Source organism: Meles meles, chromosome 19 (assembly GCF_922984935.1).
Source record: "Meles meles chromosome 19, mMelMel3.1 paternal haplotype, whole genome shotgun sequence".
Lineage (NCBI taxonomy): Eukaryota > Metazoa > Chordata > Mammalia > Carnivora > Mustelidae > Meles > Meles meles.
The window spans coordinates 59,429,510-59,561,390 of NC_060084.1; the positions used below are offsets into that span (position 1 = coordinate 59,429,510).

A 131,881-nucleotide genomic window follows, 5' to 3' on the forward strand; every position below is an offset into this window, starting at 1 on the left:
GGACCATTTCTCCTTAAGATGAGTTTGAATCCATCTTGATTTTTCTTTTTTTTTTTTTCTTCAAGATTTTTTGAGAAAAAAAGTGGGTGGGGAGGGAAAGGGAGAATTAAGCAGACTCCACTCTGAGCATGGAGCCCAATTCAGGGCTCGATGCAGGGATCCATGACCCTGAGATCATGACCTGACCAGAAACCATGAGTTGGATGCTTAACTGACTGCACTACCCAACCACACCAACCTTGATTGTTCTTGTGAAGAACTAGTCACTTCCTTCCCTCACACTTTGAGGAAGAAAGAAATACAAAGTAAAGTCCAAGGTCCAGGATCCTAACAGGCCCTGCTATAATCCTGTTTCCTCTTGAATTGAACCTAGTGATCATTTGGGATTTATAATTGGACTTCCCATCCTGGAATATGATAAGCATTTTTTAAAATGTAAGTTTACTTGTAACTCTTCCCAGAAACTTATCTTCATGTAGGTCCCCTGCATTTCCCAACAAATTAATCCCAGATATTTTATGTACATTTGTTTATACAGTATTACTATTTACATAGTAATAATTTATAGGTAAAATGCTGATTTATTCCTGCTTCTCCAACCTTAAGTTTTAAAGGTGTGAGGAATTCTGAGACGTGTCCTAGAGGCCTGTGTTTCTTCTTTTTTTAAGTGACTTTTAAACACGTGTTCCCCTTTGCATGAAACAATCTGAGATGCTCTGTGTGATGAAAGAAGAAAAGAGAATGGTGAGTGGAGATCAAATCGGGTCCATGATTGAGTCTCATGGCAGGTTTAAGAACTCAACTGAATGCCACCACCTGTCATAGAGATTTGGCCAATATACCGTTCTATATCTCTTATTCTTAGTCATATGTTGTTTAAATTAAATCAGTAGAATACCAAGGAAGCATAAGTATATGTGCTGCCGAAGCGAGCACCCAAGGAAGCATAAGGAAGAATACTAATATATTTCAATAATTCTGTACCTCAATAAATATGTCTTTGACTATATGGGGTATATGAAGAGAGGAAAAGTACAAATTAAACTTTGGGATGGCACCCCATGTTAGAGCATTTCTGAACAAATGTTAACTATTATGCATGTAATATATTAAAAATTTATGCATCCTGTTTGCACACAGGGATCGAGCCCGGCATCTGGACGTTGTTAAAGTTCTCCATCAGCTTGTTGGTGAACCACTACAAGCATCCCTAGTCACATCCAAAATAATGCAATAATAACATAATTAATGTGGTTCTGTTGCACTACCTAGGGCTATACAACATCATTTTTGTTAAGTCAAAATATGGAAAGGGAGGGGCGCCTGGGTGGCTCAGTGGATTAAAGCCTCTGCCTTTGGCTCGGGTTATGATCCCAGGGTCCTGGGATGGAGCCCCACATCGGGCTCTCTGCTCAGCAGGGAGCCTGCTCTCCTTCCTCTCTCTCTGACCACCTCTCTGCCTACTTGTGATCTCTCTGTCAAATAAATAAAAATATTAAAAAAATATGGAAAGGGAAGAAGGCAAATTACCTATGGAACGGGAATGGTGTTTTATCTACAGTAGCCACAAAAAATCCAAGGAAATACTGTAAAATGAAAAACGTCTGTATGGTCTCTTAGTAAATACTAATCAAAATCAAGACCGTTTAATTACAACAAATAAGATGAACAATGAGCAGCCTGCAGATGGCTGCTCTCCACAGCGACGGTAAAAATTAACAGCTCCAGGAACAAGTGTGGCAGACAGGGGGCAGAATGACTCGTAGGGATACAAAGGGTTGCTCAAATCTGCTAGGAAACTCCAAGAGGAGAGGACGTCAGGTCCTGGGCCCAAGAATGTTAGGAGAGCCCCAGGAACATCAGAGCCGGGGCGCTGAGGAAGACAAGACCACAGCAGGCCCTGGGACCTAAGGAAGATGCATGAACGCCAGAGAACGCTGAGGAAGATAAGAGACTATCTGGTCCTTGGCTCCCAAGGAAGACGAGAACACACTGGGCCCGTACTGAGCACACATCAGATCCTGCGCAGCGGCAGACCCCTCATTTCCTGACACAGGCGCTCCGCTCACAGAGGAGGAGGCTGTACCGAGGATCGGACCCACCTCACTCCTCCTCCCTGACAAAGATTCTTTGCTTACCCACGCATTACTCAGGCTCCCCTGAACCCGCTCCCTAACAGGCAAGGCCCATCCACGTGCCTCCTCCTAGGACCTAGTTTTAGCAAGAATCCTGCTAAGTCAGTTGAACAAGACTTCTCTACCTTCGAATCCCATCAAACTTCTCATCCCACTGTTGCCCTCAGCTGGCATCTGATCACCCCCAGCTGCCTTCGGCGAGAATCTTGAGTTGCTTCAGCCAGCAGCCCCCAGACTGTCATTTTCCATCACCCAACAACCCCCACCGCCCACCTCACACACTCCAACTGCTTCTTTGCTATTAAGTCCCACTCGATCTAGTCGTATTCGGAACGGAGCCCAGGTCCATACTGCAGTGTCTCCTTCCCTCTGGCATTTTTGTAAATAAAATCTATTTCCACTGTTTTAACGTCTGTCTAGCTCTGGTTTTGACAACCTACCCCCACACCTGTGTGTAGGGCACAATTAACAATTGTTACTGAAGGACTTCTTGCCAATGGGTTCAGTGCCCTCTGAAGCCTTCCTAACACTGCTTATTGCATTCTCAGGTGTTTTCCAGTATGATTGCTATGATGTTGAATAAGAGAGCTGTGCATGAAATCTTACCACAACAGTCCTCCCCACAGTTTGAGCGGACATTTATGCGTGCTTCTCCTCCCCACCCCTCCCCCATCCCATGGAGGGCACAGAACCCCGCCAGGTGCACGTTCTGGGCAGGTGCTAGCCCCCTTTCCTCTCAGAACGTAGTGACCTTAGCGTCAGAGACGCTGCTGAACGGCTGAACGCACTTCTGCCCTCCCCCTCCCGCCCCTTCTTCCTCCCCTAGACCTGGAACCACATTCGGCAACGCCCCCACTCACTTCCGTCTGTAGTCTCACAGCCTCTTCCCCGAACTTGGGTGGACTTTAGCTCCTCCCTCCTACGTCACTCGCCCGCCCCCCCCCGAGCGTGGCTGGAAGCTAGCTCCGCCCCCTACGCGCTTCCCGCCCGCCCTGCTCCCACCCCTCCTTCCTCCACATTGGGTAGGACAAGCAGTTAGCCCCAACCCTCTACGCTTCCGTCCCTGCCCGCTCTTCCTCCTCCGCGCAGGGACGTGGTAATCCGCCAACCACCCCCTCAACCCAACTTTAATCAACTTCCGGCCACACACCTGGGCGCTCCTTCCCCTCTGTCCTGGCCAGCCCTGTTACATGGAAAATTGTTGAGGCCCCGCGGCCTGGCGTACCCAACTCGAGCCATCCCCCAATCCAGCTGGCCCACCGAGGGTCGCCAGCGAGGGCCCTCCACTGGGCGGCCCGGGCTTCGCCTGCCATCCGAGATGGCCGGCCAAGATGGCCGCCACCTGGGCGAGGTCGGGCGGGCACGCCGCAGGGGTGGCTGGGAGTTGTAGTCCAGGCTGACGCGCTGACGCATTTCGCCGCAGGCCGACGGTCGCCATTGTGCGCCGCGCGCTGGGTGAGTGTGGCGCGAAATCTCCCGTCGGGGCTGTGCGCAACGGTTCCAGCCACTCCTCGGGGTGTGCAGCCTCAGTCCATTATCAGCTAAGCTCAGCCGCCGGAGGCCGGCCTTGCCTGCCGTCTTCCCGCCGCGGGGCCGGAAGGGGTGGTATGGCTGGGGACTCGGGGCCCTGAGGAAAGCCAACTCTGCGGACGTGGGGTCAGGGCGGCCCGACCCGCTCCCTGTGGTGTGCGGACTGGGAGAGGGAGTAACTCCCTTTGGGTGGGAAGGTATGAGGAGGGTCTCCTCTTGACTAGGGGAAACGGGCCCTCTAGGTGTCCGGGAGTAGGTGGAGACGACCCTTTCAGGGCGTTTTTCTAGGTTGGTGGTGTCATTTCACGTTGATAGGACTGCTTCTGGCCAAAGGAGGGGCTACCCCTCTGCGTAGCCCTCACACCCTCCTACCTCCCAAATTCGACCTCCTCAGAACTGCCCACTCCCACGAGATACGTCGAGAAGGAAGGTATGGCCTCCGGGCTTCCGACGGCCTGGCTCCGTGTGAGTAGAATTTCTCAGTCTACCCTTGGATCTCTGGGTGTGGGGGCGGCCGGATGGTAGTGGGATGCCACCTTCCCTTGAGGTAACGTCAAGCCCCGAGCAACTTGGGGAGGATTGAGAGACTGGCCGGGAATGAGAAGCTGCTGAACGGATGAACCGAAGTTTGCTTAGCTTTCCCAGAAAATGGTTAGAGTACAGGTTGGGGTCTGGGGGATTCTGATTTATCCTCTCTATTGTGGGTAGGCACGGGTAGGTTTAAACAGGGATTAGATTCACATTTTTGTTTCAGTAGTACTTTGGCATCGAAGCTAGAGGGGATTAAGGGAAAACAGGAGAATGGATCCTTGACCTGTGAAGGAAGTAGAGAAGCAGCACAGGCAGTGGGTGGGGACTGAAGGCTTGGGTGTGATGATTCCGCTCTCAGAATTCCTTGCTAGGGGGTATAGACGCTAATGCCAGTATCGGAATCCCCGAGTTAATGAAAAATGGAGAGGTCCAGAGAAAGAAGAGCCCTCTCTGGACTCTCATGCTGTCCTCTTTGCCGTGACGTGAACTGGGTCAGGCTTGGGTTAGGCTTGGGTTTGCTCAGTTTCAGACAATTGCAGGAACACATGAGCCACCTGGAATGCGTGCAGGTCACCTTGTAGACTGTGCCCTCATGTGCTGGGTCAGCCTTCCCCCTCATGTCAGTGTAGGTGACGACACACCGTGGCTGAACAGAAACCTGTGGGTTTTAGGAACCAGTGGCCTTTGAAGATGTGACCCTCGGTTTTACTTCAGAGGAATGGGGACTGCTGGACCTCGAACAGAAGTCGCTGTACAGGGAGGTGATGCTGGAGAACTACAGGAACCTGGTCTCAGTGGGTAAGGATGGTTGGTCTCCATGTCAATAAAGATAATGCGCTTTGCAGCACGAATGTGGTGCCTCTGAAGTGTGTGTCTGCTTGGACTCAGGTTGCAGGGAGGAGCGTGCAGTTGTCAAGGCCCTAGGGCCTGAGGGAGAAGGCTTTAATTTGTACCTGCAGGGAAAGGGCAACTTCACATATGACTTGTGAAGCCACCTAGTCTGTCCCTCAGAGGCCTTGAATGCTAGGGAGGTAGGTCTGTCAGGGATGTAGCTGACCTTGATGCTCATTTATGTAACAGGAATTCCATAGGATGTGGGGTCAAGTGTTCCAGCAGTTCAGGAGTATCACTGGAGACTGATTCCTTCCATTTCTTTTTTTTTTTTTTTTTTTTTTTAAAGATTTTATTTATTTATTTGACAGAGAGAGATCACAAGTAGGCAGAGAGGCAGGCAGAGAGAGTGAGAGGGAAGCAGGCTCCCTGCCGAGCAGAGAGCCCGATGTGGGACTCGATCCCAGGACCCTGAGATCATGACCTGAGCAGAAGGCAGCGGCTTAAACCACTGAGCCACCCAGGCGCCCCCCTTCCATTTCTTTATGGTGTGAACTTTTCCACTCTTAGGTTAGTGGCTGCATGGCTATGGCACCCAGCATCATGTTCATATTCAGGGCGGAAAGAAGGGGAGGGGGCAGCCTTGACTATTTCTCTTTTCCCACTTCCCATATTTAGCAAGGGAGAAAAAAGCCTTAAGGTCCACAGCTGATATGTTTTTCTTTGTATCTTGCCAGCCAGAACTGGGTCCCATTGCTTCTTTTAGTGGCAAGGGAGTCCAGGAAGGCAAGTAGCTAAAAAAGGGAATGGATTGGGTTATCATCACCGCGGTAGACCAGAAGTCATGCCCTTGGAGGGAAGAATTCAGGGACAGCATGTGCCACAGCAGAAACGCATTTTCTCTTGAACACAGACCCCCAAGCCCTGTCTCTTTTCCCTTGGGCAGAACATCAGCTTTCCAAGCCAGATGTGGTATCTCAGTTAGAGGAGGAGGAAGCGCTCTGGTCGGTGGAGAGAGGAATTCCTCAAGACACCTGTTCAGGTGAGAACCAGGCTCATGGAGTCCTGGTAGGGAATGGGCTGACTGGTTAGTCAGGGACTGGTGTCTGAGAAAAGGAGGACGACAGGGGAAAAACCCCAGATGGGGTGGTATGAGGAGTAGCTGCAGACAAACTGAATCAAACTGCTTTCCTCTGGTCTCAAGAGTCAGGGGTATACCACTTGGTTGAACGTGAATTTGTTGCCAGTGGCAGGTTGGCCCTAGGGGCTCCATCTGTTCTACTGTTCTTTCATGTAATCACCAGTAACTGGTGTGTCTTTCCAGACTTTTTCTTTATAGATCTTTGCAGGTATTTATATGAATGTATATTTATGACTTGGGGGTGTTATACTGGATACAAACAGGCCTGTTCATTTTAACAGATACTGCGTGGTCCACATTTGATTTTTTCCTCTTGATAATCTTTCAAGTTGTTGGCAGAAAACTTCATTGCATACATTTTTTTGCACTTTCAAGTATTTTTGTGTGTGTGGTTTTTTTTTTTGGTAGGTAGGATTTGTGAGATAGAACTTCGGAATCAACCAAGTAGAAGCTAAAAAGCTGGTAGCAACAGATTGCTCTCTCAAATCCTTTAAAACACATGGAGCTCCTCAATTACGTGAGAGCTTTTCCTGTTCATTGCCAGAAATTTAGAATGATCTTAAGGTTGTCAGATCTGATAGTATGTTGAGTTTAGTTCACATTCCCCTCATGAAGTATTTTTTTTTAAAGATTTATTTATTTATTTGGCAAAGATCACAAGCAGGGAGAGAGGCAGGCAGAGAGAGAGGGGGAAGCAGGCTCCCCGCCAAGCAGAGCACCCGATGCGGGGCTTGATCCCAGGACCCCAAGATCATGACCTGACCCGAAGGCAGAGGCTTAACCCACTGAGCCACCCAGGCGCCCCATCTCTCATGAAGTATTTTTATAAGTTTACAGACCATTTATATTTTTTCTTTTGTGAGTTATGTACTTTACTCTCCCTTTTTTGTCTGTTGATTTTTGGGGGGGTGCAGTATTTTGTTGGTAACTCTATTAATTATGGGCATTAGTAATACAAATATCCCAGACAAACATTTATCACTACCTTTAAATTTAAATTTAGTCTCCATAAAGAAGTTTTATGATTCAGGTATTTTTCCTTTCAAATCTGTTTTTATTGCTATTCATAACACAGGAAGATTTTAGAAATACTTTCTTGTGTTTCAGTATTGGTTTTTGTTCAATGGCTGCACTTATATGGAGTTTCTTTATGTATAAGGCATGGAGCATAAGTTCTGTCAGCACATTTTCTGACTAGATTCTTCCACTTTCCAGAAACACCATCTTTATAATAGACGTAACTTCCCACAGTCCTCCTGGGGTGCAGGCCTCTGTCTTGGTCCCTTCTGTGTCCTTCATCTCGGTCTGAGTAAACACTTTTTGGCTGTATGGATGGTAGTTTTATAACAAACTTGGATAAATGGGAGCTCCTCTCATTTTTAAAAAAATTCTTTTTTGTTCTCAACCACATGGTTTACCATATGAACACTTAGCATCAGCTTGTCAGGGATTCATTGAGAAAATCTGGTTAGAATGATTGGATTTAGAATTCCTTGAGGCAGAATTGGTCTGTCTAGTCAAGATTTGACACAAGTAGGGCACCTGGGTGTCTCGGTTAAACGACTGCCTTAGGCTCCAGTCATGATCCCGGAGTCTTGGGATCGTCCCGCATGGGGCTCCCAGCTCCATGGGGAGTCTGCTTCTTCCTCTGACCTTCTCTTCTCTCATGATCTCTCTCTCTCTCAAATAAATAAATAAATAATCTTAAAAAAAAAAAAAGATTTGACACAAGTATACAGAAATCTGCTTTCCTCACTGTGCTTTGTCAGGCCTTCTGAGTACTGTTGGGCTTTCTCTGTGCTTGCTGTCGATCTGCTCATGTTAGTCTTCCTTTGCAATCTCACGTAGTTGATCCAGATGAGCCTGGCATGCTGCTAACTTCTATTACTAGTTGTCTTACTAGTTTCTTACTGATTTTCTCAGTACAGTCATTTTATCAGCAAGTATAAAGGAAGAGGCAATTGTATTAGTGTTTTTTGGTTGTTTTTTTTTTTTACTTCTTTTGCCCAGTTACATAATAAATTCATCACAGCTGGTACTTCTAAAACACTAAAGCTGAGAGGGTGAAGAGTAAATGTCTGACCTAAATAGGACAGTTTCTCAGCTTTGATGAGCATGTGCTGGACTCTGCTCTAATTTAAATCAGTTATATCTGGATAAAGAAATAGTATTTAGTCCTTTCTGATGAATGATAGTAATAGCCCCAGATTTCCCTCATAGCCTTCCAAGGTGATCATAGTGATTTTCTCCTTTGAACAGTAACACAGTGACCTAATAAAAATAGAAGTGCCTTTGTTGTAACATGATGCTGGCATCCACTGATACATCAGTATTCATAAATTAGGTGGGGGAGGTGGGTGGATTTCTTTCTTGTGGTTTTTCTTAGTCAACTTTTATATCAGGGTGTGCTGACTTTGTAAAGAAAACTTGGGATGCTCTCCCTTCCCTTTGTGTGTTCTAATGCAAGTGATATTGGAACTACCTGCTTCTAGCTGTATTCACCTATGAAATCTGCACCTGGTCCCCATCCTTGGTGAAGATTTTCTGTTTGCCAGAACACAGACTGGCATCTCTTGTGACTCTCTGCCCCTCCTTTTCTGGTCTCAGTTTGATGGCTTAGCATTAGTGTTTTTTTTCTTTTCCATAATCAGAGTCATTCCTTTCATTCCCTATGAATTCCAGCCATTAGCACAGGTCACTAGACTATACCTCACTTGGAAGGTCGTCAGCAACACAGGCACTTTGTATCCACCCACTGTGGTGTCTTTCCTAGTTGTTCCCCTTGCTCTGGCCTTCCACAGCCCCTTCCTGAGTGGTGGCTCTGGTTGTGGCAGGTCTGTATCTCATCCTCCCTGGAGCTCAGGTCCTGTGTTGGCAAACCTTCCAGCCTTGCACTTCTGGATGATCTAGTAGTTCCTCTAACCTCGCTACCTGAGGGATTTGGGGAACGTCTTGGGAGAACTGGCTTAACAGGTGACAGGAGATTCTGAGGTGATATCCCAGAGCAAGAGACCATGTGCAGGGAGGCTTACCAGGACACTTCATTACAGATTATGCTTGAGGTTATAGGTGTTTTGTGCTTTGTCACCAAGAGTCCTTTGCTTGTTGTTTTCCCTCCACTGCCTCTCCTGGTTACACCTCACAAATAATTGTGGAAGTCCTCTTGGGTCTCATGTAGTACACTGACCACATTGGTAGGGAACCAGAGATAACATAACCCTTGCCACGCTGGACTTTTGGTGGATTATGGCCTCTACAAACGAGTTCCCTAGACACAGCCCTGAACAGATAAGTAGTGGAAGGACTGAGAAGAAAAAGAATGTGTTGTGGGGGTCATGGGGAATTACTATGCTAGAGGAGGTGGTTGGGGGCACTGCAGGAGTGAAATTCTAAGCCAGTTTCCAAAGAAAAAGAATTCTGCAGACACGTGAGTGGTGTTAAAGAGAGCTTCCAGGTACAGAGACTGTATCTGGGGTGACCGTGAGAATGGCGTAAGCTTGGCACACTCAGGAAACAGCCACTGAGTGGGCTGGGAGGAGGTAGCTGAGGTATACTGACAAGCAAGCTAGGTTTGGCAGTGCACACAGGGCCTTCACTGTGAGTAGAGTTTTGATTGTTATCAGGCAGGTGTGTGATGTGGCTTCTCAAGCACGCTTCAGGTGGTTATGAAGAAGGAACTATAGCAGGGCACAGATGAAAACAGGCCAGGGAGCCATGGTAGGTAGCATCTAGGGAAGAGGTGATGACTCCTGGCCTGAGAATAGCAGAGGGGCTGGGGAGAAGCCTGCATGGCCTTCTCCCAGTTCATAAGTGGATTCACTGGGGCCAGGTGAATAGTGGCCAAAGGAAAGGAAGCTGCCAAGAATCCTTCAGAGGTGAAGACTTCAGGGATTTCCTACGACTATTTGTAATGTATGCGTTTACCATACACTCTTTGTATGTATCACCATCTAACTTAAAAAGGAGAAAAATTATTCTTCCTGAATATTTGGTTTTAGTCAGTGACGTGAGGAAATCTGGTAAAGGCATAAACTTTTGAAGGGTAGAAATAAAGGTTTTGTTTTGTTTTTTCTTTGTTGAAGTAATTTTAAAGAGAGTTACATGAATGGTACCAAGAACTCCCCTACAGCGTTCACCTAGATGCAAGTTTGTGGAACTGTCCTATGTCCTGACTGGTTCTGTTAATGAAGTGTGAATGAGAAGGGGCTTGGAGACCTCCAAGTAGAGGTTTGCGAAACCAGTGGAATGCCCTTCTCTGGACTTCAGAAGGAGTCCTGGTGGGGCATAAAAACTTGGGAATCATAGGTGTTTGGAATGGCATGCTTTCTTTACTGTAAGATGAGACCATCATCTCCACCAGTGGTCTCTGCCATCACTGGTGTAGTGGTACCTCTTCCAATGCAGGGAACGGGGTTTAAGTGGAAAGCTCAGCCTTTCTGAGGCAACTCATTTTGTGTGGCTCTGCAGCTCTCCGTGAGAGCAAAAATGGCAGCACAGACATTGGCTAAAGCAGAAGGGACACTGAGTAATAAGTGCTTAAGACATGGCATTCATCTTTTTTTTTTTTTTTAAGATTTTATTTATTTATTTGATAGAGATCACAAGTAGGCAGAGAGGCAGGCAGAGAGAGGGAGGGGGAAGCAGGCTCCCCGCCAAGCAGAGAGCCCGATGCGAGGCTCGATCCCAGAACCTTGGGATCATGAACTGAGCCGAAGGCAGAGTCTTTAACCCACTGAACCACCCAGGTGCCACTTCATCTTTAAGAAGGCACTGATTGGGGAAGATAGTGTGAATATAACGAATGTGGACCACTATTTGATGGCACTCAGGTCTTTAGCCATCACTCTGTCTTTTCAAGAAAGTATTGGCACATGTGTGTTTTGGGTGGAAAACGATAAAATCTGGATTTAATCTGTAGGAAAGTAGATCTATAGGAAAGCAATGGAGTAAAGACACTATGTTGAAGGTCATGATTACATGACCTTCAGGTTTTACAACCTTCAGATTACAGCCTACAGGACATTTAATTCTTTGGACCTGTCAAGGAATGAAGCAAGAGAGATGAACCCTACAAATATGAATGTATCAACACTCATAATTATTGTGAGCTTTAGCAGAAAAAAAAAATTCTACAAGGAGATTATTTTTGGGGAGGATGAGAAGGAATCCTTTTCTATCTTTTCACCGTTTGTGTAGCCTGAGAGGACTCAGGCTATAAAGCAAATGTGTAGTGGGTGTAGGAAATCAGTTGTTTTATACAAAGGATAATTCATTTAAGAATAAGAGTACATAAATGTGTTTAGTGTGAGAAAGCCTGTTTTCAGCTCAGCCTTTAAGGAAAGGCTCGTATGGGAGACTAATGTGCAAAGACCTTGAATGGAGGAAATTCTTGAGTTTTTTGACATGAGAATTCAAACAGGGAAGAAAGCCCAGGAATATAGCGGGAAAGGCTCCGGCCTAGTTCACTTTGGTCTGACTTGAGAAGCTCACACTGGAAAAAATAAAAACACAAAAAAACCCAGTTGTATCAAATGTGGTAAAGTTCTCATGCCAAATAATTACCTCTGAGAATTCCAAAGCCAAGGGAATGTGACTGTTGTGGTAAGATTTCATGCACAGCTCTCTTATTCAGCATCATAGCAATCATACTGGAAAACACCTGAGAATGCAATAAGCAGTGTTAGGAAGGCTTCAGAGGCACTGAACCCATTGGCAAGAAGTCCTTCAGTAGGAGTCCTCATTGTACTCAGCATCAGAGGACTCATATGAAAGCAGACCCTCAATGTAATCTGTGCAGGCAAATCATAAACCTTAGTTCCCACTGTATTTGACAGAATAGCAACAACAAAACAAAAAACGTACACTGGAGAGAACCACATTAAAGAATAAAAATGAAATATCTCATTCTATTTTTTATCAGATAAGCATACAGAAGGCAAACTCTAAATTAAACTTTGGTCACATAAGTATACAGATACAACAAAACAGATCTTGTCTTTCCCAACTTGTTCTGTTATCTGACTTGAACACCTAGAACAAATACTAAACAACATGGGGGAGTCTTCTTTTAGTTTCCCATATATGTTCCCAGTTGCTAAGACAATGACAGTCTCTAGCTCAGGAAACTGTTGGGAGAAGGAACGGGTGAAGAAACTAAAAAACAAGAGGATGTCTTCAAATTGGAGATTTTGAAGACAATGCCAGACTGTGAGACAGGAGGGGGGGTAATGATACAGGGAAATCTTGAGATCCCTAATACTATTAAGAACTCTGAAAGGCTCACATCCTAGGGAGTGGGCCAAGAGTTTAGAATCTTGAGTGACTGTCAGAACATGTTTGCCAAGAATCCAGCCTGGCAGAGTGTGGGCACATACTGTGCAACCGTTATTCAAGAAAACATTCTCTGTTGCCTTCCATATATTTGCTCTTTTGGACCCATGTAATCCTGATCCTTTTATGTGGAAACTGCTTTGCCTGGAGTCCAGATGAAATCCCTGGGATAATTTCAAGGCCTAAAAATGCTTTTTAATTGATAAGAAGGACAATAAGGGCACCTGGCTGGCTCGGTAGGAGGAACGTGTGACTCAATCTCAGGGGTCTTGAGTTCAAGCTCCACAATGGGTATAGAGATTGTTTTAAAAAAAAAAAAAAAGGACGAAAACAAATGAACTACGAAGCATTTGACTCCAGAAGTCCAAAGGAAGGAGGAAAGATAAATACAGTTCAAATACGTGAATCAGAAATGGAGAAGAAGAAAAGGGAACCCAAGCTAATTTTCTGGGAGGATAAAATGCAAAAACCAACTGATAAAATAGAGGATAAATAAAAGGCAGTTTAAAAACCTGCACAGGGAAACAGCAGTACACACATTCAGCAACATGTGTAGTTTTCAGTATAATACTTTGTACAGCTGTAACAGAGTTAGCCAGGTCTGTGTACTGATGTGAAAGTCCAAGATACATGTGTTTCTTAAATACATATAGTTTAAGATGTATAAAGATACATAGATGCACGTAGTATCAATGTCTTTAAGAAAATTCACAAAAACAATTGTGTCAGTTGGTTATCACTGAATATAGAAGCTGGTAGGCTGTGATGGCTTCCTGAGAAGGAAACTGGGTGGGAGGGTAACTTTGCATTTTAAGAAATGTTGCCCATAACCATGCTGATAAATTGAAAATCGCTGTCTCCTTCCTGCTGTGTTACTAGTTCCTGACACAGTATAAATGCCCAGTAATCGTTGAGTGTAGGAATGAACAAACAGTAAAATGGAAGGATATCTGGAAAAGTGTAAGGTTGTCAAAATTGGTCACAGGAACAGTACCGAAGTTAACTTCATTAGAACAAAGTGGCCAGCTGCCTGTTACTGACCTGGGCAGTGAGTATTTTCCTACCTCTTGTTAAGACAGTTCCCATGAACATGAGCAGTTCGGTGACAGAACAGGTTGGAATGTTGACAGATTCCACAAAGTATACATAGCACCGTTCTCACTAAAGCATAGAATAAGGAAAATATTAAAAAGGAAGTATTTGTAATTCAACAACGACTTTTTTTTTCAACGACTTTAAAAAAGCTAATCCTCTGAAATAGTTTTTAAGAGTTAATCAGTGTGACAAATTATAAAATAATAGAGAGACTAATAGCCTTGATTTATACCAGGAGTAGCCAACTTAAAAGATTTTAATAGGTTTTTGAAATGGGATTTAGGAATAAATTATTTAAGAAGTCATTAGGAACTGATAAGAAATAAAGTATTGAGGAATTTTTATTTGAAAAAATTGTAAGTGGGATATAGAATAAGTAGAAGCAATGACTTTTTTTATTTTTTTTTTTGTTTTTTTTTTTTTTTTTGCAATGACTTTTTTTTAATCACTAGTTTCAGAGGTAGAATGCAGTGACTTCTTTTTGAGGATTTAACAAAGACTAGAAGTGTATAAAGTCCCTTTCTTAAATCCTACCATCATTCCAGCCAGCAGCCTCTAGAGAAGTGTTGATGGAGCCATCCTACCAGTGGAAGCAGAAATGCAAGTCTCTGTCCTGGCTGGTCTGGGAAGAAGCAGGAATGTAAACCAGGTGTCTTCTTACCTGGTGGCCTGCACTCCCATCCTGCTCAGGCTCTCAAGTAGAAGGGAACTTTGTAGCAATAGCAATCATCCCATAATAATTTATAGGTGGCATCCAATTAAAATGCTAGTGAGATTTCCTGTATTTTGACAGAAATACGGGAAAATCCAGACAGCTAAAACACTCAAATCACTCTTTGAGGCTGTGTTGAGTCAATAAATACTGCTTGAGCGCCTGTCACAATGCCTTAGCGTTGCACAGGGTAGTAAGGCCCCGTCTCCTTGGGTCTGCATTCCAGAACAGCGACTAGCATGTGGCTGATTACATGTAAACAGACTACAGTGAACTTAAGCAGTTCAGTTCCTTAGTCACATTGGCCATCTTTGAGATGGTCACTGGTCACCTGCTGCTAAAGACTACTGTGTTGGACAGTGTATCAAGAACAGTTCTTAAAGAGCTGCATTGGGCAGTGCTGTAGAGAAGGTAGAGAGAGAGTGATAATGAAGCAGATACTTAAAACTGGCAGTCAGTGCCCTGAAGAAAAACGAAACAATGGAATATGCTGGAGGGAAGTGGCATGGGTGGGCAGAACTACTTCAGAACTGGTCAGGAAGACAGTTCTGCGGAGGTGATTACTGGAGTTACGAGCTGGAAGGGGTACCAGGTGAAGATGTCAGACTATGAGGCAGGGATGAGGGAAGTACAAATACCTATGGACAAGGCATACTTTGGCACGTTGTGAGAAGCACCCTTTGATGTAAAGGGCATAAAAGAACAGGGTTTGGATCCTAGCTGCTATGTTCCCAGTTGTGGCCGGAGCAGGGCTCCTAGGCTCTCCCAGCATGGATTTCCCCTTGTCTGAAGGATGGATGTTATTGCTTATGGGATTATGGTATGTAAAGCCCGGGTCTTGGGGACCTTCATGTAACAGTAATTACTGTTACTCAAAGACTTGATGTAAAGAAGATCATCAACACCTTTGGCAGGTCCTCTGGACCTGGCTTTAGGGTTTTGAATGCACAAGACCCGGTTGACGTCCTCAGCAGTCCAGTGGGGTAAACAAACTTGGGTGATGGCATGGGGTGCGAGCAGAGCTGAAGAGTGAGTGATGGGGAGGGGAGGAGAAAGGATGACGAGCAGAGGACATTCTGGACATGGAGGAAAGGAACAGGGGAGTGTACAGAGATGAGGGGAGCTGAGATAAGCACTCTGCCTGACCCTGACCCCCAACAAGAGTGAAAAGTCACTATTAGTTACTGTTATATTTGTGGACTGGTAGCCTTAGGATACCAGATTAGTCATGAACTCTTTTTTTTTTTTTTTTTAAGATTTTATTTATTTATTTGACAGACACAGATCACAAGTAGGCAGAGAGGCAGGCAGAGAGAGAGGAATGGAAGCAGGCTCCCTGCTGGGCAGAGAGCCGCATGTGGGGCTCGATCCCAGGACCCTGGGATCATGACCTGAGCTGAAGGCAGAGGCTTTAACCCACTGAGCCACCCAGGCGCCCCTCATGAACTCTTGAGCACTGAGGGAGAGATCGCTTACCCTGGAAGGGAAGCAGCAGAGACAACATGGGAGAAGAAAACTGAGAAAGAAAACAGCAGCTCCCATCAGCTTTTCCTACATACTGTACCTAATCACTTGTGTCTCTAATAAATTAAAAAGGATTAAGCACCTTGCCTAAAGGCTTGGGAATTTGTAAACAACTCACAAAATAGATAGTTGCAAGTGAGGGGACTAAATTACTCAAATCCCCAGCCCAGATCATTCATTCAGCCGGGGGACTGGAACCCAATTCTCAGAGCTGCAGTCGATAGACTGTTTCATGTAGCCCCATGCAGGTCAGGGAGTCCCACTATGCCCCAGTGATTTGAGGATCCAATTCTAGCTTTGCCAGCTGGTAAACTTGAGAGGTTTCACTTTGTGAAGTGGGACGAACACTTCCCGGCACAGACAGTGGTTGAGGGACGGTCTAAAGGATGAGATTCGGAGGACTGCAGTGCCTAGAATGATGCGTACCCACAGCCTTCAGGCTTGAGGCCCATCTCATTTACTGCGTAGCTCTACGATTACCCTGCAGAATGCTGTCCAGCCACGAGGGCCACGCTGCAGATACCCTGAGCTCTCGGCACCACAAGGATCAGCACAGTTCCCAACGTACAAACCTGCAGGCTCTAACACTTAAAACGGCAAGAGTTCAACATTTTTGAGTGAGCATTCAGTTCAAGATGTGGAGAAATTGCCCTGGTGCCCCCAAGGATAAGAGGAGGAACAAAATACATGATCAGGATTAGAAGAAATACGAGGCTTGGAGTGAAATAAAAACCTACAGTTAGTTTTCTTAAGAGACAAAGTTCTAAATAACCCCTGTGATTAACCAAGGATTAATAAACAAGTTTTAGAAGTTAGAAAGCTGGGAAGCATTGTGAAGAATGAAGTTTTGTTTTTGTTAAAGTCTAAGGCACGATTATTGCTCAAAATGGTACCGTGGCTCAGCAAGGAGCCGCTAGGTAGCGCTACCTCCCCTCGCGCCCCAATGTCCCGTATCAGGGGCACTTTTCAGGTCCAGGGCTGCTGGGAATTCGGGAACTTGCTGTCCCTGGCTTCCTGAGTTACTCTGGGGAAATTTCAGGCTCTAAGAGCTCTAACTGAAAGGCAATACGTGAACTCTGCCTTCAAATCGGGAATTGGCGGGGCTGGGGTAGTGAGCCAACAGATGTCCTAAGCACAGGAAGATAATAAAATGCCAGACACAACGCAGGTGTAAACGAGTTGGAAAGGGAAGCCCCCTGATGAAATTAATACGAAAGTTTAGGGGAAGGGGTCGGAAAAGGGATATAAGCCTAGGAAAGGATGTGGCTGTGGCCAACATTAAAAGCGCGGCCCAGGACGGGTTTTGCAACCTCAAGCGCCCACGGCCCGTCCCGGGCGGCGGGCGCGGCCCCACCCTTCGCGAGCGACTCCTGACCCTGCGCTGACTCACTTCTCGGATAGTGCGCCAGCAATCTCCAGCAACAGGTTTGTGAAACCGGTGAACCGAGGAACCCATAGGCGAGCCAAGGCTTGTAATCAGGAATTTGGAGGGGGTTAAGAGGTGGGAAGCCCTACGGGAACGGGAAGGATTTCGAGTCGCGGGCACGAAGATGGACTATGAGTCCGGGTGCGGCGTTGCCTTAAGGGGAAGCAACCGCGCTCTCCCACACTTGCCCGAAGGGGAAAAAAGGTGCAGATCAGCAAGGCGGGTGGAAGTTCCAGCTGCGCCGGAGCCGCCCCAGGCGCGTCCGCCGTTGCGGGGGGTCGTGGGAGGGACCAGAGCGGAAGAGGCCGCAGCCCCAAGGAGTCGCCGCCCGGGTAGGTCCTGGGCCAGGCCCAGAGCCTCAACATGGTGGCACCGGAGGTCTGTGTCGCGGAGGCTCATGGGAGTTGTAGTGCGCCCGTGTCGGGCGAGTGACGCACTTCTGGGCCCGGCCGGAAGTTGCTGTCTTCGGGACCGGGGGATGGGGCGTGGCTGTGGTGACTTACTGTCACCGCGTTTCCCAGGGGGAGGGGGAGGGAGGCTCGCTTCAGTCTCCCGAAAGCGAGCGGAAACGTGTGCTTGTGGCTGCGGCCTCCGCCGGAGCTTCTTCCCCGCCCACGGGGAAGCCCAGCCGCCCGGCGCCGCTTGAAAAGTTGCTCGTTGGCAGATTCGATCTGCAGGTGCTCGCAGGGGGCGGGGAGCTGGCGCCGCCTGGGCAGGCAGCCGCTGTTCGCGTCTTTGACGAGTCGGTCGTTCTTCCTCTTCTTTTTCATAACACAGCTGCAGTGACTCCATACCAGTAACTTCCTGCTCTTTTTTGCTTCCCGTGGCTGCAGCTTTTCTGCGTTGGAAGAGTCACACTAAAATAACGCTTGCACGTGAATCCTCAGTTTTCTTGAGCCCTGTTTTAACCGCCTGTTTTCCAGTTCTGCTCCGTTGTGTGCCCTTGCTCAGCGATGTGTTGTGCAAGAAGGACCCCCCAGGTGAGGGTGGGCAGAGACTGTCTTCTGGGGGCCCGCTTCGAAGGAGGCAGGGACTGGGGAGAGTTCCCCCCGGAGTTTACTGACTTGCATGGGCAGGAGGAGACACTGGCAGTCGTGACACAGGCTCTGGTGGTCTGGGCTTGTTGACACGGGTTCAGCAAGTGTCAGAGTTTTAGGTCTTACGTGGTCTCGCTCTGAGTACTCATTCTCTTCGTGTCTTTTTTTTTTTTAAGATTTTATTTATTTGACAGAGATCACAAGTAGGCGGAGAGGCAGGCGGCGGGGGCAGGAAGCAGGCTCCCCGCTGAGCATCGAGCCCCACGCAGAGGCTTAACCCGCTGAGCCACCCTGGCGCTACTCTTGGTGTATTTACATCTGTGTTCCTCTTCAGAAAGCCCCGGAGCACCAGTAGATTAATAATCTGATGAAAGTCCCCCAGCCTTCCTCTGGGCATTTGTTGCTAAGGCTTTGAGTCCACATTGTTCCAGGCAGAGTTGTGCTAATCATGTATGTTGAAAACAGCAAGGGTGAGAGGGTACATTTTTTTCTTGACATCAGACCTTCCGTTTCTGTGTTTATAGAACCGTATAAATCTAATGAAAGTAAACTATAATCCGTGGTTACATTTTTTCTATTAACTTTTTTTTTTCTTAAAGCTTTTAAGTCCTTTAGTCAATTAGCATTTCTTTCTGGGAGATGTAGAGAGCTTTCTTATTTCCTGTTGGCTCGTGTTTCCTCCTTAGCATTTTAGGGCCATGCTGGAGTTCTGTTCAGTGTTCAACAGATGCTCTTGTGAACTCTGTGCCAAGACACAGAACCCCTGACTTTCCCAGTCATCTTGGCCCCCATGGAGGCAGGATCAGATTCTGTTCTGTGCATGGCTGTAGACCTACACAGCATCACAGGTCTCTTAATCTTTCTTGTCTCTTCCTTTTTTTCTCCACTCTGTATTGAAATATAATTTATATACCATGAAGTTCACCTTTTGAGAGTGTATGTTCAGTGATTTTTGTTATATTCATGGGGTTGTGTAGCCATGACTGCAGCCTAATTTCAAAACATTTTCCTCATCCTCCAAAAAATCATTTTTATTAGCCAACACTCCCCAGCTGCCTCAATTCCCTATTTCCTGGGAACCACTAATCTATTTTGTGTCTGTGTTGGTTTTTTCTGGACATTTCATGTAAATGCAGTCATACCATAGGTAGCCTTTGGTGTTGGACTTCTTGCCCTCAGCATAATGTTGTCAAGTTTCAGCCGTACTGTAGCCTGTGTCAGTACTTTATTTCTTTTTACTGCAAAATAATATTCCATTGTGTGGGTATACCACATTTGTTTTATCCATTCTTCATTTGGTGGACATTTTTAGTTGTTTCTGGTTTTGGCTCTTATGAATAGTGCTGCTGTGAACATTCCTCTACAAGTGTTGGTGTTGACTTCTCTTTTCATTTCTCTGGGAGGTATACCTAGGAGAATTCCTAGGTCATAATGTAAGTCTGTTTAACTTTTTGAGGAGTTGGCAGGCTGTTTTGCAGAATGGTGCAGCATTCTCTGTTCCCACCAACAGCGATTTCTCCACATCGTCACCAACAGTTGTTACCGTCCATCTCTGATAATAGCCTTCCTCGTGAGGGTGAGGTAGTATCTCACAGTGGTTTGGGTTTACATTTCTCTGGTGGCAGACAATGTTGATGTGCTTGTTGGCCATCTGTCTGGCTGTGCTTTTTTGACTCACAGAGTATCCTACAGCTCCACTGGACCCTCAGTTGGATCCTCTTCCTGCTGGGAATCCCCTGATGAAGATCGAAGTCATTGAAGTCCTCACACTGAACCAAGAGGTAGCTCGTCCCCGAAACGCCCAGATCCGGGCCCTCTATGCCGAAGATGAGGGCCTGAGGCCAGATGTGCTCGGGGAGCCCACTCAACAGCTAGGCAAGCAGCCAGCTGACCCTGAGGCCGCGCGGCAGAGGTTCCGGGGCTTTTGCTTTGAGGAGGTGGCGGGGCCCCGAGAGGCCCTGGCCCGGCTGCGTGAGCTGTGCCGCCAGTGGCTGCAGCCTGAGGCGCACTCCAAGGAGCAGATGCTGGAGCTGCTGGTGCTGGAGCAGTTCCTGGGCTCACTGCCCAGGAAGCTCCGGATGTGGGTGGAGTCGCAGCACCCAGAGGACTGCCAGGAGGCAGTGTCCCTGGTGGAGGATGTAACCTGGATGTCTGAGGAGGAAAGTAAGTGCAATGGAGGGGTAGAGAGAGACACTCCTATGGGGGCATCCTGGAGGATGGGGAGAGGAGGAACTCAGGCTTCCTGGGAGAGCTTGGGGAAAGGTCATGCTGTTTCCATTTAGGCCAAGGGCATCTGCCTCCCGAACATGTTTCTGAGTCAGAGTTTTAGATGCTTCCTTGCTGAAGTACCTACCGTAGTCTCTAGGTTAGGGAATCTGAGAATGGCCTTATCCCTGGACCTCTCTGTGGAAATGGAGAGTCTCGGGCTGCACCTCACAGCTACCGAAACCTTTGGGTAGGCTCTGGGACTACACTCTTTAACCAGCCCTCTCGAGGCTTCTGAGAGAAGCTTACAGTTAAAGCCTTCATTTTCGTCCTTTTGGGATCCTTCTGTACTACAAGCTAATAGAAAACGTGATTTTAATCACTTAGGCATACTCCCAGAATGCACTTTTTTTTTTAAGATTTTATTTTTTTAGGTAATTTCTGCACCCCACGTGAGGTTTGAACTTACAGCTCCCACATCAAGAGTGACATGCTCTACCCACTGAGCCAGCTAGACACCCTCCCAGAGTGCCTTCTGATGTCATGCGCTCCGTGGGGGCTCTGGATAAAGTGGTGACCAAGACAGATAGGACTCAGACTCGTGAGCTCAGTAAGCCTTAGGTCCAGCAGGCTGATGGGAATTTGACAAATATACATATGACAAATACGGGGTTGAGAAGAACTCAAGGGTGCCGGCGGGGTTCCAGGAGGCAAACTGCTGTAGCCAACACCTGGTGTGGAGTGGAGCTCAGAAGTGGGCAGGAAGGGGCACCTGGCTGGCTCAGTTGGTTAAGTGGCTGACTGTTGATTTCAGCTCAGGTCGTGAGATTGAGCCCCAAGGCAGGCTCCATGCTCAGCAGGAAGTCTGCTTCTCTCCCTCTTGAGCTCCCCTCTACCCCTCCCCCAATTATCTCTCTCTCCCAAATAAATAAATATATATTTTTTAAATATTTTATTTATTTATTTGACAGAGAGAGAGATGTCACAAGTAGGCAGAGAGGCAGGCAGAGAGAGAGGGAGAAACAGGCTCCCCACTGAGCAGAGAGCCCTATGCGGGGCTCGATCCCAGGACCCTGAGACCACGACCCGAGCCGAAGGCAGAGGCTTAAACCACTGAGCCACCCAGGCGCCCCAATAAATATTTTTTAAAGATTTATTTATTTATTTGACAGAGATCACAAGTAGGCAGAGAGGCAGGCAGAGAGAGAGGGGGAAACAGGCTCCCTGCTGAGCAGAGAGCCTGATGCGGGGCTCGATCCCAGGACCCTGGGATCATGACCTGAGCCGAAGGCAGAGGCTTTAACCCACTGAGCCACCCAGGCGCCCCCAAAATAAATAAATCTTTAAGAAAAAAAAAAAGAAGTGGGCAGGATGTGCCAAGCATCACCTGTGAAGGGCCAAACTGGGAGCAGTAGCAGTATAGTCCAGAATTTGAGAGAAACTGCGTTAGGTCTGTAGTAGAAGGGAGCAGGGGCAGGGCTGGCAGGCCCCTTGAAGAGATTTTTATGTTGTCCTAAAGCAATGAGAAGTGTCACTCTAAAGCAGTAGGAACCAATCCGTGAACTCTCCCTAAAGACATGTGGCATGGTCTGACTGCGTTTTAAAGACCTACCAGGTGGCTGCTTGCTCTGGATGGTGGACGGAGAAGAAGGTCAAAATGAGAAGCAGATTGGCCACCCAGAGCTATCACTGTGCCCTCCAGGCGGTGTGGTGGCTAGGGCAGGAGTGACAGTGGTGGGGAGCGGAGATGGGAGTACCTGTGCAGGGTGCATTTGGGGGTGAGATGGCATGAAACTTGACTTCTGTCCGGCTGAGTTCCATGGAACACGGACACTGAATATATAACCTCACACACTGAGAGTGATTTTTCAGATGCCATTGATTAAACCGAGGGTCTTGAGATGGGAAGATTATCCCGGATTACTTAGGTGGACCCAAATGCAATCACAAGGGTACCTACAGAGAGACAGTCGTGAACATTAAGGGTGGAGAAGATGTAAGACCCCCAAAGTGGGGTGACACGAGAAAGGGCCAGAAGCCAAATATTTTAGGTGGCCTCCAGAAACTGGAAAGGTGAGGAATATATTTAACCCCAGAGCTTCCAAAAGGAAGGTAGCCCTGCCAACACCTTGATTTTAGGCCAGTGAAGCTGGTGTCAGACTTCTGATCTCTGTAATCCCAAGAAAGCAAATTCATGCTATTTTTAGCCACTCTTGTGGCCATTTGATACAGCAGCAACAGGAAACTGATAGAGATGCCGAGGAGTTAGTTGTAGAGCTCACGAGATGAAAGCGAGTCTGTCATACGTGTCACACCTTGGGATGAAGTCAATTTATATCATAGAGGACGGTGCAGAGAGGGCTTACAGATAATTCTAAAAATCCTACATTTGTGATCAGCAAGTTAGTTGGGACTCTCAATTGTGATTGCCAAGGGAGAAAAATTTACTGAAAAAGTCCCAGGGTGATCTACTAGCTTCAGACATGGCTGGACCCAGGGCATCCTGTAGTGTCCTCAGGACTTATCTCTCCTCTGTCATACTTCTCCTGGCCTCTGTCAGTTTCACTCACAGGCAAACTATCTCCATGTGGGACCTCCCCACACAGAATTTCTCTTTCCTAAGTGTTATCAAAAGCCTCTTTGGCTCTGATTATCTAGCTGTGGGCCCTGTATTCATCCACAATCCAATCACTGTGGCCAGAAGGAAGCAGCAGCCTGGTGTGCCAGCTTGGGTCACTTAAGTGTTCCCCTTGATGGGGGGATGAAGTCATGATAGAAGCCTGTGGGCCAGCTGGGGACAGATGAAGAGTCAGGCATGTAAAAACTGTGGTTGAAAGGGGACCATAAGGCCAGTTAGAGCTGTTTTCTAAGGTGGAGGAAATGTGATAGAATTCTCATCAATTTGGGTATATGTTATGAGAATAAATGCAGTCCTGGGAGTCAGAGGCCAGAAATGGGGTCTTTGCTTCTGAGGACAAGTGTGAGGCCAGCTGCTGAGGCTAATGGAGAGAAGAGGCAACTGCCTTGGAGGAGGGACTGGGTCCAGAACAGTGCCTGGAGAGGGAAGGAGTGAGATCAGGGGTCTCAGCAGTGGGGACACCAATGCCCTATAGTCATATGGGGTGATGCATCCTGAATGATCCAGGTGTGGGGATTTGGGCGCGGGCTGTGAAGAAGAGCCAGCGTGGGGACCTGAGCTGGTGAGGAGAAGGATGGGCACAGATGTCCCTCACAGCAGCAGCAACAAGATACGATGTTTGCTGGCCCCATGGGTTGCAGAAAGAGAAATGGCTGTCATTGCCCTGTCCTGGAGGTAGCACCACACCTGGCTGATCACCTCTGCTGACGTCTCCTCCCAGCATTACCCGCCCAGGACTCCACCTGCTCTCTCCAGACCACAGCTCCTGAGGAAGAGGAGGAGGAGCACGTGACAACGTGGCCAGCGAAGGAACCACCCGAGGTGAGTGGGGAGTGCCACCCCTTCCTTCTCTGGTCAAAGCATCCCCTGTGAGATGACCTGCCCTTCCACCTCTCATCTCCCACCAGCCAGGCCTTTCAGAGTTTCTGATTGTGAAGGGCTGGACTGCCTTGCTGCCACCATGGAGACCAAGAAAGGGCACAGTGACTAGAAGTCAAAAAATTTGGAGGCAAGAGAAAGGGGCTAAGTATTTATAGACATGTAGGAGCCCCAGGCAGGGGCTTGCAGACCACGTCTGGATCTGGGTGAGAACAAGAGAGCTCTTGTCCTTTAGAAATGCATATTTAGGTATTTATGACAGAAAAAAATGTCTGGGATTTGCTTCAAAAATATCCCAGAGCCAGGACATAGGTGAAACAGCACTGTCCGTGTCTTGCTAACTACTGAGGCTCAGAGAGTGGGACTGAATGATGGTGTGTGTGACATTGGTCAGGACTCTTTCTGATGCAGGTGGCTCACAGCTGGCTCAAGCATAAGGTAAACTTATTGGCTCTCACATAATGAGTGGTCTGGCATAGGCTTCAGGCAAAGCTGTATCCAGGGGCTTCCTGGTGTTGAGAGAGGGGTATGTCTGTCTAGTCCTGGTCTATGGTTCTGCTTTCTCCCATTCCTTCTCAAGCAGACTCTGCCCCTCATGGACAAAAGACCTCCCACATATAGGCACAGTGCCATGGGGAGGCCTCTTCCTGCTAGAGGTCTTGCTAGCTCCCCAGAAGGACTGACCTCAGTGTAGCCTCTGGTTACCCCACCCTAAAGCAGCCCCAGTCCTCAAAGGCAGTTCCACCACATGTCGAGGGGGGTGGGGTATGCCTAGTCATGAGGCTTGTCTCAGGGGCAGCCTTCTATAGGGAGTTACAGGGAAAGGCTGAGCTGCACACAGGGGTGGGTAGAGTGGAGGCAGTTTGCTTATAGCACCTGTAGCTCTTAGTGAAGCAAGGATTCTGCCTCCAGCCTGGGCCCCACACTCTGATTTTGTGAGAAGGGACTTAATGGGCCTCTTATGGCCCAAGTCATCATTTTCGTGCAAACAGGGGCGCCCTCCACTCAGCAGACTCTTGGGAGGGCCCAGTCATCCTTCCTTCTGTCCCTGTCAATGACCCTACTGCTGAGCAGACACAGAATGTGGCATTGCAGGAACCAGTGACCTTCCTGGATGTGGCTGTGGACTTCAGCAAGGAAGAGTGGGGGCTGCTGGACCCGACGCAGAGGACTGAGTACCATGACGTGATGTTGGAAACCTTCGGACACCTGGTCTCTTTGGGTAAGTCTCTGCCCGTGCTGGCCACTCCAGCCTTCCAGGACTGGGAGCACCAGAGGCCCTGGGTTGGGGCTCTGGCCTTCTCTGGGCCTAGTGTGTGAACTGGGCATGCCCCGGAGAGTTCCGTGTGCCATCTGTGCCTTCAACTGGCCCTGTGGACCTGGTGGGGTGGGCACTGTGTGGGTAGCAGCAGCCTCAGATCCAGTGACGGACTGACTTGCTGCCTACCTTGAAGGCGTAAGAGGAGTTGGAGAGCCAGGAGGGTGTTCTCAGTTCCAGCCCTGTGCCCAGCCGCCGAGCTCATGGTCCTCTCTTTGCTCCTTCCTGCTCTTCAGAGTCCCCCCAGGCTGTATGACTGTTCTTGGGAGGGGGGATAACAGCTTTTAAATACTTAGCTATGTCATACTCTTAGCCCATTTAGCACTTTCTCTCTACTGTATCCACACCTTTTGGGTTCTTTTAGGGTGGGAGACTACACTGGAAAGCAAAGAGTTAACTCCGAAGTCTGACATTCCTGAGAAAGAACCAGCCCATGACCTGAAACTGGAAGAATTCTCAAGGGATGATACCTGGTCCCCTACATCAAGAGATGTCTCACAGGGTGAGGCCCAGGAAGTCTCAGATGCAGCACTGAAGGGGGTGGAGCTGACTCGGGAAGAAACCCTCCCTCAGAAAAGCCCCTCCTTGCGGGCGAACACTGGCCTTGGCACAAGCCATATTTCACTCCAGAAAACTCTCCCTAAAAAACGCTTGCGTAAACGTGGTTCACGGATTAAGAAGGTGACACGTAGTCCAGGTGTAAAAATTCATCAGAAGGACCACAAAGGGGAAAAAGCCAGAGAAAACAGTGGTTGTGGGAGAGCCTTCAGCCGGAGCGCTCAGCAGATCACATTCACAAGAATCCACAAAGGGAGCCAAGTCTGCCGATGCAGTGAATGTGGCAAAACTTTCCGGAACCCGAGATATTTCTCTGTACATAAAAAAATCCACACAGGAGAGAAGCCGTACGTGTGTGAGGACTGTGGGAAGGCATTTGTTCAGAGCTCCTCCCTCACACAGCATCAGAGAATCCACACTGGAGAGAGGCCATTTGAGTGTCCAGAGTGCGGGCGGACCTTCAATGACCGCTCGGCCATCTCCCAGCACCTGCGGACTCACACCGGAGCCAAGCCCTACCAGTGTCAGGACTGCGGCAAAGCCTTCCGCCAGAGCTCCCATCTCATCAGGCACCAGAGAACGCACACTGGGGAGCGCCCCTACACGTGCAACAAATGCGGGAAGGCCTTCACCCAGAGCTCGCACCTCATTGGGCATCAGAAGACACACAGTAGGGTGAAATGCAAGAAGAAACAGCCTGCCTCACAGCCGTCCAGCTGAGCCGGGTGAAGACATCGCCTCTTCAGCCTGACCCTGCCGTGTAACACAAACGGGCCTGAACCGAACCTGAAAGCAGCACTGAGTGATGATCTCAAAAGCAAAGGCCAACCAGGGAGACCGCCCTGCACAGGAGTAAATAAGAAAACTGGTGGGTGGTTGTTGCTAATAAATATAGGTTGGGAAAACACTCAATTTTTCACTCACTTGATTTGCTGTTACAATATGGTCATTAAAAATGATAACAGTAAAACTCGAAAATGCTTATAATGTAAGTTTAAAAAGCCAGGTACCAAAAAGTCTGTGCACTGATATTATATTTGTGGTAAAGTATTTATCCATATGGACAAGGCCTAAAAGAGAACAAGGATAAATAAACTATATATTTCTGTGATAGAATCTGTGTGTTTTCCTCACCTATTAAATATCTTTTCATTAGTAATTTCATATTTAAGCAGCACGAAAACAAAACATTGTCAGACCAGTTCTAGAAGACTCTGTGCAAGGCTGCAGTGCCTCTGGCCCAAGATTCCAAATGAGGTAAGATGAGTGGGTCATTCTGATCCTTAGAACATCATCAACATGCAGGGAATGTTAGGATCAGGGAATGGGAGCCTTGAACAACCACTGGAGGCCTAGAGGGAAGGAAACCCCAGGCCAGTGTGGGACTCCCCGGGAATGTTCATTCACTTCACACATCCACTTTTCCCAACAGGACTCCTTCAAGGGAAGGAATTACCTTGGCTGGATTCTCATCACCAAGTTAAGGAAACTGGCAGCATTAGGGCATGTGTTTGATGCCCACATTTCACATTTTACCTGAAAGGACAGATTAAGATCCTTTCTCCAGGTCACACAGCCTGTAACCTGCAGCCCATCCCACCCCTTGCTCTACAACTCCACCTCTGCTCTCTTGAGTTGTGCATAATATTTCAATACATGTTTAAAATTCTGGGTCAGATGCTAAACTTGTGCTCACCAGACATTGGCTGAATGCTGCTGGGCACACCTCTGGAGAGCGTGTCAGCCCATGCTGACAAGGATGAGGCACAGTCGTGCCTTCTGGAATGAGAGTACTTCACTCCTTTCTCTACAGGAATGAACAGACCCTGGGGACAGACCAGCAAGAGAACCAGGAGGCCAGGTGCCTGGAGACTGGTGATGGCTCGCCCCTGTCCTATTGCCATTCATGCATCAGGCACTGCGCTCAGGGCTGCTATATCACATTTAAACATATTCACATGTTCACATCTTCAAGAGATGAACTATCTGGGGGCTGGAGAATTTACCAGGGCTTGCTGCCCGCCATCCCCTGGAGACCTTTCCAGGGAGGAGAGAGCAGTTTTTTTTGTTGTTTTTTTTTAAAGATTTTACTTATTTATTTGACAGAGATCACAAGTAGGCAGAGAAGAGAGGAAGAAGCAGGCCCCCCGCTGAGCAGAGAGCCTGATGCGGGGCTCCTTCCCAGAACCCCGGGACCACGATCTGAGCCGAAGGCAGAGGTCTCAACCCACTGAGCCGCCCAGGCGCCCTGAGAGAGCAGTTTTCAATGGAGAACATCAGCAGTTCCTTTTCCAAGTCCTGGTGATGTAGGGATGTCTGTTTACCTTGGGAGTGGCCTCACTGTGATGCCCAGTGTCCACTGGTGAAGGCCATAACAGTATCCTCAAACAAGGTCAGTTCATCCTGAAATGTCATATACTGATTTGTTGCCAGAAGATGGTCTCTGAAGGAGGTGAGCTAACTGCTTTCACTTCTGTGCTGGTTTCAGATATGGCTACAAATGCTTTGCCTTTCCTCCAGTCCTAGAATCTGGTTGGGCTTGTGACTGCTTCCAACCATAGCATCGGTAGAAGTCATGCTGTGTAACCTCCATGAGATGAGGCCATTAAGGATGCTGGGGTTTTCTGTTTCCTCAGGGAAAGGAGAGGCGGTGTGTCTGCTGGAACTGGGACAAGGCTACATGATGTTGGGTGGCAAATGAGAGGAGAAATCATCCCCTCAGGGTGAACAGATTGGGGGGGGGGCTTGCCTAGAAGCTCAGCCAGGGCCCCTGAGGTTTGGGGTCACTTACTGAATGTGACCAAGTTTGAAATCCCGTTGGCTGCTTTAGAAGGCTGGAGAAATTCCTCTCTGAAGTGAATGGAAGAATTCCCACTTTCCTTAAAGTAGGACGAGTTGACGCAGGATTCGAATATACTAAGGTGGTGGTTTCCCATCTCTTCCCACCCACACATAATTCATATCAGCAGCACCCACAGTTACATTCATATGTTTGTCGTCAGGGCTTGGTGTGTCTGAATCTCCTCGGGGGTCACAGGAGGCAGAGTGACAGCCCCACAGATGTCCACTGCTAGTCCCCAGAACCTGTGGAAATGGTACTTCACAAGGCCAGAGGGACTTTGCAGATGTGATCGATTATGTTAGGATTTGGAAACAGGGAGATCATCCTGGATTATCCCCATGGGCCCAGTGCCGTCACAAGGGTCGGTACAAGAGGGAGACAGGAGTGTCCAAGTAAGAGAGGAAGATACGATGACAAAAGCAGGGGTTGGAGTTATGCAGGGCCATAAGCCAAGGAATGTGAGTGGTTTCTAGAGGTCGATAAAGGCAAGGAAATAGACTCATTTCCTCGAGCCTTCAGAATGAACACAGTCTTGGAGATACCTTGATTTCAGGCCAGTGATAGACTTCTGACATCCAGGATGGTAAAATAACAAATCTGTATTGTTCAAACCACTAATTTTGTGGTATTTTGTTTCTGCAATGATAGCAAACTAAAGCACAGGGTATATGTGATTTCCCAGTTTCTACTTATGGGTGCTGATCTGCACCCTAAGGGATGGTATATCTCAGCGGGAAGCACTGGATCTGCGGGAGGGAATGGGGTGGACCCTGTGCCCTGGATTGACAATCTGAAAGGAACTAGTGCTTTGGTTCGAGTGGAATGACTCTTAGTTCTCACAGAAATGGTTAGGGAGGACGTCTAACAGTCGGAGTAAGTGGGATGCTCAGACTTTTTTGGTGAGCTTGGGACAAGGACTGTTGTCTGCTAGAAAAGGGTACAAATGTAACGTCTGGGGGAGAAGCAGCTGCACTTGCAGAAGTGGATGAGGTAGAATTTTGTGTCATTTGAAGGCTGGAGAAAATGGTCCAGTTCACTAGCTGAGGCCTGGATTTCCTCAGAGCCTCGGATCACAACATAGAAGCAACTGTATTACTCTTCAGAGCTGGCATTTAATGACAGCCAACAATCTGGACAACCATCAGAGCCCCTGCTTGGTTTTAGTATCTTCTTTGTGCCCACAATAACCTGGACAGGTCGGCAGTATTCCTCCTGAATTGTGGGTGAACAGAAGGAAACTCAGCAGGTTGTTCAAAGGGACAGAAGTAGAAGTGGCAGACAGGGAGATCTACATGCTTTTGGTCACTTGCTCAACAAGCAGTCCTTAAATGCCCGGAAAAAAAAAAACAATTTAAAGGCCACATGAGAATCATCCATCTGCCTCGAGGGACTTCAGTTATATTCAGAAAAATATGGCCAATGGAAGATCATAAAAGAGGGGCACCTTGAGGGCTCAGTCGGTTAAGTATCTGCCTTCGGCTCAGGTCATGACCACAGGGCCCTGGGATGGAGCCCCGCATGAGCTCGCTGGTCATTGGGGAGCCTGCTTCTCCTTCTGCCCGCCCCCCACTCTCTTAAAAAAGAAAACATGGAGTGCCTGAGCGGCTTAATCAGTTGGGCATCTGACTCTTGATTTTGCCTCAGGTCATGATCTCAGGGTCATGGGATTAAGCCCCAAGTCAGGCTCCATGTTCAGCATGCATCATTCTTGAGATTCTCGCTCTTCCTCTCCCCTTGCCCCTGTCCCTGACACTTGCACATGCATGTGCATACTGTCTCTCTCTCAAATCAATCAATAAATCTTTAAAAAAATAATCAAAATGAGGGGCGCCTGGGTGGCTCAGTGGGTTGAAGCCTCTGCCTTCGGCTCGGGTCATGATCCCAGGGTCCTGGGATCGAGCCCCACATCGGGCTCTCTGCTCCGCGGGGAGCCTGCTTCCTCCTCTCTCTCTGCCTGCCTCTCTACCTAGTTGTAGTTTCTCTCTGTCAAATAAATAAAATATTTAAGAAAAAAATAATCAAAATGAGAACACAACAAAATAAATGGTGCATAGCTAAGGTGTATAATAGGAAAAATTAGGGCCTTGATTGTATTACTAAAGTAGAATTATCAAAAAGAAAGGAAATAATATTTTGCTTTAAGGAATTGAGAAAACAGTATAATAACGTTTTTTAATACAATAAGCCAAATTATTCAAGTTCATTGAGATTAAAGCCAAAGTTAGTGAAAAACAAAGGGAAAGGAAAGGTTAAGATGATAGACAAACCCCTCACAAGCCTGACTGAGAAAACAAAAGTAGTATAAATGAGAAAAAAGGTAACCCAGGTAGAGAAAAGATTAAAGGAATTATAAGACGTTACACAGAACTATATGGATATTTCCCTAATATAAATAACCAAAAGTGACCCAAGAAGCAGAAATAATTGTCATGGAAGTGACATGGACAAAAAGCCCAGGAGACTATACAGCTGACTTTACATCTAACATTAAGGAATAAACTATTCCAAATTGTTAAATAATTCCACATCAAAACAAAATGGACAGCTTCACAAAATATTAAATGAAGATAACATAATATCCATATCTGATAAGGATGGTATAAAAAAGAAATTTATCACCCAGACTCATCTATGAATATAAATGCATTATAAATGCATAATGAATATAAATACATTAGTTGGAAATAAAGTTGGAAATAAATAAATTTTAAAAAGTGAGAAAAGAAGAATTTAATCAAACCCAGCAATGTATCTAAAGAACAGCATTATGACAATTTATTTCAAGAATACAAGAATGCTTCAGTTTCAGAAAATTTATCAATGAAGTTTATTCAACAGTCTAAAGAACTCATCCCCGAGAAAAATTATGAATAATCAACATGGGATGCCTTTCAGCTGACCTTCCCTACCTCTTAGACATTCTATAGTGCATACTGGAGAGGGACCCATGAATGTCATGAATGTGGTAGAGCTTTTGGTAGGACATCTCAACTAATTAGGCATCAGAAAACTCACACTGAAGAGAAATTATTCTGTCGTAATTAGTTTGGGAAATCTTTCAGTCACATCCTTGCTTTTTTTAAAAAAGATTGATTGATTGATTGATTGATTTGATAGACAGAGATCACAAGTAGGCAGAGAGGCAGGCAGAGAGAGAGGAGGAAGCAGGCTCCCCGCTGAGCAGAGATCCCAATGCTGGGCTGGATCCCAGGACCCTGAGATCATGACCTGAGCTGAAGGCAGAGGCTTTAACCCACTGAGACACCCAGGCACCCCCACATCCTTGATTTTAATATTTATCAAAGCATCACAGAGAGAAGCCTTATGAGTGTAGTCAATATAGGAAATCTTTTTCAGAGCTCTGGTTTATTTCACAGCAGAGTACTCACGTTGAAGAGAAGCCTTATGGATGTAATCAGCATGGGAAATACTTCAGTCGGAGTTCTCACTTTGTTAGTCTTCAGAGAATTCATACTGGAGAGGAACAGCATGTGTACCCTCAGTGCAGAAAATCTTTCTGCTGGAGTTCTTTACTTATTAGGCATAGAGAAAACACACTGGAGAGCAATCTCATGAGTGTCACAAATGTGAAAACTCTTTCAACTAGAATTCCCACTTTACTGAACATCAAAGAACTCATATTGTAATCTATGTGCGCCAGTTACAGCTTTACCCCAGGGCCAGGGAGTGGGTGAACAGAATGGGATAAATCTAGTGTTGTAATACTGGATCAAAATTTAAAAGTAGCCATTTGATGTTATACAGGATTTTAAAAAAATATTTTATTTATTTGAGAGAGAAAGAGAGCAAGCAAGAGCATAAGAGCAGGGGGAGGGAGAAGCAGACCCTCTCCTGAGCAGGAAACTCAACGTGGGACTTGATCCCAGGACATTGGGATCATGACCTGAACCAAAGGCAGCTGTTTAACCAACTGAGCCACCCAGGTGCCCCACAGAGTTGTTTTTTTTAAATATGATTTCCATTATCTTTATTACTTTATCTACCTGTGACAGGGCCATGGTATAAGACTAAGGTTCCATTGTCCTTCCATCTCAAGTCTTGCTGAGTAGAAAGATTGGGGAAGTGTGCCCAAGTTAAAAGAATTTGTTCTTGGGGATGAAAGGGTCAGGCCCTAAGATAACACATCCAGCTCTGGAGGGAAAATGGTAAAGTAACCAAGTCCAAGTCAATAAGTAAAGAGGCAAGATGTTAGGAAAGCGACTTTATTCAGGAATCCAGAAGACTGAGAAGATAACAGCTATGTCCTAAAGAACCATCCTAGCATAAAATTTGAGCTGCTTTTGTAGCCCAGGCACCTGGGTGGTCCTAACAGAATAAGTTCAGCCACTCAATGCCAACAAAATCCAAAGGCAGAGAGACAAGTGGTGGTGAAACAGGAAAGAAATTTATTTCAGTGAGGCCAACTCCAGGAGGACAGAGGACTAATGTCTCAAAGACTATTTCCAAAGCGCTGGAAATACTTCCATATTTATAAAAGGAAAATGTGGGGCAAAGGTGGGTGGTTATGTGAAGGTAAACACTGAGTGTGAAATCAATCACTGTCTCAGAGTCAATCACAGGTGGGGTCTTGCTGGCTCAGGGTCAAGAGACAAGCTGTAAAGAACCCAACTAGAAAATCGGAGGTCAAAACAGAGGGACCTGAAGTCCTTTCTTTCTTTCTCTCTCTCTCTTTTTTTTTTTTAATAGATTTTATTTCTTTTTTTTTAATATTTCATTTATTTGTTTTATAGAGAGAAATCACAAATAGGCAGAGAGGCAGGCAGAGAGAGGAGGAAGCAGGCTCCCTGCTGAGCAGAGAACCCAATGCGGGGCTTGATCCCAGGACCCTGAGATCATGACCTGAGCCGAAGGCAGAGGCTTTAACCCACTGAGCCACCCAGGCACCCCAGATTTTATTTCTGTATTAGAGAGATCAATACAGAAATAGTGAGAGAGAGACCACAAGTGGGTAGGAGAGGGAGAAGCAGTTTCCCCGCTGAGCAGGGAGCCTGATGCAGGGCTCGATCCCAGGACCCTGGGATCATGACCTGAGCTGAAAGCAGATGCTTAACCATATGAGCCACCCAGGGGTCCCAGTCCTCTTTCATATTTACGTTAGGAAGAGGGGGAGTTGGGAGGGGTTGGAATCAAGACGTGACTGAGATCTGTGAATATTCAGGTGCTCAAGGGTCCAAGGAAGGTTGTGAAACTGTCACCCGCTAGACCACCCCCGAACCCCAAGATCTGACCTTTACTCCTTACCTGCTTTTACATACCGACCTCTGTCCCACATTTTCCCTTTAGCTCTTCTTTCCAGCTTATCTCTTAACTCAGGCAAAAGACCCAAGGGGCATAGCATCTCTTGGTGGAAACCAAAACCACCCCTCAAGCAATAACAAACTGGTCTAAAAAATACAGTCTCTCGGGGCACCTGGGTGGCTCAGTCATTAAGCGTCTGCCTTTGGCTCAGGACATGATCCCAGAGTCCTGGAATTGAGTCCCCCATGGGGCTCCCTGCTTGGCAGGAAGCCTGTTTCTCCCTCTCCAGCTTCCCCTGCTTATGTTCACTCTCTCCCTGTCTCTCTCTGTCAAATAAATAAAATCTTAAAAAAAAAAAAAGTCTCTCAGGTTGACAGGAGGAGGAGCAGCAGCAGTAGCGGTAGCATCATGATGGAGTTGAGACTCAGTGTGGCAAGGCAAAAAGCCCTGAGTTCAAATCCTGTCAGCAACACTTCCTAATTGGTTGATTTTGAACTTGCTCTCTCTAGATTCAGTCTCTCTGCATTTAGAATGAAGAAAATAAAAGCTACTTCACAAAGTACTGTGGATATCAAACTGTTTAGTGTGTGCATTTAGTATTCAAAAGAATACAGAGCTCTGCCAGCACTAACTTACCAGCTCTCTCAGATTTCTGCAGAGGTGCTTAACCCTGATTGCACACTGGACTCACTTGGAGTGCTTGAAGAATACTCACGCTGGGACCCATGCCCAGAAAGCCCATTTTGTTTACAAATTGTTGGATATTTTTGAAATTATTTGTAAATTATATTTACAAATTTACCACAGACTTTGTGGGTTAAAACAATACAAATTTGTTGGGGTGCCTGGATGGCTCAATCAGTTAAGCAGCTGCCATCGGCTCAGGTCATGATCCTAGGATCCTGGGATTGAGCCCCATATCAGGCTCCTTGCTCAGCGGGGAGCCTCCTCCTCCCGTGCCTGCCATTCCCCCCGCTTGTGCTTGCTCTCTGTCTCACTTGCTCACTCTGTCAAATAAATAAATAAAATCTTTTTAAGAAATACAAATTTGTTGGGGCGCCTGGGTGGCTCAGTGGGTTGAGGCCTCTGCCTTCGGCTCGGGTCATGATCCCAGGGTTCTGGGATCGAGCCCCACGTCGGGCTCTCTGCTCTGTGGACAGCCTGCTTCCTCCTCTCTCTCTCTGCCTGCCTCTCTGCCTACTTGTGATCTTTGCTGTCAAATAAATAAATAAAATCTTTAAAAAAAAAAAAAAAGAAATACAAATTTGTTATCATTCAGTTCTGGAGGTCAAAAGTATAAAATGGGGTTCATTGTGCTAAGAGGAAGCAGTCAGCAGGTTGGCGTTCCTTCTGGAGGCTCTAGGAGAGAAAGGTATTTCGCCTTTCCAGCTTCTAGAGCCTGCCTCCATCCCTTGACTTGTGGCCCCCATCAGTAATTGTTATCAGTCCAGTCTCAGCTTCTGTTGTCACATCTGTTTCTCTCTCATTCTCCTGCCTCTTCCTTTCATTTTTAAGGACTCCGTGATTGCATTGAGCCCACCAGAATAACCCAAGATGATTTCTCCATCTCAAGATACTGAGCTTGATCTTATCTGCCAAGGCCCATTTGCCATCTATATAAGTTAACATATTTACAAATTCCAGGGGTTATGATAATGTATATCTTAGTAGGGAGGGGTGTGGAGGACATCATTCTGCCTACCACAGAAAGTTCCAGAGATACCACATTCCATCTGGAATTACGTCTGGGGCAGCAGGGTCAAGGAAGGCATCCTGGCGAGAAGGTCTCTGCTGCCACTTCCTTAATTCCAGCCCTTTTCCATGCCTACCTCTCCAGCTTTTCCTTGCCTGAAATCTTTCCAACAGGGTCCTTTTCTGCCTCAAATCAGCCACCATCAGTTTATATCGTTTGCTACCAAGGACAACCAAACCGATTGAATTGGAAGATGTGAAGAGGCATTTACTGTCCCATGTGGCATTGATTAGCAGGTCCAGAAAGCACCAGAGGATTTTCCCCAACCTAAGCTAATAGGATCCAGTTACTAGCTAAAATCAAATCCTCATGGGGCGCCTGGGTGGCACAGTGGGTTAAAGCCTCTGCCTTCAGCTCAGGTCATGATCCCAGTGTCCTCGGATTGAGCCCCACATCTCTCCTCTCTCTTTCTGCCTGCCTCTCTGCCTACTTGTGATTTCTATCTGTCAAATAAATGAATAAAATCTTTAAAAAAATAAAATAAAAAAATCCTCAGCAACAAGAAGCCCTCTGCTAGATTCTGCACCTGCACTCTCAGGCACATCTTAGTTATTAACTTCAATGAGACACAGACTCTCAAACTCTGTTTAAATCTAGCAGAAACCTAGAATCCCATCCCAGGCGCAGTGCTGGAGGGGGTTGGGAGAGCTAGGGAAGAAGACATGGCAATAACTGTCTTTTGGGGCATAACAGTGAAAACCCTCCCAAGACTCTGCAGGTGTCAAATGAAAAAAAAAAAAAAAAAAGCCGGACTTAAAAGACTTTATTGGGAAAAAACTACTGTAATATAGAGGAAGCTCTGACCACAAGACCTGCCTCTCAAAGGTCAGGCAGAAAAGGTTTTACTTTTTATAGCGTTATTAGAAAAAGAGAACAAACATTGGACAGTTGATGAAGGAACGTCTTCTCTTCTCCCCCTCCACCTTCTTCTCCTTCTCCACCTCTTTCTCCCTCCTCCTTCTTTCCCCTCTCCTTTTCCTTTTTCGTCAGCGGATTTTCCTGAGGGATGCTGTGGGGCTATTCTGCATTCTGACGCTGGCCCAAGCTGATGGCACCTCAGCGTTTAGGGGCCTGTGGGGAGGAGAGATTAACTAAAGTTTGGTCATAGTTAAGGTCAGAAATACATACTACTTACATTTTTTAAAGATTTTATTTATTTGACAGAGATCACAAGTAGGCAGAGAGGCAGGCAGGGATGGGGGGAAGCAGGCTCCTTGCTGAGCAGAGAGTCCAATGTGGGCCTTGATCCTAGGACCCTGAGATCATGACCTGAGCTGAAAGCAGAGGCTTTAACCCACTGAGCCACCCAGGCGCCCCTACTTCTTGCCTTTTTATTTTTTTTTTAAGATTTTATTTATTTTTTTGACAGACAGAGATCACAAATAGACAGAGAGGCAGGCAGAGAGAGAGAGAGAGAGAGGGAAGCAGGCTCGCTGCTGAGCAGAGGGCCCGATGCGGGACTCGATCCCAGGACCCTGAGATCATGACCCGAGCCGAAGGCAGCAGCGGCTTAACCCACTGAGCCACTCAGGCGCCCCCTTCTTGCCTTTTTTTTTTTTTTTAAGATTCTATTTATTAATTTTGACAGAGAGAGATCACAAGTAGGCAGAGAGGCAGGCAGAGAGAGTGAGAGGGAAGCAGGCTCCCTTCAGTGCAGAGAGCCCGACGTGGGACTCGATCCCAGGACCCTGAGATCACGACCTGAGCCGAAGGCAGCGGCCTAAACCACTGAGCCACCAGGCGCCCCCCTTCTTGCCTTTTTAAAAGTAAACTGTACATCTAGCATGGGGCTTTAACTCACAACCCCAAGCTTGAGTTGCACACTCTACAGACTGATCCAGACAGGCATCCCAAGGTCACAAATAGTTTGTTCCAATTGATCAACAGGGACAAATAATTCAGCTAATCTTGTATGAGACAAAGAATGGGAAAGTGTCTGGCCTTATCCTAGATAAACAATGGTGTTATCTGGGGTCTTAGCTAATTCAAGTGGGGAATGGTGGTTTTTTTGTAGTAAGACGTTTCCAGGAACATAAGGCTGGGGAGACTTCTTCCACTGCTGCTGTTTTCCAGGAATAAAGGCTGGGATAAAGTTAACATTCTCACACGAAACAAGATGTTAACAGAAATGTATCATCAGGGATATAACGGTTATAAAATAATCAGAATTGGGAGACTATACTTAGAGGTTAACATTTTCTCAAAGAGGGCATGATAACATCTAAAGTCCAGCTGGCTGACAGGTCTTCTTACTCTACAAAGTAGCCTTTCTGCAGCTTTAGTGGTAAAGGGGATATCTCTGCTCTCATCTCACTGGAGTTTTTCTACCTGCATTGAGAAGAGCCAATGGTAGGAATTCCATTCACAACATCAAGAGAAAGGAAAGGAGGCTTAAGAAGCTAAAAACTCAGGGCACCTGGATGACTCAGTGGGTTGAGCCTCTGCCTTCAGCTCGGGTCATGGTCTCAGGGTCCTGGGATGGAGCCCTCCATCAGGCTCTCTGCTCAGCGGGGAGCCTTCTTTCCCCCCACCCCGCCCCGCCTACTTGTGATCTGTCAAATAAATGAAAAATCTTTAAAAAGAAAAGTCATCTTTTTCCCCACTGTATCTTTTTTTCCCCAATAGATGCTGGCACCCTTATGTACTGATTTTTTTCAAGATTTTATTTATTCATTTGAGATGAATAATTAATAATTAATAATAAATAATAATAATAAATAATTCATTTGAGCATGAGCAGGTGTTAGAGGGAGAGGCAGACTCCCGCTGAGCAGGGGACCAAACTCAGCAATCTCAACATGGAGCTCCACACGGAACTCAGTCCCAGAGTCCTGAGATCATGACCCGAGCCAAAGGCAGATGCTTTAACCCGCTGAGCCACTGAGATGCCCCTTTATGTACTGATTTTTTTAAATTATTTATTTATTTGACAGAGATCACAAGTAGGCAGACAGACTGGCAGAGAGAGGAAGAAGCAGGCTCCCCACAGAGCAGAGCCCCCGACGCAGAGCTTGATCACAGGACCCTGGGATCATGACCTGAGCCAAAGGCAGAGGCTTTAACCCACTGAGCCACCCAGGCGCCCCATTATGTACTGATTTTTAAGTAGCCTTAGTGGGACATAATTCACACATGCCCACTTAAACTGTACAACTCAATGGTTTTTAATGTTTTACCATCACTACAATCAACTTTGTATAACGTTTTCATCTCCCCCAAAAGAAACTGATATCCATGTAGCAGTCCCTCATGTTTTCACTCAAACTTCCCCAGTGCTAGGCAGCCACTATTTATTTTCTGTATGGATTTTCGTATTCTACCAAAAATCATTCTTGGGCTCCTGGTTGGCTCAGATGGTTAAGCATCTGCCTTAGGCTCGGGTCATCACTTCTAGGTCCTGGGACCGAGCCCCCACATCGGGCTCTCAGCTCAGTTAGGCATCTGCTTATCCTTCTTTCTCTGCCTCTCCTCCTGCTTGTGTTCTCCTTCTCTCTCAAATGAATAAAATTTTTTAAAAAGTTAAAAAGAATCTTAGATATTTATGAGTGAAACAATATGGGGTTTGCTTCAAAATAATGCAGTGGTGGCTGGGATCAAGTGGGGATAAGAGTAAGTTTAAAAAGCTGAATGAGGGGCGCCTGGGTGGCTCAGTGGTTTAAGCAGCAGCCTTCGGCTCAGGTCATGATCTCAGGGTCCTGGGATCGAGTCCCATGTCAGGCTCTCTGCACTGAAGGGAGCCTGCTTCCCTCTCACTCTCTCTGCCTGCCTCTCTGCCTACTTGTGATCTCTCTCTGTCAAAATTAATAAATAAAATCTTTAAAAAAAAAAAAAAAAAAAAAAAGCTGAATGAGGGCAGTAAGTGAAGTTGGATAAATGCATGGAGAGAAGCATGGGTTTTCATCACACTATTTACTTTTTTAAGTTCGAAGTTTTCCATAATAAAAACAAGGTCATTTATGATAGAAGGAAAAGTCCCCAGGGGGACACAGGCAACATTAGTTGATTCGGTGATGCAAGGAGGATGCCATTGCTGACTCCGGGTTTTTCCATCTTTCTGCTCTGCCATTCTCAGCATGTCGACTTTGCCTCCAGAAGGCGCTGGCATGGACCTACTGTTCTACACACTACACACAGACAACACTGTCCGGAGACAATGAAAAGGGACACACTAGTGTCTTATGTCCGTTTTTGAAAGAGGAACTTCCTCAGAAGCCCCCGGCAGCCGTGTCACTTCTCCTTGGCCAGAATGCCCTTGCCTAATTCAGTAAGCGAGAGGCGCGAGCCCACTCCACCAAGAATCTCCCTTTGGAGGCCAGATTCCAGACTTCCTGGAAGAATCTACAAATTGCAGGATCGTGTTAACGAGCATGTAGTCCAGTGAGAAGACGATGGCCACTGGGTCAGCCTCAGGAAGAGTCCAAGCAAGGAAGGCTGGTCACAGGAGCACCCCAGACACGAGGAAGTACCAATGCAGGAGCTGACGAGGTTCGAGCACAGCCAGAGTGGCGGCCGCCTGTCGCCCGGCCAGGGAAGGTGAGTGAGAGCCGTGGCTGGTCAGCCAGGGGCGGGTCTGACTCGACCGCACAACGCGGTGAGACCGTAGACACAGCCACCGACCGACTCGCACCCTCCGCAGCCACAGGGCCCAGTCAGGACTTGCTCAGGAACTGCCAGCTTCCCTACTTTTTGCCCCGTCCCTTTCAGGGGCGACCGCAGAAAGCCAGATATGCTCCCCTAAGCAATCCCAACCCTGTGAGGCCCGCTTAGCGTTAGCCGACCGCCGGCTTCCACACTCGACCAAGACCGTCGAGGCGCAGCGAGGTCGCCCCTCTGCCTGCCTCGGAGCCTCCGCGGACAGCACAGGCCGCGGGCGGACTGCCTCGCTTTAGCCGGTTCCGGGTCGACAGCCGTTCCTTGCCCCCTTCAAGGCTCCTCGTTCACTTCCGCGGCGGGTCGGCCGGAGAGGAAAGGGTGCGGCCGAGCGCAGTTCTGACGCCAGCGCAGGCGTCGTGCCGGTAGCAGACTTCCGCCACTGTGGCGTCGCGGCCTCGGGCGCCCGCCTCAGAGAATGCATCGCGTCCGTGAGCCCGCGCTACGGGCAGAGGCACGGCACGGAACACGCCCAAGGGAAACAAGTGTCGAAACCATAACACGAGCCGCTGTAGAAGGGAAAAGGTAGGTTTCCTGTCTCTCTCAGGCCGCCCCCAGGACCCAGACATGACTCCGCCGCCGCGCTGTCTTCTGGGACTTGCAGTTGGTTGCGCCGAGCGCGCGCACTTCCACCGCCCACCGGAAGCGCCGCCATTGCCCCGCCAACTCAGGGGAGCCTGAAATTCCGGACAGGCGCGGAGGCTGGGCTGTGGGCTGGGCGGGGCGGGATGGAGGGCGGGGCCGGGCCGGGCCGGACCGCCGCGTCTTGGGCGGAGCCGGGGGTGGGGGTGGGGGGAGCGGGAGGGTGGAGGGCCCTTCTGAGGGACTACGCCTGAGTCTGTCCGTTGCGAGCCCCTCCGGCTGCAGAAAACGGGAGGAAGCTGGTCCCGCGAGGGCCCCTCCTGCAGCAGAGCGCGGCTGGGTGTGATCGTATTGGAGGTCTGCTGCTCCCCAGAAGCCCTCCCGCTGCAGAGGATGCCGGCTGTTGCGGGTTTCGGGCCGGCGTGTGGGCATCTGGGGTGTGCCCACCCAGACGCGTCTTTTTCCCTCCCTGGGTTCGTCAACGCCGCCTACCGCGCAGGCGCTCGGTGCCGCAGGTGGTAGCCCAGGGTCTCCCGGGCGAGCGAGGCTTGCTTCCCCGCCCCCCCCCCCCCGGAGGCCGCCCCCGCCTCAGAGCGTGGACACGTTTTCTTCCACGGGTACGTGCTCTTGAACTCGGCTTGAAGACAGAGTGCATGTTTTCCCAGTGAACCAAGAACGAGAGGCAGTCCAGGAAGAGCAGCAGCAGGCTCTGGGTCTGTGGTGTTGGGGCGCCGGCGTTGGTTGTGTCTGTTCACACCCTGTGTTAGGGGCTGCGGGAGACGGGGCCTGTAAAGAGCCGGGACGTGAAACCGCCCTGTGCGTGAGGGCTTCGAACTGGATGTCAGAGAGCCAAAGAGTAGGAGCATCTGGCTGTAGAAATAACTCGGCGCAGGAGAGAATGCGAAGTGGGAATAGCTGAGGAAGCCGCTGAGTTTCCATTTCTAGTGCGGAACCCGGGCGGAGGCCAGGAAGAGAATTCCTGGTCACCCAGAGGTGTCCAGTTGAGGAATGTGTAGAACGTAGGGCTGGAAATAAAGGAGAAAGCTGCCGTGGCAGGAAGGTCTGGGCGGAACACGAAGCGGGGGGCAACACTTGAGACCCCACCCGACAGGGAGGGAAAGAGCAAACTGCCCTAGACCTGCCACCCCAGAAAACCTGCCACACCAGCCCCCTCTCAGGTCCAGCATGAGGAATGGAAAGGGAATTTTCGATGTGACCAGTCTACCGTGTCCTGTGTGTCCGCTTGACATTAAGCTCTATAAATGCAACCCATTAATCTCACAGTAGCATCATGACACCAGGCTTGCTGTTCTCCCACATGTCTACAGAGGAAGAATCTGAGGCCTAGAGAGGGTAAGGGGGTCTGCTTAGAGCTAGGAACTACAGAGGCAAGTGGTGGAGCTGGGACTGGGAAAGCAGCAATCTGATGGCAGAGTGGCATTCCCAGCCCTTGCCCTCAGATGCCTCCAGGCAAGAAAGGAGAGGATGGGAGGGTGGAAGTGGTCCCGGGTAGTAGGAGACTGCCCAGGGGTGGGCAGTGGTACCAGGACAATATAAATGAATGCAGAACCTTGGTCAGCTTTCTTGGGTGTGGGGTCCATTTGTAGTGTGTGTGTTCAGGAGTGAGAGGACAGGGAGGATGGACAGAGTGAAGAGGGGGAGACTGGAGTGCTGGCTACTCTGAGGGTCTACCTGTGAGGAGCATGGAAGTAACTGGAAGGGAGGGCTGGGCACTGCGATGCAGGAGTTTACTTGATCAGAAGGAAAACCTCTCCCTTGAGAAGTTGAAGAGAGCCACTTGGGAGGGTGTGGGCGTAGAGAGGTGTGTGTGCCAGGAAGGTGGTGGAGTCTAGGGTCATTGATTGGAGTGAATTAAGAGGCAGTTTTATCTGCACAGATCAGATAATAGTGAGATGGCAGGAAGGGTAAGTGAGGGAATGGACCAGTAGCTGTGGGGGCAATAGAGATGGTCTCATACCAGCTAGGACTCAAAAACCATCAGGGGCAAACAGGGCGGCCAGTAGTCTGAGGCAGATTGCGCAGAGCTCCTAGGTAAGAGAGGCTGAGACGTGGGTACTTGATGGAGGATGCTAAGAAGGGGGGGGGGGGGAGGGTCCCTGGGTGGCTCAGTTGTTAAGCGTCTTCCTTAGGTTCAGGTCATGATCCCAGGGCCCTGGGATCGAGTCCCACATCAGGCTCCCTGCTCAATGGGAAGCCTTCTTCTCCCTCTCCCACTTCCCCTGCTTGTGTTCCCTCTCTTGCTATCTCTCTCTCTGTTTGTCAAATACATAGATAAAATCTTAAAAAAGAAAAAGATAAAAGGGGGCAGTGGGGTGGGCAGGGCTGTATATACAATTCAGCTTGACATTATATTTTAAATAACTTAAACTTATATAAATTTTATTTTATATTCTAATGTCTTTTCGATCAGTCACATTCTAAATGTAGGTGGACATTTCCCGTGTGGTTTTTCTCATATTTCTTTGAGGTTACCAAGTTTTTGCTTTATGTTTTTGCTATAGTATCTGTTGGGCAAATAAATAGTCAGGATTATTATATCTTTCTATGACCTAACTTTTATCCCTAAAAAATGTCGTTCTCTTAGTGATCTTGCACTAAAGTTTAGGCCATATCCTTTTTTTTTTTTTTTTTTTTTTTACTATCCTTTTATCACCACCTTCATACTTAGAACTTGTTCTGTCTTTTGATGGTGGGATTTCTGCACTCGTGCTCTTGATAATTTAGACCGCTGTCGGACATTGCCAGGCTGCTTTGCATTTGTAACAATTCCCTTCTTGGTAGCTCTTGGCACCACACTTCCATCTTACCTTCTGGTGAGCAGGGCAGCTTCCTGAGTGTTTGTTCTCTTGTTTGTGCCTTCGCTATTCTGACCCTTTGCGTTTATCTGTTGGTGACTTTTTAAAAGAAAATAATGAGTTAAGAAGGCCCTCCTAGAGGTTCTAAAGGTTCAGCTTACACATTTCTCAGAACAAAGCACAGAGATCAAAGCAATAAATGAGAAAGGTAGCAGCAGAAAAGCTTGTGGCCTCCAGAGCTGTGGGAGACTAAATGTTTGCAGCTGTAAGGTGCCGAGCTACTTGTAGCAGTTCCGGCAGCCTCGGGAAGCGATGTAGCAGGCAAGCAGCTTGCTTATCCATAGAAGCGTTCTTCAGCAGATTTGTCAGCAAGTGGCAGAAAGGGGACTGTGGTTCTGGTTTAAGATTAAGGCCTTCGCTCTGGCAAAGCCCAGCCTAGAACATAGTTCTGGTGCTGTAGAAACCAGACCCCACATTCACCACCACTTTTCTTTCCTTTCTGCTCATTCATAGAAATATCAGTGCTGCTTTTTGTCCCTGCTCTATCTCTTACATTTTTAAACATTTTTTAAAGATTTTATTTATTTATATGAGGGAGAGAGAGAGAGATCACAGGTAGGCAGAGAGGCAGGCAGAGAGAGAGGGGGAAGCAGGGTCCTTGCTAAGCAGAGAGCCTGATGCAGGGCTCGATCCCAGGACACTGAGATCATGACCTGAGCCGAAGGCCGAGGCTTAACCCACTGAGCCACCCAGGCACCCCATCATTGGGATATTTTAAAATTGTCCAGTTGTCTTAACACTCTGCTCCTATCTCCCCTTATTTAGTCTCTTGAAATGACAGGAAAAACTGGCCGGTCCTTTATTTGGGTGTTGAGGGATGGGTGTGTATCTGTGGGGTCACTGTTCAGATATACCCGCATGTGGCGGGGCATTTTCCTTGAGCCTGGGATAGCCCAGGTCCATCCCTAGGCTTAGATCTGGGCAGGCTGGCCCATTCCACATCTGGAAAGCTGGCTTGGTTGCCACAGAGGACCTCAGAGCCTTGGATTTTTTAAGGTACTTGGTCAGAGCCCTGTCTCCCAACTCCCCATACCCTAAGGGAATGTTCCTCAAAAGGCACTGGCAGCCCTCTCCTTTGTCTGGGGTTGGGAGTGGGCTCAGTCACATGGGCTTACTGAGATGGGGCTGAATTCCTCATTGTTCCCTTCTTCACTAGCCTGGCCTTCTGAGGCCCTCTGCTCTCTTCACCACAGCTTCTTCAGGTATGAGGAGGAGATGGAAGCACATTCTCACACGGTCCCATCCCAGGTGAGTTAGGGACCTTTTTCCCCTCTCTTTGCCTCAGTCTTGTCAGCTGTAAAAATAGGTCTAGGAATACCATCCACCTTCTCAGTCCAGCACATGAGAGCACTGTAATGCTGCCCTGTGCCTTCATGTGAAAGGCAAAGGTTCTCCATAGATAAAGCACCTGCCCTGTGTGGATGAGCCAGGACCTCCTAGGACCAGACCGAACATGAGTCTCCCACGCCTGGTCACCTGGGACAGGTCTCTGGCTCAGACTCTGTCTGTGACGGCTGCATGGCAGGATCTTGAGGATGGGCAGAACTAAGCCTCCATACCCCATTCAGCCAGCCTGGGCCCTTGACCCTCACTGAGACTACTCAGGACGGCAGCTGAGAGTGTCCCCTTAAAGTGCCATAGTTGCCCTTAGGGCTCACAGTGCAGCCCATAGTGGTGGGATGAGGGGCAGGTCCCTGACCTTAATGCAGTGTCCCAACACCACACACCTTGTCCTTGTGCTTACTGGGGGTCAGGGGGTTACCCACCCTCATGTCCTGTGAGACTCCCTGATGTGGGAGGCTGTCTTCATGAGGGAGGGCAGCTCATGCTAGAGGAGTTCTGGGATGTGTCCAGATGTCCATCAAATAAATTGTGAAGCTGAGATGCCAACTCAGGCTAGTCCCCCAGGGCCAGGACACACAGCTGTTTGGCTGTCACCCTTCTTTGAGAGCAGGCTTGACCCGGGGCTTTCTGTCAAGGGTTAGGTCAGAACTATTTTAGTCTCTGTGGGCCACACAGTCTTTGTCTCATTCTTTTTTCACATAGTCCTTTAAAAATGTAAAAATCCGGGGCGCCTGGGTGGCTCAGTGGGTTGAGCCTTTGCCTTCGGTTCAGGTCATGATCTCAGGGTCCTGGGATCGAGCCCCGCATCGGGCTCTCTGCTCGGCGGGGAGCTTGTTTCTTCCTCGCTCTCTGCTTGCCTCTGCCTACTTGTGACCTCTGTCTGTCTGTCAAATAAATAAAATCTTTTAAAAAAGAAAGGAAAAATCCTTTCTTCCCTATATTAGACTGTTTGTGCTGCCATAACAAAATACCACTGGGTGGTATTAAGCAACAGACATTTATTTTCTCGCAGTTCTGGAAACTGGAAATCCAAGATCAAGGTGCCAGCATTGTTGCTTTCTAGTGGGGATTCTAGTTTGCTGATCCCTGATTTAGAACATGCTCTTTGGCTTCAGATCTGATTTTTGTAGAGAAGGTAGGGGTGGGGATCTCCGAGTGGGGTTCCTGTTGTTTCCTACTACCAAAAATCAGAAGTACTGAGCCCTTCGGAAGAGATGAGCCCCTCGGAGAGAAGTGAAAACACCATGAGCCTGATCCCAAAGGTGGGAACCCCATGAGTGCTCATAGATATCATCTTAAACGCATGTCCTCTCCTTCCCAGTGCTGCCCCATCCCCCTGACCCAACCTCCACACTGGGGAGGCAGAGCCCCATGGTAACATGGGTGATATTTCAGCCACCTGTGAGCTTCAAGGACGTGGCTGTCACCTTCATGCAGGAGGAGTGGGGACAACTGGATCTGGCCCAGAGGAGACTATACCGCACCGTGACTCTGGAGACCTGCAGCCACCTGGTCTCTCTGGGTAAGGCGAGTTCTGCCCATCACAGCAGTTTTCTGCTTCAGGGACTCAAAGATCTGGCTCTTCTTACAGGTGTGCCTGGGTTGAACCTGAACATTCTAGAAATGGATTCCTTTGAGATACAGATCCTGGATATTGCCACTCATTCTGTCTGTAATGAGCCAAGAGTTTTGCTGGGAGTTTCCTTGGGATGTGCAGGGCCCTCCTAATACTTCCACATGTGACCCCAGGGACTGAGGGCTGGGCCAGAGGACAAGGTTCTCCTACTCTCTAAGCAGAGCACAAAGTCCTGTATTTTTCCCCCATTGACCAGGACTTCTGCTTTCCAAACCGGATGTGATCAGCTGGTTGGAGCAAGGACAAGACCTCCCCAAGGTGAGAGCAAGCCAGTGACCTGGTGAGTTAACATGGCGAAGTTGCTCTCCACAGGAGCCTGGGTCCAAGGAGGGAAGGAGGTGCAGGGAGCTTTCTTGGGTATTCTCTGCTGCTTCCTTGCTTCCAAGGCAGCCACATTCTATCCACGTAGGGCTGTCCCTCTGTCCCCAATCCATGAAAAACACATGTCATTCTTGTCCCAACATTTCTCATGTGTGGGTCCATTTCTGTTCCCATCTTGCCTTTGATCTTCACCTTTCAGCCTCTTCATCTATTCCCAGGTGCTTGTGCCCCTTCTTTTCCTCGAGTCCCCCACCCTCACTTCCACCCAGGGCAGATGGATCTCTCTGTCATGCCTTGTCTTTACCCTACAGCTCGGAGTCCATCCCTCCTCATGTTGGACATTCTTACAACTTCTAGATGATCCAGAGGTGTGGTGAGAACTTCTGCATCCTAGAAAATGGCAACAACCTATTTCTTCCAGAAGGATTCCTACTAAATCCATTCCTGGACTTGTTTTCCCACCTCTCCTCATCCCATCGGTCCACCTCCTTACATGTCCCAGTGTCTGAGCCTGATTGGAACTCCTTTTTTTCTTTAATAGTGGTATCAAGATACAACTCACATGCCATATGATTCATTCATTTGAAGTATGCAAAGGATTGTAGTATATTCACAGCATCTGTGTCTATCACTATAATCAATTTTAGAACATGTTCATTACCCCAACTAATTGGGCTGCTTCTGATATTTGTTTTTGGTTTGTTTTAATTAATAGGTTTTATTTATTAGAGTTTTATTTTTACCGAAAGTTGAGTAGAAAGTACAGAATTCCGATTTATCACCCTTCCTCACCACACACACACAGTTTCCTCTATTATTAATATCCTGTATTCTGTGGTATATTCGTTACAATGGGTGCAGCTGTATTCACACATTACCAGTAGATATCAGTTTACGTTAGGTTCACTCTTGGTGTTGGACATTCTGCGGGTTTGGGTAAATGTATAATGCCACATCTCCATCTTTATAGTATCAAGCAAAGTAGTTCCACTGCCCTAAGTATTCTCTGTGCTCCACCTGTTTTTCCTTTCCTCCACCCTAGCTCCTGGAAACTGGTTATTTTAGTCTTTATAGTTTTACCTTTTCCAGAATGTCGTATAGTTGGAATCATGCAGTAAGTGGCATTTCTTTTTTTTTTTTTTAAGATTTTATTTATTTATTTGACACAGAGAGATCACAAGTAGGCAGAGCAGCAGGCAGAGAGAGAGGAGGAAGCAGGCTCCCCGCCGAGCAGAGAGTCCGATGCAGGGCTCAATTCCAGGACCCTGAGACCATGACCTGAGTCAAAGGCAGAGGCTTAACCCACTGAGCCACCCAGGCGCCCCAGTAAGTGGCCTTTCTTAACTGGCTGCTTTCAGTTAGCTGTAAACATCACGTGTGTCCTTCACACCACTTTGGTCCTTCACAGTACCATCGGGACATTCCCCTACCCAGAGATGTTGGGTTTATCTTGTGTTTTCCTGCTCTTTCTTACCTTGTAACTCTCACCTACAGCCTCTGTAACCTGAGTGTCACCTGCTTTTACTTGTCCTTGGTCCTTCAAATGATGCCATTCTGAATTCAGTATGTGGACAGCATCTTTCTTCTCATCTATCACAGATACTACTTTCTAGCTGACCCACACAGTCTGTTTTCCTCATTTTACAATCTTGATGGAGACACTGTGTAAAATGTCTGGCCTCCTTTACCCAGTTTCCAATGACCAGGCACAACTTGGACACATCTTAGCCACCCCGAGACTTCTTTCCTTCTTCTGGTCTCCAAATACCCTTTCACTCCCTTTCACTGGGCCACTGTTTCATTTGAAAAAGTTCTTATCATCAGGGATTCCAAGACAACACCAAAAAGGAACACAGCAGAGTCGTGGGAAGAACAGTGTTGGTTGTGGAGGGTGTTGGGCTTAGAGAAGGACTTTGTCCAAGAGGGAAATGCCCCCCAGAAGTCAAAGGAGGACCACAGAGTGTAGTTAATACTTTGCCAAATAGAGGAGACTTGTCTTCTTAGCACTCCTGGAGAGTGAAGCATGGGGACTTGATCAGAGGCCTTGATAGTACTAGATGTGGATGGCTACATGATGAAATGGGAAGCGTGACAAGTAAAGGGGGAATTTTGGAGGACCCAGGCAAGGTCCCAAGCCGGGAACCTGTACCACTCATCAGAGAGCCAATATTTCAGCAGAGGGAGGAGTCCCCGTTAGGACAGTAACAGGGGAGGCCATATCAATGGCACCATGTACTAACAGTGCACCACAGGCCAGGCACCTTGTGGGACTCCCATAGCAGTTCATTTGTGCATTGAAGTAAACCTTATAAGCTAAGGATTTTTATTCCTGGCTTACTGTCAAGGAAAATGAGCTTTAGACGTTGCTAGTTAGGGGCAACTAACAACTGGGTGGCTCAGTTGGTTAAACGTCTGTCTTCAGCTCAGGTCATGATCCCAGGGTCCTGGGATCGAACCCTGCGTGGGCTCCCTGCTTGGTGGGAAGGCCGCTTCTCCCTCTCCCACTCTCCCTGCTTGTGTTCCCTCTCTTGCTGTGTGTCTCTCTCTGTCAAATGAATAAATAAAATCTTAAAAAAAAAAAAAAAAAGAAGTTGCTAATTAGTGAAACTCAGTTGCAGCCCAGCCTAGCCAACTACTGCTTCAAGGACTACAATGCTTTTCTGGGAAGTCTGTGGCATTGATTACAAAGTGGGTAGAGAGTTTTTCTTCTGTGGCTAGCCTTAAGAAATAGTAGAAATGGTGCATTAAGAATATTAAGTCTGTGTTGGTGTTTGGGATCGTTTCAAGATGCAAAATCAGAAAATAGACTGGGTGCCTGGGTGTTTCAGTCATTAAGCATCTGCCTTCGGCTCAAGTCATGATCCCAGGGTCCTGGGATCGAGCCCCACATCAGGCTCCGTGCTCTGTGGGAAGCCGGCTTTTCCCTCTCCTGCCTCCCCTGCTTGTGTTCCCTCTCTCGCTGTCTCTCTCTCTCTGTCAAATAAATTAAAATAAATAAAATTTTCTAAAAAACTGGGGAGGGAGGTGCACCTGGTTGGCTCAGTGAGTTGGGCCTCTGCCTTTGGCTCAGGTAATGATCTCAGGGTCCAGGGATTGAGCCCCCAGTCGGGCTCTCTGCTCACCAGGGAGCCTGCTTCCCTCTATCTCTGCCTGCCTCTCCACCTACTTGTGATCTCCCTCTCTGTCTATCAAATAGAGATAAAAATCTTAAAAAAAAAAGAGAGATAGACTAAGATTCTGGGTCAGTAATCTAGATTGAGGCACCAGTTAGTCTCTTTATTAATTTTCTGTGGCTGCTTTAACAGATTACCAGTTGGGGGGGGCTTAAAACAACATAAATTGATTCTCCCATGATTCTGGATGCCAGAACCTGAAATCAATACCATTGGTCTGAAATCAAGGTGTTGAGTCATGCACCCTTGGAAGGGTCCAGGAAGAAATCTGTTCCTTGTCTCACTCACCAGCTTCTGGTGGCTGCAGCATTCCTTGGTTTGTGCCCATATCACTTTAGTCTTTAAGGCCAGCATCTCTAAATCTCTTTGTTCTGTGTTCCTATTACCTCTGTGTGTATCATATCTCTACTTCCCCCTTATAGGACACTTCTGGTCACAGTTAGGGCCTACACAGATACTCTCCCTAGCTCAAGTTCCTTAATTTATGCAAAGACCCTTTTTCCAAGTCAGGTACCGTATTCATTGGCTTCACAGGCAATTATATTGTAGGTATCTTCTGTGGCTATGAAGGCTTAGGCCCTTAGGCCCATTTCTTTCTGGATCTCTCCTTTAATCTTTACCCTCCCCTGCTTGTTCTTACTCCTTTTCTCCCTCTGCAGACCAGTCTTCCTGGGTTACCTCTTCAGTATCTTTGTTTGTTTATATGTTATCACCACTACCCTGTTTGCTGATCCATCCCTTTTCTTTACATCCTGCATGAAATTACAGTCCGTGGATTAGAAACAAACCCAGAGACACCTCTCATACTTGGTGGTCTCCTTCATCCCATCCTCCCCCTCTAATGCATCTCCAGTAATTCAGATATTTTGGATTTCTTTCAGATTGGAAGAATATATTTGAAAAGAAAGAGTCAGCTTCTAAAGAAGATTTTGCTGTGGAAGAACCATTCCACCACATAGAAATGAAACGCTGCCTATGGGAGGAGAGCCCCTGGTTGGTGTCATTAGTAGAAAGGCAGGATTGGAAGAACCAGCTAACCGAGCCCCAGGAGGACTCTTGGAGTCAAATGGTACTTACCACAGAGACACTGTTTGCTCAAGGGGACGATAGTGAGCATGACCTTGGCGGAAGTTACCTGAGTGTAAGCCTTCTACCTCCAACATTACTCACAAGAACACATTTCCGTACCCTTGACTCACAGGTTAAAAAGTTGAAACAGAATTCAGTATTCATGAATCATGAGAAAGGCCAGGCTGATTGGAAGCCTTATGAAAATCACCGAAGTGCTGGAACCTTCTGTCAGAGCATTTATTTGAATAAACTTGGAAATGTTGAAATGAGAAATAAAAAACCTTGTGGGGGCGCCTGGGTGGCTCAGTGGGTTAAGCCGCTGCCTTCGGCTCAGGTCACGATCTCAGGGTCCTGGGATCGAGTCCCACATTGGGCTCTCTGCTCTGTGCTTGGCGGGGAGCCTGCTTCCCCCTCTCTCTCTCTGCCTGCCTCTCTGCCTATTTGTGATCTCTCTCTCTCTCTTGTCAAATAAATAAATAAATAAAATCTTTAAAAAACAAAACAAAACAAAAAACCAAAAACCTTGTGAATATACTGTCACTAGTGACTCTTTGAGCTACGGTACCTCCCTGCAATTTTGTAATAGACTTTTCTCAGCAGAGAATAACAATAACTGTCCAGACTATGGAAACATTATCAATCATAGCAAGACTCGGAATGAACACAAGCTGATGCATCTTAGAGAATGTCAGTATGAGTGTGATGGCTGCCTCATACAAACCGAAATAAGTGATCGTAGAGAAGCACCATTTAGGCGTGGGGAGGAACATAATGCCTTCCATGCAGCCTCATCTTTTACTGACTGTGACATCGTTCAGACTGGAAAGAGGCCACATGCATGTAGTCAGTGTGGAAAATCTTTCAGCTGTTGTTCTAAGCTTGTTGTACACCAGAGAACACACACCGGAGAAAAGCCCTATGAATGTACTCAGTGTGGCAAGTCTTTCAGCCAGAGCTATGACCTTGTCGTACATCAGAGAACACACACTGGAGAAAAGCCCTATGAATGTAACCAGTGTGGGAAATCCTTCACCCAGAGTTCCAAACTTATTAGGCATCAGCGAACTCACACAGGAGAAAAACCATATAAATGTCACGAATGTGGAAAATCTTTCAGGTGGAACTCTAACCTTATTGTACATCAAAGAATTCATACTGGAGAGAAACCTTATGAGTGTACTCATTGTGGAAAGTCCTTCAGTCAAAGCTCGGACTTTGTTGCACATAAAAGGACTCACACTGGAGAGAAACGCTATGAATGTAACCAGTGTGGAAAGTCCTTCATTCGAAGCACTCAACTTACTAGGAATCTGTGAATTCACACTGGAGAGAAGCCATATAAATGCAGTCAGTGTGATAAAGCTTTCAGTGGGAGCTCTCACCTTATTGAGCATCAGAGAACTCATACTGGAGAAAAACCTTTTGAATGTAATCAGTGTGGGAAAGCCTTTACTGGGAGCTCCTACCTTCTTTCCCATCAGAGAATTCATTCTGGAGAGAAACCATATGAATGTAATAACTGTGGGAAATCTTTTCGGCAGCGATCACAGCTTGTTGTGCATCAGCGCACCCATACTGGAGAGAAACCTTACAAGTGCAGTCATTGCAAAAAAGCTTTCAGCCAGAGGTCTCCCCTCATTGTGCATCAAAGAACACACATTGGAGACAAGCCCTATCGGTGTAACGTGTGTTAAAGCCTTCGGTCAGAGGTCACGCCTTATTGAACACCAGAGAACGCATACTGGAGAAAAACCCTATGAATGTATTGACTGTGGGAAAGCCTTTAATGATCAGTCAACACTTACGAAACATGAGAGAACACACACTGGCGAGAAACCATATGCATGTAATCATTGTGAAAAGGCCTTTAGTCAGCGATGTCAACTTACTAGGCATCAGAGAATTCATACTGGAGAAAAACCCTATGAATGTAACGAATGTGGGAGGGTTTTCAGTTATAATACATCCCTTATTCAACATGAAAAAACTCATGGGGGAGAAGCTGAATAATCAAGATGGAGACAATCACTGCCAAACCTTTATTAGACATCAATTAACAAATGTGTGACTTTGTGTGGTCTAATGACCATGGATTTCCTTGGAGTGTTCGTTGAAACCACACATTTCCAAGCTTACCTTGATCTACTAAATCAGAATCTCTGGTGGTAAAACCCAGGAGCCTGCAATTCCTAAAAGTAGCACAAGTAATTTGTATGTACATTAACATGCGTTTACGTCTGCATTTAGATGAGGAGCTGTGAACATAACACTGATTTGAAACTTTTGTCAGAGCTCTTAACAGGAGTTAGGGAATTCAGTATGTAGCTATACCCATCAAGTAATTTTTCAGTGTAAGCAACCACCCAAACTTAATCAGACATTGTCCCTGTGACCCATTCCTAGAGACAGTGGACTGGAAGATAAACTCTTTTTTCTTTTATTTTTTTTTTGGACTGGAAGATATTCTTTTTTTTTTTTTAAGATTTTTTTTTTTTTAATTTGACAGAGATCACAAGTAGGCAGAGAGGCAGGCAGAGAGAGAGGAGGAAGCAAGCTCCCCACAAAGCAGAGAGCCCAATGTGGGACTCAATCCCAGGACCCTGGGATCATGACCCGAGCCGAAGGCAGAGGCTTTAACCCACTGAGCCACCCAAGCGCCCCTGGACTGGAAGATATTCTTAATGCGAAGCCCCAAACACTCAATCTAAGAAGAAATCTTTGCATGACAAAGTTGGCATTGAGTGATGAAATATGAAGCTGACCAATGTAAACCAGCAGTTAAAACAACAAACTGGAGGACTGAGGTTGGAAAGTCTTCTGAAATGGTTTTTATTAGAATTAAAAGACTATATCAAGAACTCCATTGTGCTCTAATTTAACTTTGTTGTTCAGGTTGACTATAATCAGAGCTCACTGTATAGCAATATAGAAAATATTTATCAGGTGAAGTGAAAACAGGACCCAAAGTAGTATATACACAAAACATAACAACCACATGAAAACATGCACACCGATGGTTAAGAAGGTCAGCTCAGCAGCATGTTCAAAACAAAGGCTGAAGTGTGTGAATCAACAATGGTGATGAAAGTAGGAGAGGCCATAACTGCAGATTTGAGCAAGGTGACAGCAGGTGTGAAAGCATCACCTGGAGACGCAGAGTGGAAAGGCTGAAGCCAGGATCATGTGAGGAGAGGACTGCAGCAGTAGAGGCCACAGCCCCCAAGCAGAGCTGTACACCAAGAGGTGGGGGAGAAAAACAGGGTTAAGTGGAGATCTGTGAAACTCCACATTTTCTCTCCTTTCTCCCCTACTTTTCTTGTCTTACAGTGAGTATCCAGCTGTGGGTAAGCAGAAAATAAAGTAGGAAGGAAGTTACATACTAAAAATGGTCTGGGGAACTAGGAAACTCGGTGGATTATGTTCCGAAACAAGGGCTGCATTGTTTGGGCATCATGAGAACCTTCACCCAAACAGCTGGTTCTTGCACTTTTCACCCTCTAGCAAAGCATGCCATGAAACTGGTCTCACCCACCTCTTTGAACTTCCCGTCTTCGATAGCCTCTTCAATATGGATGGGAACCAAGGTGTGAAAGATGAAGAAAGCCTTCAACTTGAAAGAAAAACATGTATGTAAGATAAAACAGAAGCCCCAAAGAGAACAGATATTTGGGGGAACCAAGTATTTAAAGTTTTATTCTAAGAGTGAGTCAGAAAGTAATTGCAAGTGAGGGGTGCTTGGGTGGCTCAGTGGGTTAAAGCCTCTGCTTTCGGCTCAGGTCATGATCCCAGGGTCCTGGGATCGAGCCCCACATCGGGCCCTCTGCTCTGCAGGGAGCCTGCTTCCTCCTCTCTCTCTGCCTGCCTCTCTGCCTACTTGTGATCTCTGTCTGTCAAATAAATAAATAAAATCTTTAAAAAAAAAAGTAATTTCAAGTGAAAAAATAAAATCCAAGATTTTTTTTTTTTAAAGATTGGGTTTTTTTAGAGAGAGTAAGGGGGGGGGGCAGAGAGAAAGGGAGAGAAAATTTCAAGCAGACTCCTTGTTGAGTGCAGAGCCCAGTGCCAGGCTGGATCTCATGACCCTGAGATCACAACTTGAGCCAAAACCATGAGTCGGACGCTTAACTGACTGAGCTACCCAGGCACCCAAAGAGCCATGTATTTGACCCTGATGATAATACTACTTCTTAGAAGAGGCAGATGACTCGAAATTGGAATAAAAGAGGGGGGATATACAATCAGATTATTCTGATTGGCCCTTCATAACAGTATTCGCACAGATACAATATATACAGTAGGTACTGAGTTTTTGGTTTTGTTCTTTGCTTTTCCTAAGGAAGAAAGCCAGAGCTTTAGACATGAGGATTTTGTAATGGCAAAAGCATGAGGTTCCCAGCACTTTCACCACGTAGAAGAAAGAGATAGTGAGGAAAAGAGTATCCCTGTATCCTCATCTTAGAAAGCGACCTCTTAAATATACATGATACATAGGTTATTTTAGGAGACCAAAATTAGAGCATAAAATGGTAGTATGACAGAAATTAGAAGCAAATAGAGGAGCAAGAGTTGAGCCAAATCTACATTCCTCATCAGAGCAGGAAGTTCTACAGACCATAGAAGATCAGAATTACAGACATGGCTTCAGGAAGAACCAGAATAGAAATGGTTAAGTTGGGATGTGTGACTGTTGCATAGGTTGGGGAAGGAGATCACTGGTTTTCATTTTATACCTTTGGTAGTAACTCATTCCCTGGTAGTTCACTACTTATTAGGGTAACAGATTATTTCCAGTGTGTACCTATAAGTGAGCAAAACAACAGTACATGACATCTGCGGCTGATTTGTGGGATTATATACAATTTTCTTTCTTTTAATTCAGTGTTGCTATAATAGTAGATTGACAATTTAAAAAGAAGAAGAACAACAAAAAAAGATGTCAGACTTTTCTATCTGGCCAATTAGACTTTATTCAGAAGTGTAGGAAGTCTCCTTAACTTTTTAGAAGTCCCTGGTATTAAAGTCTTTTAAGACTTGATTTTCCAGAGTTTCTACCAGGAAATCAGAAGTTCCCTGAGACGGGACCTGGAGAGGTGCTGGTATCCTGGAATGGAATGGGGCAAGACAGTTATGTGAATTTGCATAGCCAAGTACTGAATGTACTTACCCCAAGATCACTCTGGCAATTACCTGGTATCTGTCATAAAACCCTTTAAGTAATATAACTCTCGTGGTTCATGAGACCCTGAGGTTGAGGTGAAACACGTCTTGTCTAGGGCAGCCCACACGTAACAGGTGGGGACTTTGCTTCCTGGTTGGATAGTTGCTTGTGCTGCCTGCACCAGTGTTACCATATAGCTCTGAAAACATACCAGAGCCTGGGAGAAAGAACCTGCCTGACAGATCCCGCAAAGTGCGTATGTTTTCTTTGTTGGTTTTGTTTAAATTTGTGGCCTTTTTTTTTTTTTTTTGTAAACCCTAAATGATACCTCATCTAGTACATGTAACCCAGAACCTCCTTTTAATAAGAAACGGAAATCCATCCTCCCTCCCCCTTTTCAGAATACAGATAACAAAATAATCCACATAATTGTGAACAAATAGCATTGGAACTGTTGGGAGCCCACAAGGCTACTCCCACATTTAGAATTTCTTGATGAATTCATGAGACTTAGCATATTGTACTCACAGCTAAGATTTATTAGAGTGATGTAGCAAGGATGGGAAAGCCAGGTGACATTTGGCGGAGTCTACGTGCTGGCTTCCAATGCTGTCCCTGCCCTGAGAGGGTCAGACAAAGCTCAAAGCAAGTAGGTGTTTCCATCTGGGATGTACCAAATTCCAGACTCCCAGAGGAAAGCAGGTGCTCAGTGCAAATCACATTGTTTGCATAGTCTAGGCACAGTGAGACGTCCTTATCAGTTGGGTTACAGACAACACTCTAAATGCCAAGTTGCCAGAGGCCAGCCTTGCAAACAGTACCTTGGAACAGCTGAAGCCTCAGACCTGCTGTGTTAACCCTTATTGTGCAAGCTTTCATGCCTCATCAAACATGAATATATTTAGCAGTTTTAACAGTACCTGTTCCATTAAACTGTTTGGACGATGGCTGTGTTTGCCCAAGTGGGTGAAGCACATGGTTCATATAATTCCTTCTTGAGACTGGTTTTCAGAATCACACCTTTTCGCCTCTGACCTGAGGTTCCTTGCCATGATTCCCTTTTGTAGACATGAATCCCATTTGGACTGCTCCAGGCTTAGCTTAAATGCCAGAAGACCCTGATAAGAGAACAAAAAATGATGCTCTCTCTTTTTTTCTCTTACAAATACCCTAAACATAAAATGTGAATTTGTGTAAACACTCCCCCCCTTTTTTTTAAACATAAGCTCTATGTCCAGTGTGGGGTTTGAACTCATGACTCGAGATCAAGAGTCAACTGAGGGCGCCTGGGTGGCTCAGTGGTTTAAGCCGCTGCCTTCGGCTCAGGTCATGATCTCAGGGTCCTGGGATCGAGTCCTGCATCGGGCTCTCTGCTCGGCAGGGAGCCTGCTTCCCTCTCACTCTCTCTGCCTGCCTCTCTGCCTACTTACGATCTCTCTCTGTCAAATAAATAAATAAAATCTTTAAAAAAAAAAAGTCAACTGAGCCAGCAAGGTGCTCTTAATAATTAAGAGCATTAAGAAGTAGTATTATCATCATTCTTTGTAATGTTCAGGTTAATTTTACTAGCTGGAACTTTTATTTACTATGCAGGCATGTTGCATCATGGTAGTTAATGAAGACAGCTTGAACAGAATGGTATTGACTTAAGATGACTCTGAGATCCACTAACTAATTGTACTTTTGTCTTTCTGGGGGCTGTGGAAGCTTCTGGTTTTCTTTCAATATCATCGGCTGTTAGCATCTTAGCTCTTAAGGGTATGATACTAAGGCCATATGAATTTTGCCAACTGGCTGTCAAACGATGTGTTCTGTGTATATAACATTACCCAATAATTATTTATACTGTTTATATTCATTAGTGTAAGAAATGTGATGGAGGAGTTTCTAGATATTTAGGTCCTTGTTTCACCTTTTTTTTTTTTTAAGATTTTATTTATTTGTCAGCGCACAAGCAGGGGGAGCGGAGCTGCAGGCAGAACAGGCAGAGGGAGAAGCAGGCTTCCTGATGAGCAAGGAGCTCAATGTGGAACTCGATTCCAGGACCCTGGGATCACGACCCGAGCCAAAGGCAGGTGATTAACCGACGGAGCCACCCACATGTCCCCTTGTTCCACTTTCAGGTTGTATATTCTGTTTCCATAATCTGTCCTCTTGGCCCAGTAATCCTGCTTGCCCTTCACGTAAGTATCAGTGCTGTTTCCTCCTCACCACCCCAGCTCACTATGCTCCTTTTTAGTCTTCAAATTCTCAGTGTGGAAATCTCAGGAAACAAACTGCCATGGAGATCATCATCATCTCAGCATCTGCATTTGTCACCTGCTCACCCACCACTGAAGTGAGTGGTCGCAAATCTCTCAGAGCGCGACTCGGCCCCATACAGTGATTGTTGCTACAGGGGATAAAGAGAGTCAAGACAAGGGGGCTTGGGTAACCAGCAACACCCACTATGGTTATGACGAGCTGGAAACACCCCCATCCCACTCGCTCAGCTGCCAACCCCAGGGCACAGAGAGGCTGTTACTTCAACAGAACCCAGCCCATCCTGGTACCACCTGACATAAAACAACAGGTAGTTTAAGAAATAATTCTAGGAGCACCTGGGTGGCTCAGTGGGTTAAGCCACTGCCTTCGGATCAGGCCATGATCTCAGGGTCCTGGGATCGAGCCCCACATCAGGTTCTCCACTCAGCGGGGAGCCTGCTTCCCCCTCTCTCTCTGCCTGCCTCTCTGTCTACTTGTGATCTCTCTGTGTGTGTGTGTCAAATAAATAAATAACCTTTAAAAAAAAAATTCTAACCCACCCACCCCACCTCTCACACACACACAAATATCAGCTCATGAGAGTAGAGCTTTTATTTTCTTTGTCCCCAAACAGTTCCTGTCCATGACAGCCATTATTTGTTCGGTGAAGAAATGTTGGAAAATAGTTTTATTTGATATTATTTTATTTTTACTTGAGCACTGTAGGGACCATGGAGGCAATAGAAGGCAGATCTGGGAAGGAATTAGACAAGACTAAAGATTCATTAGTTATATTCAGTGAGTTTTCCTTATTGAATGTGCTGTGTGACCTGGGTCGGGGGGGATTTATGCCCACCTCTCTGTCCCTTAGTCCCCTCCCCTCAGATGAAAGACGTTCTCCAGGTCCCATCTCCTACTGCACAGGCTGGGACCAAGCTCCTGATTAGCAGAGGAGGTTGACACATGAGATGTTAACTGTACTCTCTCAGGCGATGCGGATCAAGCAGTCATCATCCTCTGAAGGGGTTTTCAGAGACAGAGAGTGAGTGAGTGGTCAGGTCTAGGCTGGCACTAGGATCTCTGGAGGGGAAAACGAAGCATCACTTCAAAATGTAGAGCCATGCCCAACTGTGTTTTCAGACACAGGATGGGGCATGGAACATGTGGAAAGAAGCCTTCCAGTTAGAGAAGATGTAATAGCTTGATGGTGACTTCTGTGTGTCCTGCACACATAGAAACACTTTCCACATTGCTGCACTCAGAGAGTAGCAAGGGATCACTCTTTGCCTACTGCACATTGAGGCTACATATCTAGCAATCCTAGGTAGAAAACAGCTTGTGGGGGCGCCTGGGTGGCTCAGTGGTTTAAGCCGCTGCCTTCGGCTCGGGTCATGATCTCAGGGTCCTGGGATCGAGTCCCACGTCTGGCTCTCTGCTCTGAAGGGAGCCTGCTTCCCTCTCACTCTCTCTGCCTGCCTCTCTGCCTACTTGTGATCTCTCTCTGTCAAATAAATAAATAAAATCTTTAAAAAAAAAAAAAAAAAAAAAAAAAAAAAAAAAAAAAAAAAAAAAAAAGAAAACAGCTTGTGCATCAGTCCAAATTTGAGGATACTACACCTGGCTGCTTCTTCACAACTAGACCTTTTCCCTTGTAGGTCCAGGGATTCTAGTCACCCTGTATCATGACCTTGGAAATGCTCTGCGCCAATGGGGTTGCCTTCCCTAGCAATCTTCCTGATGTTTGGTCACAGCTGTGCTAAGCTCCCTAGGAAGATGCTCAAAGAAACCCAGCATCTTTCTCCCATGAAATGTGAGGACAAGGGAGCTGTTCCTAGCTGCCAGGCAGAGAGTCCAGAGCAGAAAGGGCACCCAATAAACACTGGATGAACTAACATAGAAGGATCACGTGGTAAGGTAAGCAAATGGTCTGAAATTACCTGGTAAAAGTTAAGTTAAGACAATCCGAAGTGCTTAGAAGAAAGGATTCCAACATGGCCTAGGAGTAGGTACATGGATCTAGCCTAGGGAAACACAAATTTAAAAGGCTAGTCACTGTTGCATGCCCACCGGCTTTGCAAGGATTCTTTTAAAATTGTAAAGCCCATGTATCAGGGATTGGTGAGGAGAGGCACTGATGGAGACGTGTTGAAGGGTATAATTTCTGGAAAGACACTGGGGTATGAAGAACTTTACAGGGTTTCAAACCACTTGATTCAATAACTCGTTCTGCAGGAGAACATGTTGTGTTAGGAAAAATTAAAATCTACAAAGATTTTAGAAATAGCCCAACTGAAAAAAAATGTTAGAAATACCAGGAAAATGGGTAAATCTACAGTCATTTGGGAAACTTTAATATATATCTGTCAGAAAAAAAAGATGGTTGTTTAAGTAGATAAGTGATTCACTGTGAAATGATTATTAACAAGCCTGACATAATAGTCACAATAGCTATAGTCACACACTCATAAGACACACACGCACAGTTTGTGACTCACTAAGATTTCTTTTTTTTAAATATTTTATTTATTTGACAGAGAGATATCACAACCAAGCAGAGAGGCAGGCAGAGAGAGAGGAGGAAGCAGGCTCCCCGCGGAGCAGAGAGCCCCATGCGGGGCTCGATCCCAGGACCCTGGGATCATGACCCGAGCCGAAGGCAGAGGCTTTAACCCACTGAGCCACCCAGGCACCCCAACTCACTAAGATTTCAAACAGTTGAATACATTATTCCTGCCAAGAACTTGGTGGGCTTTCTGTGTCCCGACAAGGAGTTTCTTCACATCAGAAAACTTTCCTCAGTGGGTGCCTTGATCATTAGCTTCTCTCTCTCTGTCCCTCTTTCTCCACCTGGAGTCCCCATTATTCATCCATGAGGTCTTCTGGATCTTTCTACCCAGGCTATTATCTTTTTAAAAAATATCTTATTTAGATGACAGAACGCACAAGCAGAGGGGGGAAGGGGCAGAGGGAGAAGCAGACTCCCCACAGAGCAGGAAGCCCAACACAGTGCTCAGTCCCAGGACCCTGAGATCATGACCTGAGCCAAAGGCAGATCCTTAATCAACTGAGCCACCCAGGTGCCCCTGGGCTATTATCTTTTCCATCAAGATTCCCATTTCTTTATATTTTTGTCCTGTCATGAGCAATTTATTCTTTGGTTTTCTATAGATATCCTCCTCCATCCCAGTTTGTCTACTGAAGTTCTTAATTTGAAAGTCATTTCTTCAGCCCCAGAAAGTCCCTGTGTTCCAACTGGAGCCCACTTTAAATGGATGGAGTGAGACTAATAATTGAAAGTTGTTAAAATTAATAAGGAAGGGCCGGGGCACCTGGGTGGCTCAGTGGGTTAAGCCTCTGCCTCCAGCTTGGGTCATGATCCCAGAGTCCTGGGATCGACCCCCCACATCGGGCTCCCTGCTCAGCGGGGAGCCTGCTTCCTCCTCTCTCTCTGCCTGTCTCTCTGCCTACTTGCAATCTCTGTCTGTTAAATAAATAAAATAAATCTTAAAAAACAATAATAATAATAAGGAAGGGCCTTATATGCTTGTATGGAATGATTTCCAGAATATTGTTAAAAGAATAAAAGCAAAGAAAAATTTGATATGTGGTAGCCACCACTTGTGTAAAAGAGTAAAAAATATTTATACAGGGGCGCCTGCGTGGCTCGGTGGGTTAAGGCCTCTGCCTTCAGCTCAGGTCATGATCTCAGGGTCCTGGGATTGAGCCCCGCATCGGGCTCTCTGCTCAACATGGAGCCTGCTTCCCTTCCTCTCTCTCTGCCTGCTTCTCTGTCTACTTGTGATCTCGGTCTGTCAAGTAAATGAATAAAATCTTTAAAAAAAATGTATACAGGGGCGCCTGGGTGGCTCAGTGGGTTAAAGCCTCTGCCTTCGGCTCAGGTCATGATCTCAGGGTCCTGGGATCGAGCCCCACATCGGGCTCTCTGCTCCTCAGGGAGCCTGCTTCCTCCTCTCTCTCTGCCTGCTTCTCTGCCTAGTTGTGATTTCTCTCTGTCAAATAAATAAAATATTTAAAAAAATGTATACATATTTACTTGTGAATGCATAATATAGCTACAAATGACCTCCAAGAAACTAGAAATATTAGTTGGCCATGAAGAGGAAAGTTGGTGGTGGAATCAAGGGACAGAGGAAGATCTCATTAAATGCCCAATTGTACCTTCTGAATTTCAAGCCATGAGAATATATTACTTGTTAAAAACATTTTTTTACATTTTAAAATAGATTTTATTTATTTATTTGACAGACAGAGATCACAAGTAGGCAGAGAGGCAGGCAGAGAGAGAGGAGGAAGCAGGCTCCCTACTGAACAGAGAGCCTGATGAGGGGCTCGATCCCAGGACTCTGGGATCATGACCCGAGCTGAAGGCAGAGGCTTTAACCCACTGAGCCACCCAGGCGCCCCATATTTTTTTACATTTTTAAAATCAGTGAGGGCCTGAACTAATGCCCTTGTGGTGGAGATAGAGAGGAAGGAGCAGGAAAGATTTTTAGAAGAGAAAAATCCATAAGCCAGAGATTCACTTTTTTTTAAAGATTTTATTTCTTTATTTCTTTATTATTTTTTTAAATAATTTTTTAAATTTCACTTATTTATTTGACAGACAGAGAGATCACAAGCAGGCAGAGAGGCAGACAGAGAGAGAGGGGAAAGCAGGCTCCCTGCCGAGCAAAGAGCCAGATGCGGGGCTCGATCCCAGGACCCTGAGACCATGACCTGAGCCGAAGGCAGAGGCTTAACCCACTGAGCCACCCAGGCGCCCCTAAGATTTTATTTATTTATTTGACAGAGATCACAAGTAGACAGAGAGGCAGGCAGAGAGAGAGGAAGGGAAGCAGGCTCCCTGCTGAGCAGAGAGCCCAATGCGGGGCTCCATCCCAGGACCCTGGGATCATGACCTGAGTGAAGGCAGAGGCTTTAACCCACTGAACCACCGAGGTGCCCCAGAGATTCACTTTTCTAATACTATGTACATCCTAAACATAGTGGTTTAAAACAATGATTTTGGGGCACCTGGGTGGCTCAGTCTTAACATGTCTGCCTTCGGCTCAGGTCATGAGCCCAGGGTCCTGCAATTGAGCCCGGCTTTGGGCTCCCTGCTCAGCGGGGAGCCTGCTTCTGTCTCTCCTTCTGCTGCTCCCCCTGCTTGCGCTCTCTTGCTCTAAAATAAATAAATAAAATTAAAAAATAAATAAAACAATGATTTCTTTCTCACTGTTCTATTATGGATCAACTGACTTCTCACTCACTGGCCTCTTGTGCAGTGTCAGGTAGATACAGTGGGAGCTGAACTCTCGTGAAGGCTCAGAATGGAGGCGCACCAGCGAACCAGCAGTTGCTACTGGCTGCCAGATGTGAGCTCAGCTGGGGTTCTTGACTGGAGGAGCATTCACATTAGGCCCCTTCACATGGCCTAGGCTCTTCTCAGCACAGTAGCTGGGTTCTAAGGTGGGAAGTCCCAAGAACAAGCCCTCCAGGAGACCTAGGCAGAATTCACAAAAAATTCTTATGATTTGGCCTCAGAAGTCACACATCATCACTTCTGCTACATTTTAGTGCCTGGTCAGTCAGATAAGCCCAGAGACAGGGAAAGGAGAAATAAATTCCACCTCCGGGTGGGAAGAGACAAAGACTTTGGAGCCATCTTTAATCCACCATGGAATCTCAGTGACTCAAGGAGGAGTAAGAGAGAGAAAGGAATCTTTCTCAAAGAGTCTTCATCTAGTATCAGATTATCATAGACAACCCAGGTAGGCTGTGGTGACGTGGAGGAGTAAGGCTGGATTGCAGGAAGAGTAGGTGGCCTTTGGACAGGTTAGATTGAGGTGCCCAAGGACATCAAGCTGGAGTTGCCCAGTTCAAAATGTTAGTGAAGGTAAGGAAAAAACATCATATGTACCTGCATTTGTTTAAAGTTCACGAGGGAGCTATGAAAGTGTGTTCTTTGAACATCTAGAGTCTCACATTTTCTGTGATCTCTGCCTGGGACACTTTCCACCTAAATATCCCCATGGCTCCTGCCCTGATCTCATTTAGGCCTCCTCCCACTTGTGGATTTTCCCTCCATAGAGAGTGGATTTTCAAGCACATGGGGGAATGGTGTGAGAATGCTCTGAAAGGGTGTTATTTTGATTTTTATTCAAAGATTTTATTTCTTTATTTGTCAGAGAAAGAGAGAGAGAAAGTACAAGCAGGGTGAGTGGCAGGCAGAGGGAGGAGCAGGCACCCCACTGAGCAAGGAGCCTGATGTGGGACTGAATCCCAGGACCCTGGGATCATGACCTGAGCCAAAGGCAGCTGACAGAACAACACAGGCACCCCGAGAACCCTTCGTATCTTAAAAATCACTGAGGTGGGGCGCCTGGGTGGCTCAGTGGATTAAGCTGCTGCCTTCGGCTCAGGTCATGATCTCAGGGTCGTGGGATCGAGCCCCGCGTCAAGCTCTCTGCTCCGCGGGGAGCCTGCTTCCCCCTCTCTCTCTCTGCCTGCCCCTCTGCCTACTTGTGATCTCTCTCTCTCTGTCAAATAAATAAATAAAATCTTTAAAAAAAAATCACTGAGGACCTCAAACAGTTTTTTTGTTTATGGAGGTTATATCTATCAATATTTGTCATATTAAGAATTAAAACCAAAAGATTATACTTAATTCTTAAAAATCCATTTAAAAATAAAAATAAATTTAAAAAATAAATCCATTATATGTTAACACATGGAATAGGCTGAACTGTGTCCCCTGGAAATTCATATATTTAATCCTAAACCCATACCTCAGAATGTGACCTTATTTTGACATGGGGTCTCTACAGACGTAATTAAGTCAGACTGAGGTCACTGTGGTGAACCCTGCTCCAAAATGACTGGTTTCTTTATAAAAAGAGGAAAATTGGAGACAGACATGCACACAGGGAGACATCTATGTGAAGATGAAAGGCAGCATCTACAGGCCAAGGGATGCCAAAGACTGCCAGGAAACCCCAGAAGCTGAGAAAAGAGGAACAGAGCTGTCTCTCTCTCAGGCCCTCTGAACAACCAAACCATATAAAAACCTTGATCTTGGACTTCTAGCCTCCATAACTGAGACAATAAATTTTTGTTCTTTAAGTCACCCAGTTTGTGGTACTTTTATTTATTTATTTAACAGAGACAGCCAAAGAGGGAATACAAGCAGGGGGAGTGGGAGATGGAGAAGCAGGCTTCCTGCTGAGCAAGGATCCTGACAATGGCTTGATCCCAGTTCCTGACCTGAGCAGAAGGCGGGCACTTAAGAACTGAGCCACCCACATGCCCCTGTGGTGCTTTGTTATGGCAGCCCAAACAAATGAATACTACATTTTGTTTCTTTTAAACAAAAAACCCCACAAAATCCTACTTTATGGAAAATAACTACATTTTCCAAAACAAATAAATATTAGTGAAAAGAGTAGCATTGCATTATATTTTGCAAATCTCTTTAATGTCTGGCTTGATGGAAAGCAGCTGGTTTCCAAAGCTGCCTGTGCCCTTGAGAATGGCAGAACTCAGTCCAAACTGCTACTGTACATTTGTGAGAGAATGGAAGTGGGAGGAAAAAGCTATTATTATGCACTTAGTTTTTTTTTTTTTTAATTAAAGATTTTATTTAGGGGTGCCTGGGTGGCTCAGTGGATTAAAGCCTCTGCCTTTGGCTCAGGTCATGATCCCAGAGTCCTGGGATTGAGCCCCGCGTCAGGCTCTCTGCTCAGTGGGGAGCCTGCTTCCTCCTCTCACTCTGCCTGCTTCTCTGCCTACCTGTGATCTCTGTCTGCCAAATAAATAAATAAAATCTTAAAAAAAAAGATTTTATTTATTCATTTGACACAGAGAGAGATCATAAGTAGGCAGAGAGGCAGGCACAGAGAGAGGCAGAAGCATGCTCCCCTCTGAGCAGAGAGCCCAATGTGGGGCTTGGTCCCAGAACCCTCAGATCATGACCTGGGCTGAAGGCAGAGGCTTAACCCACTGAGCCACCTAGGTGCCCCTATGCACTTAGTTTTGAACTCACCAACTCAGAGGAAGGGTCTCAGGAAACTCCAGGTGTCCCTGGCCCACACTTTGAGAACGACTGCAATACACAAACCCCCTATAATATAATCAAGGAGAAAACAAACCTACAAGTAGTAGAAAATTCAAAATTCAAATGACAGGGAAACATCATGCCTTGAAGATTCAGCACTATTAGAACCAGGAAGTTGAGTCCGTACAAATACATGGCGCTGCTCCCAAGAAGATAATAGCCCAACGGCCCCCACCTTTCCCATCCTTTGGGGGTCTGGGGCTAATGATGGAGAAAGGAGTGAGACTGATACAAAGTGAAGATCAAGCAAAGCTTTATTTCACCCCAAGCATCAAGAATCAAACCGACCATTCACGGCCGCCTCTTACAGAGAAGGTGACCCCTCCCAGCCTCACAGACTTTTATAGAGCAAAGGCCATGTGCTTGAGCCTGGCCACACACAGGTGGCCCATGAAATTGTAACACATAGAGAAAGCTGCACAGTCATGCTAGGTCACACATGGGTGGCCAATTGAATTACAGTTTACCCTATAGTAGCTATTTGAACTAGCCTATTACCTTGGTCAGAATTGGCACCCAAAATGTGCCCAAAAGACGGGGCCCACACTCCTTGGTAGCTAGGGAGACAGTATGGGTGCTCCACTGATTGGATGTCTCCACCTGGCCTGATCCGCCCTTGTATCTGGGCTCTGTTACCTGGGAGGGTTTCCCGGATTTGCTTGTAAGTAAGTCCCCTGGGGTGGGGCGGCAGGGTCATTTTTTAAGTTTTACTGTATAAACAACAAAATCACTGTTTAACCGGATGGAATCTTTCTGGCTAAAGGGAAGACAGTAGTTCCTCCTGGGACCTTCTCCGCCCCCCAGAAAGGAATACTGCTCGGAAATTGTATTGGTACCCAGTAACGGCCAAATTCAGCCTCCCGGAGCCTGCCCGATTCATGGTTCCCACAGCAGCCACTGCAGCCTGCTCAAGTGAGTGAAGATGCCTGAAAAATTCGCATCCTGGTACTGTTGCCGTTGTCGCCATGTGTCCTGGGCAGAGTGGCAGGGGAAGAGGTCCGGCAGAGAGCAGACTGGTCGCGGTCCTGGGGGCGGAGGGGCGGGGGCGGTGGGGAGAGAGAGGCGGGGAGGAGAGGACAGAGATGGGAAGAGAGCGTGAACTTTGCCAGCCGCTCCATCCCAGCCGGTGACCACCGTCGCTTGCCCTTTTTTACCCTGTTCCTGGTTTGTTGTCCGTCCCTCCCCACTGTGCCTGGTTCCTAGAACACAATGGTCAAATGTTTGGTTCGATTGCAACCTGGTGAACGTCTGCTTTTTTCTCTCTTCTTTATTAGTAACAAATTCAATGGGCTCTAAGGACCCGCAGAAATGACGCATTCAGAGGGAACGCCCCAAATCGAGAGAACGCGGTCGGCTTTCAGAAACCGGGATGGCCCCGGTTTCAAAGAGGCGCCGCCCCACCAGCGGGGACAGACGGGCATCCTCACGCGGGGCCTCCGCAGCAAAGCCTGGGAGCGCGGCCCGCCTGAGGGCCGTCGAGGCGCCGCGGCGCGCGCAGACGCGAACCCCAGCGGCTAGGCTGGGAGGACGAGTCCCCCAAGACCAGGGTCCCTCGGCAGCCCTTCCGCTCCCCTCCGCGGGGCACGGAGACCCCCACCCGCCCAACACCCAGCCGTGAGCCACAGCCCACAGCCGCCGGCCGCAGCCAGCCGCCGCCACCGACCCAAAACCGCCTCGCCATGGGCTATGGCAGGAGCGCCCCCAGTGGCGGGAGGCCCAACCGATAGACCGTCCCATTGGCCCGAAGCCAAAAGGCTCTCATTGGTGGGAGGTTGGACGAACAAAGGTTTTCATTGGTCGGGCCCTGAGGCGCGCCGCACAATCTTCTGGGAGTTGTAGTCGCAGCGTCACCAGTGCGGCCGCCATTGTCCGGCGGGCGGCGAGTGGAGTGGTCCTTGAGGCCGGGGCTGCTCGCGGGTTTACGGCCACTTCGGGCTCCCGTGCTCGACCTGTCGGTCCAGTATGAACCCCGAAGAGGAAGCGACAGCACTGGCGATGGCTACGGGGCTGCCAGCGGAGTGGCTTCAGGTAACAATTATAATAACAACGACGGCAGCGGGCCGAACGTCTCCCGCAGGTATCGACCCTTTAACCCCCGGCGCACGGTGAGCAGAACCCGGGCCTTACGCCTCTTTACACAGGAGGACACCGAAGCGCAGGCCGGGTCGCGCCGACTGGCCCTACTAAGGAAGGGTGGAGCTGGGATTCGAACGCGGGCCCTTTGGTCCCTGACCGCGCATGCTCCGTTGCTACTCCGGTGTCCCGGTTCTGGGATTGCGCTTGGGTTCGTTCCCCAGGACAGGGCTGGCCCGGCTACCGCCGGTGGCCTTCCCCGCGCTCGAGGGCGACTGCTGCGTGAGGGGTGACGGCCCCTAGTGTCATCGCAGCGCGCAGACGGCAGGCACGAGCCGCGGCGGGATGCTCCAGTTCTGCACACGCACCGGGAGCCCGTTCGCGAGGCCCCGGCCCAGCCTGAGGGGAAGGACGGTCCCCAACAGCGCAACCGTGGGGCGGGAGCAACGTCCCCGCGGGGGCTGTGGGAAACCGCGGCGCTGGGAGGCCCGCGCTTGCAAGGCCGTCGGGGAAGCTGCCTGGTTGAGAGCTCCAGCGTTTCTAGACAAAGTGGCCGCTGCCTGTGTTCTCCATAAAGTGCTGTCTCCACGCGGCAGAAACCGAAGATAATTCATAGTTCCTGAAGCGCCACATCTTTGACGTCCTGCACTTACTGTCTCTCCTTGCTGCTGACTAGGATTTGCATGATTTCGGATTTAGTATGCCAAGTGAGACTATTGCTAACCTTGGCTTTGCATGTTTTCCGATGTGCCTTCTTGCAGATCGCCATGAGGTGTACCCACGCTTTAGTTTGCCTTTGCTGTGGATGGGGTGGAGCAGGGAATGAGCAGTGTCAGAGTAAGACAGCTGGATAGTACTTAAAGCAGTTAAAAGATTTTATTCAGAAACTGTCAGAATGCGGGGAAGAGACTTCAGTATAGAACTGGGCTCAAATTCCGAATACAACGAGTAGAAGTGGGAATTTATACCTGGGGTCTGGGATGGGTGTAGTTCTTACTAAACTGACCTAACAGGATCCTTTATTATTATTATTATTATTATTATTATTGAGATTTTATTTAATTTTAAAGATTTTATTTATTTATGACAGAGAGATAGTGAGAGAGGGAACACAAGCAGGGGAATCTGGAGAGGGAGAAGCTCCACATGGGGCTCAATCCCAGGACACTGGAGTCATGACCCAAGCCAAGAGCAGATGGCCTAACAACTGAGCCATCCAGGTGTCCCAAGATTTTATTTATTTTAGAGAGAGCATGAGCGGAGCAGGGGTGGGGGAGAGAATCTCCAGCAGATTCCACACTGAGCACGGAGCCCAATGTAGGGCTTCATCTCATGACCCTGAGATCATGACCTGAGCTGAAACCAAGAGTAAGATGCTTAATTGACTGAGCCACCGAAGTACCCCATGACCTAAGAGGATTCTTATCGAAGGAGGCCAGTTGATCAGATACCGCCTGGAGGATTTTGGGGGATGAGGACTTTGAAAAGATACGGAGAGTGATCAAATGTGGTGGGTGGGGGTTCTGACTAAACCAACTCTTTATGAATCTGGGTAATGCAAAATGGGCACAGAGCCAAGAGGTCAGGGCCTAGTTGAGAAGAGGTTTCAGAGGAAAGAGTCTTTGTCAGCAGCAAGAGAACATGTGTAAGTTATTTGTTGCTGTGTAACAAATAACCCCAAAACTTAGTGGCCCAAAACAACACTAAATATTACTTCAGTTTCTGATGATAAACGTTCTTGAATGATTTAGCTGCTGGTTCTGGCCTGGGTCCATGAGCTTATGATTAAGGTGTCAGTCTGGACTGTTGTCATCTGGAACTTGACTGGGGCTAGAGGATCCATATCCAGGACACCTCACTCACTTGACAGTTAGCAGTTCCTTCTCATGTGGGCCTCTCCGTGGAGCTGCTTGGCATGAAGGACTCATGTAATGCTATTGAGAGGTCTTATGGCCTGGACAGGTCAGTATGCAGTGGACCTGGTGCCCAGGCTGTCACTGAGAACCCGTGCAGAGGGGGAGACAGGAGGCACAGGGAGCGTGTATCAAGGTTTGAGGACCTTCTGAGTGGGAGGTGATAACATGGGGACATGAACAGAGACCTCTGTTCCCAACCAAAGGATTCTTCATACTTCCTGCACAAGTTTAATCAGCCATATGCCATTTTTATTATAATTTCTTTAGTATTTTAAAATATACTTGTGTTTTTCTTAAAAGAAACTACCCCGGGGTGCCTGGGTGGCTCAGTGGGTTAAAGCCTCTGCCTTCAATCCCAGGGTCCTGGGATTGAGCCCCACATCAGTCTCTCTGCTCAGTGGGGAGCCTGCTTCCCACTCTCTCTGCCTACTTGTGATGTGTCTGTCAAATAAATAAGTAAATAAACCTTTAAAAAAATTATATATATAAAAAAAGAAACTACGCCTTTATAATTGTATTTATAACTGATTTTGATTTGCATTACCCTGGTGGCTAATGATGCTGAGCATCTTTTCATGTGCTTCTTTGGTGTTTGCATATTTTATATTTTCTCTGAGGAAATACCTATTTAGATCCTTTGTCCATATTAATTGGGTTGTTGTTATTATTGAGTTGTAAGAGGTATATTTTCTGGATACAAGTCATTTACCAGGTGTATGATTTGCTGTTGCAAATGCAGATGTCTTTTCACTTTTTTTTTCTTCCACTTTATTGATAGTGCCCTTTGGAGGACAAAAGTTTTTAATTTTAATGAATTCCAACTTATTTATTTTTTCTTTCCTTGCTTGTGCGTTTGCTGTCATATCTAGGAATCCTTTGCCAATCCCAAATCCTGAAGATTTATAACTATGTTTTCTTATAAGAGTTTAATAGTCTTAGCTCTTATGTTTTATCTTTTATCCATTTTGAGTTAACTTTTTATATGGTGTGAGGTAGGGGACCAACTTTATTCTTTTGCTTGTTGTCCTGTAGAAAGTGTTTTACAGCACTTATTCCCTATCACAGCCCCCAAAGCATGATTCTTTGTAGACAGGGAAACAAAGTAGAAATGTGAACTTCCGTGTACTTCTTAAGGAGGAAGTGGCAGAGTCAAAACTGGGATCCAGAAATACCTAGCTTTTGACAGCAGCCACACCCAGCCCATGGAAAGGTTTTATTTGTGGGCTGTGTTTTTTTTTAATTAATTAATTAATTAATTTGTTTGTTTGTTTGTTTTAAAGATTTTATTTATTTATTTGACAGAGAGAGAGGGAGATCACAAGTAGGCAGAGAGGCAGGCAGAGAGAGAGGAAGGGAAGCAGGCTCCCTGCTGAGCAGAGAGTCCGATGCGGGGCTGGATCCCAGGACCCTCGAGATAATGACCTGAGCCGAAGGCAGAGCTTTAACCCACTGATTCACCCAGGCGCCCCTTGTGGGATGTGTTTTAGATACACTGCATCAACTTATAAAAATTTAAAGTGTTCATTTAAAAATTTGACCAAATTGGGGCGCCTGGGTGGCTCAGTGGGTTAAAGCCTCTGCCTTCAACTCAGGTCATGATCCCAGGGTCCTGGGATCGAGCTCCACATCAGGCTCATTGCTCAATGGGGAGCCTGCTTCTCCTCTCTCTCTGCCTGCTTCTCTGCCTACTTGTGATCTCTGTCAAATAAATAAATAAAATCTTAAAAAAATTTTTTTGACCAAATTTTCAGCTACTCACTACAGATTGGCAGTTCTGACCATATGAGGCCTGCATTTTCCCATGATAAGTTGTTTCTGAGTCCCAGCTGCCCATTCAAACAGGGTGCATGTTACCTGTGACCTTCTGTCAACTCTCACAGATTAGTAGGCTCTTACAATAGCCCACTTCAGTTACATGTGAGCCTGCCTGGTGCCTGAAGGTAGGTGAGTTACTGACTCCAACTGCAAACCCCTCTTTTCAGGGAGGATAATGAGCCTTGCTTTGAATGAATCAGAGGATTATTTAGTGTATCAGTTAGATGTTACTATGTAACAAACTATCCCAAAACTTAGTGGCTTAAACCAGTAGCCATTTCTTTAGCCCACACATCTGCAAGTCAGCAGTCTCTGCACCTGAGATCAGTTGTAAATCAGCTGTGCTTAGCTTTGATCTTTTTTTTCTTTAAGATTTTATTTATTTATTTGACAGAGAGAGCAAGATCACAAGTAGGCTGAGAGGCAGGCGGTGAGGGGGGGGGGGAAGCAGGCTCCCTGCTGAGCAGAGAGCCCAGTGTGGGACTCGAGCGGGACTCGATCCCAGGACCCTGAGACCATGACCTGAGCCGAAGGCAGAGGCTTACCCACTGAGCCACCCAGGTGCCCCGGTTAGCTTTGATCTTGCTTGGATACTTTCACATGCCCCCAGTGAGACCCGAGTTGCATTCCTCAGAACATGCGCTCTCTTAGGACACTGGCCTGTCTGTCCTCTGCATCCTCATTCCTCCTCCTCTTCCTGGAAGCACTGATGGAGACAGTTGAGCTGTTCAGGAGTATGTGTGATGTTTCAGGAGCCGGTGACCTTTCGGGATGTGGCGGTGGATTTCACCCAGGAAGAATGGGGGCAACTGGGGCCTGCCCAGAGGACTCTGTACCGTGATGTGATGCTGGAGACTTTTGGGCATCTGCTCTCTGTGGGTAAGGACTGCTTCCCCAGCTGATTGCTGTAGTGACTTATGCTTCAGGGGGTAAAGGTCACAGGGCTTCAGGTATGACGACTTCACCTTGGGCTGGGGATCAGGGATCTTGCCTTCTCACTCCCTGTGGAACAAATGAACAGAAGGATTTCTGCACTCTTCTGTCCCAATGCAAAGTTTTCACCTTATTGTGAGATGTCCTTGTGCCCTATCAGGAGTCTAGGGCTGGATCCTGAGCTGGTTCTTTCTCTCTTTTTAGCAGATTCACACATCCTGTTTCTTTCCCTTTTTCTAGGACCTGAGCTTCCAAAACCTGAAGTCATCTCCCAGCTGGAGCAAGGGGCTGAGCTATGGGCAGCAGAGAGAGGAATTGCCAAGGGTTACTATCCAGGTGAGATCTGCCAAATGGCAACCCCTAATGGGAGCAGCCCAGGAGGAGACTGCAGATGTGCTGGTTGGAAAAGGTGGTGTGTCAGGGTCCCCAGCACCACCCAAAGATCCAGTGAAAGAACCTAGAGGAAAGTTAGCAGGAAGAAAAGGCTGATGGGGTGAAGTCCAGAAGCAGCCAAGACTCCAGAGTTCTCTCCCAGTGGAGGCACATGCGACATGCTTGGCTCCCCCAGCCATGAGTTGTGACAACACATGAGAAATCTTAGCTGCCAGGGAAGCTTGTTAGACACTAATGCCAGATGGTTTCATGGGGGCTGGCCGTAGGCATCCTGTGCCTGGCACAGACCAAGATGCTAGACTTCTAGGAGAAAGCAGCTGTTCACCATAAAGCTAACTGTTGGCACAGTTTGGGCACAGTGAGCTACTCTTTTTTTTTTAAGATTTTATTTATTTATTTGACAGAGAGAGATATCACAAGTAGGCAGAGAGGCAGGCAGAGAGAGAGAGGAGGAAGTAGGCTCCCTGCTGAGCAGAGAGCCCGATGCGGGGCTTGATCCCAGGACCCCGGGATCATGACCTGAGCCGAAGGCAGAGGGTTAACCCACTGAGCCACCCAGGCGCCCCACCGTGAGCTACTCTTATCATTTAGTGTGGTGGGAAATCCCCTGACATACAAATTCCCACACCTAGCCCAGGGCCAATCTCAAAAGCTGGCCTTTCTAAGGATGGCAACCTCAGGCCTGCCCTGTTAGCCCTTTTCTGAACAGAAGGTCTGCACGCTGCTCCTGTACTCTCTGTTTTCCTCACCTATGCTCAGAATCCCTCCCCTTCCTCCCTCTCATGTTCTCTCTCAGTGGCCATCTGAGCATGCCCTTTCCATAGGATCTTTTCTTTTTCCTCTTCCTTTTTTTCTTTCTTAAAGATGTTATTTTTAAGTAATCTCTACACCCACCATGGGGCTTGAACTCACAACCCCAAGATCAAGAGTTATATGGTCTACTGACAGAGTCAGCCAGGCACCCCGCCACAGGATCATTTCTTTTTTTTTTTTTTAAGATTTTATTTAGTTATTTGACAGAGATCACAAGTAGACAGAGAAGCAGGCAGAGAGAGAGAGAGAGAGGGAGAGAGGGAAGCAGGCTCCCTGCTGAGCAGAGAGCCCGATGCAGGACTCAATCTCAGGACCCTGAGACCATGACCTGAGCCGAAGGCAGTGGCTTAACCCACTGGGCCACTCAGGCGCCCCACAGGATCATTTCTAATGTGTGAACTTGCCCTCCATTTTCTCCGTTTGATTCTTTCATGTCCATATTCTATCAACCTGTTCTCCACACCCTTCTGTTTTCTTAGCAAAAAGGATTGTGTTCCTCTGTAAATCTCTGAAAACTGGGCTAGAGCAGCTCAAAAACAGAAGCATTTTTTTTTTCCTACAAAGCAACTGCTGCTGCCTCTGGTTCAACATTCCAGTGATGCCAGGGCTGATGGTTCTGATTCTTCTGGCTTTTTGTTGGGCTTTGGCTGTAGCAGCTCTGCCAGCACATCAGTGCTTCAGGCAGAGGAAGAGAGAAGTAGGAAGAATAGTGCCAGTCACGTTGTCCTCTTCTGGCAGAATACCAGATTTCATCCACTGGGGTCTCCTTGGTCGGGACTGTGTCACATCCATCTACCCTTCTGCAGCAATAGGGAGGCTAGAAAGGAGGGCCTGACACCCTCTCTGTGTTTTTTCCATCAACTCCCTCAGAGCTCTTTGGTACTCTTTTAGGCCGGGAGTCTGGACCTGAAAGCCAAGCGCCCCCCAAGGAGCATGGCCTTCCTGAGATGAAGCCATCCCGTGTCACCGAAAGGGAAGGCTTCCTCAGGGATGCGCCCTGTCCCACCATATTAGGGGAAGACTGGGAATGTGAGGGCCAGGTGAAGTTGCCTGAGAAAGAACAGGATAATTTGAGGCAGTTGGAATTTAGCCTCGAGGAAGCACCAATTCAAGATAAAAGCTATGAAAGTCTCAGACTTGGGGAAAATGGTGTCCTGAACTCAAACCTAAATGCATCCCCAGAGGTTTCTGGGAGAGAATATCTCTGTGCTTACGACTCACAGGTTATAAACTTGGAACATAACTCAAGCTTAATCAGTCAGCAGACTGGGTCCTCAGGAAAAGAGCCGTGTGACAGCAGTGACTGTAGCAAAACTTCTGGTCAAGCCATTCCAGTTACGGAACTCACACGAAGCCAAGTACAGGATAAACCCTACAAATGTACAGACTGCGGGAAGTCGTTTAACCACAACGCACATCTCACAGTGCATAAGAGGATTCACACAGGAGAAAGACCTTATATGTGCAAAGAATGTGGGAAAGCCTTCAGCCAGAACTCCTCCCTGGTTCAGCATGAGCGAATCCACACGGGAGACAAGCCATATAAGTGTGCCGAGTGTGGGAAGTCTTTCTGCCATAGCACACACCTTACAGTCCACCGGAGAATTCACACCGGAGAGAAACCTTATGAATGTCAGGACTGTGGGCGGGCCTTCAACCAGAATTCATCCCTGGGCCGGCACAAGCGGACACACACTGGAGAGAAGCCATACACGTGTAGCGTGTGTGGGAAATCCTTCTCCCGGACCACTTGCCTGTTCTTGCATCTGAGGACACACACAGAGGAGAGGCCCTATGAGTGCAACCACTGTGGGAAGGGCTTCAGACACAGCTCCTCTCTGGCCCAGCATCAGCGGAAGCATGCTGGGGAGAAGCCCTACGAGTGCCGCCAGCGGCTAATCTTTGAGCAGACTCCAGGTCTAACCAAGCATGAATGGACAGAAGCCCTCGGCTGTGACCCACCTTTGAATCCAGAGGAGAGAGCTCACCGGAGCGACAGGCCTTTCAAGTGTAATCATTGTGGGAAATGTTTTATTCAGAGCTCGCACCTCATCCGACACCAGATAACTCATACCAGAGAGGAGCCCGAGGGACGGAACCGGCGACGGCTTGAGCAGTCCTTCAGCCGGAGCTCACACCTTGGCCGCCATCAGCACACACACTCAAGTGAGAACCCTGGGGGCGGAACAAAGGCAGGACAGCCTGCGAGCCGGGCGCTTGCGCTGTTCGACATCCATGAAATCATGCAAGAGAAAAACCCAGTTCACGTTATTGGGGTTGAAGAGTCTTCCATGGGTGCTTCCGTGTTATTCGACATTAGAGACTCCTCATAGGAGAGGAGCTCTACGGATGACTTTCGAACCACAGGTACAAAAATGTGGTAAGTCCACACAGTGCATTCATGGAAAGGGGGAATGGGGGTAGAAATGTCCAAGGTGACCTCTGATTTCTTAAGAAAATGGTGCTTTGCAAATACCTAAGTTTGATGGTTCTCAAATCTGTCAAACGCAGTGCCCCCTTTAACCATAGGTGTTTTGTGCTGTCCCCTCTATTACTCCGAAATGAATTCATTTCGTGTGTAGGTAATGTAACCTACACACACGTGTACTGTAAAAAATCAATATACGGTCCCTTTTTGTAGAGCATAATTAAAAGTAATTATGATAGAGTAACGTGTACTCAGTGGGTGCAGTATCTTTCCATGTGACTGTGTGGGCCATTACACCTGGACATCTGGGGTGTTGGCTGTTGTCATCTGGTATATGGGATATAATGTTGGCTATGGAAATACTGTGACGGGCATTTCCTGTATGGGATGTGATTTTCTTAAGTGGTGACTAACTCTTGCAAAAGTGGAACAAAACAAAATGCCACTGCATTTCTGGAAAATTCTGTATAAAATTCTAAGCATGCAGGAGTTAATATGTGAAGTTGACTTAGGATCTCAGTTCAAACTGGTTGTTTCACACATATGTACATACAGGGTCTGCAGGTGCCTGTTCTGCATGTCACAGTCATTAGAGCCATGTGGCCCCCACCTACATGTTGGCTACATTCATGGCCAGATCAATGACCAAAAAAGGCCCCATGAAATTCTACTACATTCCCTGGGGGTGTCACAGCTCCTACTGAAAGCCATTGCCTTGAAACTGTCAATGTTACTTAAGCCAGAGGTTCTCAATTGGGGTAGATTTGTCCTCTAGGAGATATCTGGTGATGTCTAGAGACTTTTTGGTTATCATAACTGGCAGAACAGAGGGGTGCCACTTAGCAGCTAGTGGGTAGAGAATGCTGCTCAGCATCTTGTATTGCCCAAGACAGGCCCCCAACAAAGAATTATTTAGCCACAGATATGCCAAGGTGGAGAAACCATACCCAGCACTACAACCAACTTTTTCCAGACTCTAAATTGATGAAGGCTCTAACAATCCCATGGCTTCGATTTTAACAAGTGATATCATTAACTGATTTATACACAAATGTTTCCTAGTAATTTTTCACCATTTGCCGCATTCCTAATTGGTGTGAGAAAAGGAAGAGAATGTACTTACTTTTTTTTTTTTTTAAAGATTTTATTTATTGGACAGAGAGAGATCACAAGTAGGCAGAGAGGCAGGCAGAAAGCAGGGGAAAGAGGCTCCCCGCTGAGCAGAGAGCCCGATTCAGGGGCTCGATCCCAGGACCCTAAGATCATGACCTGAGCTGAAGGCAGAGGCTCAACCCACTGAGCCACCCAGGTGCCCCAAGAATCTGCTTTTCTGAGTAATCTAAATTTTAGCATTTTACCATGGACATTGTAAAACCTGGATAAGCCCCACTTTTGACCATTCCTCCTGCCTGCCGTGTGGGGTACAGATTTGGGAGTGTTCCACCTATCATTGCCCTCTGGTAAGGGGACACCCAGCAGTAACTTCATGGTTCTAGACAGCTCTACGAGCCAGCCTTGCAGTTGTCCCTTTCCTTCCACCTTGGTCCCCAAAATGGCAGCTCCTGAAGGGTCCTGTTTCCACAGCCTCAGTATTTGCTGGGTGGGCTGAGGTTACAGTGGCCTCAGTGGGTAAGCTGGAAACAAGCTTGTCACTTGCCTTCCTCTCCAGACAACAGAGATCTTTACAAATTTTCTATTTCTCATTTCAGGTCACATTTTCTAGGCATAATATTCCTACTCATTTCCACATAGATATCTTGAAACAGTCAAGTAAACTCGCCAGGGGAGGTTACTATAAACTACAGAATACCAGGTTTTATCAGTTTGTAAAAATGATGTAAATTCTTCACTGCAAATGTGGAAAATGCACAAAAGTAAAATTTAATTCCTCATACTTCTGGCCAGAGATGGTCACTACCATTAAGATTTTGTTAATTTTCCTGTAACCTTTTCTTAAAAAACACACATATACATATAGTGTACACTAGATCTTATACACACAAAAAATATATTTATAGTATTGTGTTTAGAAAATTGGAATACAAGTTCTCTTATAACACATGCTTCTCAACTATATTTTGAGCATTTTCCTCTGACAATTTCATGTAGCTTTCATTTAGATTTTATTTATTTGACAGATCACAAGTAGGCAGAGGGGTGGGGGAAGCAGGCTCCTTGCTGAGCAGAGCGCCCGATGTGGGGCTCAATCCCAGGACCCTGGGATCATGACCTGAACCGAAGGCAGAGGCCTTAACCCACTGAGCCACACAGGCGCTCCTTCATGTAGCTTTTAAATTACCTTTCAGGAGGATTGTAGCAGTGTGGCCACCCAGCATTTTATCAGCTTTGACTTTTATCCAAAAGGGGGGGTGTTCCTACACATTTCCGGGTGGGGGGGGGATAAATTGATACAGTCTCTCTGAAGTACTATTTATTACTTGCTATCCAAGATTACAAACACACAACTCTTTGTCTCTGTGAACCTGTTGCTAGGAGTTAATCCAACAGGTTTATTTGTATGTTGTAGACTGTTTGAACATGGTCTCACTGTGGTATTGATTTCAGAAGTGAAAATTTGTAAACAACCTCAGTGTTCACCATGGGGAACTGCATTACTGATTTATGCTGGAATGCAGAACTACACAGCTTTAAAAATGGGGACTGTCTTGGGGCGCCTGGGTGGCTCAGTGGTTTAAGCCGCTGCCTTCGGCTCAGGTCATGATCTCAGGGTCCTGGGATCGAGTCCCGTGTCGGGCTCTCTGCTCGGCGGGGAGCCTGCTTCCCTCTCACTCTCTCTGCCTGCCTCTCTGCCTACTTGTGATCTCTCTCTGTCGAATAAATAAATAAAATCTTAAAAAAAAAAATGGAGACTGTCTTTATGTAATCTTATAGGAAAGAGCTCCAAGATACATTGTTAAATGGAAAGGTGTAATAAGGTGTGCAAAGTATATTTCCATTTGTGTAAAAAACATTTGCTTATATACACGCGCACACACACACACACCCCTAAGGGTACAAAGTAACCAGGCATACTAGTTGCTCTTGGGGAGGAGAACTGGGGGGAAAGGGATGAGGAATAATTTTCACTCTATATCTTTTGATATTTTTGGAATTTTGAAACATGTAAAAGTACTACCAGTTCATAAAATAAATTTAAATTAAAAATCTCAACTCTTGCAAATTAAAGTAAGTTTGATCATTGGCTTCATTTTCTGTTGCACCTACACACACACACACACAAAATTCTTAGCCACACTAAGCTACACACTAACTCAATGCACACATGTCTGAGCATTGAGATAATGGAACCAGTTAAGTGTAAATAGCTTTGACGCCATGAATTTTCCTGCAAGCTATAAACTAGCACATAAATTTTCATAGCACATAAATTTTTAAGTTATTATTAAATTCCCTGTATCAGCCCAAATTTTGAGAGCCCACTCATGAATGAGCCAAGTTGCCCATTTTCAGGATCTCTTGTACAACTTCACCAATATTCAAGTTGTTTGTGCAAAAGGTAACTGGGAAGGAATCTGCGTCCAGTCTGAAGAACAGTCTCCCATAGGTCTCTTGTAAGGAGATCCATGGTGAACATCTTCCAAATGTTCTAAGTTGTTCAACGTGGTAATCACTAGCCACATGTAGCTATTTAAATGTAATTTTAAATTCACCCAAAATTAAAATTGAGTTCCTCAATCACATCAGCCACATTTCAACTGCTCACTAGCTGCAAACAGAACATCTCCCTCATCTCTAGAAAGTTGTTTTGCACAACGCTGTTCGAAGGTAAGTGGCTGACGGGATAATTTTTAATCTCTTGTGATCAACTGATCAATGAGAAGGTTAGAGAAGGCCAGACTGCACATCGGGAGTCAGCAGAGTAGCAGTGCGTGGTTTTTTTATCTGGGCTCGGATAAAAGAGGAAAACAAAAAGGTAGGTAAGACGTCACTGGGAGAAATTAGCATACAGACTGCGGAGTCGGTAATCGTGGGTTTCAGTGTCCCTTCTTGGGTAGGCGGAACGATGCAACGGTTCTTAGCGGACATCTGCTGAAACTTCACAGGGAAGCAGAGTTCAGGGGAGAAAATTCCTCAAACTACGTAGACATGTATGGATGTACGTGCGTTTGCGAAAACAAACAAAAAGGACGCCGTATAAGAAAAAACTTAAATACCCTACACGTGTGGGTGTCCGTCGGGTCCCACACGCCAGCGGCGCAGAACCACGTTCCCACGACCCTTCCCCGGTGCCGTCGCCCTTTGGACTTCATTTCCCAAAAGGCCATTCATCCTGCCCCGGCCAGTTCCGGGCACGCCGCAGGCAAGGCCCTCTGGGAGATAAAGTCCCGAACTCGGCGTTCGGGCCGTCGGCGGAAAAGCGGGCCGGAAGTGGCTTAGGCGAGTGTGCGCACTTCGGCGGCTGGCGGCTGGCGGTGCCGCGCTGCTCTGTGAGGGGCCGTGCTGGTGAGTCCGCGGTTCCGGCCTGAGGGCTTTTGTGAGTGTGAGGGACGACGAGGCCCGTCTGTGCACGCGGTGGTAGTGACTGAGTAGCCGGGCGGGTCGGACCCGGGGATGGGTCGCGGGGAGGCCGTGGGGGGGTGGCGGGGGAGAAAGGAGGGGCCATGAGCGCGAGCGCATGCGCATGGAAGGCAGCGAAGGAGAGACCGGCGCGTGCCTGTGAGACCTCAGCTGTGTGTGGCCGAATGTGGCACTGCACGTGTGCGTGTCAGAGAGAAGGGGTGTTTTGTATGTGAGGCACCACCTGCGTGTGGATATGAGACCTCAGGTGTGTGAGGGGACCCAGGGCGTCAGTGTTTATGTGTGCAGGTGTAACTTTAGGTGTGTGCATGTGGCCGAGTGTGTCACTGCGTGTGCGTTTCAGAGGGGAAGGGTGTCTTGCTGGCGAGACACCACTTGTGTGTGCAGATGAGACCGCAGGTGTGTGTGGGAGAGCCCAGTGTGTCAGTGCCTGGGTGTGCAGATGTGACCTTAGGTATGTGCATTTGACTAGATGTGTTACCGCTTGTGCATGTCAAAAGGGAAGAGTGTACTGCATGTGTGACACCACTTGTGTGTGCATATGAGACCTCAGGTATGTGTGGGTGGTCACATGTGTCACCGTGCATGTTTGTGGGACAGGGATGCTTTGTATGTATGACACCCCCTTTGTGTCTAGAGGTGTGACCTCAGGTGTGTGCCTGTGGCCTGTACCCCTTGGCCATCACTCCCATTCCCCTTTTCTCTAGCCCCTGACAACCATTAATCTACTTTCTGTTAATCTGTCTCTGTTCTGGACGTGCGATATAAATGGGATCATACAGTATGTGGCTTTTTTGTGTCTGGCTTCTTTCCCTGAGCAAAATGTTTTTAAAATCCATGTTGTGCCGGGGCGCCTGGGTGGCTCAGTGGGTTAAGCCTCTGCCTTCGGCTCAGGTCATGATCTCAGGGTCCTGGGATCGAGTCCCACATCGGGCTCTCTGCTCGGCGGCGAGCCTGCTTCCCTCTCTCTCTCTCTGCCTGCCTCTCTGTCTACTTGTGGTCTCTCTCTGTCAAATAAATAAATAAATAAATAAATAATCTTAAAAAAAAAAAAATCCATGTTGTGCCAAATATCAGTATTTCATTAAATTTTTAAAATTTTTAGTAGCTGAATAATAATCCATTGTGTGGATATACCACAGTTTGTTTACCCAAATAATGGTACTATGAACATACAGATTTTTGTGTGGACATACGTTTTCCATTTGGAGGAAGGAGGCAGTTGGGTCTTTCCCACGAAAGCTCATGTGTATGGCCACACGTGCTCCCTGGTGCCTTCGCTCGTCCAGCAGTATTTCATTTTCCAGAATCCCAGCCCTGAGTCCTGAAGTGAAAGCTAGGAGTCTGACTGCTGTATGGGAGAAGATGAGAGGAGGCAGTAGCTCTGGGAACTAGAATCCATCCCTGCAAGACTCACCCACAACCTGGGATCTCTGTGTGGGACTAAGACCACATGCTCCCTATCCTGTAGCTGCTGAGGTCAAGCAGCCAAGAGACAGAGCAGAGTGGCAGGCAGTGGAGCCTGAGGAGCCAGGTGAGGCAAATGTCAGGGTGGTGGTCACAGGGCTGGACATTTTCAGAAACCAGATTTTCCCTCAGAATATGCCCTGCTGCCCTCACTCTACTCCCCTGCCATCCTCAGCTCAAGCCAGACAACCACCTCTTCACGGGTCTCCTGCCTCCCCTTCCTGCCTCTGTTGCTCTTCGCACTGCACCAGAGAGGTTTTTAAACCCTGAATAGTGAGGCTACCTCTCCCTTAAGCCTTCTATCCCTGCCCTGGTGTCACAGCAGCGTTGTGACAAACTCTCCCTGTAAAGCACCAGGTAGCTAATGTTTCAGCTTTGTAGGCCAAGAGGCAAAACCCGAGATGTCAGGTAGGTACTTAATCTAACAAGAGAGAAAACACATACCCACGTGTTTTTTTCCCCTGATGAAATCCAGAACTTTATCGAATACTGAAATCTGAATTTCATGTAACATTAATCTTCTCATGATTTTTCCCTCCCAACCACTTAAAAATGGAAAAACTCTTCTTAGCTCACAGTCTGTACAGAAATGGGCTGTGGGGCTGACTTGCTAAACCCTGATGTGACCAAATCCACACTTCTTCCCATGCCTTCTGGGCCCTGCATAACCTGATTCCTGCCTGTTTCCAGGGCTCACCCTTTGCCCAGTCTCTGGGCACTGAATAGCATTTAAGCTTAAATATTACCTCAGAGGCCCTCCCTGGCCACTTGATTCAAAACAGATGCCACACACATCTACATTATGTTGTTTTGTTTTGTTTTGTTTAGCATTCCCATTCATCATATAAATTTCATGGTGTGGTGCACAGTCCATGGCATATTTGTTAAATGAATGAGTGAACAGTCACCTTTCTGCAATAGATACTATTACTAAGTTATACAGATAGAAAACCCAGGCCTTAGGTGAATTGAGCAACCCAAGGTCACCCAGCAGAGAGTGGTGAGATGGATTTGATCTTAGGTCTGACAGATTCCACTTATCCCTCATGTTCACTCTTTCCAGTCTAGGAATGACACTGGGAGGAAGGGGTGGACACATGTTACATCAGGGCCTCACGTCAGCCCTTCACTCCTGGTTGTCTCACAGGACTTGAATTCAGGACAGCTGGGCCTATTGCTTTTCCCTCAGAGCACGTTCCTATCTGTATCTCACTTTGTCCCCAAACAGTCCTTGTGGAGGCATCCTGACTGGTGTCTGCTGCCAGTGCTGTCCGTAAACCTGAAAGCATAGGGCAGAGACTACAAACTGTTACACAACATATAATTTACTTTGCGTGAAGTTCAAGAATAGGCACAAGTTGTGTGTTGCCAGAAATCCCGGCAGCAGTCACGCCGGCGCCAGGATGCCCGGCAGGAGCTGTCCATGGTGCTGAAAGTCCTAGTGTGAGCTGTCTGAATGGTAGCTAAGAGCCCCATAGAGATATTAAAATGTAAATCAGGGGGCGCCTGGGTGGCTCAGTGGGTTAAAGCCTCTGCCTTCGGCTCAGGTCATGATCCCAGGGTCCTGTGGTTGAGCCCCACATCGGGCTCTTTGCTCATCAGGGAGCCTGCTTCCTCCTCTCTCTGCCTACTTGTGATCTCTTGTCAAATAAATAAAATATTTTTAAAAATGTAAATCAGTTAAACTTCAAATTACACATCCAGTTTCTCAGTCACACCACCTGTGTTTCTACCATTCGGGAGCCACTTGGAGCTGATGGCTGATCAATAGCTCCAGAACATTTCCATCCTCACAGAAAGTTCTAGAGCTCGATCTGGACAATGGCTATACAGGTGTGTGGATTGGTCAAAACCCATTCAACTGTGGGGCGCCTGGGTGGCTCAGTAGGTTAGGCCTCTGCCTTTGGCTCGGGTCATGATCTCGGGGTCTTGGGATGGAGTCCCGCATGGGGTTCTCTGCTCGGCGGGGGGCCTGCTTCCCCCTCTCTCTGCCTGCCTCTCTGCCTACTTGTGATCGCTCTCTCTGTCAAATAAATAAATACAATCTTAAAAAAAAAAACCATTCAACTGAGCACTTATGCATCTACTAAAAATATATCTTTTTGAAACCACAGACTCAAGTCTCACTGTGTGAATTCAGATCCTTACCCATCACTTGCTTCATATCTTTGATTTAACCTTTCTCTGGCCCCCTGTCCCTACCTGTAGAACAGTGATGATAGTACCTCTTTTTCCTCGCGTTAGGGCACTTAGCCAGAATTGCACAGCCAACCCTTGAGAAGTTTGCGCCCTGGGGATGGCATGAAGCTGCAACACAGGCAGCTGCAGCTGCCCTCAGGGACTTGGTCTTGGCTCAGAGATTGTCCCCCATTTTAGAGGCAGGGGTCTGAGGCCCAGCCTCCAAGGATCATATCAGAGGGCTGCTTTCTGTGGGGCCCTGACCTCAGTGACCCCCGGCCCAGCGTAGGAGCCAGGATGGGATGAAGGATGTAAAGGTGGTGTGGCTTCTGGCAGCAAGGACACCATGGGGTGGTCCTATGTTATGTTTTATTTCACAGACTTTCTAAGACATAATGCCATCCATCCTCCCTGGAGCCTATGCTTTTTGTACCCAGGAAGAAATAGGCCCAGAGCAGGGATATGGCCTGTTAGTGGCTCACAGTGGAGCTGTGGGTCCAGGGCTTCCTGCTCCAAGTATTTGTCCTCCTCTAGGTCACTGTGGACCCATGGTGGCTGTGTAGACCCCTTTTACAAGAGTCCAGGTAGGCTGTCACATCCCCAGACTAATTCTGGGGCATGTGGGTCACCCCATCTGTCTATGTGGACACAGCCTTCTCCAAAGGACTCACTATCTTGGCTGGTCATGGATGGGGACAAGAGTGGGGACGCGTCCATGGAAAAGTTCAACTGCAGCAAACATCTTACCCCTCGATGCCTCAGTTTCCTTCCTGTAAAATGGGTCAGGTAGTGTCGATCCTAACTATCCCTCATAGGGACAGAATGAGGATCAAGCAAGCCGAAGAAAGGTGCCTACATCATGACTGGCATGTAGTAAATGTTGAGGATTGTGGTTGTGCCAAGTCCTGGAGGATAAGCAGGAGGGAGCAGACCCAGGGCGAGCAGTGTAAGAGGAAACGCCTATGGGAGGGTCTGGACCAGGAGGGCCAGAGCCCCTGGGAAAGAGTCTAGCGGCTGGCAAGGGGAGGGTTGTGAGGTGAGGGGACTTTGGGGCTTGGGTCTCTGGGGTCTGAGGGCAGATCTCGCCTCCCTCGCATCCTGTCCCTTCCCCCAGCTCTTCCTTCTCAGGGGACCATCAAGGAAGACAAGCCCAAGGCCCAAGGTATTGCATTGCCGGCAGATGCCTTCCACGTGAGTTTCCAGAAATGTTAGTCGTCTCAGCAGGCATCCTCTTTTCTATTCTTGTTTCTGTGGTGCTCGGCCACTCGCCACTGGAATGGAGCCACAGCTCCCAAGAAGCATGAGTCCTGGGGCAGGGCCCCTTCCTCAGTGGCCAGGGCTCTCTTCCTCCTCTTCCTTTCCTTCTCCTTTCACTCCAGGGTGGGGCTGAGTGAGCCTGTCAGTCTAGGGCACCTTGGAGGAAATCCATGCCTGGACCGATCTTGGACACAGGCTCTTTATGGTCACCGTGTTTACCAGCCAACATCCAGGGAAAGGACAGAGCAGGGACATATGCCAACAACTGGAAGATGTTAATGGGTAAATGAGTGAATGGGGGCACTGAGCAGCATTTAGAAGAGTGGTTGGGGGCTTTGAGTATTGATGGTCAGTAGTTCCTCTGAAATTGATGGCGCCTGCTGACAGGCCCTTTCTTCATGGGGTCCCCAGAGAGACAGCCACACAAAGGCAGAGGGATTGTTGCTATGGTCTCAGGGTGCTGCTGTGGGGCAAAAAGTCCAGGTTGGGGACACTTACTGGCTCCAGAGCACATGTGGCTGGTCTTGGATGCCATCACAGCCTCCAAACCTCCCCTGCCCATCCCTAAAGTGGATGTAGACCACACATGTGTGACAGATGGCTTTGTTGGGGGCTGACAGGGGCCATCCAGCTGTCTCTCTAAGGCCACAAAGCTGAGTGCTTTGGGAAGGGATGAGGCATCACTGTGTCTTAATCTGCTCAGGCTCCTATAGCAAAATACTGTGAAATGTGTGGCTTAATCAATAAATTTATCCCTCACAGTTTTGGAGACTGGAAGTGCAAGGTGAGGGTGCCCACAGAGCTGGGTTCCAGTGAGCACTCTCTTCCTGGCTTCCCGATGAGCTGCCTTCTCTCTGTGTCCTCACACACAGAGGGAGGGAGACGAGAGCACACATGCTTTGGTCTCTCCCTCTTCTTATGAGGGCACTAGTCCCATTGTGGGGCCCCGTCCTCATGACCCCACCTAAACCTAATTCTCCCGCCAAAGGCCGCATTTCTCATTACCTTCTTGCTGAGGAGTAAAGCTTTAATAGGAGTTTGGAGACGACACAATTATTCAGGTGAGACCGCAGTACCCAGTGTCAAGGTGTTAACAGCGCCACTCACAGCATGAGCCACACCCCTCCCCCATGACAAGAGGGTGTTTCCCAGAACATTCACATCCTACTGTTCCCCATGGGGCTGACCCTGCTCAGATGGGGTCCATGGCTGAATCAACGCATGTGGGATGTTTCAGAAGTGACATTTAAGGACGTGGCCATAGACTTCACATGGGAGGAGTGGGGGCTGCTGGGCCCCACACAGAGGATCCTGTACCATGAAGTGATGCTGAGGAACTACGGCAACTTGGTGTCCCTGGGGAGGCCTTCCTGTCACTTCTTCATCCATGTCCCATGTGTGTGCATTTCCATGTGTGCTCACACATACATGTACGTATTTATCCCCTGCCTCCCGCACCCAGGTATGTCCTTGCTCTGACCTGTGTCCCACAGTTGGGTCCCATCTGTGCAGAGTGGACGCCCTACCCCATATCACCAGAGAGAAACCTCCTGTGCCTGGGACACACACGCTGCCCTCTTGGGTCTCTTGGGTCTCTTGGGGTCTGGCTGGCTTGTGGCAACAGCATCAACATTTCCCTCCTACTTTCTAACGATGGGTGGGGCTTCCCGGTTGCAAACCAGATGTGATCTCCAAGCAGGAGCAGTGGGAAGATCCCTGGACTATGGAGAGAGGTGTCTCAAGAGGTCCAGATGAGTGAAGTAAGCATCTATCAGATCAAGTGTTTTTTAAAATTAATCTTCCTCCCCCCAGTTTTTTTGAGGTATAATTGACAGACAGAAAGTATATATATTTAAAGTGTACAACATGATGTTTTGAAATACATATGCATTATGAAATGATCACCACCATCAAACTAATTGATATATCCATCGCCTCACATAGCTGTGATATTTTTTCTGTGGTGAGAAAGATTACAATGAACTCCTTTAGGAAATGTGAGGTACATGATACAGTATTGGAACTATGGTCACCATAGTTACAATACTATAGTTCAGATCAGTTTATTTCTCCTCCTGGGGCAAGGAGGTGTGACGTACATTGACCAGAAAAGAGCCAGTAGGCAGAAGCCCGAAAACAAAACCAACAGTCACTTAGGGATCACTTCCCCAGACCCAACAGCCACTAATTCGCCTCCTGTCTCCGTGATTTGCCTGTTCTGACATTTCATATATACAAATGATACATACATTATATAAATGTATTTTTATAAATTCATTTGTTTTTCCTATAGATACAGGTCATACTATGTGTGGTCTTTTTGTGTCTGGCTTCTAACCTCTGGGAATAGTGGTCTGTGAATCCTCATGTCCAGGTTTTTGTTTGACTGTTTTCCATTCTGTTGACCAGGCACTGTTGTGGTAAGGGTGTGGTTGTAAAACACCCCCAGTGGCAGCTGACAGGTGGGGTGGCTCTTGGTGGCCTAGGCCCCTAGCCTTTCTGTGTTCCATTCTGCTATTTTCCTTCCTTACCATGCAGAAGAGGCTTGACAGCAGGCCTGTGGCCGCCATTCTTGGAAAGGCCTGTGCAGGGTTGGCCTTTGACTGGTCTGGGAACATGGATTGTGGGAGGATTCCCACCATCTCTTAAATGGTAAGAGTGGCTCACTGCGCCCAGACCATTTGTCCAGACAGTGTCATTTATACTGAATGCCTATTTTTCTTCTGAGAGTGTGGGATTTTGGTCGATGCTACACAGTGGGTGCATATGTGGCCAGCCCCCAGTCAAACCCTGAGCACGGAGTCTCTAACAAACTGGAGACTACACTTTGTATGTCCACGTCCAGCACCGGAGGGGTTTGGTGCACGCTGTGTGGCTCTGCTGGAAGAGGGCTCTGCCCCCTCTGCCTTTTCCCATCACGGATTTTGCCTGGTGTCCTTTTGCTCTAATCAGTCACAGCCACAGTGTGGTTCTTTGTCAGGTCCTGTAAGTCCTAAGGAGTCACCAAGCCTGTGGTGGTCTTCTGGACCTTGATCTCTTTACTCTTCCGCCCTCAGCTGCAGGAATGCCGCTGAAAGGCGCAGGTCTGTGTGTCCCAGTCTGACTGAGGTTCTGTCCGTCCCATTCAGACTCAGTGCCCAATCGGGTTAGGGTTTGAGCATGCTTCTTTGCTTATTTTTCAGACACAGAGCCTGGGCCCCAAGCTGCATGGCTGCCTTTAGAGAAAGGTGCCCTGCTTCAAGGGCCGAAGACAGTGGGGCTTACAGGACAGGATTTCTGGCACACCATGCAGAAAGAAGCCACAGAGCAGGAAGGCAGGGGGTGGAGAGACAATGCCAAGCAATGACACTCAGCCAGGGGAAGAGGAGCCCAGAGTGGAGCCTTGCAGAGACTTTCTCCTGGCACCCATTCCTCACTGAGCACCAGTCCTCTCAGGGCTCAAGCTCCCACAAGCCACGTTGGCAAAAAGGGCCTCACCTGCCTTTCAGTCCTAGGTCAGGGGCGCCCTGCCAAGAAGAGAGTGTGGTCTGGAAGCCCCCCACTCTTTTCCAGACCTCAGTCACCCACAGGGAGCTCACACTGTTGGGGACACGCTGGTATGTGGTGGGTGGGGAGATGGCTTTGGCAAGAATACACGCCTTGTGGGCTCTCCACAGATTCCCAGTAAACAGAAGGCCTACCCATGTGAGGCGTGTGGGAAGGCCTTCGGACAGAGCACACATCTCGTTCAACAGCAGAGAACGCACACTGCGAGAAGCCATGCGTGTGGTGGGAGGGTGGTCAGGCCTTCCAGCAAGAACTCATCACTTGTTAAGCACCGGCAGGTGCACACGGGCGAGAAGCCCTTCAGCTGTGGGGAGTGGGGGTGCGCCTTCAGCCGGAGCTCACACTTCGTGCAGCCCCAGCGAGTCCACACCAGGGAGAAGAGGTTTGCCCGCTGTGAGTGCCGCAGAGCCTTTGCCGAGTCCTCCGGCCTCTTGGTCCCCCACAGGACCCACGCGGGGAGAGGCCTTGTGAGTGCGGCACATGTTGCAGGGTGTTCGGCCTCCACTCCTCACTGGCCAAGCTCAAGAGCCGCTCGCGGGGAATGTGGGAAAGGCTTCAGCCGGAGCTGCTCCCTCCCCAAGCTCCTAAGGACACGCACGGGTGAGAAGCTGCACCCCTGCGGGCACCGCGGCCACGCTTTGGGCCAGAGCTCCTCCCTGGCCAAACACCAGCGGGTGCGCAAGGGCGAGCGGCCCTACGCGCGTGGAGAATCGTGAGGACCTTCAGCCAGAGCACGCTCCTCACCCAGCATGAAGGGATCCCCACTGGGGAGAAGCCCTCTGTGTGTGGGGACCGCGGAAGGGCCTTCGTGCAGAGCCCCGCCTCACCCTCCACCCGGGACACACACCGGGGAGGAGCCCCACAAGTGCAACGAGCTACATCTGGATGTCGCACGTCTCCGAGCACTACCGGGTGCCCACGGGGAAGCGGCCCTATGTGTGCAATGTGTGCAGCAAAGCCTTCAGCCGCAGCGCACACCTCATGCAGCACCAGTACGTCCAAGTGGGCACCGGGCTCTGCATATGCGCCTGAGCCGGACTGGGTGTGCGCCAAACCTGGCAGCGACCCGTTGTCCTTGGTGTGGTGTTTCTCCTCGCAGAGGGCGCCGGGAGGATCAGCAACACCGGGCCGGTGCAGAGCAACCCCTTGCCCTCTTACACGTCTCTGCAGGGTCAGCCGATTGGGTGAGAAAGCCAGAGTAGCCTTCAAGGTGAGCAACAGCCCCTCCCGTGCTCCATCATGCAGGTTCCCACAGATGTCCACCAGGTGGTGGACAGACCAGGGTCTCAGCAGGTCTGGACCAGTCGTTTCAGTTTTTGCCAAGGCAAAAATGAAATTAAAAACAAAAAACTTGAAACTTAAAAAGATGCTTTTTCAGGGCACCTGGGTAGCTCAGTCAGTTGAGCTTTTATTCACTTTAGAGAGGGCACAAGCTCTCTCTCTAAAGTGGATAAATAAATCTCTTTTTTTAAATATTTTATTTATTTGACAGAGAGAAATCACAACTAGACAGATTTTATTTTATTTGACACAGAGAGAGAGATCACAAGTAGGCAGAGAGGCAGGCAGAGATAGAGGAAGCAGGTTCCCTGCTGAGCAGAGAGCCCGATGCGGGGCTCAATCCCAGGACCCTGAGATCATGACCCGAGCCAAAGGCAGAGGCTTAACCCACTGAGCCACCCAGGTGCCCCAATAAATCTTTTAAAATTAAAAAAAAAAAAAGATGCTTTTTCAGTTGTTTGTGCCTTGTATTAACTCAGGCCATATGGTTTTGTTTTTTTCTTTGGCCAGAAAGTAAGGTTTGTAATGCTGAAATATTGTGTGTCACAGTCGTGGTATTTTATTTTATTTTAATTTATTTGGCAGAGCACGAGCAGGGGGAGCAGGAGAGGGAAGAGCAGGCTCCCTGCAGGGAGCCCAACATGGGACTCAGTCCCAGGACCCTGGGATCATGACCTAAGCTGAAGGCAGATGCGTAACGACTGAGCCACCCAGGCGCCCAAAGTCGCAGTCTTTAAAAAAGACATTGTGTGTCATTCATCAGCTTCAACACAAGGACTTCATTAAAATCATTTGAGCAGGTGACATTCATGTAAGACCTTAGCACTTGGTAAGCACTTACACCCATTGTTCCATTCATCCTCTCAGCACCCCTGGGATGCAGATATTTTTATTCCCACTTTAGAGACAAGGACCTGAGTTGATGTTGTTGTTGTTGTTATTGTTGTTGTTTTAAGACCTACTTATTTGAGGAGGGAAGGGGTAGAGAAGACAATCCCAAACAGACTGCACTGATCATGGAGCCTGACACAGGGCCCAATCATGACCCTGAGACCATGACTTGAGCTGAAACCAAGAGTCAGACGCTTAACTGACTGAGCCACCAGGCACCCCAAGGAGCTGAGATTTTGAGAGGTTAAACCACTGCCTGAGGACCCCAGCTAGAAGCCACTCACTTTTCAGGATAAAAATATATGAGTTAGCAGATGGGGACAGAGTGGGAACAGTCCCTCCATCCCTTTCAGCATATGCAAGGGTATTTACTATAAGGAGGCAGCTCTAGAATTTGATGTTCTCTTGAGACTGAGAAATGGCAGGGCGATTGGGTCCCACCTGAAGAAGCAGACTGATCCATCAGCTGTTACGTAAAGGCAAAAAGTAGGAGCTGGCAAGCCACTGCTGTCTAGATGTCGGTTACGTGCCCACTGGAGCCATTCCTTCATCCCGTCACAGATGTGAGCCTTTCACTTTCCCACATAGCTTCGCTCAGGGGTTCTGTGTGGCCATCAGGATGTGGTTTGGCCTTGAAGTCCCTGCACTCACCCACCATACCCCATCTTTCCGGGTTCATGTCCAGTCATCCCTGTGTTGTCCAAGCCCAGCTTGTTTTGGTCTCCTGTCCTCAGCATCAGCTCCAGGGCACTCCCCACCAGCTGAATCAGAAGCAGCCTGTCTTCCCCTCGTTCCCTCGTGGCGTATGAACACTGTGTTGTCATTGTCCATGTCCTCGTTCAGAGCCCACTCCGGACCGAGCCCCTTCAGCACACACCTGCCTCAGGTGCCTCCATAGCCCCATCCCCTGGCACGTGGCTGGGACAAAATCGGGAGGGAATGAGTGAGTGAACCAGGGAGATGGGGCGGGCTTGCCACAGAACCCCCACCCGGCCTCTGTAAAAACAGGGACTGTGTCCTGGCAGCAAGGTGGAGGGACAAAGAGGGATGGGCCAGCTCTCAGCGAAGTCCACTTCCTTCCTGCAGGGTGGTCGGGCCTAAGAACCAGCTAATTGCAGCTCCATGGGTTTGAAGTCCAGCATGACCCCAAGGCACTCTGGGTCTTTACTCCCTGCCTCATGTTCCTTGTCTGTGAAATGGGGATGGTGAACGCCTCCCGGCAAGGATTGAACATGTTAACTTGGAGAGAAAGCGTGTGCAGTGTGAATGTTGTTCCACCAGGAAGCACCTCCTGCCTGAGGCAGGTCAGTGACGGTTACAGACTGGCTGAGATTGGGTGATGAGAAAGAAGTGCCACCAACAGCTGGCACGAACAGCCCCGCCGGGGGAGAGGGCGGCAGGTGGGAAACACCGAGCTCTTATGGGATCTGACGGTCAGCTCAGAGGCTGGCACAGCACCACACAGGAGGATGGTACCCACAGAATGTCGCTGGGCGATTCACTTTCCCCAGAAGGCCAGTCTTCAAGCTCTCTGCCCATTCCTATGGATGGCGCACCTGTGCGTGTCTCACATCAAACGTCTGTCTGCAGAGAGTTGTTCAGACACTGTGCAGAGCGCAGGGGAGCTGTGGGCACTGGCTGCGGGAGGCAGAGACAGGCCTCTAGGCCCAGCTGGACTGTCCTGGGGCAGAAGGCAAGCGGGAGTCCATGGGGACCCGACGCTGTCACTTCACTCCTTGGGTGGTGTGCACCTGCACTTAAACACACCCTCACAAAACATCGCACACTCACACACTCACAGAAGACGCTTTTTTTTTTTTTTTTAAGATTTTATTTATTTATCTGACAGAGATCACAAGTAGGCAAAGAGGCAGGCAGAGAGGAGGAAGCAGGCTCCCCGCTGAGCAGAGAGCCCAATGCGCGGCTCGATCCCAGGACCCTGGGATCATGATCTGAGCTGAAGGCAGAGGCTTCAACCCACTGAGCCACCCAGGTGCCCCTCTTCTGAGCAGTTTTTGACGAGGCCTCAAACTTCGAGCTCCTGTGGCCTTCATTACAGAGTCCAGCCAAGTCAGTTTAGTACGAATCTCCTGCCCTCCAAATGTGTCTGCTCGGGTTCCTCATCCTCCCTCTCTCTGCCGTGATGTCTGACTATCCTGGCCTGATCTCATCCAGAATCCTTAGATACCCCCTCGCCCCTGAGGTGAACAGCAGAGGGAGAGGGAGAAGCAGGCTCCCCGCTGAGCAGGGAGCCTGATGCAGGCCGGATCCCAGGACCCTGAGATCATGACCTGAGTCAAAGGCAGACACTTAGTGACTAAGCCACCCATGTGCCCTGACCTAAGAGTTTTATCTCCAGTTCTCCATGTTACAGAGTCAGGTTTATTATCTGCTATGGAGAAAGTAGAGACCCAGAGAAATAAAATCATCTGCCTGAGCAGGAGAGAGTAAGAAGCAAAACTGGGAACTGAGATCCGCTGGGCCCCTCCCTATAGCCTGTTCTTCCCATTGTATCCCCCCGCTCCTTAGCCAGTGGTTTCCAGACTCACCTACACGTAAGAATTGCCTGGATAAAAATACGGGTGACCGGGACGCCTGGATGGCTCAGTGGTTTAAGCCGCTGCCTTCGGCTCAGGTCATGATCTCAGGGTCCTGAGATCGAGCCCCGCATCGGGCTCTCTGCTTGGCAGGGAGCCTGCTTCCCTCTCACTCTCTGCCTGCTGCTCTGCCTACTTGTGATCTCTCTCTGTCAATTAAATAAATAAAATCTTTAAAAAAAAAAAAAAAATACGGGTGACCAAACCAAACCCCAAACCAGTGCAATCTGGATCTGTGCTAGGCAGAATAATGCCTCCTCTCCCTGCTTAAAGGTGCCCACATCGTAATCCCCAGAACCTGTGAATATGATACCTTACACAGCAAAAGAGAATTTGCAGGTGGGGGGAAGAGAATCCTGAGTCACCAGGTGGATCCAGTGTCATCACAAGGATCCTTTTAAGTGAAAGAGAAAGGCAAAGAGGGTCAGAGTCAGAGAAGGAAATGAGATGACATTGAAGCAGATAGGAAACAAGAAATGTAGAAGAGACAAGGAAATAGTTTTCCCCTGGAGTCTCAAGAAAGAACTGCCCCTGCCACTAGGGCGATTTTAGCCCCTTGAGACCCATTATGGACTTCTGACCTCCAGAAAGATCTTTGTTGTTATAAACCACTACATTTGTAGTAATTTGTTAGAGCAACAATAGGAAACCAACACAGCCTCTCTAGACACAAACCAGACCAGTGGAGCACAACCAGTTGTACCCAGGGGAAAACAGGAACAACGGTTTATGGAAGTGATAAAAGAGAAATCAGGAAAAATGTGGGGCTCTTTTCCCTGGTAGGTGAATGAAAAGGTAAGTTCTGCTTGGAGGCAGGGAGGCACCAGTGATGTGAAGCTGGGCTGGGCAGAGAAGGCAGGGCTGAGAGCTGGAAAGCAGAAGCTGCCAGAGGTAGGGTACCTGGGTGGCTCAGTGTGTTGAGTGACTGCCTTCGGCTCAGGTCATGATCCAGGATCGAGTCCTTCATCCGGCTCCCAGCTCCATGGGGAGTCTGCTTCTCCCTCTGACCTTCTCCCCTCTCCTGCTCTCTCTGTCTCTCTCTCAAATAAATAAATAAAATCTTAAAAAAAAAAAGCAGCAGCAGCTGCCAGAGGTAAAGCCTTCGATGGTGCAGAAAGAGATGGTCACAGCAGAGCCGGGAAACTGGATTAACCAGCACTGCCAGAGAGTGCCTGGTGCACAAAAGGGGCCCAATAAAAACGTGGTCTCTTGTTATGATTACTGGGAGTGAGCATCCTGGGGTGGTTCCTTTGACAACAAAAGGCAGAAAAGCACAGGGGAGGCAGAGAAGACCCAAGGAGATGAGGGCACCCAGTACCACCCACAGGCCAAAGCCCAGTTCAGTGCTTGACAGGGAAAAAGCACAGGATTTCTTGGATTAGGACCCCTGTGCTGAGGAAACAAGAAGGGTCCATGTGCATAAAATACCAGTGCAGGCAAATCTATGGAGGCAGAAAGCAAATTAATGGCTCAGAGGCTGGGGATGGGAGAATAGGGAGTAACTACTAATGGGTAGGGGGTTTGTTTTTGGGGTGAGGAAAGCCTTCTGGAATTAGACAGGGGTGGTCTTTGCACAACCTTGTGAATATATTAAAAAGTGAACTGCATGGGGCGCCTGGGTGGCTCAGTGGGTTAAAGGCTCTGCTTTCGGCTCGGGTCATGATCCCAGGGTCCTGGGATGGAGTCCTGCATTGGGCTCTCTGCTCAGCAGGGAGCCTGCTTCCTCCTCTCTCTCTCTCTGCCTGCCTCTCTGCCTACTTGTGATCTCTCTCTGTCAAATAAATAAATAAAATCTTTAAAAAAAAAAAAGTGAACTGCACACTTTAGAAGGACGAACTTGAGGTATCTGAGCTATAGCTTAAAAAGAAGTGAGTTAATTTTTAAAGGGAAAAGAATATGGAAAGAGGACCAGGTAAAAGGGCAAACTCTGGCAACAGGGAGGGAAGCAGTGAGAGTCTAGGAGGTATAAGGTGAGAGAGAGGAGATGCCTTAGGCCTTCCGGACGATGGGAAATAACGTGGGGGATGGAGAGAGCATAGCCACCAGGGCACTTCCGCAGGTCCGAGCTCCCCGGAAAGGCTTTGCCACACTACTTGCATTTGTACCACTTCCCTCTGGGGTGGGTCCTCTGGTGTACTTTTTAGTACACTATACACCAGGAAAGGAAGACTTTTCTACACTCGTGGTGTTCACAGGGCTTCACTTCAGTGTGGATCCTCTGGTGATCAACGAGGTCAGACCGGCACTGAAAGACTTTTCCACAGGTGCTACATGGATAGGGCTTTTTCCCAGTGTGAGTCCTCTCGTGCACAGGGAGGGCCAAGTGCTGCCTGAAACTCTTCAATACAGGCTGGGCCTGCAGGGACTCCTGTCCACACAGGCAGCCTGGCACCCAACTGCCTCTGGCATGTGCTCAAAGCTTCCTCCATGTGCACCTAATGTGTGGTTTCTTTTCCACAGCAGCGCTCTCATTTTTTATAGAGCTGGAAGGTATCCTGACACTCCTCACAACTTTTTAAAAAAAGATTTTATTTATTTATTTGTCAGAGAGAGAGAACACAAGCAGGGGGATCAGCAGGCAGAGAAAGAAGCAGGTGCCCTGCTGAGCAAGGGGCCCCATGCGGGACTTGATCCCAGACCCTGGGATCATGACCTGAGCCAAAGGCAGACGCTTAAGCGACTGAGCCACCTAGGCGTCTCCCCTTCTCACAACTTTACTGCCTATAACCTCTCCCCATACTAGGAGATTCTGTATTGGGGAATGACCTTCGCTTAAAATTTTTTTACCTGGAAAAGTCTCCTCAGTAGCATCTCTGTTCTGGTCCCCTGAGGAGGCCTCAGGAGCATCAATGTCTTTGAAGGCAGAGCCCTGTGAGCTCTCTTTTCTGATGACCTCCCTTGTTACCTCCATGATGAACTGCAGCAGCTCTTTGAATATGCTCTGCGGTCACCGTCCTTGATCTGAAAGAAACCAAGATCACAAATGTTAACGCCGTTGACTTTCTAAGCTGAAAAAAAAACCCAAAAGTACTGATGAAGTGGACAGAATTAATGGCTCAGTTCTCCACCCCTCCTTGTGTACATACCCTTGGCCATATTTATGGTTCTTCTCACTAAAGGCAGCATGGATGCCTCTTGCTTGACTTTGGGTGTGGCCATGTGACTTGCTTTGGCCAATAGAATCTGAGTGGAATTGCTAGTATGTTAGTTCTGAGCCTGGGCCTCAAGCCTGCAGGCATCTCTGCCATCACCATGAGACAAACTTGCCCTATGAGCCGTACAAGACAAATGCAGCAGAGACTGGACCCAACCTATAGCCTGGAGCGCAGCCCAGCCCGGATTAGCCAATTCTTAGACTCATGAGAGAAATAAGTGCTTACTGCTGTCGGTCACTGAACTGTCCTAACTGTTCATTACAGAGCAATAGCTAACTGACATAACTGCCAAATTAAGACGAATAAAAGATGGGGTTTGAATTCCGGGGAGAAGATGAGAAAGAGAGAGAGGAAGAGAGAGAGTCTATTCAGGAAAACCCAGAGGTCTAGAGCACTGGTCCAGTAATCAGAGAATAAGCATAAAGGTGTCTCCAAAGTCTGGGGTGTGGAGTGGAAGGGCCACAGTGGGGATGGAAAGTAAGAGAGAATCCAGATAAGCAGCTTCTAGAAGGGAATACCGTCAGTCTGCCATTCATCCTTCACAACTCTTCTTGGGGCTCTGACCTGTGCTAAGCATCAAGGATGCCCCGGCCTCAGGTCATAGGAAGGGCAAGACTCCTCTCTAACAGCACAGCCTCCTAATCTGGACAGAGAGGAAGGCCCTGAGGAACGTTCCTGTCAACTTTCCAGGTCACCCCACACCTATTGTCAATCCAGCCTCGTTACTCCCTGGCACCTGGGTCTCCTCTGGCTGTTGCCCTCTCTCCCCTGCCCTCAGAAGCCTCCCAGGAAGTATCCCCACACTTATACCAATGCCCCTTCGTCCCATTACAGGCTCAACTGCGTCCCACCCAAATTCACACATTAACACCCTAACCTGATGCCTGGTATATCCCAGAATGTGACTGTATTTGGAGATAGGACCTTTCCAGAGATAACTAACATTAAACGAAGTCATATAGGTGGGACCTGATGCAGTGACTGGGAGGGAGAGACACCAGGGGTATGCTAATGAGGAAGGGCCACATGAGGACAGAGCAAGAACGTGGCCAAGGAGAGAAGCCTCAGAAGAAACCAACCCTGCCAACACTTTGATCCTGGACTTCCAGCTTCCAGAACTGTGAGAAAGTATCTACTGTGTAGGCCACCCAGTCTGTGGTATTTAGTTATGGCAGCTGTAGCAAACTAAAACACTCTCAGGCTCCTGGGCCAGCCTTGCTCTCCCCTTGGATGCTGCACTTTGACCCATCAAGCCTGTCTGTTCCGTCTTCAAAACAGACCTGTATCTGACCACTTAGCAATACCTCTATTCTACCATCCTGATCTGACCTACCCTGCTCCCCGGGATCCCAGCAGCACTCACCTCCTAGGGCTCCCTGCCTCTGCCCTCACCCTGGGAGTCTTCCCCTGTAACAGCCAGAGGAATCCTACAAAGAGCTAAACCAAAGTACAGTTCTCTGGCCAAAGGCTTCCCATGACTCTCACCTCTCTCAGGGTAGACATCCAAGTCCACACGTGGCCCATAAGCCCTACACCATCTGCCCCCACAGGCCTCCCGATTCCATCCCTATCCTTTGCTGTGTCCTTCCCTCAATCCACTCCAGCTGGGCCTCCTTGCCTGTACCCACCTCGGGCGCTTGGATTTGCATTCCATCTACTGAAACACTCTGCCTCTCCCCTCTAATTCAGGACTCAGCTGGGATGCCACCTCCTCGGAAGCAGTTTTTGCGTCTTTGATAACCGTCTGCCTTCCCAACAATAACGTCCGCTCCATAGAGGCAGGCGGTGCCTGTCGTCCTCACTGCAGCGTCCCTTCTGGGATGGCACTGGCCCTTAGTGCTCAGGGTACATCTGTGGAAGACACAAGGTGCTCATTCTGGCTGCAGGCAAAGGTCTGACGAGCAGAAGGGGCCATGATCACAGGCTGGGGTCAGTAAGCATGGGCCAGGCCAACCTCAAAGTCTCACCACACAGGCTGGGCCCCTACCCACCCTGTCCTCCGCCCCCAGCCAGAATCTCCTGCTCAGACTCTCCACAGAGGACATGTTCTCACATACAGTCACACATTCAGGCATCCACACTATCACACAGTCACATCCGTGATCACAGTCACAGTCCCTGCACCAACACAGAGCAATTCCACACAGTCTGGGACCCGCCTGCTGTACCGCTTCCTGGGTACCACCACTAGACACCCTCTCTCAATGTGACAGCCACACCGTGCTGCAGGATTATCACACACGGTGACTAACACAGAGAGCACACGCACAAGTTACACACACAAAAACCACCCACACACGTGGTCACAGCGAACGACACATTCAACCTAGCCTGTGGGGCACCTACAGCCACACAGGACAAACACGTGCAATCACCTATATATGGTCACAAATAGCAACACATGATACACACGGTGACACCCCTCACACCGACACCGTCACCCCTCACCCCCACGCACCGTGCATGCTTCCACTTCCCGCACAGCCCCTGGCCCAACTCTCCACTCACGGCCGCCACAACCCCGAACGGTCCAGCCTTCTGTCCACGACCCGCTTGCACTGCAACTACCGTCGTGCCCCCAGGGTGCGCAGGAGAGGACCCGGGGCCTTCTGGGGCTTGTAAGCCGGGAGGACCGGAGGGCGGCGTGCAGGACTGCGGAGCTTGAAACGCGGGACCCCCGAGCGTTATCTTTCAGCCGAGCCCGCGCGCCCGCAGGGCGGCGAGGCGCATTCTGGGAATTGTGGTCCCGGCGAGCGGGCGCGCTGCTGGACAGCGCGGCGCATTCTGGGAGTCGTGGTCCGGACCAGCGGGCGCCTCCCAGTGAGCTCCCGGAAGTGGCCGGCGCCGCGCGGGTTCTGTGAGTCTTGGGGCGGTCCGCTGGGGTCGCGGCGGGAGAGGAACCCTCCAGGCCCCGAAGCCTACAGCTCCTGCGGCGGCCTGTGCGAGGCGTGCGGGACCGACCCGCCGGCGGGGACCGAGGCGCTGACCACGAGCGGCGCAACTGGAGGGCCGCCTGACGGCCGCCCAGCCAAGTGTAGAACTCCCTGCTGGAGCGTGGGGCCAGCGGACGGGGATGCAGCCTGAGAGTGGGCTGCAGCGGCGCCACGCCGCGGGCGCGCGTTTCTGACGGGCCGCTCGCCGCGGTGTGTGGCCGTCGGGGATGGGGGCTTGCGCTCCCGCGGGGCTTGTATGCCGTCAGGACTGGAATCGTGGGGGTGTGGCCGCGGGGCCGGCGGCGCGGAGCCGCGGAATGACGGGGCTCACGGGGGCGTTGGCGCCGCCGTGAGGACCTGCGGCTCCTGCCCTGACTGGGAGAGACACAGAGGTTGGGAGCGCCTGGGTGGATTCGGGGGTGTGGCTGACGCCGCGCCTGAGATAGGACGTGCGCCTGCGCCTGCGACCGTGTGGCTAAGATGTTGCTGGGCCCGCTGGAACCGGGCTGCTTTACCGAGTCTGTGCTTCGCCGCGTCCGCAGCTGCAGCTGTTGGACGGCGGCCTCCCACCCGGGGCTGTGGATGTGTCCCCAGCAGCTTCTGTATGCTTAACCCGGCAGGAGGCTGTGGAGTCCGCAGACTGGGTGTTCCCCACGTGTTCGCCGAGCGACGGCCGCTGCTGCACGTTCGCCATGGAGCGCCTCGGGTGACCTCACAGCAGCCCTCCGAGGTAGGTCAGTTGTCAGGACAGCTACAGCTACTGTCTTCGGTTGGCTGAACACTCACGGATCGGGGATGTGCGGTCAGCGCGGAGGGGGATGGGCCGAGGCGGGTCCATGTACATGTGTCTCAGCGACTGTCATCAGGGATTTTCCAGAACAGAAGCTCCTGGTGTCCAAAAGGGAGCTTGGAATCTTGGTGCACTTACTGACGTCCCTGCCGTTCCTGCTTCCCCTCCCCTGTACAGTGACTCCCCACGTCTGTGGGTGATCATGCCCAGCCTTTCCTGGTCCCTCCATTTGCTCAGCACCTGTTTACTATGCACTTGACGTAGGCCGTGCCCTGGGCGCTGTTGCTCCCGCGTGCCCAGTCTCTCTGGGCTAACACGTGGTTATAGCTAGAGCTATAGGAAAGAGAGACCCAGGGCACTCACTTAGCTTGTTCCAAGCGCTTGGACAGCTCTTGGAGAAGAAGGCAGGCAAAGCGCAGTCTGGAGGAGTAGGAGAATTTAGGTGCAGAGAGAGACCGTAGAACATGAGAATAACAGGGACAAAGGCTGTAAAGATGGAGATTGGGGATGATGGCAAGGACAAGGTGACAAGAGTCCAAATGAGCTTCTAGGGGCTGAACACAGTTTTGCCAGAAGTTGCCAGCTGCCACAGAAAGGTTTTGGGGTTGGGGACTTACTTTACTAAGGTTTGCTTCTCCCCGTGCTCAAGGCCATGGCTCAAGTGCCAACCAACATTTGTTACCTCCTTTTTTTTTTTTTTTTTAAAGATTTTATTTATTTATTTGAGAGAGAGAGAATGAAAGAGAGAGAGAGAGCGCGCGCCCTCGAGCATGAGAAGGGGAAGGGTCAGAGGGAGAAGCAGATTCCCTGCGGAGCAGGCAGCCTGATCCCGGGATTCCAGGATCATGACCTGAGCCCAAGGCAGTCGCTTAAGGAACTGAGCCACCCATGCGCCCCTGTTAACCTCTTTTTGACTTTAGCCATCTTAGCAGGTGTAAAGTGGTATCTCCTTGGGAGTTTGATTTGGATTTCTGTGGTTGAGCATCTTTTCATGTTGCCTCTTAGCCATTTGTATATCTTCTTTAAAGAAATGTCTAGTCAAAACTTTTGCCCATTCTTTAACTGGATTATTTGTCTTTTTATTATGGAATTGTTTAGATACAGGTTCCTTATCAGATATATTTTGTAAATGTTTCCTGCCATTTTATGGGTTGCCTTTTTGCTTTCTTGTTGGTGTCCTTCAAATCATGAAAGTTTTTAATGTTGATGAAGTTGTTTATCTGTCATCATTTGTTTATCTTCCATCATTTATCCAGGAAGGCTTTGCATTTTTTAAATTGAAGTACAGTTAATGTACCATATTATATTGGTTTCAGATGTACAACAGTGATTCAGAATTCATACACAGTGTAAAATGCTCTACAATAAGTCTAGTTACCATTTCTTACCATACAAAGTTAATACAATATCATTATATATATTCTGTGTGTTATACATTACATCCCCATAACCTATTTATTTTATAAGTGCAAGTTTGTATCTCCTGATCCCTTTCACCCAGTCCCAAACCCCCTTCTCCTCTAGCAGCCATCAGTCTGTTCTCTTATCTATGAATCTAGTTTTCTTTTGTATGTCCACTTGTTTGTTTTTTAGATTCCACATGTAAGTGAAATCAAATGGTATCTGTCTTTCTCTGTCTGATTTACTTCACTTACCATAATACCTCAGGGTCCACCCATGTTGTCATAAATGGCAAAATTTTATTCTTTATGGTTGATACATATATCTATATCTATCTATCTATATATGTCATATGATATGACATCATATGTGTATCCTATGTATCATATGTATATGTATCATATCTGTATATGGATATATATGATATATATATATATATGCCACATCTTCTTTATCTTTTGTTGGACATTTAGGTTGCTTCTATATCTTGGCTATTATAAATAATGCTGCAATGAATATGGGGTGAATATATCTTTTTGAGTTAGTGTTTTCATTTTCTTCAGATAGATGCCCAGAAATGGAATTGTTGGATTGTATGGGTAGTTCTGTTTTTAATTTTTTGCATTATTTTTTAAGTTTATGCAGAACACTGACCAAAATTAACTATACATTGAGTTACAAACCAAGTCTTAGCAAATTTCAAAGGATTAAAAATGACTACAGCACATTTTCTGAGCACAACAGTCTTAATCTGGTAATCAACAATAAGAAGATAACTAGAAAACCCCAATTGTTTGGAAATGAAAGAGTAGATTTCTTTTTTTTTTTTTTTTTTTTTTTTAAAGATTTTATTTATTTATTTGACAGAGAGAGATCACAAGTAGGTAGAGAGGCAGGCAGAGAGAATGAGAGGGAAGCAGGCTCCCTTCAGAGCAGAGAGCCCGACGTGGGACTCGATCCCAGGACCCTGAGATCATGACCCGAGCCGAAGGCAGCGGCTTAAACCACTGAGCCACCCAGGCGCCCCCTTTTTTTTTTTTTTTTAAGATTTATTTATTTGACAGATAGAGATTACAAGTAGGCAGAGAGGCAGGCAGAGAGAGAGAGAGGAGGAAGCAGGCTCCCAGCTAAGCAGAGAGCCCGATGCGGGGCTCGATCCCAGGACCCTGGGATCATGACCTGAGCTGAAGGCAGAGGCTTTAACCCGCTGAGCCACCCAGGTGCCCCTGAAAGAGTAGATTTCTAAATAACCCATGGGTCAGGAAGAAACTACAACGAAAATGAGAAAATATTCTGAACTCATTAAATGATAATGAAAATGCAACATCAAACTTGTGGGTGTGCAGTTAAAGCTGTGTTTAGAAGGAAATTTATAACCTTAAGTAAATGTATTAGAAAAGAGGAAGGGAAGAAAGACTGAACGTCTATTATATAAGTATCCATCTCAGAAGCTACGAAATAATTAGCTTTAAATAAAGTGAGTGAATGACCGTGTGTAGCTACCTGGGAGGGAGATGTGGTTCTGTGTGGGAAGAGCACTGTAAGCAGACCAGCCATGGGCTCAGGCTGCCTTGGTTTACAGCTCAGCAACTCCCTATCCCTTCAGTATCTGGGAATCTTTGGGCAACTCCTCCTTTCTATCTGTTTGCACATCGATACAATGGAAAGGAAGTTCCCACCTCCTGACTTTGTTGTGAGTTTTAAATGAGTTACTGTATACAAACGTTTAGAGTGGTGCTTAGCACCTGATTATTTTGAGCATCTGTGTCTCTGTGAGAATGAGTCACATCTCACAGGCCCCCAGTCTGCATCTGCCTTGCTCTACAAGTACAAGCAGAGCCCCAAGTTCTACATGATGACAAAATTCTGGCATTCCTGCAGACCCAGTTCCAACACTCCAGCCCTCCTGTGCTTCCCTTTTGTGCTGCTGCTTGATGGCCATCCCCAAGAGTCCTCTGAGCCCAGTACCCTGGGAAGAGGAAGGCTTCCTGCGTGTGAAGGTGGAGGATGAGGAGGCCACCTTCTCTGAGATCCAGGAATCTAGCTCTGGCCACGCCACCCACCCTGAGGCTGCTCGTCTTCGCTTCCGGCGCTTCTGCTATGAGGAGGCATCCAACCCACATGAGGCCCTGGCCCGGCTGCGTGAGCTGTGCCACCAGTGGCTGCAGCCCGAGGCGCACTCCAAGGAGCAGATGCTGGAGTTGTTGGTGCTGGAGCAGTTCCTGGGGGCACTGCCCCCCAAGATGCAGTCTTGGGTGGGTGCCCAGTTCCCCAAGAGCGGTGAGGAGGCTGCCATGCTGGTGGAAGGTCTGACTCGGGCGCTCGACAAGAGAGGTGAGGGGGAGCAGCTGGTAACTGTTCACAGCACACTGAGAGCAGAGCCTGGACTGGAATGTGGGAGTGCAGGGTTTGGCAGTCCCTTGGGGGTGAGATTGGGGTCATTCACACATGCACTTGTCACCTTTATACCTCACCCAAACTCTCACACACTGTGCTAAGCAGATCTGTTTTGATTGCTAATGACCAAAATCCCAGCCCAAACTGACTGAAGCAAAGTAGGGAGGCTTCGTGGCTATATTCAGGAGCTCTGTTGATGGTATCAGGACTCTTTTTTTCTCATTCTGGGTTTTCCTACATTAGTTTCTCTCTGTCTCTCTTTTTTTCTTTTTTTTTTTTCTTTTTTTTGAGAGAGAGAGTACACAGGAGTGGCAGGGAGGGGCAGAGGAAGAGGGAGAAGCAGACTCACCACTGAGCAGGTAGCCTGACGGGGGGCTCAATCCTAGGACCTTGAGATCATGACCCCAGCCAAAGGTAGACACTTAATCAACTGAGCCACCCAGGGGCCCCTAGCTTTACTCTTAAGCAGCTTCTATCCTCATTGAAGATAAACTTGACTCAGCAACCCAGACTTATGTCTTACCAGTGTAGAAATCCCCAGGAAGAACAGTAAAAGATTCCTGAGCTGAGGCCAGCTGAACTGGTTGGGGTCTTGTGCTTGTCTTTTGGATGACCAGCTCCCAGGGACTAACATGAGCAAGGAAAACCAGGCTGCTGGGGGCTGGAAGCCTGTGAGAGTGGGGGCAGGGGTGACAGAAATACCCGGTGTCCCCTTATGTCTTCTCTGATTCCTTGCTCTGCTGGCCCTCTAGGATCTGGCTGAGTCAGTTTTGCCCTTAACTAGAGTGGGCACTGTTGCTTGCGGGACCCACACCAATATCCCGGCCCAGGGAAGGCCTGCAGGACGCAGGGAGGATGTCAGGACAATCAAGAGCAGGGAGTGAAGGCTCCTCCCAGAAGGGCCTGGTCGGGTGTGGCCAGGCCTGATGGTAGCAGATAGCGTGTGTATGCTGGGACCTGGGAGGAGTCGTGCTGTGAGTAGGAGGAACAAAAGTATGATCAAGGGTTGGTAGATCCAACCACTGCTCCGCTTCCTCCTGGTCATGTGACTTTCTTGTGCCTCTGTTTCCCTGTCAGTAAAATGGGAATTGTAGTCATAATACCTACCTCAGTGTCAATGCCTGGCCCAGATTAAACACAGTGGAAACTGGGACTGTTAGTATGATTTTTTTTTTTTTTTAGCTCCTTAAGAAGCAGACTTTTCTGGAGAGGGTAGTCATGTGCTTTCCCTTGGCCCATCAACTGTGCCCAGGCAGAGGTCATGGAGACAAGGAGAGGGGGTAATGGCCCCATCTTCCTGCAGGGTCGAGGTTGTCAGAGAAAAGTCAATATGGCACTGAGACAAGGAGAAGGACCTGGCAGTCCAGGCAGAGGGGATGGTGGGAGGTGAAGGGCCAGTGGTACAATATGGACCAGTGAATTCTGGAAAGGCAAGTTGTGTGATATTTCTAGAATAGAGGAAGAAAGGGAGATGTGGAACCAACATGTGGCTGGAGAGGCTGGGGAGTTAGGAGGACATCTGTAGGCTTAGAGGAGGAAAGCTGAGATCTACAGTTGAAATCTCAACTTGGCCGCTAGCTAACTGTGTCATCTTGTACCAGTTAGTTACTCAAGACCTTGAAACTGGGCCTCAGTTTCCTTGTTGAAGTGCAGTCGTTGCAGTATGTCCTTGTGAGAGCAGACTGAAGCTGAAACGAGGCAATGGAAATGACCCACTGATTAGCACATAGCAAGAGTCCAGGAATGACCAGCACCCCTGGGAGGCAAGTGGCAGTGGGCCCCTCTGGCACAGGTGGGGAAGCAGGGCCAGACAAAAGTAAGACTGCGCAAGGCCCTGGAGCTCGCCAGCGGCGGAGCTGGGGCCCCACTGTGGACTCAAGCAGCAGCTATGTGCCTTCTCCCATCTCTTCCTGGGGTCTGTCCAGTGCACGATGCTATTCACTGTCCCCAGGTGCCCTGTGCACCCCTCAAGGATCAGTTCAGCTCAAAGGTCAGTTCAGACATGCCACTGACTCATACACAGTCTGTAGCTTCCTTTTACCCATACTCTGCCGTCACAGCCATTTAGAAAGAGTGGGCCTCAGTCCTCCTGAGGTCTTAGGGAAGCCAGGCAGGGGTGTCACCACTCACCCTCAGCAGCACTTGTCTACTTAGGGCTCGAGGTAGAGTCTCCTGTAGGAAACTGCATAGTTGTGAGCATCTGGAATTAATTCTGTCATTCAGCCAGTATTTACTGAGCATCTGCAGAAAATGCTCAGTAGGTGTCTAGGTCCATGGGGAAGGCACCAAGAGCTGGGGCCTGCCCAGGGGGAGCAAGTATGCAGGCACTTGGCAAAGAAGAACCCCGTGCGTGCTTACTTGCTCTCGCTCTCACTCTTTCAGTTCAGTTAAACATCAGAGTCTTCCTTCTGACACTTGAGCAAAAATCAGCAGCCTTGAAGAATGAGACTTGTGGGGCAGGGGGATTGAAACCTGTGATCCAGTTTTTGATGGTGTGGGAGGACAGCCCTATGCCCTTTTGTCATCCAGGATACCAAATGAGAAACTTTCCTTTGGAAATGGAGCCAAATGTCAGGAGTGGCTGTGTCTCCCCTTACAGAGTGAGACCAGGCCGAGTTAGGGAGCCCTGTGTGGAAAGAGTGGTGACACTGTGGTTTGGATTGTTTCAGGATGGGACCTGAAAGCCAAGCTCTCAGAGGCAAACTGCAAGCGGAGTGATGTGGAAGAGTCAGAGCCATTAGACAGGGCCACTGAAACCCTTATGGGAGGTATTTCCCTGGGATCCACCTTTGATGTTGCTTGTGAACCAGAGGGCAGCTTAGAGAGGCATGCAGGACTCTCGGGGGAAACCTGGACGAAGTCTGTCCCCCAAGAGATGGATTTGAGGGAAACTTCAGAGCCTCACAAGGATGTTCCCATTGACCAGTCCAGCTGTGAATCTGGTGCCTTGGGGAATAGTCCCAATGTGTGGCCAAATTTCACCTCAAAAGAGAAGACACCAGAAGAGAAATTTGATCCAGTAGATGCTGATAGGACAGAGCCTCCATGCATATACTCAGGGAGGAGGTCTTCCAAGTGTGGTGAATGTGGAAAAACATTCCAGAGGCCCTCCACCCTCGAGACACATCAGAAGAGCCATTCTCGGAAGACACCCTACACCTGTAGTGACTGTGGGAAAGCCTTCAGCCGGAGCACTCACTTGGCCCAGCATCGAGTCATCCACACCGGGGCAAAGCCCCATGAGTGTAAAGAGTGTGGGAAGGTCTTCAGCCGGGTCACCCACCTAACTCAGCACCAGAGGATCCACACCGGAGAAAAACCCTACAAGTGTGGGGAATGTGGCAAAACCTTCAGCCGCAGTACCCATCTCACTCAGCACCAGCGGGTGCACACAGGGGAGAGGCCCTATGAGTGTGACAAGTGTGGGAAGGCCTTCAGCCAGAGCACCCATCTGACTCAGCACCAGCGCATCCACACTGGGGAGAAGCCCTACAAGTGTGACGCTTGTGGGAGAGCCTTTAGTGACTGCTCAGCTCTGATCCGCCACCTGAGAATCCACTCCGGAGAGAAGCCATATCAGTGTAAGGTTTGTCCGAAGGCCTTTGCACAGAGCTCCTCCCTCATTGAGCACCAGAGGATCCACACAGGAGAGAAGCCGTACAAGTGCAGCGACTGTGGGAAGGCCTTTAGCCGCAGCTCAGCCCTCATGGTTCACCTGAGAATCCACATTACAGTCCTCCAGTAACCAAAGAAAGCCCTTGGGACACAGAACAACGTCCCCTCGGAAGCTCAACATCTAAAAGAAACCCTAAGTTCCAAAGGAACAGAGAACAGGGTGGGTGATTGATAGTACCCTAAAATGATAAGGTGCTTCAGGGCAGATTCTGGGGCTATCTGGGAACAACTCTGCGTTTGGAGACCCAGATGGAGGTGCCTGATGAACACAGAGCTATTCAGGCCAGCTGGGGAAGCTTCCAGAAGGATCCTGCTTCTCTCCATACCCCACTCAGGCCCATCTCAGAGAAAGGACAGCTGAGCTGAGGACCTGGATTGATCTTCAGAGCCATGACAATTGGAGTAAAGTTTCTGTCGGGACTCAGTGGTCCCAAGATGCTCAGCAGAAAGGCTCCAGCTTCATGTTCCCATATAGCTGCTCTTACCTTTTCTTACTTCTTAACTTGCCTGTTAAGCTGAACTTACCTCTTAACTTTTCCTCTCCCGCTTAGCCCAGGAGGGATGCCAGCCCGTGCCTTCACATCTACTCTTTTGCTCCACCTGTTCATGTCTAACTCCAGGGCCAACCTGGGGGGCTGTCTTTTCTGTGAGGCCTTCTCCAGGCCCCCAGTCTCTCACATTCTCCCTAATCAAGGGTGTGACATGATGCTTGCGCAGCATCTGTTTCTCCTTGCCCTCTTCTTCTATATCCCATCAGTCATCAGCCCTGTTGGCTTTACCAAAAACTCACCTCTAATCCGCCTTCACCATTGTCACCTTCTGTGAGCCCTCATCACCTCTCATCTGGATTGCCCTGGGGTCTCCTGCCTTCATCATTCTCTCCTCTGACTTCCCCCGCTATTTCATTCTCCACACCAGCCGCCAGGGGGCTCTTTCTGCAAGCCAGGCCTGATTGTGTCACTCCATAGTAGAAAGCTCTCCAGTGCACCCCCTTCTGTGGCAAAGCTTCCTGAATGGGTTACAAGTATGCCAAGACATAAGTCTTGGCCCCAAACAACCTCTCCAGGTACCCTTATATGTGTATGTGAAAACTGTCATTTTTCTATGTGTGCAGTGATGTGAAAATGGTTTCAAAGAACTGCCCTTAGGGATATATGTCAAACTCCTTTACCTGCCATTCATGATCATTTGTGACCTGATCCCCCGTTCATCTCCTCCTGTGGTAGCCCCACCTTCCACACACCAGCCATGTGGAACTACTTATGGTTTCTGAAGAAGCCATACTTCCCCCCACCTACGTGCCTCCGTACCTGTGCCTGGAAACCTCCTCTCCTCTTTCCTCCCAGATGTTTCACATATCCCTCTCTAACAAAGCCCCCCCTACTTCCTTGAACTGATTTCAACTTGCCTTCTTTGCTTCCAGAGCACCTCCTTTACTTCTCTTTAACTTCCTACTATGTTGTATTTACTGCTTCCAGAGCTTACAGTCAGTTTCCCAAAGACACTGTGAGCTTCCAAGAGCAAGGACCATATCTTGTCCTCAGTATCCACAGCACAGGATGCAGTAAGCTCTGACCAGTGTCTGTTGAATGATTATACTGTGACTGGTGCCTTCCTGGAGGCAGTCGCCATGCTCCACCCTGCGACCTGAGAAAGATTGCTGTCTCCCTGACACCCTGCAGGGCAAGAAGAATCTTACTTTCCCAGAGCCCCAGCACTCAGACAAGCCTGGCATACAGTGGCCTCAATAAAATGTTGCCATATTGAGTCTGCCCTTTCTATCGCCCCAGAATTCCCTGGACTCAGTGGTTGCCAGCATGCTGTCAGTGCTCTCTGGCCTCCTCTCACAGTTCTGTATCCCTGCCCCTCTTTCAGGGTCCGTGTCTGTAACTGGATGTCACCGCTTCTGTTCTTAACTCTTAGGGTGTCAGTCTTCCTCTCTCTGATGACCTTATCACATTCACATGTTAGCCATTTGACCTGCCATACTGTTTGGTACCGTACCATCTCTCCCAGTGTTTCTCCCTGTGTCTTGAACTCATTCCCTCTGTGTCGCAAGTAAGCAGAGTCACACAGACCAACCAAGGAGTGAGGTTCAGAAGAGGAAGGTTGAAACCCAGGGAAATAGATCTTGTGTCAGTATCTCTGAGAAAGTCCCAGATACACCTACACACAGGCAGACTGGCACTCATAGTGAGACCAAGGCTGAGAGACTCAAAGTTGACACACACAGGGAAAAACTCAGAGATGAGAGATACACATTACTAGTGAAATGATCACACAGGCCTCCAATAAGCCTTCAGGCAATGGAAAGATATGGGCCCAAAGTCAGGCTGCCGAGCCCTGCTCCTCCCCAGGGCTGCTTTTGGGACCTCAGATTAGTGACTTCCCTGAACCTCAGTGAACTGCTCATCTATAAAGCAGGAATAAGACGACCTGCCTTGTGCAGCACCCAACCCAGGGCCTGGCGACCAGCTTGCAGTGTCCATCTCCACCTCTTTCTGCCCCCATTTTCCTTGTCTTTGGCACAGAAGAGCTGAAACTCCACTCCCTGGTGCTCTGAGCATCTCCACCACCCACTTTGTCATGACATATGTGTCTTCCCGTGTTTGTCTAAAGGGGGAGGAAATCAGGAAAAGGAATCTTCATTAAGGATCCACATGTGTAGTTCACTCTGCCAAATAACTTATGTACATCATCTCACAACACTCAGGGCAGGATGACCATCCTTGTTTTACAGAGGAAGGGACGTGGCCAAGTTTTTACTGCCAGAGACTGGAAGCACTAAGATTTGGAAGCCTATCCAAATATGTCAGCAACTTTAAGAAGCACCACTATGTTCAACAAACCAAGTAAGACATACTAACATTGGATTTCCTTCAAATCCAGACATAATGTTCTTTAGAAGAAACACATTTAAAATGGGCAAGTTGAGGGTAAAGGAATAGAAAAGGATATACAAGGCAGATGTGAATCTGAAGAAAGACAACAGAGCTATATTAATTTCAACAAAATAGATATTGACACGAAAGCATCATTAGGGTCATAGGATTACTATGTTGTTTTGTTGGGTTTTTTTTTGTTTGTTTGTTTGTTTGGTTTTTGTGGCGTTTTTTGTAATAAATAGAACAATGCATTAGGAAGATGTGATAGTTTGGAACCAGACAGCTCATGGCATCCATATTAGGGAACAGAATCACAATAACTGGTAAGACCATACATGTAGTTGAAAATGCTGCCACATTCTTTGTGATAATAGCAGAGAGAATATTTGAAGAAGTAATTATTAGAAACTTTTCAAATTTGGAAAAGGTGTCAGTATACAGGTTCAGAAAGCTCAGTGAAAAACAGCATAATCTCAAAGAAATCCATGCCTAGACACATCATAATCAAACTCCCGAAAACAAATTTTAAAATTTTGAAAACAGTCTGAAAAACTATGCATCCTATAAAGATCAGTGCAAAAGATTATAGGTTTCCTGTCAGAAATAGTGAAAACCAGAAGGCAGAGAAACGACATGTTTAAAGTGCTGGGGGGAAAAAAACCCTGACAATCCAAAATACTATATCCAATGAAAATACATGTCAAGAAGGGGAGTAAAATAGGGCGCCTGAGTGGCTCAGTGGGTTAAAGCCTCTGCCTTTGGCTCAGGTCATGATCCCAGGGTCCTGGAATCGAGTCCCGCATAGGGCTCCCTGCTCGGCAGGGAGCCTGCTTCCTCCTCTCTCTTCCTGCCTGCCTCTCTGACTACGTGTGGTCTCTGTCTGTCAAATAAATAAATAAAATCTAAAAAAAAAAAAAAGGAGTAAAATAAAAACATTTTCGAATTACGCAAAACTAACAATCTTGCCAGCAGGCTAAAGAGTGATTTTGGTAGAAGGGAAGTGACAACAGAAAGAAAATCAGAACTTTGGTAATAAAGAAAGTAATGCATTGTAAATTTTTGTTCTTTAAGAAATACATGAATGTTTTTAAAGAAAGATCGACATGAAGGGGCGCCTGGGTGGCTCAGTGGGTTAAAGAAAGATCGACATGACTGTTGAAAACAAAACTTATACCATTGGTAGTGTTCAATGTATGTTGATGTAGTATGTATGACTACAACATAAAGAGGGGAGAATATCAAGATTCATGAATTGGGGGTGCCTGGGTGGCTGCCTTCAGTTCAGCTCATGATCCCAGGGTCCGGGGTCCTGGGATCGAGCCCCACATCGGGTTCCTTGCCCAGTGGAGAGTCTGCTTCTCCCTCTGCCTGCCACTCCCTCTGCTTGTATTCTCTCTGTCAAATAAATAAAACCTTAAAAAAAATTCATTCAGTGATATATTTGAGATTTGTATGTTTTAATGCATATACATTATATCTCAACCATTAGTGTACAAATTTTTTTTTTAAAAATTAGAGGGGAAGGCAAAGAGACCTATGTAGTGATAAGATTTCTATATTTCACTGTAAGTGGTATAATATTAATTCTATGTAGGCTGAAGAGTGAGGTACACATATTGTAATCCCTAGAGAAATGTCAGAGACAGACAGACACACACAAACACACACACCTATGCAAAGAAATAAGCCCAATAAATGAATTAAAATGGAGCTCTATGGGCACCTGAGTGACTTAGTCGGTTAAACGTCTGCCTTCGGCTCAACTTATGAACCCAGGGTCCTGGGATTGAGCCCCATAGTGGGTTTCCTGCTGAGTGGGGAGCCTGCTTCTCCCCCTGCCTCTGCCACTTTCCCTGCTTGTGTTCTCTCAAATAAATAAATTTTAAAAATAAGTAAATAAATAAATAAAAATAAAATAAATAAAATTGGCAGGTGTCCTGCCAATTTTTTTAATTCACAAAGAAGTAATTTCCTATTATTTAAACTAATACAGACTTGTTTTTAAGCCTAATAATGAGCTGTTACTGATGTTTACTCCCAAGAAATCAATGATCTGTGTTTCCTGAAGAAAGTGAAAAAGAACAAATTCATTCAGAAATAGAAGGAAGAGAATAATAATGATACAGGTAGAGATCCACAAAGTAGAAAAGAGACCATAGGAAAAATGAACACGGGCGCCTGGGTGGCTCAGTGGGTTAAGCCTCTGCCTTCAGCTCAGGTCATGATCACAGGGTGCTGGGATCGAGCCCCGCATTAGGCTCTCTGCTCAGCGGGGAGCCTGCTTCCTCCCTCTCTCTCTGCCTGTCTCTATGCCTACTTGTGATCTCTCGCTGTCAAATAAATAAATAAAAATCTTAAAAAAAGAAAAAATGAACAAATCCAAAAGTTAATTAGTTCTTTGAAAAGATTAATACAATTGACAAATCCCTAGCTAGACTGACGGAGGCAGATACTGGTGCGGGGTGAGAAGGGACACAATATCAAGCATGAAAGAGGTGACATCTTTACAGACTCTGTAGGCATTAAACTAATACAGGAATGTTGTGAATAACTCTATACCAGGAAATCAGACCACTCAGCTGAAATAGGCAAGTTCCTTAAACAAAAGTTACCAAGAATTAGTTGATAATGCCAATACAAAGCTTCTGGTATGCCTGTACCTTGAGGGCCAAGCTCTAAGTGGACTGAGCAATCAAATGTCCAGGGGGGTACTGGGTCGGGCAAAGGGCCTTAGATAGATCTGAGGGGACATGGGAAAGAATAAAGAGGAGTCGCACCCCTACAACGGTTTCAATCTCCAGTGTGAGAGACCTAGCCTTCGGGCACAGACTCCAGCACAATCAGCTGGTGGCCACTCAGTCCAGAAAAGAGAACTACAAAATGCAGCCTTTCTGAAGTGCTCCCTGTGTGGGGACCAGTTTGGTCAAGGTGGGTTTGGGTTTGTCTGGGGAGCTCCCTACCCAGACCTGCTAGGGACCAGGCAGAAGTGCCTGCGGAGTAGGAGGCAGCTTGAAGAAAGCAAAAGGTAATCTTGACAAATGTGGCCCCAAGTAGCCAGTCCATGGCCTCTATATCTTCAGGATCCAACCCAGAGCCCATCTACCTTTAGGACACAAGATCCCAGACCACTTCCCTCAGCCCTGGAAGTATGGCTCCTTGCACCAGGGCTGCCGTTAGACAAGGACACCTTTTAACGTCTCTCTTCACATTTTTATTGATTTCCAGGTCCAGCACTTCCAGGTGAGTCCAGCCTTTAGCTGCGGTGTGAGGCATCAGAGCCAGACTGGAGAAACTACTTGCCAAAGATACCATAAGCAGCGTGAGTCTGCAGCTGGATCAACTTCCTAGACAATTTGACAAAATAGAAGTGGTAGAGGAGGGAGGCATCAGGTGTCCTGCTTCCTAGTGAAATCAGGGCAGACCTCACTGAGACCCCTCAGGAAGTAGTTAGCTTGGTCAGCCGCCAGCCAAGACCCCTCCCACAGGTGGGCCTCCCTCCAGGTGCTCTAGCTGACCAAACCACTCTCTGCCCCAGGGCCTTTCCCTGCCTTCAGTTTCCCTCGTAACCCCAGCAGACTAGCCACACTAACCAGTGTGCTGGGAGGAGGTGCAGGGAAGGGGCCCTCCTGGCAGAGGGCACAATCTGGGCAAAGGCAGGAAGGAGGAACCCAGCTCACAGAACCAGAGGAAAAGTTCACCTGCCACCTGGAGCTCCACCGGGTCGCTGAGCTCAGACACGAAGGCTTTGGGCGACCACCAGTGGTAGCGGCAGCTGTAGTTGCCCGCGTGCTTGGGCCCCACATAGGTCACTACGAGGTCTGCTGAAGGGTGGCTGGACCAGAGCCTGGCTATAGGCTCCTCTTCACCTGCCCGAAGCAGCTCGAAGGTGACCTCAGGGAACTGGCCCTCGCAGCGCAGGACAGCATCGCGGCCTGGAACCACTGCCCCACTCCACAGGGGCCGAAGCCGTGGTCTGGGAGGGGTTCCTGGCCAGAACAGCTGGGTCAGCCAAGTGAGGTCATCCCCTCAAGTAGAAGCTGCCCCAGCCCCTCAACCTCTTCCTGCCTCCCACTAAACCCAGGCCTGCTGGCTGCTCCCTTCCTCCAGGATGCTACCCTTTGTCCTCACACACCTCTCCTTTTCCTGGTCCTGAACGGAGGCAGCTCCTCCTCTTGTCCTCCCAGTCACCCTGTTCCCCGAGACCTTGCAAGTTCCCTAGACCCGGGCCAGCTCTGAGACTTCCTGGGGCCCCTAGCATTTGGCAGTCAGGGCCTCAGGACAGGGTACCCAAAGGAAGAAGTGGCCAAGGGAAATGGTGTTCCCGGCAGAGAGCACAGGAAATTAGCCAGATGCGAGGTGTCCCCCGGCCGAAGTTCCGTTGGTCCGAAGGGTCTGCTGTGCGGGCGGGACCAAGGCCCGGTGCACTTCCCTTCGGCGCCCTCATTTGCTTCCTGTTCCCCGCCTCCCCCGCCCCCTGCTCACCGTCTACACGCAACTCCAGGTGCGCGCTGGGCGCTGAGCCCTCGAAGGGTGGAGCCGTGTCCACGTACACGCAGCTGTAGTTGGCGGAGTCCATCACGGAGACGTCCTGCAGCTCGAAGGTGGCCTCTGTCCCCGCGGGGCTCAGGACACGGTACACTCGGCGTTCGGCATCCTCGCGCATCAGGGCGAAGCGCAGGCCAGCCCGGGGCGCCCGGCACCGCAGCTGCACTAGCGCGCCGGGCGCGGGGTGCAGCATCGCGGGCTCGGCCGAAAGCTCCGGCGCGGGGAGCGTCTCTGCGGGGAGGACACGGGCTGATCTGGGCGCCTCACATGCGATCCAGCCTCGCGCCTTCTGCCTGCAAGAGTCCGCGCAGCCCGCTCTGCTCCCTCCCAGGAGGCCCGCCGGCCCCCCTCCGCTTAAAACTGCACCGCCCTCCAGGCCTCGCCCGATCCCTCACACACAGTCCTACACCATTCCTTATTAATTTGTCCATAAAAACAGACGTGGGGAAGGAGTCGACTTTTGTCACCAAGCCCACGACATGCGGTTGCAAGAGCACGCGTGCTTCCCTGCAATCCAGGACCCTTTCTTGGGGTCGACGCTCCCAGTCCTTGGCAGGTCCTGCAGCCCCAGAATGGCTCCCTTCAACAAACAGGCCTCCCGCATCCACCCACACCCCGGAGACAAGAGGAGACCAGGGCAGGTGGCAGCACCTGCATGGCCTGTGCCAGACTTGCGTGTTGACCCAGTTTTTCTTGTTGGAGCCTTGGGATTGCTGAGCTCATTGTCCTGTTCTCAGCTGGGGAAACTGAGGTCAGGCAGATGAGCTGGGATTGGGCCCCAGCCAGAGCCCTGCCCTTCTGGGGGACCCCTTCCCTGCATCCTTGCTGCTGCTCTCCACCCCTGCAGCGGAGCGGCTCTGGCCTTCCCAGCCCCATGGCCTGGTCGTCGCAGCCTGTGGCTGCCAGGCTTACCGTCGCTCAGCAGCAGCTCCACGGGGGCACTGTCCTGGGACCAGGTTTGTTCGCCACCGTGCAGCCTATAGCGGCAGGTGTAGAGACCTCCATTCCCGAGAGCCACCGCGTTCACTTGAAAGAAGACGCGTTCTGGGCTGGTGGAGCCCATGGGTACCGGCAGCTCCTTCTCGCCCTGCCGCAGCTGGAATTCCACGCCGCTCAGGGGTGCCACGCAGAGGAGGGTCACGCCGGCTCCACTGTGTAGGACAGCTGCAGACTGTCCCTGGAAACTCAGCGTGGGTGGCAATGGTGCTTCTGCAAGGCAGGGAGCGTCCCTGGGGCTCGAGTCCCCGATAACCACCCCCCCCCAACCTTGGGACTGTTCCTGAGAAAGATTCGCTCAGCCAGACCTCCAGACCTCTGCCCTGTCTGCGGCAGTCCCAGGAACACCCTTCTTTGTGGCCCATCCCCAGGCCACCCATGGCGCCACAGTGTCAATGTTCAGGTCAGGTGTGATCCACCCAACTGTGTGACCACTGTTTCCCAGACCTAGTCCTGGGCAAGGGTATTCAGGGTTGGGATCAAGGTAAATGCAGTTCTGTCCTCCAGGAACCTCACCCCCCAGAAAGCCCTCTGGTATGGTCCGCACACTCACCCAGCTCCTCAACTGTCACAGTGGCACTGGGCTCAGAGGGTGCGCCTGCTTCGTGGGTCCTGTAGCTGCAGCTGTAGTTGCCTGGGTGCTGGACGGTGAAGGTGGTCTCTACATCTTTCGGGGCCTCAGCCACCTCCAAAAACTGATCATCGCCTTCCCGCCTCAGCAGGAAGGTCACACCACGAAATCCCCCACGGCAAACCAGTTTTGTCTTTAGACCCCGTGTGATCCAGGACACCGGCTCCGGGGAGAGCAAAGGTCGGGGTAGGGACTCTGTGGGTGGAGCAGGGCGGGTAGATGGGTCTGAAATGGGTCTGAGTGACTTGGCCCAGCCGGACTGGGGTCTCCACACTAATGGAAACGGGAGGGAGGGGCATCTGGGGGCTCAGTGAGTTGGGCTTTGGACTCCTGGTTTGGCTCAGGCCATTGGGCAGGGGGTGCTCCATGCTCAGTGGGGAGTTTGTCTAAGGATTGTCTCTCCCTCTCACTCTGCTCCTCCCACCATGCACATGCTCTCTCTCTAAATGAATAAATCCGAAAGAAAGAGAAAGAGGGAGGGAGGGAGGAAGGGAGAGAGAGAGAGAGAAAGAAAGAAAAGGAAAGGAGAGAAAGGAAATGTGCTGGGCTTTCCCCAAGCGATTTCTGGGGATTCAGTCATTTATTCCTCACAACCTTCCGGGATCAGTGCAAACATCACCCTCATTTTACAGAGGAGGAAACAGGATCAGAGATGTCAGATGACTTGCCCAAGGCCACCTAGCTGCTAAGGGACACCCCTCCCCACCCCCACCCCCGTGTCAGAAAAGTAGGACCAGAAGCGTGAGGAGTGGAGGAAGGGAGGAAGGGAGGCCTGCCCCGCAGCCCTTTCCCGGCTGTCTCATGGCTCCATTAAAGCCTCCGCACACCTGCTCCGGTCACCTCCAGGAGGTTGCTTAACTGGGTCCATCCGCTCTCCAAGCCAGAACGGCAGCGGTAGAGGCCCCGGGTGTCACTCGTCACTTCTCCCAGTGGGAACCGGTGCTCCATGGCGGGTAAGTCGAGGTGCACAAGTTCCTGGGTTACCCCATCTTTGAGCAGCTCAAAATCCAGGGTCTTCAGGTGGGCCTGGCACACCAGCGTCAAGCCGGCCCAGGGCTTCAGCAGTGATTCGGCCTCTGCCCACAGGTCTGGCCGGGGATCAAATACTGCGTGGCCAGTGGCGGTCAGTGCGGGGCTCACCTCCGCAGGTGCCCACCTCCCCACAAGACCCGACCCCAACTCACCTACTGCTGCCTCAGTCACTGGGCCCAGTGAGAGACCTGTAGAGAGGGCACCTGTGAGGCCCCCATTCCTGTCCCTTCTCCTCCCTCCTGCCCCAAGGGACCCCAGCCCCAGCAACCTCACCCCAGAGCATCAGGAAGGCCCCAAGTGTGGACATGATGGCCAGTCTCCCTCCAGCCGGGGACTGTCTGGGATGATAAAGCCCACGCGAGGCTGAGGGCAGCAAGGGGCATTGACCTCTTCCCTATCATTTGTCCTTCCAGAAGCGGGGGCCTGCAGGGCGTGGGGACAAAGGTCAAAACTCCAAGGTCTTTGGGAACCTCATCAATAACTATAATCAATAATTATGTATAATTATAAACTAAGCAATAGATAATAAAAATGATTTTTAAAATAATAAAACAGCAAACTATAGCAAATAATACATTAGCAAGTAAAATGCTTAAAATATGAGAAATACAATTTTAAAACAAAAATTAAAATGATGTAGTAAATATTAACTGATCGAGGAAATTTTCAGTTTCTAGTGTTTGTGGGCCCTGCCCCAGGGCTCCCAGGGAAGCTATATTTAACATTTACTAAGATCAAAATGACTGCACCAAACCTCAGAGCACCGGCTCTGTGTCTGCCTAGAGCACACACATTGTATGTCTGCTTCATTAAAACAACAAAAACAAAACAAAAAGGAGCATTCTAAACATAAAGATAAGAAAAACAAAAAACCTCCCTGGGTCCCAAAAGATGAAAGTCATACAGACTTGCACATACTAAAACACAAGATAAGTCTGAAACTTTCTGGAATGTCCTTCATCATGATGATTTATAACTCATTTTCTTAAAAGATTTTTCTTTATTCGACAGAGAGAGAGATCACAAGCAGGCAGAGAGACAGGCAGAAAGAGAGGGGGAAGCAGGCTCCTTGCTGTGCAGAACTCTGAGATCATGACCTGAGCCGAAGGCAGAGTCTTAACCCACTGAGCCATCCAGGCGCCCTGTAACTCATTTTTTAAAAAAATTTTATTTTATTTATTTATATAAGAGAGAGAGCATGCATCAGTGGGGGGAAGGCAAAAGGAGAAGCCGACTCCCCACTGAATACACCTGGGATTATCTCCGGACCTTGGGATCAGACCTGGGCGGAAGGCAGATACTTAACTGACGGAGCCACCCAGGTAATTAAGCCCTCTCTTCTTTGTGCAGACTGTATCCTGGACACCGGTCCTAACTTGGGCTGGAATAAAACTCTTCCTTTCTCTTTAAGCATTTTTGAAGGGTTTGTTCCTTTTGCATCAACATTTCTTGGCATACTCAACAGGACGTCAGAGCAATTCGCCTAAGGACACGTGGGGATCATCTAGAACTCAGCGCTTGGTACAAGCACAGGCCCTCTGTGCCCCTCTGGCTCCTTAGCATCTCACAGGTGTTTCTGGCGAGATGTCCTGATATCTGGACCTCTTCAATTTGGTTTGACAGTCATGACTTTTATTGGAACTGTTCAAGGTTACCAGTGATGTTCTCTAGGTGGGAACAACCTGGGGGCGGGGGAGTCAATTGCTTGGTTGTTTTAATTTGGCACTATACTAATGGATGCTATTAATATATAAGGCTTGAGTAAATTTTCTTGCTAGAAATATAAGAGACTGAATAACTCAGCTCCAAAGAGAAGGGACACAGGAATTTCCCATCCCATAAGGCTCATGCAGGGGTGCCCACATAAGGATTAGTCATGCATTGCTCCAAGCCCCTCTATGGTCCTAGACCTTCCAAAGAGAAACTGAGACACAGAGAGTGTACCATGGCCATTCAAAAGTAACATTCACGGGGCACCTTGCTCTGCAAGGAGCCTGCTTCCCACCCCCCTCTGCCTGCCTCTCTGCCTACTTATGATCTTTCTCTCTCTGTCAAATAAATAAATAAAATCTTTAAAAAAAAGATTTGATTTAATAAAAGGGGGATATTTGGGAATTGGGTCTTTAAGATCCTGTGCACAAATAAGAGTGAAACAAAGGCTAAATTTTGTTTGCATCTTGTTTGTGTACATGTATCTATGTGTGTGTTATAAATGGGAGGTATTTCCTCTATTTCTGGATTGTTAAAACCAATTTGTAGAGGAGCTCTATTTCATTGGTTTAAAGGCAAGTGCTTGTACAAATTGGGCATGCTAAAACTCAAAAGGTTAAAAAGTAACCCTAGTGGTTTTCTTTTCTTTCTTTTTTTTTTTAAGATTTTATTTACTTATTTGGCAGAGAGAGAGATCATCCCAGGACCCTGAGATCATGACCTGAGCCGAAGGCAGAGGCTCAACCCACTGAGCCAACCAGGTGCCCCAACACTAGTGTTTTCAAGTTCACATGATCTGGGGTAAAATTACCTACATTCAAACTTGTATGTTACTCCATAATAAAAATGCATCATAGGAAGGGACTGGAGGAACAAAAATTAAGACACCTGACCCCCTTCCCGATGGTCAGAATAATGAGGGAAAGGAGGAGGAAGATAGGCAGACATCCTAGAAATCCTAAATTCACACCCCCTCCTCCAAGCACAAGCACCAGAACCAATCTCCAACCCACTGCCTGCTCTCCTTTCAGACAGCTACAAAATACCCAGAGGAAAAGACAGGAGAAATAGAAATATTTTTAGGATTTTTTCTTTTAAGTAATCTGTATATGCAACATGGGGCTTCAACTCTGAACGCTGAGATCAAGAATTGTATGGGACGCCTGGGTGGCTCAGTCAGTTAAGATCTGCCTTTGGGGGGCGCCTGGGTGGCTCAGTGGATTAAGCCGCTGCCTTCGGCTCAGGTCATGATCTCAGGGTCCTGGGATCGAGCCCCACATCGGGCTCTCTGCTCCGTGGGGAGCCTGCTTCCTCCTCTCTCTCTGCCTGTCTCTCTGCCTACTTGTGATCTCTCTCTCTGTCAAATAAATAAATAAAATCTTTAAAAAAAAAAGAAAAAGAATATTTGTGGTGACAAATATAGCTGGAAGCTATTGTTCCATTTAAAAAAAAAAAAAAAGATCTGCCTTTGGCTTAGGTCATGATCCTGGTATGCTGGGATCATTGACTCCCTGCTGATCCGGGAGGCTTCTTCTCCCTCTCCCTCTGCCACTCCCGCATTCCTGCTCGCTTGCTCACTCTCTCAAATAAATAAATGGCATCCTTAAAACTGAGTACTTACAACATCCAACCTGGTTAGCTGAGGAAGGCCTGTGGAGACAGCCAGGCTGGAATCCTGATCGAGAGGCCTGAGCAGAGGGTCCTCCCCTCAGGTGAGACTTCTAACTGACCATCCCCATAAGGCCCTATTTATAGGGCAGATAAGAGGGTTTGAAATTAAACATCTGTTTGCCTACGTGCAGTTTGGAGCAAGCTGCATTTCCATGTTATCATATTTCTATATTTTCAAGGAGCCTGGGTGTCTGCCTCCCCTCCCGGATTCCAATCTGGGGGGCCAGCCCAGCCTGCAGCAGGAGGAAGCAGGAGACAAGATCTGTAGCTCTTGGCCCCCAAACCAGAAGGGCCAGTTCTGACCTGGAGGCCGGATAGTATACTTCAAACAAGCAGGCTCCCAAGGTTATTTACACAGCATGAGCCTCACAAACAACATTCTTTAGCCTGCCTGTGTATAGACACATACGTATACCCGGCACACACACGGTCCAGGTGGCTGGCTATGTGGGACAAGTCACAAAAACATCCATCTGTACAGAACATATACATTACATCTATGTTTGCTCAGTACACGTGCGCCATCTTTCCTCATAAATAATCATACATTTCCTTACCCTTTTATCAAGATGTATCTCAAGGATCGTTTGGATTTTTCTTTCCTGTCTGTTCAAGTCTATTCCAAGGTTGCACTTGTTCCTTCAGACTGTACTTACTGGAATTCTTTTACCATCCCTGGATCTCTGTTATAAATCTGCAAAACCAGAAGATCTAAGCCAGGCACACGTACTATGTCTGCTCATCAATTGGACTTTAATAGAGAACATGTATCACTTTTAAGCTTTCCCACCGCTTACGTTACAATAGGTTCCCCCCAAGTGATGCCAGCAGGCCACGTCCAGGGACCCAGAGGGGGTCCCCCAGGACCAGGTAAGAGGGTCCTTGACTTCATGCAGGCTCAAAATCAGGCGTGAGCTTGCAAGAGGTGAGAGCAGAATTTATTGAAGATAGAGAGATAGCAGATGCAGACGGAGTGTCTGGGAGACTCAGAAAGGAAAAGAGCATGAGGCTTGTCTTTGTTTGGGGCCTAGGGGCTTTGATGGAGGATGAAGATCTGGTGTACGTGCCCCCCAGGCATCCAGGAAACCTGGGGAATAAACCTGGGAGAGCACCTAAGACTTTCTGACCAAGAAGGATGGGATACAACACTGGGCTGGATCAAATGTAACTACCCATATGGGCCAACTTGCAAAGATTGGGTTTAAGGTGTTGGATTGAGTAGCTTGAGGGAGATTTTTGTTTGGTAGGTTGATCTGGACTCACAGTGCCCTAAATTGGATGAGGCCGAATCGCCAGAACTTCCCCGGTACAACATGGAAGAAGGAATCCAAGGACGTAGGGGCATAGGAACTTTGGCGTAGATTTATTATGTGTGATCATACAAATTCATAGTAAAGAGAAGGATGGCCTTGTTTTAATGACATTGAGAAACACGTTAGTTGGGAGGGGACCTGCATCCCTGAAAAGTGCCAGTGCGCTCCAGGCCAGTATGGCATTGGGAGATGCTGCCATCAGGCCTGATTTCGGAGATCAAAGGCCAGCTTAACAGAGCTCAAGTGACAGAGCCCAGCAGAGATGTGCACACTAGCCATAACCGGCGGCAGCAATGAGGTGGTGATCAGGATGTTTGAACCCTCAGAGGGGCTGCTTCTGTAGGAAGAGCTTTAGGATGACTTCGGGGACTTAAATAGTCTCATCTTCAGGGATATTGTTCTTGCGAGTGCTTTTTCTCTCCCCATACACCACGACCACAACAATCACCTCATTTTCACATGGCAGGGACAACAGCACACTTTCATGGCTTGCCTCAAGGCTATCGACTCAACTTTCTTTTTCTCTGTTGTAATTTCTGTAGAGATCCTGATCAGCCTGACTTCCGACAGGACATCACACCCATGTGTCATTGCTACTACCCAGATGACATTGGCTGACTGGACCTAAGGAGCATGAAGTCGCAGGTCCATTAGACCGTTATGTGAGCTAAACGCATGCCAGGGTCTCACCTCCTCTGTTGAGTGCCCAGGGATCCGGAACGTGTTAGGATAGCCCCCTCCAAGAAAAAAGATCAGTTGCTGCAACAGATAGGGTCTACCACTTAAAAAGAGTAATGGGGCGCCTGGGTAGCTCAGTCAGTCAGGACTCTGCCTTCGGCTCAGGTCATGATCCTGGGATCTGGGATCGAGTCCCACGTCAGGCTCCCTGCTCAGTGGGGAGTCTGCTTCTCTCTCTCCCTCTGCTGCTCTCCCTGCTTGTGTGTTCTTACTCTCTCTCTCAAATAAACACATAAAATCTTAAAAAAATAAAAAAACAAAAGAGGAATACAGGCCTCTGAATCCTGGACATGACATATATACCTCAGGGTGCTGCTCCAGTCTGTCCAGAAGGACAGTTTTGTGTGGGGCCCACACAGCAGGTCCTGGATAAAATGCCTGCTGCTCTTTCACATGGGGCCTATTACCAGAAGATCCAGTGATGCCTCTGGATAGGTTAAATGTGTCGGGCAAATAAAGACGCTGTGTTGAACCTCTGGCGAGCCCAAACAGAATTAAATGCTGGTTTCAAAGCAATGTCTGCTGCACATCCTCAAAGTCCCAGCAGTAGCGAAGATCCAGCCTTCTCAGAGGCCCAAGCCCCTCCCCTGAGCCCCTTGACCCTCCTAAATCCACCCCTTGTCTTTTGAACGCCAGCCGAAGGGATAGTAAGGGCTCTATGCTTAAGAGTCTCTGGGTTTTCAGTATTCCCTTGTGTTCCTTCAGCCTTACAAAGCTAAATAATCAAGTCCCTCAAAATCCCTCGGTAGGGAGGTTTATCCGCCTGCCTCCCTGAGGCAGCCCCCTTCTGGCCACCTCCCACCCATCAATCGGGCCAGATGCTCCCGCCAGCCCTGCTGCAGGGAGATGCTAGAGGTCAGGTCTGGGCTCTCAGTGCCAGTCTCTTCTCCCCTTGCCTGGGGCCAGCTTGAAGCCTCCCAACTGAGCAGTCAGGGTCAGCTGGAGGAGTCCCCTCAGAGCACCGGATATGGTGCAACAGGGCTCAGTAACCCTTGTGATTAGACACTGCTCCCCCAGCAGACAGTCCAATAGGGTCCTCATCATCTGTGAGTTCTCAGACCCATCCAGTCCTCTCTGGGGCTCCGCTCTGGAGACAAGATGAGAAGGAACTTCCCAAGCTAGAAAGGATTCACACTAGTCAGGGTCGTAGCTCCAAGCATTCCCCCTCCCTACTTCCCTCACAGGCTTCTGCAAGAGGCTGCTGGTCCCAGACCCAGGAGCCCAGGGGCAGCCGAGGGCAGAGAGAGGCTCCCTAAAATGGCGGTGGGGGCAGGAAGCCGGACGAACCCACAGACCGCAGGGGCACGCAGTGGGGCAGGACCAGATAAGAGGGTAACAAAAGCCAACTGTATGGGAATCCTGGCATGGGAAGCCACGAGGGGTGGCGGTGGCCAGGCCCGAGAAGCGGCGCTGTGCAATGCCCCTGCATCCCAGAGGAGACACAGACCTACCATCTTCCAGAGAGGGCCCCCGAGGGTGCCAGATGGAGCTGCCAGCTCACCCCTTGGGGAGGAGAGGGCAGTGGGTGCAGGCCAGGGCTGGGGGCGCCGATACCCAGAAAGTTGCTTGGGAGCCCGGAAGGGGCCTCTGAGCCGGAGTGCTCCCGGAGAACTGGTCTCCATCAGAAGAGGCCACAGCAACGGTGCAAACCCTGCCTGGGCACCAGGTGTGGAAGCGGGGGCGGTGGGCGTGGCCGGCAGCAGGGACCGCCCCCTCGCGCTCTGTGGGTGGTCTGCTCCCACCCTGCCCAACCCACCCCTTCCCTCACTGAGCTCCCGGCCCTGCGGTGGTCGGGCCGGCTCCCCCTCTAGCTTGCCTTCCCGGAGGCCTTCCTGCTCGCCAACCCGCGTCCTCAGCTCCCCTCCACCGGGGTTTTCCCCTCGCTCTGAAGCCAGCCAGAATCCCTCTGTGGTGCCAGGAAACGGGTCGGAAACTTGCTTGCTCGGCGAAGGCGGGACGTGGGGACTGTGACAACCCCAGATGTGAGGGTGTGCCGCTGGGTCCACAACCTGCTGAAGTGTTTCAAGCTGCTCAGGTTTCTTTTTCTTTTATTTTCTTTTTTAATATGTTATTTATTTATTTTGACAGAGAGAGAGCAGAGCAGGGGGAACAGTGGGGAGAGGGAGAGGTAGAAGTCTCCCCACCGAGCAGGGAGCCTGGTGCGGGGTTCCATCCCAGGACTCTGGGATCCTGATCTGAGCCTAGGGACTGAACCACTCAGGCGTTCCTCAGGCTTGTCTTTTTATAACGGACCCCTGGGCGCAACTGTGGAGGGAACAGGAGGGAGAGGGGGGAGCAACTGCGAGGGGAAGATGGCAGGATCCCCCCCCCCCATCCTCCCCCTTTGCCCTAGGCCTCCTGCTGCTCACCAGGGTCCCAGAGTAAGGCCTCTGACCTTCTGGCCCTTGGCTTGAAACAAAAAATGCTGTGCAACCTCGAATGCAGCTGAGGTGAAGGGGAGGCAGGGAAGGGGATTCATGCAGCCCTCGTTCCTGGGGAGCCAGCTGCTCTCTGGATCTCTGTCTCCTAGGGTTCAGAGACAAGACCACCACGGATGAACGGATAAACAAAACGAGGTGGACACCTACAACCAAACATTATTCTGCCATAAAAATGAAATGAATGAAACACAGATACATCGTAATAAGATACTTGAACCTTGCAAACAGTACGCTAAATGAAAGAATCAAGACACAAAAGACTTCACATTGTATTATTCTATTATCTGAGATATCCAAGATAGAAACAGAAAGTAGATTAGTGGCTGCCAAGAGCTGGGACGAAGGAATGGGGAGTTTGATTAATGGGTATGGGGATTCTTTCAGGGTGATGAAAATGCCCTGGAATTAGCCTGTAGTGACAGTAGCACAAAACGTGAACATACTTAAAAAAAAAAAAAAAAAAGCCACTGTACACATTAAAAGGGTTACTTATAAAAAAGTCACCAGCCAATTTCAAAAGGTTACTTATTATATGATTACATGTATATAACATTCTTGAAATGACAAAATTGTAGAAAGAGAAAACAGAAAACCAAGGGTTAGAGAAGGGGTGGAGGCAGGAGGGAAGTAGGTGTGGCTAAAAGGGCAACTGGAGGAATCCCAGGTGGTGGAAATATTCAGTATATTGATTATCCATTTGAATAGCTTGGTTATCTACTGTAGTTTTACAAAATGGTACCACTGGACAAAACTGGGTAAAGGGTACATGGGATCTATCTGTATTATTTCTTACAGATGTGATTTTATAATTATTTCAAAAATGTATTTTTTTTACAAGTCATCAGAATTCAATAAAAATCCTTATTTAAGGACCAGAAGACCTGGCTTCAGGAGTCCCGTGTTTCTAAGGATGGAGCCTGGCAGGGATATCCCTCCAGCCAAGACCTATGCTTGGCAGCTGCCCAGTCTTCTGTCCCCTCCAACTGGGCGCCTCTGCCTGGGAGTCTGCCCATCTTGGGATAGTATCCAAATCCCTGAAGGCCATTCCTGATTGCCTTCCATGCTCCAGCCTCCCCACCGTCCTCTCACGGACCCTGTGTGCCCCTTTTCTGCCTAAAGGCCTTGTCCTCCACTTTTCCCCCAGAATGCTTCTCACATGTTTTGTGGCCACCCCTCCAGTCAGTCCCCATCGCCCACGCCAACAATCGGCTCTCATCGGACGGGTCACAAGTGACTATTTGTTTCTCTCCCCAGCCCCCCAAGATCTGGGCTCTCACCTGCTGGGGGCTAGATGGAAAACTACTGAGTGGAAGAAGGGGAGGGACCCTGCACAGGACATGCCCAACGCGGTTCTGGTCTCGGGGAGCGCTGGGCTGGGAGCACACCTGGCAAGTGAGCGCGGAGGCTGGGAGTTCGCGAGAGGAGGGCGCGGGCGGAGGCTCGGCGGCTGGAACCAGCCTGGCGCACCCTGACGCGGCGCGGGGAGGAGGTCCGAGTGGACGCGGGAGGAACCGAGGAAGGAATGACTGCGCGGCCTCGGGAGCGCAGCGCGGGACTGGAGAGCGGGAGGAGGAACGAATGAATGCGCACACGGATGGACAAACAAATCGGAGCCGGGTGGCCGCCAGTTCCGGGCGCCGAGGGCGGAACCAGACGGCGGGAGGATGAATAAACACAAGAAGGAACGAACCCGCGGGAGGAAGCGACCGAGGAGGCTCGCGGGACCGAAGTGCGAGGGTGTGAAGCACGGAGTGCGGACGGGCGAGTCCCGGGCCGTTCGGGGCGGCGGCGCACGCCCCCCGGCTCTCCTGCGACCGCTGGAGACCCGAACCCTGACCCTCGCTCATCGCCCTCGGCCTGCCCCGGCGTCCACCTGGCGCGGCCGGGCTAGGACAGCGCCCCGGCCAGCACCCGGGCTCGGGCCGCGGGGAACGGGGCGGGGCGGGGGGGGAGGTGAGCGCAGGGTGTCCACCGAGATGCTGTCGCGTCCCCGGTGCGAACTTGCGCCTCGAGGTACTCCTAGTTCGCCCCAAGTCGCTGGCTCGCGTCCTTCGGTTTCTGTAGGGATGGTCCAGCTGCCCCCTCCCCCGCCAGTATCCTCCGTTGCCATGGATACGCGCCGCCCTTTTCCTTAGCCCCTCCCCTGCCTCATTGACACACCCAGAGGGACCGGGACACACGCACACACACACACACACACACACACACACACGGCCGCTCAAGGTCGCCGGGATCTCGGAGACCGGAACCAAATCTGGAGAAAGACCGTTCTGCAGCCAGAGGATGCACACTCCTCACCCCTGTCCGCTCTCTGGCCACCAAGTGCTCTCTAAAAACCCAGGGACTTTGTCCAGCAGGCGCCAGCAGGGAGCCGGTGCACATCTCACATACCTAGCGCTGGCCCGGAGGCCTTCCCTGGGGGACAACGCGCCCAAGCTGGAGGCACTATTTTCTTTTCTTTTTTTTTTTTTTAAGATTTTTTTATTTTATTTATTTGACAGAGAGAGATCACAAGTAGACAGAGAGGCAGGCAGAGAGAGAGGAGGAAGCAGGCTCCCTGCTGAGCAGAGAACCCAATGTGGGACTCGATCCCAGGACCCTGAGATCATGACCTGAGCCGAAGGCAGCGGCTTAACCCACTGAGCCACCCAGGCGCCCCTGGAGGCACTATTTTCTGTATGAAAGTTTCTCAGTTGTCCCGCTCTCCGTCTGGCGGAGTGTGGATGCGTGACTCAGGCACACCCGGATTCCGTTCCCATGGCCCCAGGGTTGACTCGGGATCTATGTATGAGGAGCTTCGGCCTGTGGGTTTCACGGGGCAGAAAGTTCTTTCTGAGCTGTTAAGGCTTCCGTTTTGTATGGAACTTTAAACCGTGACTAGCTGGCAGGTAGTACAGCTGCAGCTTTCCTGTCCCCATGAAGGGAGAACGTGCCAGACAATGGAGCCCACATAAGAGGCAGAATGAAGGACAGTGTTATTAGTGCCTTAGGGCTCCCGTAACAAATTACCACAAACTTATGGCTTAAAACAACGGAAATGGATTCTTTCACAGTTCTGGGTGCCAGAAGTCTGAAATGAGTATTACTGAGCTGAAATCGAAGTGTCAGCAGGCCTGAAGGCCCTTGGAGGTCCCGGGGAGGATCCGTATCTTTGCTTTTCAGCATCTATAACTGCATTCTCTGTATTCCTTGTTTATGGTCCCTTCTTTCATCTTCAAAAAACTAATAATTGGGGCGCCTGGGTGGCTCAGTGGATTAAGCCGCTGCCTTCGGCTCAGGTCATGATCTCAGGGTCCTGGGATCGAGCCCCGCATCGGGCTCTCTGCTCCGCGGGGAGCCTGCTTCCTCCTCTCTCTCTGCCTGCCTCTCTGCCTACTTGTGATCTCTGTCTGTCAAATAAATAAATAAAATCTTTAAAAAAAAACTAATAATTAAACAAAATCTTTGACACATGTTCATTTCATATTTGCACAAGTCACAATTTCAGGTTGTTGGGTTTTTTAAAAAGATTTTATTCAGGCAGCGCCTGGGCGGCTCAGTGGGTTAAAGCCTCTGCCTTTGGCTCAGGTCATGATCCCAGAGTCCTGGGATCAAGCCCCAATCTGGTTTTCTGTTCAGCAGGGAGCCTGCTTCCCCTTCTCTCTGCCTGCCTCTCTGCCTACTTGTGATCTCTGTCTGTCAAATAAATAAATAAAATCTTTTTAAAAAGATTTTATTCGGGCGCCTGGGTGGCTCAGTGGGTTAAGCCGCTGCCTTCGGCTCAGGTCATGATCTCAGTGTCCTGGGATCGAGTCCCGCATCGGGCTCTCTGCTCAGCAGGGAGCCTGCTTCCCTTCCTCTCTCTCTGCCTACTTGTGATCTCTCTCTGTCAAATAAATAAATAAAATCTTTAAAAAAAAAATAAAAATAAAAAGATTTTATTCATTTTATTTGTCAGAGAGAGGGAGAGAGAGTGAGCGCACAAACAGGGTGAGCAGCAGGCAGAAGGAGAAACAGGCTCTGGGCCCAGCAGGGAGCCTGATGTGGCCCTTAATCCCATGACTCTGGGATCATGACCTGAGTAACCAATTGAGCCACCCAGGTGTCCCACGATTTTAGTTTTTATTTTTATTTTTTTTAAAGATTTTATTTATTTGACAGAGATTACAAGTAGGCAGAGAGGCAGGCAGAGAGAGAGAGGAGGAAGCAGGCTCCCTGCTGAGCAGAGAGCTCGATGCGGGGCTCAATCCCAGGACCCCAGGATCATGACCTGAGCTGAAGGCAGAGGCTTTAACCCACTGAGCCACCCAGGCGCTCCACGATTTTAGTTTTTTAAAAAAATGTATCCTGGGACTTCTGGGTGGCTCAGATGGTTAATTGTCTGACTGTTGGTTTTGGCTCAGGTCATAATCTCAGGGTTCTGGGATTGAGCCCCACATTGGGCTTTCTGCTCAGCATGGAGTCACTTGAGTTTCTTTCTCTCCCTCCCTCTGCTCTTCCCCCCTCTCTCTCTAAAATCAATCAATCTTAAAAAAAAAAAAAAAAGATGT

At 48.6% G+C, this 131,881-nt stretch overlaps 6 protein-coding genes and 1 long non-coding RNA gene across 20 annotated transcripts; 5 read left to right on the forward strand and 2 right to left on the reverse strand.

The window, feature by feature from the left end:
* Positions 1–3,469: 3,469 nt before the first annotated feature.
* ZNF274 (zinc finger protein 274) lies at positions 3,470–26,997 on the forward strand. Of its 11 annotated transcripts, none has more exons than XM_045989546.1 (8): positions 3,470–3,590; positions 3,981–4,095; positions 4,868–4,994; positions 5,974–6,069; positions 19,973–20,455; positions 23,857–23,957; positions 25,110–25,236; positions 25,697–26,997. In XM_045989546.1, the coding sequence occupies exons 3-8, from the start codon at positions 4,961–4,963 to the stop codon at positions 26,608–26,610; spliced, it is 1,755 nt and encodes a 584-aa protein (XP_045845502.1). In that variant the 5' UTR covers positions 3,470–3,590; positions 3,981–4,095; positions 4,868–4,960; the 3' UTR covers positions 26,611–26,997. The 11 variants fall into 11 exon arrangements, with proteins under 11 accessions (XP_045845502.1, XP_045845495.1, XP_045845498.1 ...); XM_045989539.1 differs by having other exon boundaries at positions 3,476–3,590; positions 3,981–4,130; XM_045989542.1 differs by having other exon boundaries at positions 3,489–3,590; positions 4,060–4,130.
* Positions 26,998–39,609: 12,612 nt separating this feature from the next.
* Positions 39,610–51,285, forward strand: LOC123930652 (putative zinc finger protein 705G). Its single transcript, XM_045986840.1, has 5 exons — positions 39,610–40,919; positions 45,046–45,100; positions 46,592–46,787; positions 47,029–47,090; positions 51,208–51,285. The coding sequence occupies exons 1-5, from the start codon at positions 40,813–40,815 to the stop codon at positions 51,283–51,285; spliced, it is 498 nt and encodes a 165-aa protein (XP_045842796.1). The 5' UTR covers positions 39,610–40,812.
* Positions 51,286–51,879: 594 nt separating this feature from the next.
* Positions 51,880–53,871, forward strand: LOC123931901 (zinc finger protein 544-like). The gene is given in 1 exon segment (XM_045989597.1): positions 51,880–53,871. A coding segment is annotated over 1 exon segment (1,023 nt). The 5' UTR covers positions 51,880–52,068; the 3' UTR covers positions 53,092–53,871.
* Positions 53,872–68,777: 14,906 nt separating this feature from the next.
* On the forward strand, positions 68,778–79,947 carry ZNF8 (zinc finger protein 8). Its single transcript, XM_045989552.1, has 4 exons — positions 68,778–68,940; positions 73,469–73,595; positions 73,890–73,985; positions 75,747–79,947. Exons 1-4 carry the CDS (start codon positions 68,875–68,877, stop codon positions 77,186–77,188), a joined length of 1,731 nt encoding a protein of 576 aa, XP_045845508.1. The 5' UTR covers positions 68,778–68,874; the 3' UTR covers positions 77,189–79,947.
* Positions 79,948–97,631: 17,684 nt separating this feature from the next.
* On the reverse strand, positions 97,632–100,894 carry LOC123931404. Of its 2 annotated transcripts, none has more exons than XR_006816262.1 (3): positions 100,703–100,894; positions 99,823–100,045; positions 97,632–98,000 (listed from the first exon to the last, which is right to left on the reverse strand). It is a non-coding gene; the product is annotated as an uncharacterized LOC123931404 (long non-coding RNA). The 2 variants fall into 2 exon arrangements; XR_006816261.1 differs by having other exon boundaries at positions 100,653–100,894.
* Positions 100,895–101,006: 112 nt separating this feature from the next.
* ZSCAN22 (zinc finger and SCAN domain containing 22) lies at positions 101,007–113,372 on the forward strand. 2 transcript variants are annotated; one of them, XM_045987426.1, is made up of 4 exons: positions 101,007–101,051; positions 101,748–101,857; positions 105,200–105,652; positions 108,385–113,372. In XM_045987426.1, exons 3-4 carry the CDS (start codon positions 105,253–105,255, stop codon positions 109,458–109,460), a joined length of 1,476 nt encoding a protein of 491 aa, XP_045843382.1. In that variant the 5' UTR covers positions 101,007–101,051; positions 101,748–101,857; positions 105,200–105,252; the 3' UTR covers positions 109,461–113,372. The 2 variants fall into 2 exon arrangements, with proteins under 2 accessions (XP_045843382.1, XP_045843383.1); XM_045987427.1 differs by lacking the exon at positions 101,007–101,051 and adding an exon at positions 101,059–101,337.
* A 2,099-nt stretch (positions 113,373–115,471) lies between these two features.
* On the reverse strand, positions 115,472–119,856 carry A1BG (alpha-1-B glycoprotein). 2 transcript variants are annotated; one of them, XM_045987420.1, is made up of 8 exons: positions 119,753–119,852; positions 119,632–119,667; positions 119,275–119,553; positions 118,370–118,642; positions 117,733–118,029; positions 116,758–117,051; positions 115,974–116,261; positions 115,472–115,619 (listed from the first exon to the last, which is right to left on the reverse strand). In XM_045987420.1, exons 1-8 carry the CDS (start codon positions 119,784–119,786, stop codon positions 115,612–115,614), a joined length of 1,509 nt encoding a protein of 502 aa, XP_045843376.1. In that variant the 5' UTR covers positions 119,787–119,852; the 3' UTR covers positions 115,472–115,611. The 2 variants fall into 2 exon arrangements, with proteins under 2 accessions (XP_045843376.1, XP_045843374.1); XM_045987418.1 differs by lacking the exon at positions 115,472–115,619 and having other exon boundaries at positions 115,846–116,261; positions 119,753–119,856.
* Between the last annotated feature and the right edge of the window lie 12,025 nt (positions 119,857–131,881).

Bases quoted from the DNA above. Each gene is read 5' to 3' on its own strand.
- ZNF274 (XM_045989539.1), top strand. From the start codon at position 4,098: ATGGCCTCCGGGCTTCCGACGGCCTGGCTCCGT. The intron at 6,070-19,972 runs GTGAGAACCAGG...TTTGACTCACAG, and splicing joins TCCTCAAGACACCTGTTCAG to AGTATCCTACAGCTCCACTG. The intron at 20,456-23,856 runs GTAAGTGCAATG...GTCTCCTCCCAG, and splicing joins CTGGATGTCTGAGGAGGAAA to CATTACCCGCCCAGGACTCC.
- LOC123930652 (XM_045986840.1), top strand. From the start codon at position 40,813: ATGCATCGCGTCCGTGAGCCCGCGCTACGGGCAGAGGCACGGCACGGA. The intron at 40,920-45,045 runs GTAGGTTTCCTG...TCTTCACCACAG, and splicing joins GCCGCTGTAGAAGGGAAAAG to CTTCTTCAGGTATGAGGAGG. The intron at 47,091-51,207 runs GTGAGAGCAAGC...GATTTCTTTCAG, and splicing joins AAGGACAAGACCTCCCCAAG to ATTGGAAGAATATATTTGAA.
- ZNF8 (XM_045989552.1), top strand. From the start codon at position 68,875: ATGAACCCCGAAGAGGAAGCGACAGCACTGGCGATGGCTACGGGGCTG. The intron at 73,596-73,889 runs GTAAGGACTGCT...CCCTTTTTCTAG, and splicing joins TGGGCATCTGCTCTCTGTGG to GACCTGAGCTTCCAAAACCT. The intron at 73,986-75,746 runs GTGAGATCTGCC...GTACTCTTTTAG, and splicing joins TGCCAAGGGTTACTATCCAG to GCCGGGAGTCTGGACCTGAA.
- ZSCAN22 (XM_045987426.1), top strand. From the start codon at position 105,253: ATGGCCATCCCCAAGAGTCCTCTGAGCCCAGTACCCTGGGAAGAGGAA. The intron at 105,653-108,384 runs GTGAGGGGGAGC...GGATTGTTTCAG, and splicing joins TCGGGCGCTCGACAAGAGAG to GATGGGACCTGAAAGCCAAG.
- A1BG (XM_045987418.1), bottom strand. From the start codon at position 119,786: ATGTCCACACTTGGGGCCTTCCTGATGCTCTGGG. The intron at 118,030-118,369 runs GTGAGTGTGCGG...CCTGCCTTGCAG, and splicing joins TGTGACAGTTGAGGAGCTGG to AAGCACCATTGCCACCCACG. The intron at 117,052-117,732 runs GTAAGCCTGGCA...TCCTCCCCGCAG, and splicing joins GGAGCTGCTGCTGAGCGACG to AGACGCTCCCCGCGCCGGAG.